This window comes from Rhinoraja longicauda, chromosome 5, assembly GCF_053455715.1.
Source record: "Rhinoraja longicauda isolate Sanriku21f chromosome 5, sRhiLon1.1, whole genome shotgun sequence".
Taxonomy (NCBI): domain Eukaryota; kingdom Metazoa; phylum Chordata; class Chondrichthyes; order Rajiformes; family Arhynchobatidae; genus Rhinoraja; species Rhinoraja longicauda.
In genome coordinates, this window is record NC_135957.1 from 56457411 (window position 1) to 56601589 (window position 144179).

Below are 144179 nucleotides of genomic sequence, written 5' to 3' on the forward strand. Positions count from 1 at the left end.
CTCTCTCTCTTTCTCCATGTGCACAGTCTCTCTCTCCCTGTGCACCATCTCTCTCTCTTTCTCCATGTGCAGTCTCTCTCTCCCTGTGCACCATCTCTCTCTCTCCATGTGCACCATCTCTCTCTTTCTCCATGTGCCCCATCTCTCTCTCTTTCTCCATGTGCACAATCTCTCTCTCCATGTGCACCATCCCTCTCTCTCCATGTGCACCATCTCTCTCCCCCTCTCCCTCTGTGTACATCATCTGTCAGGGGAGGCGCTGCGAGTGGACGTCGCGCGTCATGTCAACTGTCGGTGCGCTCCATGGTAACGGCGTGAGTGTGAGTGTGTGGGGGGGAGAGAGGGAGGAAAACAACAACGACGGCGGTCCTGCAGCGGGAGAGGCGCCTGAGCGGTCCGGCGGCGATGCTGAGCCTGAGCCTGAGCCTGAGCCACGGCCGCCGGTAACCATGGCGAGCCGCGAGCCGACGCGGTTGGTAGCAGCGCCGGCCCCCAGTCCCAGCGCCAGCCCGCGGCCCCACGGCTCGGCAGGCCTCTCGCCGCCCGGCTAGAGCGGTGCTTGCTGAGCTGAGGAGCCACTGCCCCGGGCCAGGCCCCTGCCGTTACACCCCGGCTCCAGCCGCGACCCCGGGCCGGGCCCCTGCCGCTACACCCCGGCTCCAGCCGCGACCCCGGGCCGGGCCGGGCCCCTACCACTACACCCCGGCTCCAGCCGCGACCCCGGGCCGGGCCCCTGCCGCTACACCCCGGCTCCAGCCGCGACCCCGGGCCGGAGCCTCAAGCGGCGGCGGCAGCAGCGCGCACCCATCACCCATCTCCCATCACCTCCTGCTGGTCGACTGTGGCTCCGGAAGATGGCGACCGGCGTGGGCTGGCAGCAGCAGCAGCACTACAGCGGTGGGCCGCCCGCCGGCAAGGTGGGCTCGGCCCCCGAGTACAACCAGGAGCTGCACATCAAGATGAGCAAGAAAATCGCCCAACTGACCAAGGTGACTGCCGGTGTTGAGGGGGGGAGACCTGACACTAGCCACTGGGTGGGGATCCACCCCCACCCCCTGCCTGGGGATCCAACCCCCACCCCCTGCCTGGGGATCCACCCCCACCCCCTGCCTGGGGATCCAACCCCCACCCCCTGCCTAGGGATCCACCCCCACCCCCACCCCCTGCCTGAGGATCCACCCCCACCCCCACCCCCTGCCTGAGGATCCACCCCCACCCCCTGCCTGGGCTGGGGGCAAACAGTGAATTGGGAAAGAGGGTGGAGCTGCCAAGAGAGAGGTGACGGTGTTGAGGGGGGGAGACCTGACACAAGCCACTGGGTGGGGAACCCCCTGCCTGGGCTGGGCTGGGCTGGGGGCAAACAGTGACCCTGGGGACATGGATAAACCAGGCTGGGAGAAACACAGTGGAGGCGACAGGAGGAGTAACTGAATGTTGGGGATGGTCACCCTGAGGGAGGAGTGAGAGAATGTTTTAATGATGTTGCAATGGGGTGGTGGACTCAGAGGAAAGGAAACCCTAGGGCGAAAGTTTAACTTGGGGCAAACAGTAGAGAGGACAGAGGGACATTTAAATGATGAGAGTGGGATCAGTGGGCTTGGAAGAAATTCGATCTTGCAGAGAGTTGTAGAACTCGAGGAAAATCTTTGGGTGGGGAGGGATTGGGGAGGTATGACGATGGAATATCCTGGGGAAGAGTGGGGGAAATTGGTTACAGAGGCCTGGCAAGTGATGAAGGAGAAAATCTGACTCTGGCGTCTGGTGGGAGATGGGGAGGGGAGGGGGGAGAAGAAGGGAGAGGAAGGGAGAGGGAGTGGGGGGGAAGAAGGAAGGGGGTGGAATCTCCGAGAGTGCATGGGATCGCCCTTATTCAACCACTCGTAAGTCATTAATTCACTTGCAAAGCAGCCGTGTACCATGTTGTTAAATAGCTTCACTGTGTAATGGGTAATTTGACTTTTAAATCTCAAGAAAGGACCTATTTTGAAATGTATTTTAATGATTATATTGTCATCGTTATACTGTATGAGGATTTACACGGGTAACATGACAAAAATATAGACTAAGTTACACGGCAATTTTCTGTAAAGCAGTTTGTGATACTTTTGATTTTCATAGTAATCTTAATAATAATAATAATCATAATTTATATTTAATAAAATATGCAAAATCACCTGTTGATGTAATTGGTGGTGAAGTCTTTGCTGAAACATTTTGTGAGTGACCATAGTAATTTCAAATAAATCGTAAATTGGTCAGCTACTATTTGCAGGGTTGGTTTTCATAGAATAACTGAAAAGTAATCATGTAGTGGGTCATCTGTGGCAGTCTTTGATTAGGTGAACTAAAAGATACCGCAAGCACAACTTTATTGAAAGAAAATATGAGTTCAGATTTTAATTTAGATTTGGAAAAATGACAATCAAATTTGGATTTGAGAGCATTTATCTTGCACTGCAGCTAATCTGTGCAATAAGTTGCTATAGGGTCAATTATCTATTTTACAACTGTAACAAAGTTAATGTACATATGTTATTCCTTTGGGTCACATGCATTTTTTGGGTACTCTTTCATCTCAGGAAGCCCTAGTCTCAACGATAGGTTATCTGGGAGCACCTTTCTTCAGAATGATAGCACTGCAACAAAATGGGAATGAAATCAAAGTCAATTATTTTCTTGTATAAATGTTGACAAGCTTAAGATGTTATTTTTAAATCATTACAATTGAAAGTACTTTATTGAATGGAAGTATCTGACATTTCTTAAAAGTGAGTTCTGGCCTAATTTAACAAGTTATTTAAAATTAGATTGCCACAATTGCTTTTATTTTGGCAGAGTTATCTGTGTAGTAAACTCATTGAGGAAACTGGAAATCACTGAAGTAGGATACATTTGATTTTAATAAAACTTCCAGACTGCCTTAAACTTTAGTTTTGTCAACTTCAAGTAATAGCAAGTTTCTTTTTTTCCAACCTAATTCTGGCCATCTCTGTTTTGTAGTCTCTAATGTGCCAACCCTCTACATGTACATTCTACCAGTGCACAGTAGCTACAGTATGTCATCAATAACATTTGCTGTAATTCCAAAGTCATCTCACAAACCTGTGAGCTCTACCACAAGGAATAATAAAATCTGTATGCATGTGATCACTGTGCAACTTGGAAGGGAACCTGCATGTGGCAGAATCCTGGTTTAGAAATGTATTTGTACTCTTATCAACAGGATAGCTGGAGTACCCTGAACAGAAGGACTGCACCATGTTTAGAAGGTAGTTCACCACCATCTTTTCAAGGGCATTTAAGGCAAACAATAATGCTGTCTTTGCAAAACAAAATGAAAAAACAAAATACCCATTTTGTGCATTAATACATAGTGGAATTATTTCCTATTCAGTGTTTCCAAATCTGATGTTGACAAGGCATTTATTGCTATTACAAAATGTGAATAGATGATAATTTGCATTTGTATCTTAGATATGAAAGATAATAAATAGGAATAGAATTAGACTCATGGCTCCTATACTGTCACTCAACAACATATACATAGATATGATATACATAGTCATGGAGTCATACACCATGGAACTAGCTTCTACGGCCCAACTAGTCCATGGTGACCAAGCTAATCCTATTTGCCCGTGTTAAAACTATATTCTTAGTTTTTCTTAGTGGATTCTTATAAGTACGTGGGTGTCTACCTCAATAATAAATTGGACTGGACCAAAAACACCGATGCGCTATACAGAAAGGGCCAGAGCAGACTCTATCTGCTAAGGAGACTCAGGTCCTTTGGAGTGCAGGGGGCACTCCTAAGGACCTTCTACAACACGGTGGTTGCATCAGCCATTTTCTATGGAGTGGTCTGCTGGAACAGCAGCATCTCACCAGCGGAAGGGAAGAGACTCGACAAGCTGGTCAGGAAGGCCAGCTCTGTCCTGGGTTGTCCCCTCGACTCAGTGCAGGTGGTGGGAGAGAGGAGGATGATGGCAAAGTTAACATCGCTGCTGGACAACGACTCCCACCCCATGCAGGACACTGTCACTGCACTGAGTAGCTCCTTCAGTGACAGACTCCTTCACCCCAAGTGCGTGAAGGAGAGATATAGGAGGTCCTTCCTTCCCGCTGCTGTGAGACTGCACAACCAGCACTGCTCCCAGCAGACGAGTCAACAATAACAGCTAAGAACATGGAAACTGATGACAATTTATGTATCTTTTATTTATAATGAATGATCTCTTGCTCTCTTGCTATCCACTTTGCTGCTGTAACACTGTAAATTTCCCCGGTGTGGGACGAATAAAGGAATATATTATTATATTCCCCAAACCTCTACTGTCCATTTACCTGTCCAAATAGCTTTTAAATTTTGTTATTCTATCTACCTTAACCATTTCCGCTGGCAGCTCGTTCCATGTACACACAACACCCTCTGAGTGAAAAATTGCTCTTCAGTATCCTATTCAATATTTCACCTTCAAACACTGTTCCAGGACTGGGGGTGGTTACTGATGGTTAGAACATGCTAGTCTATATTAGAATGACTGGTCTATGTTAGGGGGCCTTCTAAGTGAAACATTCACTTATCCCAAGGTGAGATTTGCTCCCCGTTTGTCCTTCTGGGCAAAGGTTCTTACAATACCGTGAGTTTTGAGCTGGCCACATCTCCTGTCGTTATTTCTCACTCCCACAGAGATGTCAGTGTGAACGTGTCAGTGTTCCTAAACCACAATAGCTAAGTGACATTCAGACTGTAGTTGTTAGGGTCCCAAATATAATGCTGTGAGTGGAAGTTGCTAATGCATCACTTTCACTGTTGGATAGCAATTGTTCATATTTATCACAAGGTCTTGATCTAGTGACAATGGGGGAAAAGATGGCTGGAGACCAGACTCTGCCACATGGACATGTGCACATAAATATATGTGCACGTTGTCACCTGTCAGTGCACACATACATACTAACTCTCTCCCATCCTCTCCTTATTCCCCCTCACCTGCAATCTTTACCATCTCTGAATCCCTTTTTCAGCAGCCCCTCTTTTGCTCTACCTTGCTCTTCACTCCTGAGAAATAGTTATCCAGACTCCCACCCAGAAAAATTGAATGTAGCTTCCCTGCAATTTATCTGGCCAACCTATAAGATTATTATTTTATAAACCTCAAACATAAACCTAACTTTTCTTTTTGTTCCTTATTCAAACTATATAGATAATTTAGCATCCTTTAGCAGTTAATGTATTTTATTTCTGGAATTTCCCAGATATACACTGAATAAATTGTGAAATATAGAAGAGACAGTAATGTTTTTATTGTGACCAGAGATGTGAAGTTTTCCTTCGGCCAATATGTCAGAAGTATTTGCGTTGCAAGTTATGATGATTTGTACTGAAAACTAATGTGGTTTGTCATTGTATCTAGAAGGAAATATTTGGGTGAAGTAAAGATTAACTCATTTTGTTAACGTTTCACTTTTAAACACGAAGCATTTTCTTCAGTTGAATGTGCATCAAATAGTTATTTTGTTGCTGGATAACGATCATTTACTCAACCATAAATACAAATCGAAGATTTTTTTTTAAATTGGTTCCTACAAATCCATAGGAAGAGGAAAGGATTACTCTGGATCATAACTTTAGATAGCTTTAACTTAATTGAATTTTACCTGAGAGTTGCTGTATATTTTATTCACATCCTTATGGTTTCCTTTGGGTTGCAGTTTTGTAATTCCTATAAATGAAACTATAATTGAATAAAACCTCCAAATTTAATAAATATTTTTATGTTATCCTAAACATTGATTATGATGTTTTTGAAAATTCAGATGAATTTTGAAAGTTGATTACTTTTCATTTGCACAGAAGACAGAGTTGTCAATGAATTGTTAGTCATTTGTTTGCATAGAGTGATGATAATTGAAAAATTAATTCAACATTTTGGCCACCTTCAATGTGAGCCCACCACCTCTCACCAGTCACATCTCCATCCTCATTGCTTCCGCAGAGACCACTCCCTCAGTAACTCCTTGGCTCACTCATCCCTTCTCCCCCTCCCCAGGTACTTTCATCATCAACCGCAGGAGAGTGATCACCTGTCCCCTATACCTTCTCCCTCCTGCCTATCCAGGGACCCAAGCAGTCCTTCCAGGTGAGACAGAGATTCGCGTGCACCTCTTCTAACCTCATCAACTGCATTTTGTGCTCCTGATGTGGCCTCCTTTACATCGGCGGGACCAAGCATAGATAGGTGACTGCTTTGCCAAACACTTGCATTTGGTCTCCTAAGGCCTGCAGGATCTTCTGGCTGCTAACCATCTTAACTCCACTTTCCATTCCCTTACTGACCTTTCAGTCCTGGGTCTCCTCTATTGCCAGAGAGAGGCCACATAAAAATTGGAGGAATTTTACCTCATATACACCATGGGTAGCTTACAACCGGACGCCTTCCGGAGGGCCTCTGCGGCAGATGCCTTCTGGAGGGCCTCTGCGGCTGATGCCTTCCGGAGGGCCTCTGTGGCAGATGCCTTCCGGAGGGCCGCAGAGAAGCCGAGGCCGGCACCTCGTGGGTCGGAGCCCCTCGGGTTGGAGGTGGAGCCTCGCAAGTCATCTAAGCCCGCAGCCAATTGCCCCAGGGTCTGCGGAGCCCACGGCTGGGGCCTGGGTCAGCGCCATGGAGGCATCCAGAGAGGACCCGGCGGCAATAGTGTTGCAGCGGTTGATGATGGCGCCGGACAAGGAAGGACATGTGGAAGTGAGAACGCCGCTGCCGGGGGAAGGAACAAAGGAGGACCTGGCATGGGGGGGACCATCATGAGGGAGGGGGAAGAACAATGGACAATGGGGGACCGCCGTGAGGTGGTGAGGGGGGTGAACAAAGGGGGACCTGGCTCCAGGGTACTTTGTAACTTTGTAAACGCACTTTATGGGTGACTATTTGCAGACCTTGGGTATGCAAGCAAAGAATTTCAATGTGACTTGTCACATGTGGCAATAAAGTATTCACTCATTCAACCGAACAGTATGAACATTGAATTCTCAATTTTTAAGTAATTAACATAAACTCCCCCCTCCCCCCCCTTCTCTTCCTTGTGCTCCACCTGGATTCAAACAAATTTCCCCCTTTCCCATTGCCCCTATCCCATTCTGCTCATATTCCTTCCTCTGGCATCAGATTTTGCTCCTCTTTTATCCTTGTCTCATCTCATGCTTTTTGTCCTTTCATCTCTGGCCTATAACCAACCATTTGCCAATCAAAAAAGCTCATTACCTGTATCTACCTATCATTGACCAGACTTTGACCTGCCCCCACCTCTCTTTCAGCTTTCCCTCCCCCATTGCAATCAGTCTGAAGAAGGTACCAACCCAAAATGATGCCTATCTAAGTTCACCAGAGATGCTGCCTGACCTGCTGAGTTACTCCAGCACTTTCTGTCTTTTTTTGAACACCAGCATCTGCAAATCTTTGTGTCTGAAAAATTCATTTGCCATTATTTCTGAAGGCTCATTTATATCAATCTTATGTTAACATAATTGTTTTCAATCTTATGTTGACATAATTGATTGTATGTGCTCTAAAATATCTTGTGATTTCAGTATTTAAATCAGATATTGTCTGGACTAATTAATTCATTTTCTGTTTGTATGTGAATTCAAATAAATTGATGTCAGTGGTTGGAGGTTTTGGTTTAAGTGTAGTGACAATCGATTCATTTGTAGTTTTAGATGTCAGTAAACAATGTGCTGCCAAAACCTTTTGAGCCAGGAAGGGTAGGTTTTGATTACAGAAAACAGTGCATGTAATACAATCACTTGAACACATAAATTGTTCTGAAGCGCAATGGATGGAAATTCATCTCCGGTTGCTTTCACGTGCAACTTTGCACACCCTCACTTCAAGAGACAATTTTTCTGAGAAACAGTTCAATAACCAGCAGAAATGATACTGCAACATTTTGCAAATGATTGAGGACCAATTTCAGCTCCAGTACCTTTTCAAGATACATCAACTGCTAAATTCAAAATCAAAATGAGTATCCAATTGATGGTGTACAATTTTTAAACAACTTCATTTACAAACATTAATAGAATGTTTTGAGATAAAACTGAATGGAAACTAGAGATGTTAAGGGCGGCACGGTAGCGCAGCGGTAGAGTTGCTGCTTTACAGCGAATGCAGCGCCGGAGACACAGGTTCGATCCTGACTACGGGTGCTGCACTGTAAGGAGTTTGTACGTTCTCCCCGTGACCTGCGTGGGTTTTCTCCGAGATCTTCGGTTTCCTCCCACACTCCAAAGACGTACAGGTATGTAGGTTAATTGGCTGGGTAAATGTAAAAATTGTCCCTAGTGGGTGTAAGATAGTGTTAATGTACGGGGATCACTGGGCGGCACGGACTTGGAGGGCCGAAAAGGCCTGTTTCCGGCTGTAGATATATGATATATGATATGATATGATAAGTAACTCTGAAGGTGGAACCTCCTTTAAACTAGTACATTGATTTGGAAAATACAGCTTATTGTCTCGACATTAGCTTGATTATTTCAAGATTATTTCATTAGCTTGATTATTTAATGTTCACTTTATGAAAAGTATCTTATGGAGTTGCAAATGAAAAATGTTCACAAAATTGGTATGCTCAAAAGACGCTTATCTGATGCTTATCTGATGTATGAAGGAAGAAGAATGCTTGCAAAGCAATATGTTTTTTAATATCAAAATGAAACTATTACTAAACTATTATTCAATTGCATTTGCCTTTTATTAAATACCAACACTCTATAAATAAGTAGCAGGAATTTGCTTAAATTTGAAACATAATGCAGATTTTGAAGGACATCAGCATAGAAAGAAAGCTCACCAACTCACCAAATTACTTCATCAGTAATTTGAGGCATTCAGCACGTTGCTGACTAATGAATCGAATCTCAGAGATCATGGAAGAAGGGTCTTGACTCAAAACATCACCTATTCATGTTCTCCAGAGATGCTGCCATACCTGCTGAGTTACTGAAGCACTTTGTGTCCTTTTGTGAATCAATCGTATGTCTACAGGTATATGACAGAGAGCATACTAACTGGTTGCCTCGTGACCTCATTTGGAAATTCGAACACTCAGGAACAAACGAATCCTGCGGAAAGTGGTCAACATTGTCCGGTCAATCGGGTATTGACTTCACCATCGAAGGGATCTACGGGAGGCGCTGCCTCAAGACGGCAGCTAATATCATCAAAGACACTAGCAATCCTGACCATGTTCTCATCTCACTGCTATCATTAGGCAGAAGGTACATCTTCCCATTAGATTTTTGAACCATCCTGCACAACAGTAACCACAACCATACATCAGTACCAAACTACTGTGGATATTGCAGATAAGAAGGGTAAGGATAGAAAGGTCAGTATGCAAATGGTAAGGAAAGTTAAAAGAGTTAGCAACAGGGAAATCCAATAGGCCTTGGCAGACAGAGTGCAAGTGTCAATGAAGCAGTCACCTTATTTACGCTTGGTCTCTGATGTAAAAGAGGCCACATCAGGCACGCCAAATGCAGGTGGGTTTGAAGAGGTGCGCCTAAATCTGTGCCTCACCTGGAAGCTGTTGGGGTTCCCTGGATTGAAGTGAGAGGGGAACTGTAGGGACAGGTTTTCAGTAGTTGCAGGGGAAAGTACCCAGGGAGGGGGCTGGTTTGGTGGGAAGGGATGAGTGAACCAAAGGAGGAGTCGTCTCTATGGAAAGCAAAATGTGGTGCAGATAGGAAGATGTGACTGATGTTCAGGTCACATTGAAGGTGGCAATATCGGTGAAAATGTTGAATGTGGAAACTGGTGGGGCGAAAGGTGAGGACTTTTCCTTGGTCCTTTGAGGGGAGGGGAAATTAGACCAGAAATGTGGAACAGAGGGAAAACATGGTTGAGGGCTCTATACACAACAGCAGGGGAAAACCACATTTATTGAAGGAAGATGCCTTCCCGCATGTCCTGCAGTGGAGAGCATTCGTTTTGGGAGCAGATGCAGAGGAGATGGAGAAATTGAGTGTAAGTGATGGCGTCCACGCAAGAGGCAGAGTGGGAGGAGGTGTAGTCAAAGTAGGTGGGAGCCTGAGTTTGTAGTTGACATCAGAACATAGTCTCTGTCCTGCGATGGAAGCTGAGATCGAGAAAGTGGAGAGAGGTGTTTGTGATAGTCCAAGTGTATTTGAAGTTAGTAGTAATGTTGATGAAATAAACGACTTTTAAAAAAAAAAAAAAATGTTTGAAAAGCATATGTACAAATAGAAATAAAAGACACATTTGTTACAGAGTTCTTACATAGCTTCAATTTAAAAAAATTTAAAGAGAGAAAATAAAAAAAATAAAGAAGAAAGGAAAAAACAACCAAAAAAAACTATAAACTATTGGGAAGAGAGAATAAGAGGATTAAAAAAAAAGATATAACTATAAAAATTAAAGGGAGTAGATCCGGGAGACAATAACCACAGTTGTACATCCAACCCCTAACTCAAGTTTCAACTTTTAATTTTAAATTTTTATTTTAGTCCTGTGCCAAACCTATTTACTTTTCTAAAAATTCAATAAATGGAGACCATATTTTAAAAAATAACTCAGATTTGTCAATTAAGGCAAATCTTATTTTTTCCAAATGCAGGGTCTCTGTCATTTCTGTAGTCCACATTTTGATTGTGGGGGTTATTGTTTTTTTCCAAAATTTAAGTATTAATTTTTTCGCAGTTATTAGACTGAGTTTGTAGTTGACATCAGAACATAGTCTCTGTCCTGCGATGGAAGCTGAGATCGAGAAAGTGGAGAGAGGTGTTTGTGATAGTCCAAGTGTATTTGAAGTTAGTAGTAATGTTGATGAAATAAACGACTTCTGCATGGGTGTGGGACGTATGCCCGATGCAGTCGTTGAGAAAGAGTTGGGAAATTGTGCCATGGTGTTTATAACCAGGAGTTGTTTAACGTACCCCAAACAAAGACAAGCATTGCTGGGGCCCATATGAGTGTCCATGGCTACATTTTTGACGAAGAAAGTGAAAGGAGTCAAAAGAGCAGTTATTGAGGGTGAAACTAAGCTCTGCCAGGTGGAGGAACAAACTGAAATCTCTGAGGCTTTCCTGGTAGGGAATGGTGGTATAAAAGGATTGGATGTCCATGGTAAAGATGAGGCGATGAGGGCCTTGGAATTGAAAGTTATTGAAGTGTTGGAAAGGATGTGAGGTGTCTCTGATATCGGTTGGAAGGGACAGGACAAGGAGGGGTGGACAAGAGGGAAATTAGCTATATGGAGTGTACAATGGGGCCAGAGCAGCAGAAACGATGGGTCTGCCAGGGAAATCATGCATGTTGATTTTGTGAAGGAGATAGAAACATACATTGTGGAGTTGGGGAACTATGAAGTTGGAGGGGAAATTGCCGAAGGCGATGAGATCGTTAACAGTCTGGGAGATAGTGTTTATCTGTGGAGTCATGGTCAAGAGTTGGGTATGATGAGGTGGCCGAGAGCTGTCCTGTGGCCTCAGCATGATAGAGATTTTTTTTAGAACACAATGTTTCTTTGGAACGCAGTGATTACATTGTAGGAGAACTACCTGCCAAAATATATAAAATTCTTTCAGATTTTTCAAGATATTTCTGTCTACTACTAAAGAAATGTTGAATATTACTATTACAATTGCAATGTTCCTTTGGCAAATTACTTTGAAACCTCTCGACACCAGGCTCTACCACTAAATTTAACATTGATAATATCTATTTCGGACAACAACCTCTCAGACAATAATTCCACAGTACCTCGCCCAAATCTCCCTGTACCCCTCTGCCCCCTTCTGACTCCAGCCCACACCCCTATTGTGCCTTCACCATTCCCCCCTCTTTCTGATACAGAACGGTCAGGCTCTCCCCTGCCCACAAGCAGGCCGGAGCCTTTGACTCATCTAAGTTCAAGGCTCAGCTCCAGGCCAAGATCCTCCATGTTGTCAACTTCAACACCTTGACATGTCCGGCAGGGATGGGCCCATTCCAGACTGCAGGAGTAGTTTCTGAGGGACTCGCTGAAGCTTGGTGCACCCAATGCCAAGACTCTGTGGTGGAGGACCACAGTCGAAGGTCCTTCTGCAGCAGGAAATTGGGAGGTGGGGCTTTATGGAGACGCCCCTCAAACAGGGGAAGGGATAAGAACCCAGGGGGTTACATGAGTGGCAAAGCCGATTGGAAGGAGCCCGAAGGGGAGGAATTTAAGGTGTGACAATTGTAAAGTGAAGTGAATAAAAAGAAGGGATTTTCCCGACCTCGGTGTGTCTTGACAGGGAAGGCACCCAACTCTGCAGACTTGCAAATAAAACACTTGTTTCTCTAGATTGTCTCGAGCATCGTGATTGTGAGCACTCACATTTGCATCTCACAGCTTGCCCTCTCTCCTAGTGCTCTGGTTATCTTGTGCTCTCTCTGCTAGTTCTTTGGATATCTTGCCCTTATCCTTGGAATGTCACCATTTGTTCTTGCGGTTCTTATCTAGCCGAGCACAGTCGGGTCAGCTATTTCTCATGGTCCTTAGTTTAAATCAATTATCCCTTTTTACCTCTCTCTCTCACAATTGGTATAAAGATAGTTTGTGAACACCACCAAATATAATACTGATTAATGTGTTCTGAGAGTGTTGGAAAAGTTTTTGCTGTATTTTGTTTTGTTCATATTTTTAATTATTTTGAATAAAGTTTACTTTTGGAAAGAAAATGTGGTCTGACTCTCCTGCTGACTCTCCTAGGACCTACTGCGCCCCCCCCCCCCCCCGCTCAACATAGAACATCTATGAAGTTACCTGCTGCCCTTCCTCCTTTGGAAAAGCACACTTCTCCCACTACGCTCCATCCATGCATCACTCCTCACATCCCCCTCCTCATTTAGCCTTCACCATTCCCCCACAGTCCCTCACCCAAGCCTCCTTCCACTTCTATGCTCTCACCCTAGCCCTCACTCCTGTTGCGTTTGCTCCCTGACCCCCCCCCCCCCCCCCCCTCTTTCCAAGACAGAACTGTCAGTTCCCAATAGAGGCCTTACATTTGTACCATTATGCCCCCTCCTCAGCAAGTTCCTGGCACGCCATGAGGTAGAGTTTGTTTTCTGTCGCCTCTGGGCCTTTTTCTATGAGAAGGAGTCCCCGCCGTCCAGTGATAACCCCTTCTCCTGCCTCCAACATTCCTCCTCCACCCCTTGGACTCCTCTTGCCGGCCTTCTACCCTCTCTGGACCTTTTTATTTTTCTAACTGCCGGCGAGACATCAACCGTCTTGACTTTTCTACTCGCTTTACCCACTACAATTCCACCACCTCTGAACGTACAGCCCTCTGCTCACTTTACAACAATCCTGACGTTATCATTAAACCCACCGACAAAGGAGGTGCTGTTGTCGTCTGGTGAGCCGACATCTGCCATGCTGAGGCCAAGTGCCAACTCTTGGACACCTCATACCTACCGTAGGTAGACACAAAATGCTGGAGTAACTCAGCGGGTCAGGCAGCATCTCAGGAGAGAAGGAATGGGTGACGTTTCGGGTCGAGACCCTTCTTCAGACTGATGTCAGGGGAGGAGGTGGGACAAAGATAGGATGTAGTCAGAGATAGCAAGACTAGTAGGAGAACTGGGAAGGGGGAGGGGACAGAGTGGCGAAGCAAGGACTACCTGAAGTGGGAGAAGTCAATGTTCAGACCGCTGGGGTGTAAACTGCCCAAGCGAAATATGAGGTGCTGTTCCTCCAATTTGCGCTGGGCCTCACTCTGACAATGGAGGAGGCCCAGGACAGGAAGGTGAGATTGGGAATGGGAGGGGGAGTTGAAGTGTTGAGCCACCGGGAGATCAGGTTGATTGAGACGGACTGAGCGGAGGTGTTCAGCGAAACGATCGCCGAACTTGCGCTTGGTCTCGCCGATGTAGAGAAGTTCACATCTGGAACAGCGAAAACAATAGATGAGGTTGGGGGACATGCAGGTGAACCTCTGCCTCACCTGGAAAGACTGGGTCCTTGGATGGAGTCGAGAGGGGAGGTAAAGGGACTGGTGTTGCATCTCCTGCGATTGCAGGGGAAAGTACCTGGGAAGGGGGCGTTTCATACCTACCCTTTGATAATGACCGCAGAGACGAACACCAGTCCATTAACTCACTGCCTGTCTCTGATTTCACCTCTGGCAACCTGCCCTCCACAGCCTCCAGCCCCAGCCCCTACAGCCTGCTTCTACCTCCTCCCCAAAATCTACAAACAGAACTGCCCTGGCAGACCCATTGTTTCTGCCTGATCCTGCCCCACTGAACTCATTCTCCACATACCTAGATGTCAACCTGTCCCCCTTTGTGCAATCCCTTCCCACCTACGTCTAAGAAACTCTTTAATAACCTTGTTTCCAGGCCCCCATTTACTGATCTTTACCATGGAAACCCAGTCCCTCTATACCTCCATCCCCATCGGGAAAGTCTCAATGCCCTCTGTTTCTTCGTTGAATAAAGACCCAACCAATTTCCCTCTACTAATACTCTCCTCAACCTAGTGGAACTTATCCCCACCCTCAACAACCTCCTTTTTGACCTCTCACTTTCTTCAAGTTAAAGGTGTAGCCATGGGCACTCACATGGGCCACAGCCTTCAACTCTTTCTTTGCTATATCGACGACTGCATCGGGGCTGCCACCTGCACCTGTGCAGAACTCATGAACTTTATTAACTTAATCACTAACATCCACCCTACCCTTAAATTCACCTGACTGACAAATCTCTCCCCTTGATCTCTGTCTCCATCACAGGAGACAGACTATCAACTTGCATCTACTACAAAGCTACCGACTCCCACAGTGCCTCATGCTATCCCCTACTCTCAGTTCCTCCGTGTTCACCGCATCTGCTTCCAAGATAAGGTTTTCCATATAAGGATATCCGAGATGTATTCGCTCTTTAGTGAATGTGGTTTCCCCCTTCTGTCATAGATGGGTCCCTCACACTCCCCCTACCCCCAGATGCAATGACAGAGCTCCACAGGTCCTCAACTTTCACCCCACCAGCTCCGCGTCCAACACATCATCCTCCAGCATTTCCTTCACCACATCTATAAATTTGATGATCCACAATGCTGAGAACTATATTCTGCACACTGTATCTTCCTCTTTGCTCTACCTATTGAATCTGAGTTTGACTTGATTGTATTTATGTACAGTAATCTGATCTGGTTGAATAGCATGCAAAACGGTTTTTCACTGTACCTCCACAATCATGAGCTGAAACCTAATCCTATCCATTCTTTGAATTTATATTGCTTGCAGATTGTGAAATTATGTAATTAAGAAGTTTGCTTTCGAATGAAGAGTATTCAGTCTAAATCTTCATACCAATCTGTTCAGTGATTTCAGTCTAACTGTACTTGCAGACTTCAACAATTGGGTGGCATTTTGCCAAACCTTTTGACATAGCCTATCGTTTATAGTTGAATGCCAGGTAAGAAATTCCCTGTAAATGCTGCAATACCCTGTCAGGCAAATGGCATTGTCATCTTTGAATGATTTCGGTCAACAGTATTCTCACTGCATTTTAACTCCCTGTATGTTGCCATCATCCATCCCAATGCATTTCCTTTTGGGTCTCCTAAATCAGTGCTCTTTATTTTCTCATGTTGTTTCTGGCCATATATCCAGTGCAGCCTTCTGTCCATGATGATTTTGGCCTGCTTCCATATATTTAATTGCTAATATGCCACTGCATATGGATGTTGCTCTGCACCTGGACTTTAGTTCACGCTGAATAATGAATAATAATTTATCCCTGCACTTTCCCAAAGGAATTTACTCACTCTCCAACAGAGATCCAACCCAACCTAGTCAGATCATTAATTGGCAACCCATAACAAAAGCAATATTTCTTTGTACCATTTCTATCTGTCTTTCATTTAATCACTCTCTTACTCATTTTCCCCTCTTTTGGGGTTTCTTTTTCCCTTTCCTTCTTGCATAAGCTATTTAATTCCATTGCTCTTTGTTGCCTCATCTTTTTTTCTTCTGTCCATTTATTTGTCCTGTCTTCTGACCTTGCTTGATAGGATTAATGCATTGAGCTTTCGCCGTGTGCATTGCTACAGGGGATTGAGCAGAGCTTAATTGTAATCTTGGAAAGTGACAATATAGATTTTAATTATTCTTTCTTAGTGCTTAAATTGGTATACAAAGGTCAGTTAAATTTGGTGAGAACTTATTTACAGGAACATTAAAGCTGATTAAAATGAAGAAATGGCACAAATTGAAACTGCCTGAGAAGATTATGAATCTGTCAGTTTTCATTAGACCAAACTGAACTTGTGTCATAGCTCACTCTTTCTATGTGCCGAGGAATTCAATTGAATCCTGCAGCTTTCTTTCAGCAGCATGTGATTGATTGCGAGTGTAAAATTGATCACAAAACTCGATCAAGACCTTATACTACTCTTAATGAATAACTCCATCTTCAATTAGCCACTTGCAAATGTGTTCAAAACCCAATTGGTGGATCCCCTGTGAAATTAACTTGAAGCTGTGTTAGTAATAGTTTGCGAGTTACGGAATAATCATTTAATTGCAAGCTTATTAGGAAGGCATTTGGAGCTGAGTTAATTTCATTCCACAGGGCAGAACGCTAAAATTAAAGGTTGTGGGGTTAAGTAATGAGCTTTTGGCACTTTTGTACTTTACAAGCAAAATAATATCCTTCACCCAAAAACAGTAAGCATAATGGATATTTATAGATAGACACAAAAGGCTGGAGTACCTCAGGTTACGACCCTTCTTCAGACCCGAAACGTCACCATTCCTTCTCTCCAGAGATGCTACCTGTCCTGCTTAGTTACTCCAGCTTTTTTGTGTCTATCTTCGGTTTAAACCAGCATTTGCACTTCCTTTCTACACATAATGGATATATGTACTTGACAGGATCCAAAATTCAAGGAGTGATGGATCATGACTATTATGCCTTGAGCTCTGTTTGGGAACCCAAATCTTTTGATGGACCAGAAAATCTCTCACTCTCCGAAAGTACAAATGCTATGTGATCATCAACAAAAGAATCAACATGGCTAGTGCCATGATGTTCATCCAGATAGTCTGGAGGGTTGCCATCTTGTCCTGGTGAAGAAGCTTGCTGACCAACACAATCAAAGAAGGACCTCAAAAGTGAAACAGACAGAGGATGGTGGCTGGCCAGCAGGTAATGCACTACAATAACTGAGAAGGTGGAGGGAGGCTGAAGCAGGAGAGATGCTTAATTGTCTTGGATCCATGCTGTTAGAACCAAGTCCGTCACAGTCAGGTGGATGGGTGTTTGTGCACCAGTCTCCCCACACGTTAAAAAATGTCACTCCCACGTATCCGTCTGAAGTTTGTAAGTTCTCCCTGTGACCATATGGGTTTTCTCCGGGTGCTCAGGTTTACGCCCGAATTCCAAAGACATGCAGGTTGCTAGATTAATTGACTTTTGTAAATTGTCCCTGGTGTGTAGGATAGAACTAGTGCAAGGGTGATTGCTGGTCAACATGGACTCGGCGGGCCTAAGAACCAGTTTCTCTAAACTAATCTAAACCTGTGGCGACCAGCAAAACTGACACAGACAGGATAGTTATCATCTGGCAGCTCCTGGTCATGATCTGGCACACAGGTGGTCGGTGTTAGATTCAGTCGCAGAGCTTTTGGAATGAAGCTGAAAGAGGCCTTCAGCAACTGCACCCATGACTGAGTAGCACTATTTAGAATCCATTTTACTCACCCCAGTAGGGGAGGAGGACTGGAAAACATGGGCTAAACATAGCCGGCCTCACAACACTCATGACTGGATTACAATGTCCAGTGGGATCTCCACAATGTGGTCAGAAAAAATGAAATATGACTTTTGGAGCCTGGAATGTAGGAACAGTTCTTGACATTGAAATCTGTTCTTGGCCTGAGAGAAAAGCAGCTATGGTTGTAGGGAAACTGCGAATATTTCCAATTGAATTGTAGAACTCTCTAAGATTAGACTGACAGAAGGACAGCTAAGGGAGGAAATGGAGGTTACATCCTCTTTTGGAAAGAAAAACCTACTGATGAGCCAAGAATGCGCGGTGTTGAGTTTGCCATGCGATTGTTTCATGACCATTTACCTGAGCTTTTAACAAACGGATGGCCACTGCAGCAAATGCCAATTTCCCCACACCAGGTTCACAGGAGGAAGTCGAGGAGGCCTTTGATGTTGGCCTGTACAAAGGTCTTGCAGATAACCTGAAGGAAAATAAGATCATTCTTCTTGGGGACGTCAATGCAGAATCGGTTATGATCACAAATCGTGGAACGGCATTATAATGAAGGAGAGCTAAGACGATATCACCTCTTCCTGACCAAGTGCGCAAGCTGCAACCATATCATCAACACCATTCCCTTCAAACTATAAATATGTTAAAAGCATCTTGATGCAACCCCCATTCAAAATGTTGGCATCTGATTCACTACATCTTAGTCTGAGCCAGGGATAGGCATGACATGAATCTCACTAGGGCAATAACCAGTGTGGACAGATGCTGGGCAGACCACTACTTCACCCGGTCCATCACGTCCATTAAGCTGATTCCAAAAGGGAGGTGGCAAAAGGAACTGAGCCGGCAAAACCCAGCAGCGAATGTGAAATGAAAGGTGATATTGCGTTGAGAAATTAAAGATTGATTTAGTAGTATACATCTGGTTTGACTGTTAACTTAAATTCTGTGCTTATTGGAAATCTGATTACAGTGTGACCAGCGGTGTAGGGGAACTATAGAAAAATTCTATTGTTGGGGAGGTTGACAGGATTTTCTATTTATTTTGAAACAGAATGTTGCAACTCGTCCATCAACTAGAATGTTGCAAAACATCCAGCAATTTAGCACATAATGGAACTAGCTGATAGTAAAATGGTAATGCTCTTTTTTTTAGTTTAATTTATTATTGCTACTTGTACGTCGGTACGTGAAAAGCATTTTTGTTGCATATTCTGGTTTTCTGCCATTCATAACCAAGACCAGGAGACTGTAGTGTGCAAACTGTATCAGTGGGATAATTGTAATTATTTTTACAACATAAATCATTGACTCTCAAGCAATCGTTCTAGTGCTAATTTCAACTGAATTTTTGTTTTGGACCATTGGGATCTCTTCTGGGCAGAGATGACCTGACCAGGAGAGACACGAATATCCTGGCTTCCAGTTTTCTACAACTACTTGGCAGGGTTTAAAGTGTATTGGCAGTGGGGTGGAATCCAATACGGTAGGAAGGGAAGTGGGAGGCTGGACGTTGGTACAGAAATCAAAGTCAGCACGTTCACTAGACAGGATAGGCAGGAGCATGGCAGGGAATAAGGAAGGACTATTGGATTCAAATACATCTTTAATAATGCGAGAGGCCTGACAGGAAAGCTGGCTGAACTCAGGGTGTGGATAGGTACATGCGACTGGGGCATTATAGCCACTATGGAAATCTGGCTAAGGGAGAGACAGGACTGGCATCCTGTCTCAGGGTATAGGTGTGATAGCCAAGATAAGTGGAGATGCTTTATTGATGAAGGAGAACATCATGGCAGTCGTCCAGGATGTCATTACTTAAGGATGATCCAGTGATGCTCTATGAGCTAAGATATAAAAAAGGGGATGATTACCTTGATGGAAATGTACTAGAAGCTCCCAAATAGTCAACAGGAATTAGATTAACAAATATGCTGGGTACTTTCAAACAACTGGAATACCAATGGGTCGTCATTGTAGAGGATCGTAATGTTCCCAATATAGAGGTGTCCTGGGAAACAAAGGTGGCTGGGTGAGGAGAGGAGAGGGATCAATTCAAGGGAACTGCTCCATTACCTCGAGCACGCAGGCTGGCCAGACTTTCAATCATGGCGGGAATAATGGCGGCGCCTGCATGTGTAATGTATGTAAAAAGAATTTCACTGTGCAGTTGCATATGTGACAAATAAAGCACTATTGGCACTAGAGTGGGACTGCCACTGTGCCAAGGACTTAGATGGAATAGAATTTGTCAAGTGTGTTCAGGAAAGTTTCCCCAGACAATATATAGAAGGCCCTCCAGCGGAGAGGCAAAAGCTTGACTTACTTTTAGGGATTGGGCAGGGAAAGTGACTAATGGGTCAGTGGGCAAGCCTGTTGGGACCATTGTCTAAGGTCCTATTAGGTTTAAAATGGTTAGGGGTAAGGTCAGGGCTGGTCCACAAGTAGGCAAGGCTAACTTTGAAGACATTATACAGGAGCCTGCAAAAGTTGATTGGAGTAGGTTGTTTGCAGGCAAAATGATGTCCCGAAAGAGGGGTGCTTTTAAGGGTGCAATAGTTACAGCTCAATTTATGCATGTTGCCATTAGAGTGAAGAGGAAGTCTTAAGGAGGAGCCCTATGTCAGGTTAAGGCAGCTGGAATTAAGTGTATTCCTGGAAGAGTACAGGGAATTGAGAAATATACTCAAGAAGGAAATCAATAAGTAAAAAGGGAGCATTTGATAGCTCTGGCAGATAAGATTAAGGAGAATACTTAGAGATTTTATAAGTGTATTTAAGGGAAAAGGGGTAGCTAGAGAGAGACTAGGGCACCATGATCAAACTTGAGAAAGTTAATGGAGATATCTTGATGACAGTCTGTATTACAGTAGAGGAGGTGTTGAATGTCCTAAGACATATAAAGGTAGTTAAATTTCCCGGGTCTGATCAATTATATCCAAGGACACTGGGAAGCTAGAGAAGAAAATGCAGGAGTCCTGTATGCGATATATGAATCATCATTAGACACAGGCGAGACATTGGTTGACTGGAGGCTGGCTAATGTGCCTCTATATAAGAATGGCAGTAAACAAAAAACTTGGGAACTTTAAGCCAATAACCCTAATATCTGTGGTAGGAAAGTTACTGAAGAGAATTCTAAGGGATAAGCTATTCATGCATTTGGAAAGACGGGGTTTAATTAGGGATAGTCAACATGGTTTTGTGTGTGGGAGATCATTTCTCACAAACTTGATTGTGTCTCATGCTTTTTTTAAAGAAATAGCCAAGAAGGTTGATGAGGGCAGGGCCATAGACATAGTCTAAATGGACTTCAACAAGGTCTTTGATAGGGTTCCGCACAGTAAGCTGCTCTGAATGGTTGGATTGCACGAGATCCAGGGAGAGCTAACTAACTGGATACATAATTAGCTTCGGAGAGTGGTGATGGAAGGTTGTTTTTCAGACTGGAGGCCTGTAACTTGTGTGGTGCCTCAGGGATCAGTGCTGGTCTTATAGCTGTCCGTCATCTATATCAACGATTCGGATGAGATTGTACAAAGCCTGATTAGTAAGTTTGTGGATAACACTAAAATAAATGTTTTCGTAGACAGTGAAGATGGTTATCAAGAATTACACCAGAATCTTGATCTGTTAGACAAGTGGGCAGAGGAATGGCAAATGGAGTTTATTATATATATGTGAGGTGTTGTATTTTGGGTAGTCTAATTAGGACAGGACCTTTGCATTGAAAGGTGGGAAAAGGGGGATTGTTATAGAGCAGGGTAGGTCAAAGAATAAAGCTACATGGTTCACTAAAAGTGGTTTTGTAGCTAGATAGGCTGAAGTAGAAGGCTTTTGGCATGTTGGCCATCAATCAGAGAAATAAATAGAGAAGGTGGGATAGACACAAAAAGCTGGAGCAACTCAACAGGACCAGCAGCTTGAGGAATGGGTGATGTTTCGGGTCGAGACCATTCTTCCCAAAGATGCTGCCTGTCCCGTTGAGTTACTCCAGCTTTTTGTGTCTATCTTCAGTTTAAACTAGCATCTGCAGTTCCTTCTTACACAGAGAAGGTGGGATGTTATGTTGCAGTTGTACATGATGGTAATAAGGCTGCACTTGGAGAATTGTGTTCAGTTATAGTCCCTCCACTATAGGAAACATGCCATTAACCTAGAAAGGGTGCAGAGATTTATGAGAATTTTGCAGGACTTGAGGGCCTGAGCTCTGGGAAGAGATTGGGTAGGCATTACTTGAATCCTTGGAGCGCAGGAGGCTGAGAGGTGATCTTATAGAGATGTATAAAATAATGAAGGAAATAGGGTGAATGTACAGAGTCTTTTTCCCAGAGTAGGGGAATCAAGAACTAGAGGACAAAGGTTAAAGGTGATAGGGGAATGATTTAAGGGGTAATAGAGTGGTGGGTATATGGAATGAGCTGCCAGAAGAAGTATTTGATGCAGTTACATTAACAACATTTAAGACATTTGGACAGGAACATAGATAGGAAAGGCTTAGATGGATGTGGACCAAACATAGGTAAATAGGATTTACTTAGATGGGTATCTTGGTCGGCACAGACAGGGTTGGGCTGAAGACCTATTTCCATGGTATAACTCTATGATGGGCAGTGAAGCTGACACAGCGGTTGATCAATTCTTGCCTTCCGAGTCTGAAACTTCGTGTAACTAAGATAAGGTGAAGCCTCTGATATAGGATTATGCAGATAAAATCTGTGGGGATTGGAGATTATAAAATTGAACAGGTAGATTGATTTTTTGTTTTTTGAATAGTGTTGTTTAGATTGATGGATTTGTAATAGAAGTTGCAATTGTATCTACTTCCATACCTTCCTCTAGGAATCTAATCAGATATAAACCAACCTCAGAGTGAAAAGGTTGGTCCTGTGGTCCCTCTTAAGTCTCTCCCCTCTCACCTTATTCCTGTGCCCTAGTTATTGAATCCTCCAACCTGGGGGAAAGACTGTGAACATTCACTTTATCCATACCGATCAAGATATTCTACACCTCAATAAGCCCCTCAGCTTCCTATGCTCCAAAGTCCCAACCTATATGTCACTGTTCCCTACAACTGAAGCCCGCAAACCCAGTGAACAGTGAATGTACACCAGTCCTGGTAAATCTCTGGATCTGTTCCAACTTAAAGACTTCCTTCCTATAACCGGGTAAACAGAATTGCACACAGTACTCCGTATGGTCCCACCAAGCTGTATCATGATGTTCCAAATTTTGTACTTAATACCTCTCAAATGAAATGTGTAAGGGTGCTGGTTATACCGAAGACAGACACAAAAAGCTGAAGTAACTCAGCAGCATCTTTGGAGAATAGGAAGAGGTGACGTTTCGGGTCGAGACTCTTCCTCAGCCATAGAGTCAGGGGAAAGGGGGACAAGAGATATAAACCAATGGAACATATGCAAAAAGCAACAATATTCAATGAAATGTGGAGCCCACAATGGCACATTTTTGACTGTGGAATAAGTGATAATGAGTTATGCCGACAGTCTGCTGTTTGGAAAAATTGGATCTTGATCTCATTCATGAGTGCATTAACTATTTACTCATTTTCTGAAAATGGGCCTTGGGGAAAGTGCTGGTGAGCTGGTGCCTTGACAGATATAAGTTAGCAGGAGTCATGGGAATGTCATTGATAGCAGTTGTGGATCTTAGAGATGCTGTTGGAAATAACTTTGCAAAGTAACTGCAATAATCTTTGCGGATAGACAGACCACATCATGGCTGCAGTATGTACTATTATTGATTGAGTTAATCTTTAGTATATTTTGATTGTGTGGCAAACAAGAAAGTTGCTTTGACCTGGATGGTATCAAGCTGCTCAAGTGCTGTTAGCGCTTAACTCAGCCAGGTAAGTGGAAAATATGCCATTAGATACCTGACTTCTGTTTCGCAGATGGTGGAAAGATATTGAGGAGTCGGCAAGTGAGTCAGTCACAGCATGATAGCCAGCTATCAGATCTCCTCCTTGCAACAGCAATATGTGTGTAGCTGGTCCATTGACATTTCCAATCGTGATACACCCCACCCCAAGGATATTGATGTGGGACGGCTCACGGATCATGTCATGTAAATATATTGATTGGATTATTTGGTATTGGAGATTGTTCTTGCCCGCCACAGTGTGTTGCAAATGTTAATTACCATTTATGAAAGATGTTTGTCTTTATATAGTGTATGTTTGTTTTGGATTCCTTATTACAGTAAAGTATCTATGATATCCAACATTTTGTTACTTTTAGAAATTCGGGCAGGTCATCCATGAGCATTCTGTAATTGACAGAATACAATTCGAGCTTCAAAAACCTGTCCTCATCACTTAATACGTTAAACCCTGATATCATTCTGATGAACCTACAGCATATCTCCTCCAATGCCACTAATCCGTTTTGAAGAGTAGTTATCCAGAGTCATATTCAGATTGACACCCAGCCCAGGCTTTTAATAGTTGAAGCACTATTTTGCTATGCAATCCAGCCCATAGGGGCAAATACTTTTTGGAGTTGGCTACCAGACATGGTGACCTTAATACAAACAGCCACACGTTACATGTTAGCAGGGCCGGGAGATTGCATTCCTAATAAATGATCTGTATCACAAGATTGTGTCATCTGCGCATGCAGCAAGAAACATGAGTGAAAATAAAAATTGTGTTCATTTACTTTCACATAATATCTGGAAGAGCATATTTTATTCTGTATCTCAAATTTTTGGGTAGCGATTTCTAAATTCTGTAAGGGTGAATTTCTGTAACCCAAACAGCCATAACGTGAAGTCACCTGTATATGGAAAAACAATGTCTGATCCATCCCTTTGCAGCCATTGTAGATCACTCTACTCCAGTTGAAATCGCAGCTACCAACCTGCGACCAGACCTTGTCCTCTGGTCCAACTCCTGTCGGCATGTTTTCATCCTTGAGCTGACGGTCCCCTGGGAGGAGGCTGTGGACGAGGCATATGAAAGGAAAAGGCTGAGATATTCCAACCTTGCAGTAGAGGCAGAGGAGCGAGGTTGGAGTGTAGGGGTGCGTCCAGTGGAGGTGGGGTGCAGTGGCTTTGTAGCCAGTTCCACCGCAAGGCTCCTGAGGGAAGTAGGAGTCGGAGGGCAGGCCCAAAGGAGGGCAATCAAAGAACTTGCCAATGCCGCCGAATGGAGCAGTCACTGGCTGTGGCTGAAAAGAAGAGATTCTGTCTGGGCTGCCATGTGACCATCTAGAGGCTCACCAATAGACACACACCCAAGTCTGACCACCCTGCGGTGGGCCTGCCTCGACTGAGGATGTCTTGTGATAAAAGGCCGAAACACCCAGTGACATTGAGGTACACAACTGAAGATGTGTCTGAATGGTCGCAACATGGTCACCCCCAAGAACAACACCAGTCAATTGTAGTGCAAACCTTAGGGTAACATCCAGTCCTACTAATCAATCTGCAACAAAATGTAGTCCGGACAATCCATGGTATTTTTTTGACAGGCAGATGCTACTCATTGTGTTTTAAGGTACAATTTTAATTTGACCTATTGTTATTTCAATTTCTAAATATTAACCTTTGCTAGTCTGTTAATATGCTACATTGCCGATCACATGTTTGCCTACATGTTGAGTTGAAAACGAGTAGCACAAAACATTCTTATTTTCCGTTTCATCAAACACAGTTGTCTGCTTGGATCTGAGGCTGAGATAGCAGTTCCTTGAGGCTGGATTGTAATGATAATCAAATTCTGAGGCTTCCACAGCATTTGCTTCGTTGAGTGGTTTAATGTCTTTGGCAGTAAACATGATTGGGTTTCACTTTATGGCACATACTGACTGGGTGTTGAAGATACCTGGTTTTCTTATGAATTTGATACTTTTCAAACAGATTTTAACTTCAGTGTTGAGATATTCTCTTCAAATGTTACGCACCCGTAGCAAATAGATTTGTCCCCAGCTTTTTGTATATGTCTCAAAATATTGTCACTTAGAAAAAGCTTGCATCACTAAAGCTTATCTATTTTGAAAGTTAATATTTATGAGGGAATGAAAATGCAAAGAAAAAAGCTTTTTAATTGGCATTATAATTAATTTTGGTTCCTTTTGAACATAACACATAAAACAGCATAGGAATAGGCCCTTAGACCCACAATTCTGTGCCAAACATGATGCCAAGATAAACTAACACCCTCCCAACCCTTCTGAATTTGGCGGATAGTTTCCGCTTTCTTATTTCATTTCCGCCATTCCGATTTTGCTTCACATTTTTCCGCAAAACAGTCGGTAATTGCAATTTGTCAATTTGGCCGCTCGAGGTTGCTAGGGGATCCGCAAGAAATCCCCCCGTGCCCTGGAAGTCTCCCCAAAAATGTGGCACCTAGGCTGGGCAAGGCAGCCAATCTCGACCTCATCGGGACTTCCATGGCCTTTCGGTGGGTTGAATTTGCAACCTGCGGCCGGGGCTTTGGAACTCCAGCCCAACCTGCAGCCAGCATATCTATCCCCATAGCCGTCTTCCTTGGCCAGCTGGATAAACCAGCAAAGCTCTGGAACCAAGAGTGCCAGAAAATCAGTGGTGGAACTGTAATGAGTAAATATTAAATTTAAGTGCAAGATTATATAACTATATTAATTAATTAAGACTGGGTTAAAATATAAAACACAGCAGAAAAGTTAATTACCACCTTTTTGGGCTGATTATCAATTAATGTACGAATTTACTTCAACAAGTACTTCCGTATGCTTAGTCGAGTCACATATATCAACTCTTTCTTCATAACTTAGTCATACATTTTATGACCATTGTTCTTTTAACCAATATTCAATTGGGATGTGTAAGGAAAAAGCAAAATAGAAAAAACAAAACAAAACAATTTTTTCTTTGTGTTGCAAAAAGTATCTCTGTTCAATAACCTTTCTATAAATAGCAAAATATACTCATGATAGGCCTGACATTGCACATGCAGTCCAAGAACTACAGACTGTTGGAAATAATAGTCGTTTTTCACACATGAACGCGTTTGTGCATTTGGCGTGCATACTTTTTTTTGCTGAAAAGTTGCATTACGCGCCATATTATAAATTTTGATGTAAAATTCTGAATTTTGGACATCAAAATTTTGAATTTGTAAACTCAAATGTTGGGCGGTCTGAGCTAATGTCTTCTCTTGCATATTATTCACATCTGTCCATTCCCTGCATATCCACATGCCTATCCACCCTCTGTGTAAAGAACTTGCCCCACCTATCTCCTTTAAATTTATCTCTTCATACTTTAAAGTTATGCCCTTATAGTCTTTGACATTTCCACCCTGGGAAATAGCCTCTGACTGTCAACCCTATCTGTGCCTCTCATAATTTTATATAGTTCTATCATGTCTCTGTAACTCCAACATTGCAGGAAAGACAAACCAAGTTTGTCCAACCTCTCCTAATACCCCCTAACCTAGGCAGCATTCTGGTAAACCTCTTCTGCACACTCTACAAAGTCTCCAGATCCTTCCTGTAAGGGGGTGACCAGAACTGCACGCAATACTTTCAATGCGGCCTAACCAAAGTCTTAAAGAACTGTGACTCCTGATTCTTATACTCAGTGCCCAAACCAATGAAGGCGAGCATACCAAACATCGACATTTTCAGGGAGCTATGGTCTTGAACTCAAGATCCCTCTGTACATCAGTGCTGTAAAAGGTCTAGTCATTAACCATTTACCTTCCCTTACATTTGACCTTCCAAAGTGCAACATCTCATATTTGCTCGTATTAAACACCATGTACCATTTCACGGCCCATTCTGTAGATAATCTGTATCCCGCTGTATCCTTTGACATCTTTCCTCACTGTCGCAACCACAACAATTTTGGTGGCGTCTGTAATGTTACTAACTAGCCCATCTACATTTATGTCCAACTCATTTATATAATCACAAACTGTCTTTTATGAGTAAGTCCGTTCTGAATTGATACGATCAAATCACCATGAATCCCATGCATCTTTAGAATCAAGAGTTCAATGGTAATGTACTGACAATGGAACTATGAAATTCTTATTTGAAACAGCATAACAGGCCTGTAAACACTGTACAGAGCAAACATCATTGAACTATGCACACTATACTTAATATGAGGTTATCACAAAATGCTGGAGTAACTCAGCGGGTCAGGCATCATCTCAGGAGAGAAGGAATGAGTGATGTTTCGGGTCGAGACCCTTCTTCAGACTGATGTCAGGGGAGGGGGCGGAACAAAGAAAGGATGTAGTTGGAGACAGGAAGACAGTAGGAGAACTGGGAAGGGGGAGGGAAAGAGAGGGACAGAGGAGCTATCTATAGTTAGAGAAATCAATGTTCATACCACTGGGGCGTAAGCTGCCCAAGCGAAATATGAGATGCTGTTCCTCCAATTAGCGGTGGGCCTCACTATGACAATGGAGAAGGCTCATGCCAGAAAGGTCAGACTGGGAGTGGGAGGGGGAGTTGAAGTGCTGAGCCACCGGGAGAACATGTTGGTTAAGGCGGACTGAGTGATGGTGTTGAGTGAAACAATCACCGAGCCTGCGTTTGGTTTCGCCGACGCAGAGAAGTTGACATCTGGAACAGGGTACAATAGATGAGGTTGGAAGAGGTGCAGGTGAACCTCTGCCTCACCTGGAAAGACTGTTTGGGTCCTTGGATGGAGTCGAGGGGGGAGGTAAAGGGACATGTATTGCATTTCCTGCGGTTGCAGGGGAAAGTACCTGAGGAGGGGGCAGTTTGGGTGGGAAGGGACAAGTGGACCAGAGAGTTACGGAGGGAACGGTCTCTGCGGAAAGCAGAAAGGGGAGGAGATGGGAAGATGTGGCCAGTAGTGGGATCCCGTTGGAGGTGATGGAAATGTTGGAGGATAATTTGTTGTATACGCTGGCTGATGGGGTTGAAGGTGAGGACAGGGGGGACTCTATCCTTGTTACGAATGGGGAGAGGGGGAGCACAGGCGGAGCTGCGGGATATGGAGGAGGCCCTAGTGAGAGCCTCATCTATAATGGAAGAGGGGAAGCCCCGTTTCCTAAAGAATGAGGACATCTCTGATGCCCTGGTGTGAAACATCTCATCCGGGGCGCAGATGCGGCGTAGACGGAGGAATTGAGAGTAGGGGATAGACTTTTTTAACAGGAGACAGGGTGGGAAGAAGTGTAGTCAAGGTAGCAACATACTTTATATGAGCCTCACTACTTTTCCCTCTTTCATCCTCTGGGGTTCTGGACTCCCCCAACATTGGGAACATTTTTCCTGCATCTAGCTTGTCCAGTCCTTTTATAATTTTATACATCTCTATAAGATCCCCTCTCATCCTTCTAAACTCCAGTAAATACAAGCCCAGTCTTTCCAATCTTTCCTCATATGTCAGTCCTGCCATCCGGGTGATTAACCTCATGAACCTATGATGCACTTCCTCAATAGCAAGGATGTCCTTCCACAAATTAGGAGACCAAAACTGCACACAATACTCAAGATGTGATCTCACCAGGGCCCTAAACAACTGCAGAAGGACCTCTTTACTCCTATACTCAAATCCTCTCATAATGAAGGCCAACATGCCATTAGCTTTCTTCACTGCCTGCTGTACCTGCACGCTTACTTTCAATGACTGGTGTACAAGGACACCCAGGTCTCGTTGCACTTCCCCTTTACCTAATCTGACAACAATTTCTTCTCACATCATCCAATAATTTAAAACTTGTTAACGTATAACCCGACCAACATTTTCACGTTTTCATCCATTCTTACTGTATTATGTTTCCCTTTGAAAGCTCCTTTAATGATGGTGGCTCATGACAATTCCGATAGCTTTGAAACAATCTTACCAAGTCCTCTGAAAATTATGAAGTTTGCTGCTGTTCTTTGACTAGCACCACTGGTAGTCTCATGATTTGTTCAAGATAAACTTTCTATATGAGTTTATTTATATCAGGAATAAGAAAAGATTTATAGATCCAAACCTGACTATTTTTATCCACTAATTTGCTTTTTACTTTCTGTCTTAATTAAGGCATTTTTTTATTGTGTAGCTTCATTTTAAATCTTTAAGAGCTGCATGGATAATCACACTTGATGTTACTTGATAATTACACAATCTTGATTAATATAAAAGCAAAGAAATAATAATACACTTCCTAGTTACATTTATAATGTACAAGATAGTCATTGCTAACTAAAATAATCCTAACTGTATTTAATATGTGAGAATATAATTGGCAGGCCTATGGGGAAAGAGGGAAATGGAACTGACAGAATTGCATGACAAAAAGCTGTCACAGATGAAGTTGGTTGATTAAGCTCCTTTTCAACCATGTAAAATTCTATGATATTAGGAGATCATGCAATTCATACCTGCAGTTCCCATCTTTTTTTTGCCGGTTTCTTCAGAGAATGACTATTTTGTCTGTGAACAGACTGTCCCTCTTGATATGCTAAGAATGATTGAGAAAAATTCTGAAAACATCACTAAAATGGAGGGTATCATAACTAAGTCCAATTTTAATCCCCCACCTACCAGAACCCATCAAACTCCTCAATCAAAAGTACAATGCTAGTATGCCAGTACTATGCAAGTAACTTAAAAATGGTCTATTTCTGTATTTTGCCCATGGGCATTTTCATGAAACGTGGGACACCGATGCCAAAATTTGAAATTGCCATTTGGGTCAAATGCCTCCTTTAGGTGAAAAGTACATAAGTTGAAGCTTTCAAAATCGAAATTCTTTTTGCCAATGGCGGCCGTTTGGATTTCCAAGATGCCTGCCAAATTATGCACATAATCTGATAGTATAAAACAATGCATTGACATACAATCTGCTTTTTGTATTGCTGTAAGCCCATTTATCTGATTAATTATCTTTCACATGGTTCAGTATATTTGATTAACACTTCATCAAATCAAAAAAGCAAAAATTTGCTGATTTCATTTATTGATCTAAACAAAACCTTGAATTGATTTACCCAGAATGATGCAACGTCAGTTACCAGAAACATATTTTTAATTCCTTTTTACAGTAATGTTGATATATTTAATGCTGCCTGGTACTCTTGCTCTGTGGCCAAAGCCCTTTCTTTCCAGCCTAAAATTATGTGTAATAAAGATACCCTTAAGTCTTGATGGACTCATTCAAATGTGTAACTTCAGTTACCGTAATGTCAATTACCACAGAGTAACGTCAGTTATTATACATAGCTTTTTATTAAAAGAATTGGCCTCATCCTTTCACTTCATCCTCTCACTGGAGGGCGGCAATTCTCTGTACCACTTTCAAGGGGTACAATTAGTGCCAGCCCTGAAGAAAGCATTGGCAAGAGCCCAAAGAGCTCTCCCAAGCACCACGTCGAAAGGAGGCAATAATACACACATTGTATGAATCTCATCTGACAAAAGATGATGAGTTACCAGTACAGTCCTCCATTGCCCTCCACAAGGTCTGCATTGTCTGACGACACGATCAAGCTCATTGAGAATTTTTATGAGCGATGATGTCAGCAGACAAGCTCGAGGAAGAAAAGATGTTATAACTGTGAGAAATGAAGATGTAACCAAAGAAAAGAAGCAGATCAGGCACCTGACATCATCAATCAGGGAGACCTATGGTCTGTTCAAAGAAGAATATCCTGATGCCAGAGTTGGAAAGACCAAGTTTACTCGGTTGTGCCCACAACATGTGTTGCTGAGCAAAAAGTTGCCGCATAACTTGTGCCTTTGTCTTTATCACGAAAATTTCTCAATGGCAATAAATGCCTTGAACAAAGTTGATGTTTCTGTTTCCATGTACAATCATCAGTTTGTAGACACCATATTCTGTACTGGATCCAAAACCTGTAAGCTCAATGAGTGTGAACAATGCAAAGATGGTAACGGATTCAAAACTTGGTACCCCATGAAGGATGCTGTCATGACACGTTGGTGTGTATGGAGAGCTGATGACCATGGTAGGCTCAACAAATGTAAAGAAGAAGGCACATCTCATGAACTACATCAGTACATCACTGATCTCGTTCCACGTTTCTTAGAGCATAGCTATGTTCAAAGATGCCAATCACAGGTCTGGAAAGAGATGAAAGACCTAACAACATCTCCAATGTATGATCCGCTGCATGTCCTCATTCAGGTAGATTTTGCAGAGAATTATACGTGCGTACAGCAAGATGAAATACAAAGCTTCCATTGGCGACAGACCCAGGTCAGCATATTTACGTTAGCAGCATGGCAGGTGCCATCATTTCTGACAACTTGGTACACACAAAGGAGACAATTGTACCTTACATTGATTGACAAGGCGCTTGAAGATCTTCCTGCTGAAGTGAGTCGAGTGTCTTTTTGGTCTGATGGTCCATCATCACAATTTAAAAACCGCTTCATCGCTGCAGCATTAGTAGCACTTGCAGTAAAGCATGGCAAGAAGCTTGACTGGCATTTCTTTGCTACAAGCCACGGATAGGGCTTGATTGATGGAATTGGTGGAAGTGTCAAGGGTCTTCACAAATGCACTGAAAATCACTGGTATGTCAACGGTCCACTACATTGCTGTGACTGATGAAAAGGCATCAGTCACTTCATCAGCCACTGTGGACAGGCAGCAGCCAGCTCCACTAGCCTAAGTGGACAGGCAGCAACCAACTCCACTGGTCAGGATAGACAGGTGGGAACCAGATCCACTAGCCAGGGTGGACAGGCAGCTACCAGTTGCACTAGCCGGGGTGGAAAAGCAGGAACCAGCTCCACTAGCTGGGGTGGAAAGGCAGCAACCAGCACCACTAGCCAGGGGGTGGACGGGAAGCAACCAGGTCTATCAGCATCGATGTGTATTCATCAACACGGGAATCAGATTTTAAAGATGGTGACTGGGTGGAGGTGGAGTATGATGGTATATTCTATCCTGGGGAAGTGAGAAAGGTTGTGGGATCAGAGTATCAAGTGTCTGTCATGGTACCAACTGGCAAGTTTTGGAAATGGCCCCAAAATGAAGATATTATCTTCTCCCACCGAGACAAAATCATGAGAAAACTTCCAGCACCAACAGTAGTCAACGCACGTGAAGACTTCTCTTTTAATAGCTCAACGTAAAACTATTACAGCTGGGCAAACATAACAAGAGATGTTCTTCATTTGAAAGGTGCATTAAGTATCCCTGGAGTACTTGTTAAGAATTCAAGACAGTAAATTCATGAATGTCAATCTGTAACAGACATTTTATGTTTTAACATTGTTAAATACTATGGTTGTTTTTGCATGTTTTTATCTTCTTACACACACAATTAAGTTCTAAGAAAACTGTATGGCAAAAGGCAATGTAGTGTCAGTTACATAATGTCCGTTAAAGACATGTTCACATTAAAGTGGTAAAAACTTAAAATTAAAGTGGCTAAATGTCTTCTTATCTTGCACACCCAATAATACTGCCACATAAAACTCATCATTCCAACATTTCAGGGACATGAGATATCAGAAAATGATTCTGCACTTAGTTTTTTTGTGTCCTTTCTGCGTAATGTCAGTCACCATTTGTCAGTCACCGTTTGTACTCACAGCTAGAGAAGAAATATGGTTATGGTGAAAAACCTACCAATGATTCCTTCAATATAAATAACTCTTATAACCATACTGAAGAGATACCCCAATCATTCTTAATTACTTAGCTACAATAGAATTAAGAAGGAAAAATGTGTGCATTTGTAACGTCAGTTACCGTGAAAATGCTCTCATGCATTGACATTATCAAATGTGTGGTGCTCTTTCTGACTGAGAAGATGTATCAAAAAATCATAATTGACAACCTTCACTTTTACGCTGAGTAAAACAAATACATCTTGAAATAAGGTAGGATAATTTGTGTGAAATTAAGGGTTCCCACAATGTATCTCTCATTTTCATTAATGCTCTAGCATTGATTTTAATAAAATGCTTTTTGCAGACAGGCAGCACTAACAAGTATTGCAAGTATACCCTGTATGCACTCAATGCAGGTTGTGGGTAGGCCCATTGAACTGTTTATTTAGAAATATATCTTTTAGAAATTCTTTTGACAAATATATAAAGGGATATCCTCTTTTCATCCTTCAAGGCTGAGGTTGAAAGGTGAATTTTAAATCTTTGTGAATTGTATTTTTTATTTAGATGTAAATAATCAACAGCTCAATGCCTTTAGGATGTTGCTGTAGGAGTTTCTCATGCATCATCTTTAGCGCAATTTATTTCAGCTGCTTCACTGAGTAGTCACACATTATGACATTCAATGGCAGCAGTATCATCACTGTCAGTGGCATTGATGTAAAATTAAAGTTCAGTTATATATATGTTACGGGTGCTCGACCATACCAGATTGAATACTCTGTTTAAAGCGATCTCCATGACTATATCTATTTATCATTTTACCATCCATTGCCTTCACCACATAGTTACGATGCCATGGCATATTTGACAGCATCTTGCAAATCAGCCTCCAGCATCTTCTGCTTTGAATGTATGCCAACGTCAATGGACCGCTAGGTCTTGCAAGTGCTGGTACTGGCAGTAGAAAAGAAATTGTCCCTGTGGAGACACAAGAGTTTGCAGATACTGGAATCTGAAGCTGTTTTTTTGCTTCAAATGGCTTCTCTGTGCTCAAATCCCCATACATTGTACTTTGCTCTCATGGCTTGGAAAAAAAATACTTGCCTGATACTCTGGCCTTCTCTTTGTATTTGGAACTTGCCTCATGATTGCTGACTGACTAAGAAGGACAGCACCCCAGGGCATGGAACTCTCTAAAACCTGTGAGCGCTGAGAGAATAATTGAGGGGGAAAAATCACGTAATGAAAGTGTGAGGGACATGGTTATAAGAAGTAGAAGAAAAAAAGCCAGAGTAGTACAGAGAGAACAATGTAAACTAAAGAGGGGAGTTCTTAATGAAGATAGACACAGAAAAGCTGGACTAACTCAGCGGGTCAGGCAGCATTTCTGGAGCAAAGGTATTGGTGATGTTTCGGGTCGAGACCCTTCTTTAGACTGAGAGCCTGGGGAAAGGGAAACGAGAAGTATAGATGACAATATAGAGGGATATGGAACAAATGAATGAAAGATATGCAAAAAGCAACGATGATCAAGGAAAAGTAGCGCCCACAAGAGTTCATTGTTGGCTATGGGGTAGGTGATGACGAGTTATACAGACAGTGAAACTCAACAGAATGACAGTGAAACTAGTTTGATTTCTAGGGTGGGGGAGGGACAGAGTGGGCCGGGAGGCAGGTTGCTACACAACCTCCGTTAGGCGGCGCCCGGGCCTCAAGGCCTACACTGTCCCGACATACACTGTCCGGAACAGGTAGGCACAGATTTTAACCAGCATCTGCAGTTTTCTTCCTACAGCATCCGGGCCTACAGCGCCCCCGGGCCTAATAAGGGACAAGGGCGGTCCCGTACAGGACAAGCCAATTTAGCCCAAAATGCGGGATGTCCCGGCTAATACGGGACAGTTGGCAACCCTATAGGTGACCCTTTTTTCCCCTTTTGAATTCAACCTGAATCAGGCCAACCTGGGTAAAGCTCAAAGTTCAGAAAGCAGTAAATTGATCTGGGCATTGATATTTCCAGAGATCATAACCATGTAATATATGACCTGAAGGTTGTGTCAAGCAGTGGTCTGACTGCATGATTTATTTTTTATTTTAGATTATTGTCAATTTAGCTGTGTAGCATTAAAGACTTGTTTTGTATCACTTCCATCTCAGTCTGTTTTTATATGTTCACGCAGAGTACTGCTAATTCTTCACAACATGCTATGACATAGACCTTGGTCAATTTTAATGTGAAAGTCACAAAAATAATTTACACAGCAGCTGGCTGACTTTGCAATAATTGTAATAACACTAATTGATAGGCCACACCAGAGACCACTTAAGAGATGCACCTTAAGTAGTCTAGCCAATGATTGCATATTTCTTTCATAATGAGATTAGAGAAGTCATGTTTAGATTTTATGGCAGTACTGTAGGTTCAGTCATTTTTATTGATAAGGCACTCACAATATAGATTGTTTATAATCATGAATGATATGAGTTTTGAGAGGGGAGGAGGTACGGGTGAGTCTAAATGAGGTTGCAAATTTACAGCTGAGGCAAGCTTCTTTAAGTTATTTATAAAGGGCAATCAAGAGCTGTAGTATTCTTATACAAAACATATTGCATTGAATAATATTCTGACGACTAAGACAACAAATCCTTTTTTCTCAAGAAATACTGTCTAAACCATGAACTTTATAAATGTATGTAATCATTTTTTTTGCAGGTGATTTATGCTTTAAACACTAAAAATGATGAACACGAGGCTGCTATCCAGGCACTCAAGGAGGCCCATGAGGAGGATATTCAACAAATCTTTGATGAAACAAAAGAGAAAATTCTTTACTATAAGGAGAAAATTAACGAGGAAGTAGAATTCCGAAAGAAAATTCAGTTGTTGGAAGAATCTCTGGAACAACATGAGCAGATGAAAAAACAAGCACTTGCAGCATTTGATGCCTATAAGCAGCAGGTTGAAGATACACATCTTGTTTTAGAGACTCAACAAATGCAAGGTGTTGTGATTATGTCCAGGAATATTCAAGAAATTAAGGATAGTTTTGAAGATAAACTACAAGAATTTATGCGGTTAGAGTCCCAATTTGATCTGGATAAACAAGAAACTCTGGAAGAATTGCGTGCAGCTCATAAGCTAGAACTTCAGAATCTCTTAAAGTCTTCTCAGAGTCAGAAGGAAACTTCAGATAAACAACAGGAGAAATTGCAGCAAATGCTTAGAACTGAACTGATATCTGTAAAGAACAAAACTGAAGCACTTGCACTTGAGAAACAAAAAATAGTGGATGAATTTGAAGTTAAATTGAGCAAAACCCGGGCCTTTTATGAACATGAAATTGAAGCTATTAAAAAATCTCAACAGGTTTCAGAAAGTGTGCAATGTAAGCAGAGGGAGTCTCAGTTAAAAATGGAGTTTCATGTCCAAGAGACTGCTTTGAGAACAGCACTTGAGAAGCTGCAGGCAGAATTGCAGATCTCTCAGGAGGATGGCAATCAGCTGAGGAATAAATATGAACAGCTTCATGAAGCATTAAACAAAGCAGAAAGTCATGTCCAGGTAAGAACTACAGATTTTTTTTAAATGACAACAAAGTTAATTATAACACGTTTTATCAGAAATATTTTTTTTATTGAAGATTAAGCTCATTCGTCTGATCAATGAAATATTTTCTGTGCTAAAACTAGTAGTTCTGTCATTACTGTTAATTCAGATTCAAGGCAGATTCTTGTCTTCTGTAAATATTGGGAGGTATTTTTAACAGGTTTTCAAATATATTAAAAAATGGTAAGATTTCTGCACTTAGAAATAACTAGCTGCTGAAGACCCATTGGGTCCAAACCTCTCCTGCATTGGCCTAGCAGCCTCCCCTTCCCCACTTCCCACTCTCCCCTTCCCCCCACTCACCCACTCCATCCCCCCTCAACCCCCCCTTATCCCCCTTCCTCCCCTCCCCCCCACCCTTCACCCACTCCCCCACTCCATCCCCCCTCAACACCCTTTGTCCCCCCTCCCCCCCTCACCTACCCACCCACTCCATCCCCCCTCAACCCCCCCTTATCCCCCGCGGTTCCTCTCTTCATTGGGGAACGGGAACCTCCCTCTCCGCCTCCTTCCGGTCCCACCTCTTCTGCTCCACTCCCCCACCACTCCTTAGCCGCTGCTCCCGTCATTCGTGCGGGTCCCGTCCCCTCCCCTCCTTCCGGTCCCGCCTCTTCTGCTCTCCTCACCTCCTCTCATTGACCGCCACTCCTGCTACTTGGGCGGGTCCCACCCCCCCTCCGAGCTCCCATTGGTCAGATCCCACCCCGCCCTCGACCCTCGACCCTCATTGGCCGGGCGGCTGTTGGGTTCCCATTGTGACGTCGAACATGGAGGTATTACAGCGCAGGCGCGGCTGACGGGCAGGGAAAGTGGAAAAGTGATTTATTTAATAAAAATGTCATGTTTTCTTTCAGATGCTTCAAGAACAGCTGAAAGAGGACCAACAGAAAGATAATGATACCCTTATAAATCAAAAACAGTTAGAAAATGAACTGGTTGTTTGTAAAGACCTTATTCAACAACAATCTACAGAATTGCAACTGAAATCAAGTAGGTTTATCTGATGACGTTGATACTTTATAATGATGATACTCTATTGTCACTTTTACTGGGGTCCCTAGGTACAGAGAAATTCCTTGCTTTTGCATACGAAGTTCACAAGTCACGATAAATATGCCAACAAAGGTACAAAAAGTACTCATCCTTCTTCGTTCCCCCCCCCAAACTAAGTCTCACTTAGTTCTCAGCGGTCTCCCGGTCCGGTCCGTCTATCTTTAGTTTCACCCCATTTGTTAAATGTTCACATAATCACTAATATGTATCACTGTTTGAGTGATACAATTTAAAATAGAAGCATTTTGATACTTAATTTAACATGAAGTCAAAATTAAGAATATTGAAATCAGCTCATAGTTTTACAAATGACAATCGACTTAACAGTTGCTTCACTTCTAACTTTATTGCCATTGACCTCTGTAAAATATTTACTGTCTCTGCTATTTGTCTACATATCTCCTGTTGACAGTAGGTCTGTAATGCACCCCCAGTAACGTAACAACACCCTTTTTGTTCATAATCTCTAAAAAGAAATGGCCTTATTTGAGAAGCTGTCTTGGATATGCACCCTCAATGCTGAAGTAATATTCCTTGACTAACATTACAATACCACCTCCACTTTTATATCCTCACTGTCTTGGCTGAAAATTCTGTATCCCAGTATATTGAGTTGCTAGTCTTGCCATGTGTAGGTGATGGTAACAATATTATAGTCCTATATATTAATTCAACCTTTCAGTTCTTCTACCTTACAAGGTAAACTCTTTGCATTAACATAGATGCAATTTGGATTTGAATTTCCTTTATGGGTATTTATCCTTCAAGTTTGCAAACTGTATTTACTAATTTGTTCTCCTCCAGGTAACTGCAGCTCTTCATGCGGATATCTAGTCTGATTTCCTTTCCCTTGCCAACTCAGTTTAAACTATCCTCAATAGCACCAGAAAATAGCACTCACTGAGATGTTGGCCCTCTTCTGATTTACGTTCATATGATCCTTCTACAGATTCCACCTTCCCCAGAAACCACCCCCATTGATTCAGGAAACTTAATCTCATCTATCATTTTTTCAGCCATGCATTCATCTAACCTACATCTCTTTTCCTATACCCACTAGCTCATTGCATTGGAAGCAATCTAGAGATTACAATCTTTGCTCTTTAAACATCTACCTACTCCCTAAACGTATTGTTGGATCTTATCCCTTCTTCCTATATAGATGGTACCAATATGTATTGACACCACTGGCTGTTCACCCTCCCCCTTCAAAATGTCCTGCATCCACTCCAAGCCACCCTTGACCCTAGCACCAGGGAAGCCTCAATCCTTCCTCCAGTCTCATTTGCGATCACAAGACATCTATCTGCCCCCCCCCCCCCCCGAACAATAGAGCTCCCTAATTGGGCTTCCAGTCTTATTTCTTCCCATGTGTGCAGCAAAGTGTTCTTTGGAGCCACCAACAACAGTGTTGCTGCTATTTTTCCCCGGGAAGCCATCCCCCATCACCGTACTTAATATGGTATGCCTGTTTGAGAGGGAAATGACTACAGGTGACTTCTGCTCCACCTGCTTGCCATTACTGCCCTTCCTGGTGGTCGCACATTTCCTCACTTTCTGTGCCTGAGGCATGACCAACTCACTAAATGGCAAATGGTTTGCATTGCGAGCAATTTATTTAGTAACAGAGTTTCAAACTACATAAACCATCTATTTCCATGCATGATTATTGCTGATGAATGCAACGGCAGAAAAGAGGGCACGCAGTAAGGAGCGCAGCAACTTCAACAAACCAGAGACCACACACAAATGTGACCTTTGCGACAGAGACTGTCACTCCCGCATTGGTCTCTTCAGCCACAAGTGACGCTGCTCTAGCCGAGGTGTGGAGCAAGCAGCCAACTAGGATGCATCACCCATGGTCAACCATGACCGAGGGGGCCTAAGAAGTATTGCTGATCCCTTCTCTTCTTCAGCTGATTTGCAGCAAAAACACAAAAAATGTGGACCTTCACTGTCCTTCAATTTGTGAAAACTATTAGTATGTATATAATTAGTCCATCGCCAGTACGCATATTAATTTTATTTTCCTCCTCTTTCACTTTTACTTCAGCTTTATAATTATAGAGCAGTACAGCATACAAAAATGGCTATTTAGGCCACTGCTTCTTTGCTAACAATCAAGCCTATTAATCCCACTTACCTGCACTAATGTCATATCCCTCTATGCCCTACATATTCAAGTACTTGGCAAGACGCTTCTTCAAAGTTGTAAATCTGAATCTTGCGATTTCTGACATCATCACCAACTCATTCCAGGTAACAGCTACTCTTTGTATTTAAAAAAATTGTCCTCACATCTTTAAAAATTCTTCCTGTCACTTTAAACCCATGCCCTAGAATTTTAGATACCTTTACACTAAGAAATAGATTATTGGCTATTATCCTATCTTTGCATCTCATAATTTTATATACCTTTATCATGCCACTTCTCTGCTGCCTATGCTCCAGGGAATATAGACCCAGGCTATCCAATCTCTCTGTATAACTCAACCCTTCCAATCGAGGGTAACCTTCTCGTTAATCTTTTCTGCACCTCTGACGTTCAATTGTGTCTCTTCTGTAGCTTGGTGATCAGAACTGCCACCATACTATACTCCACATGATACTCCAAATGTGGCCCAACTGACGTGTGTATACAACAGTAAAACAGTAAAAAATGATAAATGAGATTAAGTTTCCTGAATCATTGGGGTGGTTTCTGGGGAAGGTGGAATCTGTAGAAGGATCATATGTCCCATACTCAAAGTCTCAGCTGATTGTGTATAAGAACTCATATGCTTTCCTCACCACCCTATCTACCTTTGTTTCAGGAAATTATGTGCTTTACCCCAAGGTTTCACTGTTCAACAACACTTAGAGTCATACAGGGTGGAAGCAGGTCCTTTGGCCCAACTTGCCCACACCAACCAACATGTTCCATCTACACTAGTCCCAACGGCCTGCGTTGGCCTATATCCCTCCAAACCTGTTATCCAATCTATGTACTTGCCTAATTGTTTCTTAAATGTTGCAATAGTCCCTGCCTCAACTACCTCCTCTGGTACAAAAAGCTGGAGTAACTCTGCAGGACAGGAAGCATCTGGAGAGAAGGAATGGGTGTCATATCATATATATACAGCCGGAAACAGGCCTTTTCGGCCCTCCAAGTCCGTGCCGCCCAGCTATCCCCATACATTAACACTATCCTACACCCACTAGGGACAATTTTTTTAATTTTTTTTATTTTTACATTTACCCAGCCAATTAACCTACATACCTGTACGTCTTTGGAGTGTGGGAGGAAACCGAAGATCTCGGAGAAAACCCACGCAGGTCACGGGGAGAACGTACAAACTCCTTACAGTGCAGCACCCGTAGTCAGGATCGAACCTGAGTCTCCGGCGCTGCATTCGCTGTAAAGCAGCAACTCTACCGCTGCGCTATCGTGCCACTATCGTGTCGTTTTGGTTCGGGACCCTTCTTCAGACTGGTTCAAGGGAAACAGAAGATATAAACTATGATGGGGAGAGATAAGGAACAATGAATGAAAGATATGCATAAAAGTAACAATGATAAAGGAAACAGGCTGTTTGTAGGGTGAAAATGAGAAGCTACTGCGAATTGGGTGGGGGAGGGATAGAGAGAGAGGGAATGCCGGGGCTACCTGAAGTGAGAGAAATCAATATTCATACCACTGAGCTGAAAACTGCGGGAAGAAGTGTAGTCGAGAATGTTGTGGGACTTGTGATAGATGACTCCGGCAACTATCTCGACTACACTTCTTCCCACTTCTTCTTGCAGCTCTGAAGACTCTATTCCCTACTCCCAATTCCTCCTCCGACGCCGCATCTGCACCCAAGATGAGGTTTCCATACTAGAACATCGGAGATGTCCTCATTCTTTAGGGAACTGGGGTTCCCCTCTCCCATCATAGATGAGGCCCTCACTCATGTCTCCTCAATAACCTGCAGTTCCGCCCTTGCTCCCCCTCCCCCTAGACACAACTGAGATAGAGTCCCCCTAGTCCTTACCTTCCACCCCATCAGCCGTCGCATGCAACACATAATCCTACAAAATTTCCACCACCTACAACGGGATCCCACCACTAGCCTCATTTTCCCATCTCTTTTCCGCCTTCCGCAGAGACTGTTCCCTCCGCAACTCCCTGGTTAACTCAGCCCTTCCCACCCAAACCACCCCCTCCATGGGTACCTTCTTCTGCAACCACAGAAGATGCAACACCTGTCGCTATACCTCCTCCCTCGACTCTGTCCAGGGACCCCGACAATCCTTTCAGGTTAGGCAGAGGTTCAGTTGCACCTCCTCCAACCTCATCTACTGTATCCGTTGTTCAAGATGTGGACTCTTATACATTGGCGGGACCAAACGCAGACTGCAGACGCATACCTAACCAGTCTGAATGAGGGTCTTGACCCGAAATGTCACCCATTCCTTCTCTCCAGAAATGCTGCCTGTCCCGCAGAGTTACTCCAGGTTTTTGTGTCTATCTTCGATTTAAACCAGCATCTGCAGTTCCTTCTTACACATACCTCATCTGGCAGCTCGTTCCATGCACCCACCACCCTTAAAAGTTACCCTTCAGATTCCTATTAAATCTTTCCCCCTTCACCATAAACCTGTGTCCTCTGGTTTTCGATTCCTCGACTCTGGGCAAGAGACTCTGTGCATCTGCCCAATCTATTCCTCATGATTTTATACACTTCTATAAGATCACCCCTCATCCTCCTGCACTCCAAGGAATAGAGTCCCAACCTGCTCAGACCCTCCAGTCCTGGCAACATGCTCATAAATCCTCTCTGTATCATTTCCAACATCTTTCCTGTAACATGGTGCCCAGAACTGAACACAATACTCTAAATATGACCTCATCAATGTCTTATGTAACTACAACATATGCCTCCTAAATATGTCACCCTCCCCTCATCTGTCCTCTTGGTCACTTATAGAGTCATAGATTCATACTGCGTGAAATACAGGCTCTTTGGCCTAACTTGCCCACATGTCCCACCTATAGAAGTCCCAACTGCACGGCCCACCAGATCCGCGCTGACCAGCGATCCCCGCACATTAACACAATCCTATACCCTCTAGGGACAATTTTTACATTTAACAAGCCAATACCTGTACGTCTTTGAAGTGTGGGAGGAAACCGAAGATCCCGGCGAAAACCCACGCAGGTCACGGGGAGAACGTACAAACTCCATACAGACAGCACCCGTAGTCGGGATCGAACCCGGGTCTCCGGCGTTGCATTCGCTGTAAGGCAGCAACTCTACCGCTGCACCAATATATCTAATTATACCTCGGGACTTTTTCCTACATTAATGTTGCCAATATGTATTGCAGTGGTTTTGGCACGGAGGCCATTTTTTTGTTCTACGTTTTTTTGTTGAGACTGTACATTTAATTTAAGGGACAAGTAGTAGAAACAAAGAACTGCGAGTTAATGCACAAAAGGACACAATGTACTCAAGTAACTCAGCAAGTCAGGCAGCATCTCTGGAGTGAGGGAGGAGGAGAACTTCTTCAAAGTGGGCATACCTTGAGGGGATTTTTGCAGTGGAACATTCAAAATTTAGAAAAAAAACTGCAGATGCTGGTTACTACACAAAGGACACAAAGTGCCGGAGTAAGAGAAGAGGAGAACTTCTTCAAAGTAGGCATGAAGTCTGAAGAAAAGTCTTGACCCGAAACGTCAACTATCCATGTTCTCCAGAGATGCTGCTCAGTAACTCTTGCACTTTGTGTCCTTCTGTGTAATTAAGAAATATATTTGTACAGCATTATTTTGACCTCTTGTTGTCTCAAATTACTTTACAAGCACTTTGTATTCATAATAAAATATAGCAATCAATTTGCCACACATAGAAAGATAATAGTAAAAATTAAACCGTGTTCATCTTATTAGTTGAGAAACAGCTACTGGTCAAAACTACTGAAAAATCGTTCTTGTATCATAGAATTGATAGCTTGCAGCTCTGAAGGTTGGTGATGCTTTGATTTAACGATTTGTTCACAACTACAGCATGTTTTGAAACAAGTCTTCAATCAGTCAAAATCTTTTAACTCAGATGGCAGTGCGACCACTAGTCCAAGGACAGAATTGTATGATAATAGTTATGATATTGGAGAGATTATAAATACTCAAGGAGCAATTATAAAAATGCATTGTGCTGTATGTAGGTCATATTGGAACACTTCAAGCCACTCAAATGACCCAAGAAGCTACAATCCAAGAACTGGAGTCGCAGCACTGCAGATTAAAGGAGAAATTATCCCACCTTGAAGAGGAAAGGAATATCTTGCAAAATGGCAAGCAGACCTTGGATGAACAACAGAGACAACAAGTAATGGCCATTGAAAAGGTTGTATTTTATTTTATTTTTTGAGATGTTTAATTCTAACATGAAAGAAATGTTGCTAGTTTGGAAATAAATGGAAGCAGTGCAAAACACAAAGCTTAAATTGATTGATACTGCTGCTTAATACTTGGAAAGTTGAATTTCTATTCCTAAGAAAATAGTTTCCCTTTGTCATTTTGCATTGCTAACAAAGCAAAATGTATTTCATATTAATCATAAGAAGACTGTTGAGCCATTATAATCTATATTTTCCAATATCATTTAAAATAAATCTTCACTTCCTGCCCCAAAATGGTGAGTTTGATATGTATCCATGGACATTCTATAGATATCTCTTAAATGAAATTATTGACAATTTGACAAATCCTCTCCCTTGTAAACCAAAGACTATGTCACTAAATTGATCTATGACCTTGGGTGCAAATTATATTCTTCTTGCTGCTATGTGCAGCTAGCACATGGTGAAATCCCAATGATACAGTTAAATTTTTTAATGAAGTTATAAATGTCAAGCTGATTCTGTGAAAAGAAAAGGAAATCCAAAGGGAAAATTCCACATGAAATGCAAAAGAAAGGTCTTCAACACTATACAAATTTAGAATAGTAACGTTCGATAATAGCTGGTTACTCCAGGATTTTGTATCTATTTTCAGTGTAAACCAGCATCTGCAGTTCCTTCCTATACAGTATTTGCATCTGTTGGAATGTTGTCTCAAGCTTTTCAATTAGTAACAATGTGGGAAATGTGTCACAGATCAGTTATTAAGATGTTGAGGCAAATGTTCAATTTGGAAATACTTTGAGCAGTTTGAAACTCAAAAGATATCCAATTATTATGCTGCTTGCAAAATCTTCCCAATTACCTGGCAGGATTGGCTCACCTTTACCAGTATCCTCTCCGTGGCCAATATTCCCTGCCTTAAGACTTTGAATTAGTCCTGTCCAGTGGATGGGCCATATCATCTGCATGTCAGTTAGAGACCAGAAACTTTGAACAAACAGTGTATTCCAAGACCTGTTCCAGTAAGAGATTTCCAGGAGGACAAAGAAAATGATTCAGTATATGTTTAAGGTCATCTTGAAAAATTGTAACATTCTCAGTGACTTATATGAATCATGACCCATGTCACTCAAAATGGAGAAGGAACATCTAGTATCCGAGTACCTTCATGATGGGATAAAATGATAATATACACAAACATCTGAAAGAATGGGCAACTTTCCACCCACCTGCTCCTCCAGGCAATGCAGTCTGCAGATCCTGCATAGCCACATTACCCTAACAGTAGAATGGAAGCAATCACCCTCAAGCTTCAGAGACTGCCTAAGAAGAGAATACACTTCCAGTTTTTGTTCTGAATATCCAAGCAGATGAAGCAAGCAATCTGAGTTAAAGATTTTTTGGGGGCAAATATAAAAAATGGGAAAAATACATGTTAGAGCTGTTGGATTGACAGTAAATAACTTGGTTGGATGAGAAGAGCTTGATTGTTAAGAAAAAATAATAAGGAAAATAGTAGTTAACTGAAAAATGTATAAACACAAAATTAATGCAAACTTGCTTTATACAATCTAATCAGAAATAAAGTGAAGATGTCAAAGATTGGAATTCTATGAATAACTTCAGAGGTTAGACCAAAAGCAACATTTAAGAAAAGGAGGTAATGAAGACATGGGAAATGTCCATTGTTGTCCTTCAGCTCGTCCCAGAGTGGCAACCATAATCTTGCTTCAAATAATACTACTGACAATTAGTCCATTCCAAATTGCAACCGCCAATTCATAATATAATTAAATCTGAATATTTTTTTGATCCTTGTATGCTTGAGGCCATAAGAGAATATTACAAAAGGTGACTTCCTTAAAGTATGAATGAATCCATTTGCGTCCTTGTAATGTCCAATGAAAATCTAACTGATATAAAAATTGTATTCCATTGCTAACTTCTTAAACCCTGCAAGATTTAATGCTTGCTATTAAATTTGTCATTAAATATTTTAATTGCAGTCCTTAAATGAAGAAAAAGAAATGCAAATGCAATATTATGAAGAGGAGATAACAAACCTGCACCACAAGCATGAAGGGGAAACCAAATATCTAAAGGAGACCTTCAAGAAGAATATGGAGGAATCATCTGAAAAACATGAAGCTGCATTAGAATCTGTTCAAGTAACAAGTGAAAGAGAAAAGCAAAAATTGCAAATGGTAGGTGGAAATTATTGTCCCAGAATTTTGAATCAGTGGCATGTAGCACTGACATCCGTGACAAGTATGAATTAAAAAAAATTCTAAGCTGCCATCATCAGCATATGCTCCCGAGCTATCTCAACCCTCAGTCGTATTGCACACGTAAATGTTGTAATGTAGCAAATAAGGATAGGGAAGGAAGGGGATGTGAGGTGGGGATGGTTGCCGAAATGATCAATATTCATGAAATAGCTGGGGAAAAAAACAAAAAGCAAGCTAATCTACAGTCCTTCCTTAGAAAGATGACAAGCATGGCAACATTTTAGGAATCTGTATACTAAAACTCTCGTTTGTTTGTTTGTTTGTTCTTGAACTACAGCCAAAACGGTTAACGATGGCGTTGTAGTGGCCTGGCGGAGGCCAGAGAAAAGGCAAGACGCCAGGCAAGGTTTAGTTATATTCTTTATTAGGCTGTGAGCTGGTGCCCACAGCGAAGTTCTCCAAGGGATGATCCACGCCTCCCCTTGGTCTCGCTTTTAACCCCTTTCACCTGTCCGTCACGTAACAAGGGGGCTGACCCGAGGAGTGGCCTGATCCGCCACAGGACCCCCCCCAAGAACCGGAGGTACAAAACGGACAGGAGGGCGCACGAGGCGACCAGCCCGGGTGCGCACCATGACCGGCGCAGGGACCGGCGACTGACCGACAGGTGGAGGGGTCGTAGCAGACACTGGAGGGGGTAGCTTGGACGGGGGGCGACCGCGCGGGCGGGGCTGTGCAACCGGCACCGGCCGATCAATGTCCACGTGTGCCGGCTTCAGCCGTGCGATCGAAACAGTCTCTCTGCGACCCCCCATGTCCAGAACGAATGTGGCCGAGCCGTGTTGTAGGACCCGGAAGGGGCCCTCGTACGGCCGCTGGAGAAGTGATCGGTGTGCGTCCCTGCGCAGGAACACAAACTGGCAGTCCTCCAGAGCGGCAGGGACGTGTGGCTGGAATGTCCCATGACGTGATGTGGGCACAGGTGCCAGCCTGCCCACCGTCTGCCGAAGACGTTGCAGGGCGTCAGAAGGCTGCTCCACTCGACCGTGCACTGGTGGGATGAACTCCCCGGGGACCGTCAAGGGGGCCCCGTACACCAACTCGGCGGAGGAGGAGGCCAAGTCCTCCTTGGGTGCGGTGCGGATCCCCAGCAAAACCCACGGCAGGGCGTCCACCCAGTCTGGGCCCGTGAGCCGAGCCTTCAGGGCAGCTTTCAGCTGGCGGTGAAAGCGTTCCACCAACCCGTTCGACTGTGGATGGTACGCCGTAGTGTGGTGTAGGCTGACACCAAAGAGTCTTGCCATGGCCGACCACAGTTCCGAAGTGAACTGTGGCCCCCGGTCGGATGTAATGTCCAGTGGCACCCCGAACCGGGCGATCCAGTGCGCCGCCAAGGCCCGCGCGCAGGTGGCCGTCGAGGTGTCTGCCAGCGGAATGGCCTCCGGCCACCGCGTGAAGCGATCTACCACAGTGAAGAGGTGGGTCATGCCCCGGGACGGCGGCAGCGGCCCCACGATGTCTACATGAATGTGGTCGAAGCGCTGCCGAGGGACACGAAACTCTTGCAGAGGCGGACGCACGTGTCGCTGGATTTTTGAAGTTTGGCACGGGATGCAGGTACGTGCCCAGTGTGCGACCTGCTTACGCAGCCCGTGCCACATGAAACGGGAGGATACAAGGGCCACCGTCGCCCGAATGGAGGGGTGAGACAGCTCGTGGAGCACCTCGAATACCCTGCGACGCCAGACGACAGGAACGATGGGCCGCGGCAGGCCAGTGGAGGTGTCGCACAACAGTGTTGTATCCCCGGGGCCACAGACAATGTCCTCCAGCTGCAGGCCGGACACGGCTGTACGATAGGCGGCCATCTCCTCGTCCCCCAGCTGTGCGGCTGCTAGGGCGGAATAGTCGATCCCCCCGGCCATTTGTAGGACGGCGTGGATCGCGGGTCTAGACAGGGCGTCGGCCACCCTGTTGTTTTTTCCCTCCACGAATCGAATTGAGGTGGTATATTCCGACACATAAGCCAATTGTCTCTGTTGCCGCGCAGACCACGGATCCGAAACCTTGGCGAACGCAAATGTGAGTGGCTTGTGGTCTGTGAACGCGGTAAAGGGTCTCCCTTCTAGGAAGTACCGAAAGTGGCGTACCGCGAGGTAGAGGGCGAGGAGCTCCCGGTCGAACGCGCTGTAATGCCGTTGGGCCCCGCTGAGGTGCCTGCTAAAGAAGGCGAGTGGCCGCCAACACCCGTCGATGTGCTGCTCTAGCACCGCGCCGACCGCCACCTCCGAAGCGTCCACGGTCAGGGCGGTTGGGGCATCCTCCTTAGGATGGACGAGCATCGTGGCCCTGGCCAGGGCCTCCTTAGCCTGCTCAAAGGCCGCTCCTGCTTCGTCGTCCCACTCGACCTCCTTGCGGCGACCAGCCATGAGGTGGAAGAGTGGGCGCATAGTTCGGGCTACCGACGGCAGGAAGCGGTGATAGAACGAGACCATCCCAGCGAATTCCTGCAGGCCCTTGACAGTGGTCGGTCGGGGGAAACGGCGGACAGCTTCGACCCTGTCCGGAAGAGGTACCACCCCTTGTGGAGTCACCCGATGGCCGAGGAAATCGATGGCCGTCACCCCAAAACGGCACTTGGAAGTGTTGATGGACAAACCGTACTCGCTGAGGCGTTTACACAGCTGGCGGAGGTGGGTGCAGTGCTCCTGCTTCGAGCGGCTGGCCACGAGTACGTCGTCCAAGTAGACAAAGACGAATTCTAGGCCACGGCACACACAGTCCATAAGCCGTTGGAAGGCCTGTGCGGCGTTCTTCAACCCGAACGGCATCCGTAGGAACTCGAATAGGCCGAACGGGGTGATGATGGCAGTCTTGGGGATGTCATCGGGGTGGACCGGGATTTGATTATATCCGCGCACAAGGTCCACCTTGGAGAACACGGATGCTCCGGCCAGGTGGGCATTAAAATCCTGGCCTGCGGAACCGGGTACCTGTCGGGAACGGTCGCGTCATTTAAGCGCCGATAGTCCCCGCACGGTCGCCAACCCCCGTCCGCCTTGGGGACCAAGTGGAGTGGTGACGCCCACGGGCTATCGGAAGGGCGCACGATGCCCATTGACTCCATCTGATGAAACTCCTCTCGAGCTAGACGGAGCTTGTCTGGAGCGAGACGCCGCGCTCGGGCGTGCACGGGTGGCCCGGTGGTGGGGATGTGATGTTGCACCCCGTGCTTGGGAGTGGAGGATGAGAAGTGGGTTTCCACAATGTCCGGGAAGTCCGCCAGGATGCGCGCGTACGTCGCATCCACGGACGACAGGTGTCCGACGTTGGGGGAGACCGGCCTCAGCGTGCTGGAGTGCACCAGGCGCTGCCGCCCGACATCCACGAGCATGGAATGCGCCCGCAGGAAGTCGGCGCCCAGCAGCGGCTGGGAAACATCGGCAATGATGAACTGCCACGTGAACCAGCTGTCGCCGAAGTTAAGGGCGAGCTGGCAGACCCCGTAAGTGTTGATGGGGCTACCGTTCGCCGCAGTGAGGAGGGGGCCGTGTTTGCCCGTATGGATATCGGCGGTGGAAGGAGGTAGGACGCTCACCTCTGCTCCAGTGTCGACGAGGAACCGACCCCCGGTGCGGCGATCCCGAGCGAACACGGGATGGATCTGGTCGGCCGCCGAAGGGATCACTGACGGCCGGCCCTCGCGTTTCCCGGAAAGGCACAGGGTAGGCGACATTGCTTGGCGTTGGGTCCCCAACGACGGTGATAATAGCACCAGCTTTTGCTGGTGTCCGGTGGTGGTGCAGACTGGGATGCCCACCAGCGACCTCCGGTGGTCTCCAGCGGTATTGGAGGTGGTGCTGCTTGGGCCGACCACCAGCGACCTCTGGTGGCGTCTGGCTGAATTGTCAGCGGGCCGTGCGAGAAGGACGTGCCGGCACCGGGGTTCCCGATGGCGGCCGGATTTCGCCGCGGGGGTCGTCCTGAAACGGGGTCGACGGCGGCCCCAGCTTGCTGTTGGCCTTCCGACGCCGCGGAAAAGACGGCTAGGGCTGCCAGGTCCTCCCGACGGGACATCCAAATTTGGTCAGCGCGCTCGCCCAGCCGCTGCGTGTCGGTGAAGGGGTCCTCTGCGAGCTGAGAACGGAGGTCGACGGGGTGCTGCCGCAGGTAGGCCTGCTTGAATAAAAAACAGGGCGGGTGGTTGCCCATAAGGGCGAGCATGTCCTCCAGAAGGGCCGACGGCCGTCGGTCCCCGAGCCCCCCCTGGCTCATAACGCGAGTTGCCCTCTCGGCGTCGCTGAGGCCGAACCTCCTGATAAGGAGTTCTTTCAGGCCTTTATATTTGTCATCCGCGGGGGGGTCATTAAGGTAGGGCTTTACTCGCCTTGCTGTCGCCTGGTCCAGGGCGCCGACGACGTAAAAGTACTTCGTCAAGTCGACGGTTACCCCTCGCACAGCAAACTGTGCCTCTGCCTGCTGAAACCAGACCTCAGGCTCTTCGGTCCACAGGGTCGGGAGTTTGAGGGAGACGGCCTCGAGGTCGGCAGGGCCGAGGGCGGCAGGAACGGGTTGCGCGAGGGCGGCAGGACCGGGTTGCCCATTGTTCGACATCACTACTTGTGATGTCCGTCGAGGTCACCAATGTAGTGGCCTGGCGGAGGCCAGAGAAAAGGCAAGACGCCAGGCAAGGTTTAGTTATATTCTTTATTAGGCTGTGAGCTGGTGCCCACAGCGAAGTTCTCCAAGGGATGATCCACGCCTCCCCTTGGTCTCGCTTTTAACCCCTTTCACCTGTCCGTCACGTAACGAGGGGGCTGACCCGAGGAGTGGCCTGATCCGCCACAGGGTGACAATTTTAGGCCCACCTTACTCACCGTCGTCCCTTTGGTGCTAATGGGAGAAGTTTCATTGAAATCGGTGTTATATTTTTAAAATTATTCACATTTTAAAGTTTAAATCTATCTCCTGGGAAGGGAGGGAGGGGGAAGGAGGCGGGATAAGAGGAATTGAGGGGAATGGAGTGGGGGGGAGGGGTGGGGATGGGGTAAGGGAGGGAGGGGAGGAGGGGGGATAAGGGGGGTTGAGAGGGATGGAGTGGGGGGAGGGGAGTGGAAGGAGAAGGGGGAGGGGGATGGAGGAGGATGGGGAGGGGGGAAGAGGGGGGCAGAGGGGGCGGGGGGAGAGGGGAGTGGTGGAAGAGAGGGTGCTGCACCAATGCAGGAGTGGTTTGGGCCCAATGGGTCCACTTGGTCTAGTCTTCCATAAACCTGGTTATGCAGCACTTCAGCTCCTTGGATTTACATATGGCAAATATGTGCATTGCAATGCAGATCACAAATCTTGATTAGAATCATTGAAAATAGGGCCATTTGGCCCTTTGAGCCAGCACTGCCATTCATTGTGATCATGGCTGATCATCCATAATCAGTAACCTGTGCCTGCCACTAGCCCCTAGAGCTCTATTTAACTCTCTTTTAAATTCATCCAGTGAATTGGCCTCCACTGCCTTTTGTTACAGAGAATTCCACAAATTCACAACTCTCTGGGTGAAAAGGTTTCTTCTCACCTCAGTTTTAAATGGCCTCCCCTTTATTCTCAGACTGGGGCCCCTGGTTCTGGACTCCCCCAACAATGGGAAAAAATTTCCTGCATCTAGCTTGTCCAGTCCTTTTATAATTGTATATGTTATTTGTTAACCAAATTCAGGACTTGTGCATTCTCTGAAATGTTTTGTCTTTTTATCAGCAGATAACACCATTAGTTTTGTTTGCTTTTTGGCAGTGGCTCAAATGCAGATGGCATCATGCAGTTGTTCGAAAATGTTGTGGCAGCTGCCAAATTATCAGGCTTTATACTACATGATATGCGTTGTATGATTGCATATCTCCAATCGACGTTCCAAAGCAGCATGTGTCAGTTAGTGGCACAACGCACTCTGGGGAAGCTTGTGGTTCTGATGAAGCCATGTATTTTTACTACTTGTGACTTTCTGCCAAAAGAAAATTAAACATACTCAGTTGCTTGGAATGGTGTTTCATGTAAAAAATGACGACAGAACTGCGAGATTTGCAAATATTGCCGGCCGCAGTGATCTTGATAGGCGTTGTTGAACTACTCCTCAACCTGCAGTAAGGTTGCAAATGGCGCCAAACCACGTATCGTATTTTACTGCAGCTATCTTTATTGAAATGCAGATGCTTGGTATACAGTTTTACACTGAGATTTAACTAGGAGAGTTGCTCTCTAAAGATCCTAAGTTTGCTATGATTCCCTGTTGTTCCCTTTATTCCTTCCTTCCAAGTTATAATTTACAGTGTTCCATCTGTTCATTCTTCCTGTCATGGTGCATTTCAAGTTACTAAAATATTTGTAAGTAGTTTGGAAGGACGTTGGAGTAGATTAAAGATAATTGATGCAATAGTCCCAAGCTTAAGCATTTGAGATAAATGCTATATTGATATTTAACATAGAAACTATAATTGTCCTCTAAAATATCAAACCAAACGCAGACTGGGCTATCATTTCGTGGAATACCTGCGCTCAGCCTGCGTGAACCAACCTGATCTCCCGGTTGCTGGACACTTTAATTCTCCTTCCCATTCCTACACAGACCATTCTGTGCCATATCTCCTCCATTGTCAGAGTGAGGCGACACGCAAATTGGAGGAACAGCATCTCATATGTCGCTTGGGCAGCTTACAGCCCAGTGGTATGAATATTGATTTCTCTCACTTCAAGTAGCCCCGGCATTCCCTCTCTCTCTATCCCTCCCCCACCCAAGTCGCACTAACTTCTCATTTTCACCACACAAACAGCTTGTCCTTCATCATCATTACTTTTTTGCATATTTTTCATTCATTGCTCTTTATCTCTCCACATCACTGTCTATATCTCTCGTTTCCCTTATAGCTAACCAGTCTAAACAAGGGTCTCAACCTGAAACATCACCCATTCCTCTCCAGAGATGCCTCGTGTCCTGCTGAGTTACTCCAGCTTTTTGTGTCTAACTCTAAAATATTAATATTAGTTTCACCTATTTGTTCTTAAGTTCACACACCCCCTACACTCACACCCACACCCCTCTAGACCCCATTACCACGATCAACAATGCAGAGATAGCAGTAGAAGATCTCGGCATTTCTCTAAACAAATTTCAGCATTAATATAAGATCATAAGTGATTGGAACAGAATTAGGCCATTCAGCCATCAAGTATGTTCTGCCATTCAATCATGGCTGATCTATCTCTCCCTCCTAAGCCCATTCTAAGCCAATTTTACATTCCTATGTTTCTTGTCACTTTAGACCAAATAAAAGCTTGAGAATGTCAAAATTTGCTACCCTGGTGTACCCTGAAAGTTAATTTTTTTGAAATTTCATGACTAGAAGGACATTTTGTGCACAAAATAATGGGTTCATTTGTTTGTCTTAATTCATTTAAGAGTCTTATTCTCTGTACCTAACTTTCTATTTTAAGGAAATAGATCAAAGTCTTGAGAAAGATCGGATGCGAATGGAAGAGGAGAAAAGTCAGTACCAACGACAAATAGAAAACGTACAGGAAGAGTTGACTGCTAAGCTAAACACAGCGAATCAAGAGGCAAGAGAAATTGCTAATCTTAGATTTGATCTTTTTTTGGAAATTCTTCTCTCAAAGTGTACTAAGCATCCTGAAAATACAGTTTCCAAAAGGTAGACATCCTGATGGTTTGGCATCCACCTCGCAAGTTAGATCATGACCGGCCATCTTAAATGAAGGAACTACATTAATTACTCTCTAGTTCTCCAGGACCTTGCCTGAGGCTGGAGAGGATGCAAAGATCATCAACAATGTTCACACAGTCTCCTCTTTTGCTCTCTCACTAACCTGGGATAGATCCCATCAGATCCTGGAAATTTATCCACATTATGGTCTTCAAGAGTTCCAATACCTCTTCCTCAATCTTAAACCGCCCGTGCTTCTCCACACTGATCTCACTGTCCTTCATGTTTTTATTAGTGAAAATAAATTCGAAGGGCCGAATGGCCTACTCCTGCACCTATTGTGTATTGTCTATTGTCTAAATGCAAAGTACTCATTTAATACCTCACCTACATCTGCAGACTCCAACCACAAATTCCTTCCTTTTGCCTTAAGTACTTACCTTTTCCCTAGTTACGCTCGTATTTTTAATATAAGCATAAAAAGCTTTGAGATTTTCTTTAATCGGACTCAAAAAGACATTTTGTGGCCCCCTTTGGCCCATCTAATTGACCACATGAGTTATTTCCGGCGTTCTTTTTTTTCTCAAACGCTTTGTCTGATCACATCATCTTAAACCTTACTTGCGTTTCCTTTTTCTTTCTGACCAAATCTACAACCTTTTTGCACATCCAAAACTCCCTAATTTTGCCATCCTAATCCGTCCCCCTTCCTGAAACATGCTGCTCTTGAACTTCGATCATCCGGTCTTTAAATGTCTCCCACATGTCAGATGTGGACTTACCAAATAACAACTGCTCCCTGTGTACCCTCCCAAGGTCCTGCATAATAACGTTGTAATTGTCTTACTCCAATTTAGTACCTAAATTGGGAGAAGGTCCAGTCTTCTCCCTATTCAAACCAATCTTAAAACTTATGAAGTTGTGCTCACTATCTGTAAAATGCTCTTCCAATGAAACTTCAGTCACCTGGCCAGGCTCATTTCCCAACACAAGATCTAGTACGTCCCCTTCTCAGATTGGATTATTCACATACTATTTCAAGAAACAGTACAGGTGGCACAGTGGCACAGCGGTAGAGTTCCTGCCTTACAGCGCTTACAGCGCCAGAGACCCGGGTTCGATCCTGACTATGGGTGCTGTCTGTATGGAGTTTGTATTTTCTCCCCGTGACAGCGTGGGTTTTCTCCAAGATCTTCGGTTTCCTCCCACACTCCAATGACATACAGGTTTGTAGGGTAATTGGCTTGGTATAAATGTAAAATTGTCCCTAGTGTGTGTAGGATTATGTTAATTTGCGGGGATCACTGGTCGATAGGCCGAAGGGCCTATTTCCGTGCTGTCTCTAATAAAAAAGAAACCCTTTTGGATACACCTGACAAATCTGCCCTGTCAACAGCTTTGGCACTGAGCAAGTCTAGTCAATAGTGGGGAAGTTAATGTCGCTCACTAAGGACAGCCCTGTTGCTTTGGCATCTTTCAGTAATCTGTCTACACATCTGTTGCTCTATCTAATGCCTGCCATTGGGGGACCATAGTACAATCTCATTAGAGTGCTTGTTATCTGGGGATGGCAAAAACTAAGAGTAGCACAGTGCTGCAGCTGACAGAGCCACTGCCTTGAACAAATAACTTGGGTTTGATCCTGACCCTATGGAGTTTGTTCATTCTCCCTGTGCCCACGTGGGTTTCCTCCAGGTGCTCCAGTTTCCTCCCACATCCCAATGACATGCCAGTTAATAGGTTAATTGGCCTCTAAAATTGCCCGTATTATGTTGGAAGTGGATGAGAAAGTGGGATACCATAAAACTGGTGTGAACTGGTGATCATTAGACATGATGGGCTGAAGGGCCTATTTCCATGCTGTAACTAAACTCTTTAAAACTAAGCTAAAACAGTATAGCACAGCAACTAAAACTGTAAATCGCAGAAACAGATCTTTCAGCCTACAATGACATTTGCCCAAAGAGGTAGTGAGCCTTCATTGTCTTTACCCATACAGAAATTAACCCTCTATGTTGTAGATACTTATTCACATAAAAAAATACCTGATAATAGTTACTGCTGAAGCTGCTTTCTTTGTCTTTAGATTATTCCAGTGCACTCCGACTGGCCATTATTTGCTCTATGCTTCATAAATGAGGCCTATCATAAGTCCTATTCATCATCTCTACTTACTAACTTATAATGTTGCCCCCAATAAGTAAGCATTGCTCACCCCACTATAAACGACTTCAGCCCAATAATAATTTACCTTCCTTCAGTTCTCAATAAAGATTGACTGTTATAACATTAAAGCCTGACTATGGCCAACCTGAGCACAAGGACCAGAATCAATTTTGATCTATGTAAACTAGATGCTTATAGTTATGCTCGAACTAAGGTTTATTGCATTTGTAAATAGAAAGCTGGCTTGATGTGATAGTCCCATTCTGAATCTGACATATTTAATTTGGGCTAGGAAGACAACCTCTACACTTCTAATTCTGTTGTCTCAGCATCCCTGAATTTAATTGCTTCAATAATTGATTGCCATGTTTTTAATTACCAAGATCTTAATTTCTGAACTTTTCCATTACCCCTTCCTCTTAATCTGTTAAAATCTACCTTCTTAACCACATTTTTATGTCTGCCGCATGTGAATCACTGTCAGCTTTTTTTAATTTGATAATACACCTTAAGAATTTTTTCTCATGATATAGATGCTGTGTAAATGGAAGAAACAAATATAAAAAGCGCTAATACTCTTGACATTAATGAAAAATGAACCTCTTTCACCAGGTGTGCCGTTTACAAGAGCTTGTGAAAAAAAATGAACATGGATTAGGATCAGCAGAAGGGAATATTTCCAGCCTGAAGGATGCTCAAAAAAACCTGAAAGAAGAATTGGATTATACCAGGGTCAAACTGAGGGAGACAAGTGATTCATTTTCTTCTTTGCGGGTATTAATGCCTTATCTATATGTTTAATATAGCTTTATTCAATGTTCCAAATGCCGCCTGACCTCTGCCACATTCTTATGCACACTTTGTTCAAAGGTCCAAGGTGAGAGATTTGCCATTGATAGTTCCACGAAAGAAGATATTCATCATTTTTACATATGTTAGGGATGAATTTCCTGATATTCCAATCTACCTTGTTGCGGCCCATGACTTTTCTCTACGGTTTCTATGCAGCTGTAACGCTATATTCTGCCCTCTGTTTTCTCCATCGCACTACGATTTGCCTAGATAACATGCAAAACAAATTTATGCACTGTAGCTTGATACATATGAGAATAATAATCCATAATCAATATTGATATGGCTTTCTGCTTCTTTCGCACCTTGTTCCTTCAGTGCATCTAAGGTTATTTTTTTGACAGGATAGGATAGGATATAACTAGAACATAAAATCATTACAGCCTGATTTTGGCCCCTGATTTGTAGAGCAATCCAAACTTTTCTTTCAGCCTACTCATCTTGCAACCCAGCCAATTATTTCCCCATGTTTCCCCGTATTTCCACCGATTCCTTTTTGAAAATTGCTTAACTGTGTTACAAGACTAATTTGTCAGACTTTGTAAGTGTTAGCTCAAAAGCTATAGTGATGTGATCTGGGCATGGTAAACAGGTCAATTATGGCATATTTGTTTAACATTGTCATAAACTGGGAGGTCCAAAATGGTCAGATTTTGCCAAATGTAGCCTCTTGATTACGTTTGCTAATGTCTCAACTTTCCAGGCTTGGATCTGCTTGTTAATCTTGCTGGTTAAATCCATTCTGGAGAGAGTATGGAACCCCCAGAGGCAACAATGCACTTAAGTGGCATTATCAGCTGATGGGGAGGAATAAGACCTGTCCAAAAAACCATTTTGAAACTCTAATAGATGTCAACCCAACATTATGGATTGCCATCTCTTTAACCAATTAACATTTTTCAATGTCAGTCAACAATGTCAACATTCAGAAATATCTGGTTATCTAAATGAAATACATTATTAAGAATGTTAAATTTGAGAGTTTTTAGCCGTAGAAATAATTTTCACTAATTAAAGACTGAGCATAAGAGAAGATGCACAGAGTCCCTTGCCCAGAGTAGGTGAATCGAGAACCAAAGGACATAGGTTTAAGGTGTACGGGAAAAGATTTAATAGGAATCTGGGGGGTAACTTTTTCACACAAAGGGTGGTGGATGTATGGAACAAGCTGCCATAGGAGGTAGTTTAGGCAGGGAATATCCCAACATTTAAGAAACAGTTGGACAGATACCTGGATTGGACAGGTTTGGAGGGATACACACCAAAAGCGGACAGTTGGGACTAATGTAGCTGGGACATGTTGGCCGTTGTGGGCAAGTTGGGACGAAGGGTCTGTTTCCACACTGTATCACTCTGATTCTACGACCTTGATATTTATTAAAGTACTTTATTTACATCTTCCACACAGTGCAGTTGTCATTTTTATAATCTATCGTACTGCAGGGTCATGAGTAGATTTTCTAGTTTAATGGAGAAATTAATCAATGGGCTTAATTTGAAATCCAACAGTGAGGTACAACCAGAATAGTGACATCACATCTCAGTCAGCAAGATAGGGATTTGCATATCAGTCCAAAACTTAAAAACATTCAAAGGTTTTAAAAATTCCTATAAAATATGATTTCAGTTGTTGGGGGCCAAGAGAAATCGATCATTAACAGGAAAGAATAATGTAACATCCTGGACAATGGTTGTGCTTGATCTCTAAGAAATATTATTTAAATTAAAATCAATTTTCTTTAATGGATAAGTAAAGACAATATTTATAATTTAAAGAAACTGGAAGGAATGTGAACACTAGGTTGCCATTTTTTTATGTGGAGCATTTTTTATTTTATGTGAATGACATTATTAATCATGATGTTCTGACATCACAATGATCTCTCTTTCACTATTCACTTAAATATGATGCTCAGACGGTATGGTGTTTGTCAGCTTTCAAAGAACATGGAAGAATGTGAAAGGGTATCTGATAACAGGTATTTTATACTGTATAGAGATTAATTGGTGGTGTTAAACATGATATCTACTTATCAAATAACTGAAGATTTTAGTTTACAGAAGATATGATCTCTCCCATTGGTGAGGTAAAAATGTTGTACTAAATTCATATAATAACAATTCTATTTTCTCACTGCTTCAAATAAATAATTACATTAGAATATATGTATTTGAGCTCTTGTTTATTGCAACAGTAAGAGTCATTTATTTGCATATGATAGGGAGAAATGGAACAACAAAAGCAGAACTATGAGACCCAACTAACTCTGGCTAAAGAAGATGAGAGCTTCAAATTGGAAAAATTGGAGGAGGATCTGGAACAAAAATGGAAAATAGTTGTGAGGTAGGAAAACCATAAGCACTTGGAACAATTGCCAAATCAGAATCAGAATAACCTTTATTGTCATCCAAAAAAACAAGTCTTTTGGACGAGATTTCATCACCCACAGTCCAACAATGAGCAATAAAAATAAGCAATTACACACAATCACAAACCAACACAAAACAAAATAAAGAAACATCCATCACAGTGAGTCTCCTCCAGTCACCTTCTCACTGTGATGGAAGGCCAGAATGTCTTTTCTCTTCCCCTGCCCTCTTCTCCCGCGGTCAGGCTGTTGAAGTTGCCACGTTCCAGGCCGTGCCTGACGGTGAAAGGTCCGCAGCGGGCCGACCCAAGTGAAGACGCTGCCGCTACACGTCGGGGAGGTCGGGGCTCCTGACATTGAAGCCCCTGCCAGGCAGAGAAAAATCTTGCGGCCTATTCCAGGCCGTGCCGGATGATGAAAGGTCCGCGGCGGGCCGACCCGTCCCGCGATTCGGGGCGGGCGAAGACGCTGCCGCTGCTGGAGCTCCCGATGTCGGCCCCCACCCAGGGGCCTGCGAGCTTCCGACATCCACGCGGCCCACGGCCCGCGGCCGAAGAAGCCTTCGGAGCCTCCGAAGGCGAATCGCAGCCGCTCTCGCAGCGCCACCACAGCCTCCGAAGGCAGCCAGCTCCGCAGATGGTAAGTCCGGTCCGCGGGCTCTGCGAACCAGAGCCCAGGTGTTTGGCCGATGGTAGGCCGCAGCGGGAACGGAGACACGACCCAGAAAACAAAGGTCGCGTCTCCGTTCGGAAGAGACAATTTTTACAGTCCCCCCCCCACATAGTACGACCACACGCCTGCATTAACAATAATTCTGAACTCTTTTTCAGAGCTTGTGTAGGTGCTATGATATGTTAAACACTGAATTATCATTGTAGGAGCCATTTGTGTTTGTACTAGCTGTTTTAGCATATTATATTATTTTGTAACTTGCAGTGTTATTATTGGACACTTGGGGGTTGTTGTGAGATAAATACATATATGGGCAGAATGGACTGGGAGGAGCCAGAATTAGGCAGAGACGGGAAGGGTCAGATATGGAGGAGCTTGGTGAGATATTGTTTTTACCAGACCTGCCATGAGAAAAAAGTTTGGATAAATACAGATCTGTTTGTGTTACTGCTTCAATAAACGACTAATTAAACTGAAACGTCTTTACAATCTCTCTGTTGGGGCTCTGCGTGAAGATCGTTCACTCCTACCCTCTGCAATCGGAAAGGACTTTATTGGAAAAGGACTGAAGTTGCCATTACAATCATCATTGCCCCAAAGATAGATATGTAGGACTTGCAGGTAATGATATTAAGGGTAGTCAGGAGTAAATGTGTTTAGCTTCGTGATTTATCGGAGTACGGAATGTTGGCCTATATGGTATTTCCTTTTCCATTTGTCATGTCATTAAAATAATTTCATACAACATCCAGTTACAAGTGATAGTTAGCCCATTGAGAATTCCACTCACAATATTTTCTGTTGGATATTGGAGCTTGTTGTGAGTCCAGAACAAGTCTCATCCATTGATCCCCATCTACAAGAAGCACTATTCAAAATTTCTATAATTGAAATACAATTTGGTAAGTCTAGTGATATTATGCTGTAATATTAACATTACATTTGTTAAGAGAAATTGAAAGGTAGGTAAGTAAATGTTCCATACACATGGTCCGTACATCTTAAAGTGAATAAGTTTAAACATTAAAGGAAGCGAGAAACGGTAAAAGTACTCAAAGGTCGGGTGGAATATGTAAAGAGAAATAGAGATAATGTTTTGGGTTAGACAAAATGCTTGAGTAACGTAGCAGGACAGGCAGCATGTCTGGAGAGAAGGAATGGGAGACGTTTCGGGTCGAGACCCTTTTTCAGACTGATGGTTTGGGTTGTTAATTTTTCATCATAAGAAAAGTTAGATATCAAGCATTTTTAAGTTGCAGACAATGGAATAGGGTGAAAAGTACAGTATGAAGTGAATCTCTGCGATAGAGTGGAGATCAAGAGAGACTGAATGACAGTTTTAGTGGTGTAGGTTGGGAGAAGGCTTGTACATCACAGATGACCTATGTGGAGGAATGAGATGAATAAAACGGTGGAGAGAAAACAGAACAAATCCTGGCTACCACTTCCATTAGAAATAAACATAATTCCGTTGATAGTGATGCTAGGTCAGCAACAAGGCAAAGCATCCTTTCTTCTAATTATCTTGCTTAATAAATCTTCTCTTCTAACTTGTGACTCACAATGTATTGTAAAGATGGATTTTAGCAAAGTCATGGAGGAATTGAAGGCAAGGATATTAAGGTGGTACATGTAAAATATATAATGTTGGTGGTGGACTGGAGCATTTTAGTTTGCAGAAATTGTATGCTGGCTGGGCAATGAAGCATAGAGTTGTTTACTCTATTACTCATTTGCAAAGACTTTGTAATTAGTAAATGACTTTTCACAAGTTTTAACAAACTGCTAGGTTTAGATTTATTGTAATTAGTATACTGAAGTAGTATAAGTGATATAAGTATTTAGAAGGATGAGAGGGGATCTTATCGAAACATATAAAATTATTAAGGGGTTGGACACGTTAGAGGCAGGAAACGTGTTCCCAATGTTGGGGCAGTCCAGAGCCTGGAGCCACAGTTTAAGAATAAGGGGTAGGCCATTTAGAACGAAGATGAGGAAAAACTTTTTCAGTCAGAGAGTTGTAAATCTGTGGAATTCTCTGCCTCAGAAGGCAGTGGAGGCCAATTCTCTGAATGCATTCAAGAGATAGCTAGATAGCGCTCTTAAGGATAGCGGAATCAGGGGGGTATGGGGAGAAGGCGGGAACGGGGTACTGATTGAGAATGATCAGCCATGATCACATTGAATGGTGGTGCTGGCTCGAAGGGCCGAATGGCCTACTCCTGCACCTATTGTCTATTGCCTAAAACAAAGTTTTTCAGCAAAAGTTATTTAGGTTGTGGGGGGGTGGGGATGGGGGGGGAGGGTAAAACCAGAGACTTTTTGTTACTACCACTTATTTTAATGAATGGCCACGTTTTATGGATTATAAATATCTTATTTTTTTTCTACTCTTAAATGCTTATTTTTCTATATCCAAAACTTTCCAGTCCTTTTGTGTTTTATATTGCTGAAGTTATATATTTATCTTAGGGAGCAATATGAAAACTTATGCACAAAGTTAGAAAGGCAGCATGCTGATGAGAAACGGTCTGCACTGGTTCATCTCTCGCATCAAAAGGACCAGGAAATGAATGTAGAGAAGGAAGACTTTCAGAAAAAGGTAGAAGATCTATTGAATCAGGTATGTGATGATGCTAATGATATGGTTGAGAATGTACAAGGCATGATTAGTAAGTTTGCAGATGACATTAAAATCGGTGGTATCGTAGACAATGAAGATGGTTATCAAGTGTGTTGAGCAGGTGAGCCAATGAAGTTTAATTCGGGGATTTTTTTTAAAACAGTGTCAAAACCAGCACAATGTTCTTAATAAACATTTGACATTCTTTCATATTTGCTCCAAATTATTTCTTCTATTTACAATTAAATTCTGATTTATTTATTCCTGTGATCTTTTTTCATAGCGGCACTTTCTAGGTGAAGCTTTACAAAAATCTATCAGTAATGTAAGTGAGATGCAATTTTCATCCTGCCTGATACCTGATGTGTAGGTGTGGCATGCTTGCATTACTTGATTTACTCATAGTAAATTCCTCCACATGTAAAAGATTTTACTTTAAAATATATTTTATATTTGGAAGAAAAGTTAAAACACATGCAATATTCATCTCACTTGAATATATACATTTATGTATATATGTGTGTCTGTGTGTGTGATTTTTGCATGTTTATTTCAATATTTCTCATTTCCCATAATAGGAACCAACACCCAGTAATATACAAAGCGATTCATAGTTATCAAGCTTAAAGACAATGGCCAGTAAATAAAGATTCAACATCCTGTGAAGGTTTATAAATTTCAATTCTATTGTCACAAATTACTTATGATTTAGAACCAGAACCAGCAAACTAAAGACTGCTTGGAAGCAGATGGTTTGAATTAGATTTTTTCTGCCTTTAGCTCTATATCGAAGCATTACAGGTTGAACATTTGTCTTTGGTCAAGTTATCAGAACTAAATTTTGGAAATGGAGTCCAATTAGCAGCCACCATTATGTGTAAGCGATTGCGAAAGTGGTAGCGGATGAATAATTTATCGCAGTGATATAAATGGAGAGTCCCGTGCACAGTTCAGCATTCTTGATTGTTTTGTGGCTTGATGATCCTGTAATTGTTCATTCAACATGCCTTGAGCTGGCTTTCCCAATTTTAACCAAGTAATAATTGTCTATAAATGTTTAATAAAGTTGGTATTTGTGTATTTTCATTTGAACTTCTGATTGCAAAGAAAAATAGCTTAAATAAATCCTCTGCAATGGGAAGAAGTGAGTCCAAATTGGAGATGTTATTTAGAGTCTGGATCGAACAATATCTAACTTATTAGCCTGCTAAGGCTCAAAATGTATCAATTTAATTGATCATCAATCTGATCAAATACCTTTTACATAGATAGATACATAGACAATAGGTGCAGGAGCAGGCCATTCGAGCCAGCTTCAATTCTCTTGAATGCATCCAGTGAATCGACCTCCACTGCCTTCTGAGGCAGAGAATTTCACAAATTCACAACTCTCTTTGTGAAAAAGTTTTTCCTCATCTCAGTTCTAAATGGCCTACCCCTTATTCTTAAACTATGGCCCCTGGTTCTGGACTCCCCGGACATCAGGAATGTGTTTTCTTTATCTAGCGTGTCCATTCCTTTAATCATTTTATATGTTTCTATAAGATCCCCTCTCATCCTTCTAAATTCCAGTCACTCCATTCTTTCATCATATGACAGTCCCGCCATCCTGGGAATTAACCTCGTGAACTTATGCTGCACTCCCTCAAGAGCAAGAATATCCTTTACAGTGATTTTGTGCAAAAATATACAAAGTTGAATGTGATGGTCAAAAATAGAGAATGATATAGAATAATGGACGTTTGCTATCCTAATTAATGCATCAAGCAATGCAACTTTTCAGCTTTACTCCATATTGAGCTTCTTTAAAAATAAATTTGATATTTTAACATGCTCACAAACTACCCTTGCATGATCAATTATGCTAGTAGATTTTGGATGTATGCATGAGAAGAAAGCCATTTGATGGAAAGCAGGCTATCATTTGCACCTGCTGTGACTTGAATAATTTCATTTATATAGTTTGGTTATAACAACAAAATGCATGTTAGTTTTGTATGACTGAACTACATCACACACGTTATTCAGTACAATATAGTTTTAGTAACTGAATAATATAGCAAGTAGTGCACTTTATTTATTTCCTATTTGTAATTGTTATGTTGTTGGCTGATTTTTAAATACATCAGTTCTTAGATTTGCAGTATCATCTTGAAGTGGTACAAGGCATTAACATGCCTGTTGGAGAAGCTTGCTCAGCAAGAGCAAGAAATGTTAATGAATAAGCAATATTATATGTCACATGAATTGACCTTTTCATCATCATTTTGTGTGAACAGCAAAAATGAAAATATAGTCCATGTATATTCAAGTGTGCACCGTGTAGTTGATATACAATTATATAGTTGATGAACTGAAATTGAAATATGTAAACAATCTGGCCAAGAATTTCTTTGCTTGAATGTGCTTTGACTGCTCAGAGGCATCCTTGATCCTCTGTGCCAGGATCAAGGATGTCTCAAGCAGTTTCAGAATGTTCTCAAGAGGGAGGGTGAGCAGCCAGATGTTGTTGTACACGTTAATAGCAATGACTATATAGAAAAGGGGTTGAGGACCTGTAGAATGTAAATTGTAAAAATTGTAAAAAACCTTTATTGTCACTACACAAAGTACAGCGAAATTAAAGCAGTCCAGATGATGCAATCACACACAGCAGACAGTACAAAGGATAAACCTTTATCCATAACAAGCTAAACCTAATCTACTGAATTAAACAAACTGACCTCTAATACAATATAGACAAAACAATTACAATACGGTCGAGGCAGTGTACAGTGCAATCAAGACAGCAAGTTATTGCACAGCAATGAGAGCTAACATATTGCAAGTGCCGTTTAAAAAAAAATAATAATAAAAGAAATAATGTAATTAAATATAAGGTGCGGTAGGTTGTAACATGTAATAAGTTTAGCAAATGTTAACAATATAAGTGCAGTAGAATGTAAACTTGTATTAAATTGAGGCTTATGTTTTCTGACAAGTAACTGACAGTGTTCCGATCAGTTCCGTTCCTTCCCTTCAGTTTTATGTGAGTGTCTGGCAGTGTTCAGCTCACGTATGACACTGGGGTAGAAACTGTTCTTGAGTCTATTAGTCCGTGATGTAATGGACCTGAACCGTCTACCAGAGGGCAGCAGTTGGAGCAGCTGATGACCAGGGTGGGAAGGATCCCTCAGGATGTTGGCTGCTCTGCTGAGGCAGCGGAGGGAGTAAAGTTCCTCTAGAGAGGGCAGTGGGCAACCAATGATTTTCTTTGCAGAGTTGATGACCCTCTGAAGGGCTTTCTTGTTTGCCTCTGAGCTGCTGGTGTACCACATAGAAATACAGTACGTCAGCACACTCTCGATGGTGCAACGGTAGAAAGTCACTAGCAGCTGCTCTTGCAGGTTGTTCTTCCTGAGGATCCTCAGAAAGTAGAGCCGCTGCTGTGCCTTTTTGACTGCCGCTATGGTGATTGTGGTCCAGGAGAGATCCTCAGCAATATGCGTGCCCAGGAACTTGAAGGCAGAGACCCTTTCCACACAAACCCCGCTGATATGCAGTGGTGTGTAGCCCATATTGTGTCTTCGGAAGTCTATTATGAGTTCTTTTGTCTTGGAAGGATTCAGAGCCAGATTGTTTTCCGCACACCATCCTATCAGTTTTTGGACTTCATCTCTGTAGGCTGTCTCGTCATCTCCTGAGACGAGTCCAACCACAGACGTGTCATCCGCAAACTTGATGATGGCGTTGGTAGGATGAGTGGGGGTGCAGTCATGGGTGTAAAGGGCGTAGAGAAGAGGGCTCAACACACATCCTTGTGGGCAGCCGGTGCTGATTGTGAGAGTGGAGGATGTGTGAGGGCCTAATCTGACCATCTGGGGCCGATTGGTCAGGAAGTCCTTAATCCAGTTACAGATAGATTGGGAGAGTCCTAAATCAGTTAGTTTAGAAACCAGTCTGTCCGTGATGACCGTGTTAAATGCTGAACTATAATCTATGAAGAGCATCCTCACGTAACTGCCCTGCCGCTCAAGATGGGTCAGTGCGGTGCGTAGGGCAGTAGTAATGGCGTCCTCTGTAGACCTGTTTGATCTGTAAGCGAATTGGTGTGGGTCGATAGTGGCTGAGAGGCTGGCTTTGATGTGCTGCTGGACCAGCTTCTCAAAGCACTTCATAATGACTGGGGTTAGTGCAACAGGACGGTAGTCGTTGAGATCACGGATGACTGGTTTCTTTGGCAGTGGGATTATTGTTGCGGATTTCAGGCAGGATGGGATGATGGCTTTGGACAGGGACAGGTTGAAGATCTTCGTGAAGACCACTGAGAGCTGGTCTGCACATTCTTTCAACACCCTTCCCGTCACTCCATCCGGAGTGAATATAGAGAATAAAGTAGAAGTTTAAAATGCAGGACCTCAAGGGTTGCAATCTTTGGATTACTCAATGCCAGATACTAGTGAAGGTTGGAATAGGAGGATAAGGTGGATGAATGTATGACTGTGTGACTAGTTCAGGAGGAGGAGATTTGGGTTCTTGGACCACTGGAATCTCTTCTGAGGCAAAGATGACCTATACAAGAAGGACAGCTTGTATTGTATTGGGAGGGAACCCAAAATCCTGGTGGGGTGATTTTCTGGTGTTATTCAGCAAGACTTAAATTAGTCTGGCAGAGGGATGGAACCCAAAGCCTAGTGTCGGTGATACAAAGGTTGATATAGAAGTTCAGTGGGCAGGGGCAGGACAGGGAGCCAGGTTGGTCTGATATGCTAAGCTACACTGTTTTAATACAAGAAGCTTAGCCGATGAGGCTGATGACTCAGAGCATGCACAAGTACATGGGATTGGGATATCAAAGCCATAATAGAAACATGGTTGAGGGAGGAGTAGGACTGGTGATGTCTCAATGTTCTAGAGGTGATTGACATGATAGAGGTGGAGGTGAGAGAGGATGGGTAGTTTGCCTTTTTGACTAGAGAGAACATCGGGGCAATAATTAGAATGTCCAGTGAGGCTGCATGGGTGAAATTCGTAAATAAAGTCATTACTTTGAAGGGATTATACAATAGTTCCTCCTCCCATCTCCCACTGCCCAAATAGTCAGTTGGAATAAAGGAGCAAATATGTAGGGCAATCACAAATAGAATTATAGGGTTGTAACAATAGGTGATTTTAACTTCCCTAAAATTGACTAGGACTGTCATAGTGCTAAGGCATGTATGGGGGGGGGGGGGGGGGGGGGGGGAGAGAGAGAGAGAGCTTTTGAGTATGTCCAGGAAACACTTGGCCTTCTATTTGAGGCAAATAGAGTTCAATATGGGGAGGTTTGCGGTTGTGCACTTCGGTAAGAGGAATCAAAAGAAGATTATTAATGAAATGGAGAGAAACTGCTAATGAGAGAAGTTTAGAGAGACCGAGATGTTCTTGAGTATGAATCGTAAATCAGTTGGCAAGCAGGTCCAACAAGATGTTAAGAAAACAAATGGCATGTTGGCCTTTATTGCAATGTGTGGCGCGTCGGTAGAGGCCCGAAGAATCAAAATGTTTAGTTACAGTTGTGTAGGATGTTGGTGAGGCCACACCTGGAACACTATACATAGTTTGATCCCCTTACCTAAAAAAATATCGCAGCAGTGGAAGTTGATTTACCAGGATAATTCTGGAATGAGAAGGTTGTCCAATCAAGAAAGAATGGACAGTTTGAGTCTATATTCCTTGGTGCTGAGAAGAATGAGAGGTGAGCCTTATTCAAACATATAGGATCCTAAGAGGGCTTGACTGGGCAGATTTTGAAACGTTTTCCCTCGTAGGAGAGTCACAAACCAGGAGATATAATTACAAAACAAGGGACTGATAATTTCTCTCTCATAGTAGTGAATTCTTTACACCCAAGGTTGGTGGAGACCAGATCATTATATGTATTTAAGGTGGAGATTGATAAATATTTGAAAGATTGAGATTTGAGCATGGTGGGGTACTTGTGACCAGGACTGGTTTGGGGGGGTTGCCGACTTCTGATTCTATTTTCTTGTGTTCCCATGGTTGTATATATGATCACCTGTGTAAAATAATTAAGTCCATTGTTCTCACACCTATAAATTATCTTTCATTGTTTTTAATCAACGAAAAGAAATCTACAATATACAGGTAATACTGTTGCATGAGATTATATGAAATTATATAGTGAAATTTTTACGTTAACACATGAAACTTCATAATTTGGTTCGTTTTTTTGTAATGTACATTGCTGTCTTTAATTTCTATTTGACTATTAAATCCTTTCTGCTATAGATCTCCTTACTGAAGCAAAGTCTGGAAATGCAGCTATCCCAGTCACAGGATTCCTTGCAGAAACTTCAGTGCCAATGCAACCATGAGAGACAACGGCTCATGAAACAAATGCAAGAAATGGAAGAAGAACACAAACGTCAACAGGCATCTTTGGAGAATGCTCACCAGAATGCTTTGAGAAATATGATGGAGTCTAAAAACCAAGAGTACAAGGCACGTTATAGTACAGTTCGACCTGATGGCTCTTAAACTAAATTATCCACTTGGTCTCAGAACAATGGGAAGAGATTTCAAAGATGTCAGCAAACTGCAGAGTAGCAAATGTGACATATTTCAAAAAGGGCAACTAAGGCCCACCCCCACCCCACTCACCCACCCCATCCCGTTCAGACCCGTTGGGTTCTGCGCACGCGCAGATCCGGCGGCCATCTTACATAGGTTTCAGATCAAGGGTCACAACCAAGCAGGTGCGTACCCGTTCTGTGCATGCACAGATCCGGCGGCCATCTTACGTTATTAGCACAACGGGCCCCAACTACGCAGGCGCGGACCCGTTTGTTCTGCGCAAGTAATTACTTTAAATTGAGCTCTCCCCACTCGGGTGACACGTAAGTATTAGATGAATGGGACCCAATTGCGCATGCGCGTAGCCGTTGGTGACACGTAAGTATTAGATGAACAGGACCCAACTGCGCATCTCTCATTGGCCGTCACTCGGGCGGGTCCCATAGTGACATCATACGCTGAACATGCAAATAATCGGTTTAATAAGGTAATTTTTAAACTTTAAAATCTCTCTAACTTTAAAAATATAAGACCAATTTGATGGATACTAAGTGTCCTCTGGACAATGGTGAGTAAGGTGCACTATTGTGTGTGGGTGAAAGCCACACACACAAACGGAAGAAAAACGCACAAGAAACGCCCGCACAACGGGACAAACAAACACAACGGGACAAACAAGATGAGAGTTTTAGTAATATACTGGACCAAGTGGACCCGTTGGGGCCAAATCTCTCCTGCAATGGTGCAGCACCCTCTTCCCCTCCCCCCTCCCCTGCTCCCTCCCTTTCCCCCCTCCCACATAAAAGGCTGGCTAGCAAAACTAAAAACAGATGGAATGATACTGATCATGGATTTTTTTTAAAAACTATTCAAGTATGGAAAGCAGAGAGTTATGGGAACCAGTTGCTTTTCATACTGAAAAATGATAGATAATAATGCTCCCATGAGAAGAATCCCACAACCACAGCTTTTCTTTATGTATAACTGTGGATATATGGATTTTGTTTGCAGTGATTTTTTTTTAAATTTGCAGGCAGCACCAAATTTTGAGAGAACAGTTGGTAAAGAATATGAGTTCCTGAGCTTTGTTAAATAGTGGCATACATTACAGGGTGTTACTTTCCACCGTCGTTTTTTTAAACACTTGTGGGGCTATGGTGCAGGAAAGTGGCACTGAGCTCAACATTCTTTGTGAGCTTATTGAATTATGGAGCAGACATGAATTATGGAGCAGGCAAGTGGCCAACTCCTGCTTCTATAACTTATGTTAGGTCATAAAGTCAAAGTAATAGGAGCAGAATTAGGTCATTCGGCCCATCAAGCCTTCTCCGTCATTCAATCATGGCTGATCCATCCCTCCTAACCCCATTCTCCTGCTTTCTCCCCATAACCCCTGACACCCGTACTAATCAAGAATCTATAAATATCTGCCTTAAAAATATCCATTGACGGCCTCCACAGCCTTCTGTGGCAAAGAATTCCACAGATTCACCTCCCTCTGACTAAAGAAATTCCTTCTTATCTCCTTCCTAAAGGAATGTCCTTTAAATCTGAGGCTATGACCTCTAGTCCTAGACTCTCCCAACAGTGGAAACATCCTCTCCACATCCACTCTATCCAAACCTTTCACTATTTGGTATGTTTCAATGAGATCCTCCTTCATTCTTCTAAACTCCAGCGAGTACAGGCCCAGTGCTGTCAAACGCTCATTATAAGTTAACCCATTCTTCCTGGGATACTTCTTGTAAACCTCTTCTGGACCTTCTCCAGGGCCAGCGCAGCCTTGCTCTGATATGCCCAAAATTGCTCACAGTACTCCAAATGCGGTCTGACCAGTGCCTTATGGAGCCTCAGCATTACATCCCATGTAGTTATTTTACTGTAATTCTGTTGTATATGTTTTGCAGAAATTGGAAGACTCTTTAATCAGACAGCACAAGGAAAAATTGGAGGCTCAGAAGGATGGTCAGAGAATACATTTGGAGGCTTTGCAAAAGGAAGCAGAAGAACAGATGCAAGATTTGAGGACAGAGTTAGAGGATGAAAGAAAAGTACTACTTGGTATACATTCTTATATAGTTCTACGGATTCACTGCTGCATTGCTCACTTAAAAACAAGTCATAATTTCTCTGATTTTACATCACTTGAATTTTAGTCTTGTTCTCAGTCTCACTCTCATGTTTATCTTTCACCTACTCCCACTTAACTCATGTACCAATGTCTTCAGTCATTATCTAAAATTTATTAATCTTGTTATCTACCCACCTATTATATTTCCCTAAACTTACCAAAGTCAGTATATTTGAATATGTATTTTATTTCTTAATACTGTTTTCATGTACTGATAAAGAAGTAGTTTGTTAGCACACAGTACATTTTTTAATTAAAGTTATAATGCCACAGATATTGTTGTAAATAAAAGCATAGGACAAATCTTGCAGTGCTAGTTTGTCAGGTGACTATCAATGTGCTTCTTGTTAAAAGAATGCCAGCTGTATTGTGTCCCACAGCAAAGTAATCCAACATTGTTCAAGAAAATAGCAGGCATAAGCCTGGTAATTACAGGCCATTTGGTCTAATGGGAAAGAAGCTGAGGGACAAGATAAATCTGCACTTGGAAAGGCGGAGATTGATCAGTGATAGTCATCACGGGTTCGTTAGTGGGAGGTCTTGGCGGAAATAACATATCTGAACACGGAGGCTGTGACCCCTAATTCTGGATTCCAAAACCAACAGGAACATCCTTGATGCATTAAGTCTGTCAACCGTTCTTCAATCATTCAATGTTCTGCTCTTTATCCTGTATCTGTACACTGGACAACTTGATTGTAATCATGTTTAGTCGTTTTGCTGACTGGATAGTATGCAACAAAAAGCTTTTCACTTTACCTCGGAATACGTGTCATTAATAAGCAAAACTAAATTAGTATACAGAAATTCATTGTGTTGGAAAAGTTAGCCCAAATACTGTAACCACTTTCGCTATGAGGAGTCATATGTCTTTGTCGGTTCCTGTAAGCAGTCTCAATAATTCCTTGGGTGGTAGCATTTTCTCGATTAGGACAACAGCAAAGGTACTCTACACAATTCCCTCAAAAAGCAAATAAGAGAGTGGAATTTAAGGTTGCCATGATTTATCCTCTATAATTCTGATATACCAAAAAAATTCCATATCTAAAAACGTTCTATGAAAAGTCAACATTGAAAGCATTTATTTCCATAAAATTGTTGAATCCACCAGGGGTCTTTAAATTTGTTTTTTGGGAGAAATAAATGTCAGGGGCTCATTACATAAAAATAAAATATTAACCATATCATTATAACTAATAACTAAATATTTGTACTATTTTTAAACAAGATCAATTGTTACTAGCAATTTTTAAAACATCTAAGATACCAACAATACATTCGGTCTTGTTTACTGTTTACTTTCTGGAATATCTATTATCTCTACAGTTATTATTTTTGATTAACAAGCAAATAATATGTCAAGGACTGTTTGCATTTATTAAAGCCATGTTGTATTGTCTTACTAGCGGCGTCTTGTTCAGATCTCAACTATAAACATTCTGTAGCTATGGACCAGCTGAATCAAAATCACCAACTAGAAATAGAGGCTGCAAGAATGGAATTAGATCGGGCTATCGACCTGCGTAGACAAGAGGTCAGTTAGTTTAATGTTCTATTCCCTGTTGTACAAAAAAATGAGAATACATATTGTATACCTTTACTCAGCAACTCATCTAGTTGTTCCAGGTGCTCAGCAATGCATTTCTCAAATGAATTTATTTAAGTAACATTCCCTAACATTCCCTTAATATGGAATGAGACATAATTTTCTGTGACCATAGTTTTATCAGCAGTGCCGAAGTGATCAATTATATAGGGTCAAACAGCACAGAAACAGGCTCTTTAGCCCAACTCGTACATACTGACCAATATGCCCCATTTAAGGTAGTCCCATTTTCCACATATCCTGTATTTCCAATCCATGTATCTATACAAGTGCCTTTTAAATGTTGTGATAGTACCTACCTCAACGACTGATGTCGGGGGTGGGACAAAGACGTTTCTCCCGAGATGCTGCCTGACCTGCTGAGTTACTCCAGCATTTTGTGAATACCTCCTCTGGCAGTTCATTCCATATAACCTGGGTGAAAAAAGTTTCCCCTCAGGTTCCTATTAAATCTTTCCCATCTCAGCTTATTCCTATATCCTTTGGTTGTTAATTCCTCCACCCTAGGTAAAAGTACATTCACCCTATCAATTCCAAGTTTAAGATTTTAATAACATTCAAATTAGCTTACATTTATTTTGGGCACGCACCATATCTGTTGCTATTCAGCAAAAGGTACCAAAATAATTCAGCAAAATTTGTTGGTTAAACATCATTCCCGGTTTAATACGATTACACATCATCTAGGGTCTTCCCTGCTGATAAAGTTAAGATTAAAAATTATTGTTGAATTTATGTTCAATAGCTCTTTTCTGCTGATCTAGTCTCTGCTTCATTTGACGAATGAAAAGTGTCTGCTGTTCACATCTTGCTGTATTTGTATCCTTGTTATAATATGAGTTGCACAACATTACAATTTTTTACAACTGTTGCAGGCTAATTGGAAACTCCCCACCTTGCAGTTAGCCTATAATTAATGAGCTCTGGCGGCACGGTAGCGCAGCGGTAGAGTTGCTGCTTTACAGCGAATGCAGCGCCGGAGACTCAGGTTCGATCCTGACTACGGGTGCTGCACTGTAAGGAGTTTGTACGTTCTCCCCGTGACCTGCGTGGGTTTACTCCGAGATCTTCGGTTTCCTCCCACACTCCAAAGACGTACAGGTATGTAGGTTAATTGGCTGGGTAAATGTAAAAATTGTCCCTAGTGGGTGTAGGATAGTGTTAATGTACGGAGATCACTGGGCGGCACGGACTTGGAGGGCCGAAAAGGCCTGTTTCCGGCTGTATATATATGATATGATATGATATGATTTGAACCCTCTTCTTAAGCGACTTTGTCTTATTAAGCTTTTGATTCCTTCAGAATTAAAGATATTGAACACTCATTAGTATGTTCAAAAACATCTGAATGTTTTAAATAAATATGATTAACCATTGTGCAAATGAATTATTTAAATTGCATAATAAATGTACCTGTGTGATTTATGACCCTGTTAAAATATCTGATACTTAGGACAATTTTAATTAAATATTTTGAGATCATGAATAATTTCATATTATATATTGGGGATTTATTAACCTTTAAACAATTATATAATTATTGCATGAGAAATACATTTTAATGAAATATTTGTCACCTTGTAAGCTGCTTTTGCTGCACCCCATCACAGGTTAATCTGTCATAAACTCGTCCTTCTTCCAATGATACAAGCTTACAAATTTAAATTGTCAATGGTCGCAATTCTTAGACATAAAAGTAAATGACTTGTGTTTCCATTCAAACGTAGACTAATGGTGACTTTGCATTATTAGGATCTCTCAAATTAATGTACAAGGCAAGCTGTATGGTTTCTATGGATGAGGCCTAAAGTGGGAGTACATTTCATTTAAGAGCATCTTTTACTGATACTTGTTTACCAATTTATGGTATTTTTGTAATAATCTAGAAGAAGGAGCTACTGAGCAGAATATCTGACTTGCAAGAAGAAGTACGACATCGTGAGCATCATATAAAGGAAATGGACGAGGAGAACCGATCTATGCATGAAAACCTAAGTACCTTGACCAAAGAGCTTGAGTATAAAGGGAATGAAGTTTTAAAAGTACGAAGTGATGTCAACCAGAAAATTAGGTAAATTGAATAATTTCCTTAAAGAAAATAGGATGCATATTTTAACCCTTTGTTTACAGATCAGCTCAATATCAGTTCACATTGGAATGTGCAAATTTTGCTTTTGCATGTTCTTCAGAATTTGACAATGTTGAACTCATGAAGGATATATCAATTTGACAAAATGAATTAAATTTGATCTATACTTGCTGAAGAAGTATATTGGAGTTGCATTTGGAAAAACTATTGATCATTGTGGGCTGTTCAGTTCTTGGTTCCTTCCTATTCTGTGTGCCTAGTTTATTTGCTGCCTAATAGGGCCAGCAACCAATATTTATGCATGTTTTGTGTTGCTGTCTATGTGGAGTGTACCAGTTCTCCGTGCAACCATGTAGTTTTCCCTGAAGTGCTCTGATTTCCTCCCCCAACTCACAAAGGCGAGAAATGGTAGGTTAACTGGCCACTGTAAATTGCTTCTAGTCTGCAGCAGAATCTGCTGAGAATTGATGAAAATGTGGAGAATAGGTTAAAGGGAAAATTAGTGGAGGAATGGAATTGCTCCATGAGCCGACATTCAGTCAAGGGACTGTAATGGTCTCCTTATATGTCAAAAGGAAACACGTGAGGACACGTATCTCAGAACAGTGACAATTTAAAGTTTAGGTAGACACAAAATGCTGGAGTAACAGCGGGTGGGCAACATCTCTCGGAGAGAAGGAATGGGTGACGTTTCGGGCCGAAACCCTTCTTCAGACAATTTAAAGATTGTTCCTTGTTGATTTTACGCAGTATTACCCATTTATTAATCAAAATTTTAAAAATAGATAAGTAGTGCATTTAAAAAAAAGTATATTTATCATGGCAAACTAGCAGAAAGAAAATAGGACTTATAATTGTGTATGTCTGAATTATTTTCACTCAAAGGTTTGAAACTAACTTACTAGATAAATTTCCATACATGATGCAGTCTTCAATGCATTTCTACCAATAGATTGTTTATGTGTGAGGTGTGAGCCTTGATAAATATTGGCAAGAGACATCACAGCAAATACAATCACATCCCATGACATAATAGAAAGCTTTGATGAAAGAAGTGCAGTTGGTGCAAAAATTGTTTGATAAAGTGATGTGCAACTTTGAAATTATACCAGAAGCTACAAACCACTGGAATGCAGTTTGGAGTGACAATGAAAACAGTTATAAAGAGAACATAAGCACAGTAATGAAATGGACAGATAGATAGATGAATGTTAATGAAGAGTAGAGTGAAATGGTATATTTTAGTAGAGAAAATGTATTTCCCCAACTGCTTTCAAAGGCAACCACTTCCAGCAAATGGTATCTTGAAGACAGACACACTGTGAGCAGGCATTCCTCAAAAACTCTTTTTTCCCTTCTTCACCTTATATTTCTGAGAATAATTCTATCACAGTATTAATGCTCTAGCTGAGATGAATTAAGTGAAGACAAATGGAGCATTAAAAATATGCTGTATTTGCCTGATTAAAATAATTGGTAATCGACAGAGAAAGCAAAAAAAATGGAACCAAAAATTAAATGAACACATGGCAAATTAAAAATGCATTGGGCGCTGAAGGCATCCAGTGAAGCATGGGAGAATTGCAAAAACAATCCTAAAATGAGCAGAGTTTGGGCACCTTTACACCCCGGATAGGTATCAATGGTCACTTGTTATTGTTCATTATTTCTTGTTACTTTTGCCTGTTTCCTGAGATGGGAAGTGGATGATGGATGTGGTAGTCATATGAAGGTTGGTTAAGCAGATTGCACTTGTACTCCCTTGAATTTAGAAGGGAAAATGATCTCATTCAAAAGTACAGATTTTGTATGGAGCTTGTGGGATAAATGATGGGATGTGTTACCCCTGGAGTGACTGGAACCAGTGCTCAAAAAATAAGGGGTTACATTTTCAGGACTGTGCTGTTGATCTGTTTGAATTTGCTACCTGCAAGGGCTGTCGGCTCAATCACTGGGTGTAGTCTAGGCTGAGCTGGATCCCAGGTGTTGGATGGTCAACTCCTGCTTCTATTTCTTGTGCATGTAGATTGCATGCAGGACCACAAACCGAATGTTTGAAGTTAGGTTTAGGCTGGAGAGCTCTCTTATGACCAAAGGGGGCTGAATGTTTTCTTTCTAAACATACATTTTCTCAGCTTGAGATGGGTTAAGGCAAATAGATTTAATATCTTATGATTTGGGGAAAGAGTGACAACTGAGGGCGGCACAGTGCACAGGGGAAGAGTTGCTGCCTTACAGTGTCAGAGACTTGGGTTCAATCTTGACTACAGGTGCTGTCTGTACAGAGTTTGTACGTTCTTCCTGTGACTGCAAGGGTGTTCTCCGGCTACTCTGGTTTCCTCCTACATTCCATAGACATACGGTTTGTAGGTTAATTGGCTTTGGTAAAATTGTCAAATTATCTTTAGTGTGTATGACAGTGCTTGGTGGGCCGTAGGGCCTGTTCCTGCACTGTATCTCTAAACTAAACTAAACTAAACTAAATCTAAATAAATGGATTTTGCTGTGTAAATTAGTAGCTGTTAAACTGGGATAGCTTTGCTTTGTCTTTTTTAAAACAGGGTTTATGAACAGGAGATGATAAAGAAACAGGAGAAGAAGATAAATGAAATGACTGCAGTCCATATCCGAGAAACACAGTGCATGCTATCAGACTTCAACAAGGCTCAGGAATTCCTGAAAGATAAAATTTCTTCTCTGGAAATCATGTACGTTGTTTAACACTTTAAAATAATGACTCTGCGAACTGAAGCTGTAATATCAGTAGCAGGATAAAATGGTGATTAATTTGTAATTCACTCCTTTGAAACTTAATTTGAAGATAGGAACAGAGGTAGATCTTTAAACCCTCAAACCTAGAGCATGTTTGATCTGCATCTTAACACTGCTACTGTAATTTTATGTACTGTAATGTAGTTCTGTAACTTTCAAATCGATGTCACGCCTTTGCGACATGTTTTTGAAATTATCAATTGGCTCATTCTTAGCGGGTTTCTGAAAGTCAGATTAACATCACCTCCTGTGTGATTAAGTTTTCTGACATCATTCTTGAACAAAGTGTTATAATTCTTAGAGTATACCACTTTATTTCGAATTCTGATCACTTTCCCGAAGAAATAATTTCTTTCTATCTACACTATAAAATCTTCTTAAATTATCTTAAACATCCAAATAATATCACCCTCTTTACCCCTTTCTTCAAAGGAATTAGCGTCTAATCTGTCAGTTTAACTCTTCCAGCCCAAGAACTAGAATGGCATCCTATTCAAGATCAGCATATCCTCTCTGAAGAACAGTACCAGAAGTGAATGACATTGTCAGTAATATATTTCTCCAAATATAATGAACACTTTATCAGAAATACACATCTCTCTCAATATAATGCTACACTGACCTGTTTTTATACTGATTCCATGTGTTTTTATTTCTGGGAACACGTATTGAGCGCTAATCAAGGTATCGGTTTAGATTGAAATGTTGTGGCTACAGTATAGATTCTGCATGATTCTGATGTATTTGTGGCCCTTGTGCTTCCTCGTTAGAGTCATGGAGAGATATAGAAATGAAACTGCCTCTTCAGCTCATTGAGTCTGTGCCAACCTTTAACTATCCATTTTTACACGAATCTTATCTTAATGCATCTACTTGCCCCAATATTGCCATCAACTTCAAGAACTGACTGTTCACTTGCTGCCTTATATATCCCACCCCTTGACAGGTGCCATTTTAACAAGATAATCAATGTTATTCACTTCACCTGTCAGTGGTCATAATGTTTTGGCTCGTTCGGTGTATATTGCCTCTCGGGTTTCTATTAAATCTTTCCCCTCCCTAAGACATAAGAACAGAATTAAATCGTTCAGTCCATCAAGACTGCCCGCCATTCAATCATGGCTGATCAGATTTTCCATCCCAACCCCATTATCCTGCTATCTCCATCTATATACTAAAACTAATTTGTTCGCTTGTTCCTGAACCACAGTCAAAGCGGTACACGATAGCGCAACAATTCTAGGGTCACCTTACTCACCGTCATCCCATAGTCCTATGGAAGAGGTTTCATTGAAATTGGTGTTATATTTTTATTCCCATTTTAAAGTTTAAAAAACCGCGCATGCGCAGTTGGGGTTCCATTGATCTGGTACTTACGTAAGATGGCCGCCACAACCGCACATGCACAGAACAAACACGTCCACGCCTGCGCAGTTGGGACCCGTTGAGCAGGGCTCAGCCGCCTGTCTCTTGGGGGCAGGAGAGCCAGATCTGGTGCCAGGGGAAGCAGCCGAAGCCTGGGCCTGGGCCTGGACGTTACCGGGTAACCGCGAGCCTGAAGTGGGCCAAGGAGAAAGACGGCAACAGCAGCAGCGGCGGTGAGGCCGAATGTTGGTTTAGGCCGAGGCCTGGGCCTGACGCTGGGCCTGCCCTCGGCTCCCCAGTCCCTCCTCCTCTCCCCGGCCGGCTCAGCGTCTTCCCCACGCTGCCCAGAGCGCTCAGCAACAGTGGGAGAGCCATCACCGTCTACCACTGAACATCCCCGCACTGGGACGGGACAGGACTCCCCCCACCCCCGTTTCGCCAATGGCGGCCACCTGGGCCGGGGGGGGGGGAGGGGTTGCTACGGCAACCACGGGGTCCTTTATACTTGAGTCCTGGACTTCCTTTGCTTGAGTCCTGGACTTCCTGGTGTTTCTGCAGATAAAATCAAAGCTAATATAATATTTACCCCATTCAGTACCATTCATTGATCTTACTAGATTCTTCTTTGTCTTATTCATATTTACTTATGTGCTCAATCATTCCTTCCTCACAAATGGCATTATACTATTTATTTAATTACCTATTATGTGATACTGACTCATTATGACCAGAATCATTCCATGTTTAGTATTTGCATCTGCACCAAGCTTTCTGTTCCAAATAGTAAGCATAAAAGAAATAGAAATAGTCAGCAGCAAAGGAATCAGTCTGGCACCAATTGCTAAATTGTGATCCCAACTGAAACAAAAAAATTGCTGTTAGGAGAACATTTGGTTTGGCTGCGAGCTTTCTTGTCTCCTTTTTCTTTTTCTTTTCCTCCCAGCTGCACCTCGCACATATTCAAAAAGGCTATCATATTTTGAGATGTGACCACTTGACATTGGTTCAAGATTTTCTGGACAAACTGGAATCATGCCCAGGCATGACTAACATCTGGAAAGACCTAGTTTGCAGAGAATTATTCTAATTCTGGTTTTATTCAGCAGCATAGTGCCATAGTGGCATTAGATTTGAATTTGGTTTCCTGCTGCCTCTCCATGTAAATTAACAATTTAATTTGTTGTCTTATTAAATGGGTGAACAAGGGAAAATCTTTACCTCAGAAAAAGACACAAAATGCTCAAGTGACTCAGCTGGTCAGGCAGCATCGGTGGAAAACATGGATAGGTGACATTTTGGACCGAGACCCCTCTTAGGACTGATGGTAGCAGGGGGCAGAAAGCGAGAAGAGAAATGGGGCAGGACAAAGCCTGGCAAGTGATACAAGTGGGGGTGGGGGTTTGATTGGCAGATGGGAAAGGCTGTGTAATATAAAAAGAAGAAATGCGAAATGAGAAGCCGCAAAAGTGATATAGGCCGAAGGGGACGGAGGAAGGAGAAAGGGTTAGTTACCTAAAATTGGCAAATTCAATGGATTGTAAGTTACCCAAGCAGAATATGAGATGCTGTTCCTCCAGTTCCCAAGTGGTCTCACTCAGGGAGTGCAAGAGCCCCAGGACAGAAAAGTCGGAATGGGAAGGGCAGTTAATGTTTATCAACTGGGATAGGCAGGCTTTGGCAGACTGAGCAGAAGTGTTCGGCCAGACGGTCGCCCAGATGACACTTGGTCTCGCAGGCGTAAAGGAGGCCACATTGAGAGCTTAATGCATCAGATGAGGTTAGAGTTAGATCCTCAGAGTATTGAATGAAGCTTGTTTAAACACTGGAATGGACTATCTTAATTGAAGTCCTCGACTGAAATTATTTGTAATCTGTCACAAAATGTCAGTTTATTAGATTTGGTAACTTCCATAAGATTAGAAAATACTTCACGTTTTATAGAACAGTACAGCATAGGAACAGGCTCTTCACCCCAGAATATCTGTGCCAAACTTGATCCCAAGTTAAACTGATCTCACCTGCCCGCACGTGAGCCATATCCCTCCATTGGTCTGCATCCCAGGGTACTTAAGGAAGTGGCTCTAGAAATCGTGGAAGCATTGGTGATCATTTTCCAATGTTCTATAGATTCAGGATCAGTTCCTGTGGATTGGAGGGTAGCTAATGTTATCCCACTTTTTAAGAAAGGAGGGAGAGAAAACAGGAAATTATAGACCAGTTAGCCTGACATCAGTGGTGGGGAAGATGCTGGAGTCAATTCTAAAAGAAGAAATTGAGGTTATCCAGTTTGGTGGTAAGAACAGGAAGGCAGATTATTATCTGAATGGTGTCAAGTTAGGAAAAGGGGAAGTACAACGATATCTGGGTGTCCTAGATTATCAGTCACTGAAAGTAAGCAAGCAGGTACAACAGGCAGTGAAGAAAGCTAATGGAATGTTGGCCTTCATAACAAGAGGAGTTGAATATAGGAGCAAAGCTTCTCTTTATGAAGGCCAACATGCCATTAGCTTTCTTCACTGCCTATTATACCTGTATGCTTACTTTCAGTGACTGATGTACTAGGACACCCAGGTGTCTCATTGTACTTCCCCTTTTCCTAACCTGACACCATTCACATGATATCTGCCTTCCAGTTCTTGCCTCCAAAGTGGATAACTTCACATTTATCCACATTATACTGCATCTGCCATGCATCTGCCCACTCGCCCAACCTGTCGAAGTCACTCTGCATCCTCATAGCATCCACTTCACAGTTCACACTGCCACCCAGCTTTGTGTCATATGCAAATCTGCTAATGTTACTTTTAATTCCTTCATCTAAATCATGAATGTATATTGTAAATAGCTGCCGTCCCAGCACCGAGCATTGCAGCACCCCACTAGTCACTGCCTGCCATTCTGAAAGGGACCCGTTAATCCCTACTCTTTGTTTCCTGTCTGCCAACCAATTTTCTATCCATGTCAATACCCTACCGACAATACCATGTGCTCTAATTTTGCCCACTAATCTCCTGTGTGGGACCTTATCAAAGGCTTTCTGAAAGTCCAGGTGCACTACATCCACTGGCTCTCCCTTGTCCATTGTATTTGTTACATCCTCAAATAATTCCTGAAGATTTGTCAAGCATGATTTCCCCTTCGGAAATCCATGCTGACTTGGACCGATCCTGTTACTGCTGTCCAAATGCGCCGCTATTACATCTTTGATAATCGACTCCAGCATCTTCTCCACCATCAATGTCAGGCTAACTGGTCTATAATTTCCTGCTTTCTCTCTCCCTCCGTTCTTGAAAAGTGGGATAACATTAGCTACCCTCCAATCCGCAGGAACTGATCCCGAATCTATAGAACATTGGAAAATGTTCACCAATGCGTCCACGATTTCTAGAGCCACCTCCTTGAGTACCCTGGGGTGCAGACCATGAGGCCCTGGGGATATATCAGCTTTCAGTCCCATCAGTCTACCCAACACCATTTCCTAACTAAGGTGAATTTCCTTCAGTTCCTCCGTCACCCTAGGCCCTCTGTCCCCTGGTACATCTGGGAGATTGCGCGTGTCTTCCTTAGTGAAGACAGAACCAACGTATCTGTTCAACTCGTCTGCCATTGCCTTGTTCCCTATAATAAATTCGCCTGTTTCTGTCTTCAAGGGACCCACATTTGTCTTAACTAATTTTTTCTCTTCACATACCTAAAGAAACTTTTACTATCCCCCTTTATATTCTTGGCTAGCTTACCTTCATCTTTTTTCCCCATATTGCCTTTTTAGTTACCTTCTTTTGATCTTTAAAAATTGCCCAATCCTATTGCTTCCTGCTCAGCTTTGCTATGTTATACGTCTTCTCTTTTATTTTTACACTGTCCTTGACTTTCCTTGTCAGCCACGGTCGCCTCTTACTACCCTTAGAAGGAGGAGGGAGGGGAGGAGGGAGCGGGGGAGGAGGGGGGAGGGGGAGGAGAGGGTACTGCACCAATGCTGGAGAGGTTTGGGCCCAACTGGTCCACTTGGTCTAGTTCACATTAAAAAATACATCTGAAAATGTCATATTACATCTGTATAGACAAGATACTCAAGTGTTTTTAGTGGAGGATAAAAGGGATACAGATACTGAAAAAAATAATCAAAAACACTTCAACATTTACTCCAAAACAATACCTTTTGAAAACAATCATGCCTTTGAATTTCAATGTTTTCTCCTCTTTGAACTGCCATGTGTCTTGAGACTCTTTCTGCTTTGGATGAAGATTTCAGTTACACAACATTTGCAAGAAGGTATTGTTAACATATGCTTGCAGTTTTTGTGATATTTCCCTTGAGCAATTCAGATTAATTTTATAAACATAAATCAGCAGTTAGGCAAAGAGAGAATTTCAATAAACTCATTGTTCCTTTTTTTGCAATTGTGAATTTTCATTGATAACATTTTTGGCTAGAATGAGCTAGGCAGTGGATCGCTCTACTTTAATGTTGTTCCATATTTGCAACCTACTAATTCAGTAATACTGAAGATAGACACAAAAAGCTGGAGTAACTCAGCAGTTCAGGCAGCATCTCTGGAGAGAAGGAATGGGTGACGTTTCGGGTCGAAACTATCTGCAGTTCCTTATACAATTCAGTAATACTCACTGATGTACATTTATACTTAAGTATTCTTCTCAGTGGTCATGATCATAAATTGTCAAGTTTCTACAAATCAGGATTATCAAAAGAAATTATAAAGATAAAACTAAATGTGGTTAGAAATGAGACAAAAGAATAAAGTGAAGAAATGTTTATTTTTGAAAACCCTACAAAATACAAGTGATGAGATGCTTTGTTGCTTTTCAAGATTTGTAATGAGCCTTACAACGATTGAAACTAATGCTTTTTTTAATCGAACTTTTTGTTGTTGTTTATTATGTTATCTATTGAGTACTGTGTTCACAGTCCTGTTTTGCTGCTGCAAGCAAGAATTTCATTGTTCCTGTACACGACAATTTAAACACTTCTTGACTCTGTTAAACTTTTCATATTGAATGGCGGTGCTGACTCGAAGGGCCGAATAGCCTACTCCTGCACCTTTTTTCTATGTTTCTATGGCCCCAGTGTCCCCTAGAGTCAAGTCAAGTCAAGTCAATTTTATTTGTATAGCACATTTAAAAACAACCCACGTTGACCAAAGCATCAGGCTCACTGGCTTGCAGTTGTCTGGCAGGTCGTTGCAGCCCTTTGTAAATAAAGGCACAGCATTAGTTATCCTCCAGTCTTCCAGTACCCAGACCATAGAACAGTGCAGCACAAGAACAGGCCCTTTGGCCGACAATGTCCATGCCAGACATGTTGCCAAGACCAACTTTTATCTGCATGCAAATAATCCATATTCCTCCATTCCCTGCTTATCCATAGGCCTATTCAAAAGTCTCTTAATTGAGACTATTGTATCTACCTCAACAACCAACCCTGGCAGCTCGTTCCAGGCACTCATCACTCACTGTATATTTTAAAAATATTTGCCCCACACATCTCCTCTGTAAAGGCCCCTCTCACCTTAAAGCTATGCCCTCTAGTATTTGATTTTTCCATCCTGGGAAAAAGATTCTAACTGTCTGTCCTATCTATTGCCTCTCAATTTTATATACTTCTAAGAAGATCTCCCAGCAATTTACAACTTTTCAGAGAAAATAATCCAAGTGTGTTCAACTCCTCCTTGTAGCTAATACCGTCTAATCCGGACATCACTCTGGTAAACCTCCTCTGCTCCCTTTCCGAAGCCTCCACCCCCTTCTTGTGATAGGGTGACCAGAACTGCTCGCAATACTCCAAATGTGGCCCAACCAAGGTCCTATAAAGATGCATCATGACTTCCTGACTTTTATACTCAAATGCCCCAACCTATGAAAGCAAGCAGACCATATGCCTTCTTTACCGCTCGATCTACTCGTGTTGCCACTTTTAGAGAGTTATGGACTTGGACCCCCTCACCTCACCTCTGTCGTTATGCATGTAAAGACTTTCTATCTTTTGATCCATAAGCCACCATAAAAAGGGGCAAAAGTTAGATGTAGCAGACTTCTGGCTATCTGAATGCTTATTCTTGATTCATAATATCTTATTAATCCAGATTGGAAGAGGCTGAGGAAAAATACAACAGCAGAGAATCAAGAGCAGAAGATCTACAGTTGATCAATGAATTAAAGGAAATGATTACAGAACGGGATCAGCTCATGAAAAAACTAATGGTATGTATTCACGACCTTTAAATAGAAGATATCTCCGATCAAAAGATGACAAGTGACTATAAAGCTGATCAATACGCTTTATGGATTGTAGACATGCTCATTTTAGAAAAGAATTATGACTGCAATTACTGGATTTGCTGAAAGAATTGTGCCAACTTCTTTACTTCTAATATCGCTTTGACAGTATAAGTTGAACTTTCAGAGCTTAAATTACTATTAGCCAGTTGATTCCTTTAAAATAAATATCATCAACAAAATATAAGGAAGATTAAAACAATTTTTATTGTCTTTTGCCACAAACTCTGATCGTGAGCTAGTGATTCTATGCAATTCTTTTACTACTATTACAGGTGTAGTCCAATTGCCCTCAAGATATATCATGTCACCAGAATCTGCTTATTTCAGCTTAAGTTATGTTCTACCATGTGCACTTGTTCCCATACAGTATAGCATTTATCAAGGTGTGGGTACACGATGAATACACCTTTACTCAGGGGACTGTGGTAAGAATTAGGCATTAACAAAAGGGCAGCTTTCAACAACACTGCCACTTACCGTAGGAGTCCTGGGGATACCGTTGGGGTAAATAGTATCATGGTTATAATTGTTGAAGGTCAATCATCTCATGTCAAACGTGTGGGCCTTTCTTCAGCTGCTTTTTCATGAAAGGAAGGAAGGGCATTTTATTTGGCTGCAGGTGTGATGTTAGAGGACAGCTCATGTGGAATTCCCTGTTTAAAAAGGGAGAAGGGAATAGTCTGGCCAATCATTCTTAACATCAGTGATGGGCAAATTATTGGAAAATTATCTGTGTGACCATGTACATCATCAGTCATCATTCTCAACACTATTCTTTATTTGACCTTGGTTAATCAAGGACAGAAACCATGGGATTTGATAAGAGATGGTAATGTCTGATTAAGAATAAATTTTACCTTATTACATACTGAAAAAAATCAATGAAAGGAACATATTTAATGCCCTCTCTTGGAATTATAGCAAGTCATTTGACAAGTACCAGAAAAAAATAATTACCAGGAGAATTATAGAATGGTTACAATGCAAAATGAGGACAATCATCCTGTCTAGTTCATACTTCCTCGGTTAGAACAAAGCAAGTAGTCTAAAGCGATTTTTTGGGGCGACTACAGGCGACTAGGCTGCCGCCACACAGTCGCTGGGGTGTCGCGTGCATGGTCATGAGTAGTCTCCAAAGAGTCATATCATATCATATCATATACATACAGCCGGAAACAGGCCTTTTCGGCCCTCCAAGTCCGTGCCGCCCAGTGATCCCCGTACATTAACACTATCCTACACCCACGAGGGACAATTTTTTACATTTACCCAGCCAATTAACCTACATACCTGTACGTCTTTGGAGTGTGGGAGGAAACCGAAGATCTCAGAGAAAACCCACGCAGGTCACAGGGAGAACGTACAAACTCCTTACAGTGCAGCACCCGTAGTCAGGATCGAACCTGAGTCTCCGGCGCTGCATTCGCTGTAAAGCAGCAACTCTACCGCTGCGCTACCGGCGACTGTTAGCTTGATGTCTCATAGAAACATAGAAAATAGGTGCAGGAGTAGGTCATTCGGCCCTTCGAGCCTGCACCGCCATTCAATATGATCATGGCTGATCATCCAGCTCAGTAACCTGTACCTGCCTTCTCTCCATACCCCCTTTAGCCACAAGGGCCACATCTAACTCCCTCTTAAATATAGCCAATGAACTGGCCTCAACTACCTTCCGTGGCAGAGAATTCCACAGACTCACCACTCTTTGTGTGAAGAAATGTTTTCTCATCTCGGTCCTAAAAGACTTCCCCCTTATCCTTAAGCTGTGACCCCTGGTTCTGGACTTCCCCAACATCGGGAACAATCTTTCCGCATCTAGCCTCTCCAACCCCTGACGTGGGCGCTGTCGTAGGTTGTCGCGCCAGGTGACGTAGGTTGTCGCCGGTGCTGACTTCGGCGAATTCCAAGTGTGGACTTGATCTGATCATCCATCAGTGTAATGTGTCCATAAATGATGTTAGGTTTTGTATGTTTTTGCACTTGTATTCTGTTTAAAGTTTGAATTTTAAAGTTTGAAGTTTATTGAAATTTATTGAAGTTTATTACAATATTTTTGTGTGCACTTTTGTATGTTCTTATCAACCTTTAAAAAAAATTTGTTTGAATATCAATAAAGGAAATTCTTGACATTTTGACAGAAAATTGACGTATGAAGTTATTGTATTTCAGAGTAGTTTCTCATGGCATCACTTTCAAATAGTCATGGTGCAGAATGATTGGAAACCTTACCATACACCCCCTTTTATAGGGAAACTGGGTGAAACATGAATTGTCTTCAGTTGGCTTCAGTCTTCAGGGTCGTACCTTGTCGTAGCTTGTCTCGGGTGGACGTAGGTTGAATTCGGTTGTCGTAGGTTGTCGCCTCTGTGGTGGTAGGTTGTCATAGGTGTCATCTTAGGTGTCATCGTAGGTGCGGTCGTAGGTGGACGTTTTACTTGCGACGATTGGGTCACCGGTTGTCGGTAGCTTGCCGTAGCTTGACGTCGACTAGGTGGTAGGTTGTTGTAGCTTGTCGTAGGCATTGTCTATGGGGGGGAGATCCGGTCACCAGTTTTTCGACGACCTGCTACGACTTTGACAGTCGCCGGCAGTCGCCTTAAAAAACGCCTAACTGGGACAGGGCTTAACATCTCTGCCCTTATCCTGTAGCTCTGCAAATTCTTCCCTTTCAGTTATCTATATTCCCTTTGAATGGTGCAACTGAATTTCACAGTGTGTTATAGATTCCCTTCATTCACTGCATAAAAAAGATTTTCCTTATGCCAATTTTGGTACTTTTATCAATCACCTTAATTCAGTGTCCACTGATTCTAAAATACGCAATAAATAGTAATACACTGAACAATGTAATGGACAAAAGGACCTTTGATTGCATATTCACCAATCATGAAAGAAAGTAGTACCGATATAATGGGTGATTTGAATAAAAAGGTACACAGGATGCTTCCCTTGATTAGCCAAAGCATAGACCAAACAACAGGTATGTTGGAATACTCACCAGGCTAAAAGAACATGCAACACAGAAAGAGGAGTTTGTCATTCAGCACCATATGTGCCATATCAGTTCACTAAACTAAACTTAAACTAAACTATGTGGCTGCTCCTTCCCATTTAATAAGATCCTGCCTGATCTTTTACCTCAGCACTATATTCCTTTGTGAATGCCATATCAAAAATGTAAAATGCTAGAGAAATTAGACAGGTCAGGCAGCATCTGTGGAGAGAATGGACAAGCAATGTGTCGGGTCATGACCCATCTTCAGGGTCTTGAGTCCAACATCAGTGATAGGGAGGTTATTGGGAAAAAAATGTAGTCTAAATTTATACTTGGAAAAGCAGGAACTAATCAAAGATTGTTAGTGTGTCTTATTTGGGAGAAGTATCTGACTCATTTGATAGAATCAGAGATACCACAATGTATTGATGACATCAGCATGTTTGATGTAATTTACATGGATTTTAGTCTGCCCTTTGACATGGTCCCATGTGGGAGACTGGTCTAGAGCAAATCACTGAATTGCATCCAATATTGGCTTGGTAAAGCCGACAGAGAGTGATGAACATTTTAATTTATTTATTAAACGTTAATTTCTGTTTCATCACCTATATGGCTCAGCCCAATTATATTATTATTTTCTAAGGACCATTTTGTTGCTAATAAATTCCTGTACTTTTCTTATTGCCATCTCAGGTTATCTGATATGTTGTTCCCCATTTTTTTCCTTCTCTTTTTTTTAAATGGTGAAAGGACATTAGCAATGTACAATCTGTGGCAACCTTCCTAGATCCTTTGAATTTTGGAAAATTATAACCACAGAAACAGGTGATCAGATTCTGGGGATTTATTATCTTTCAGATTTATTTATTTCTCCAGCTTTATTTTTTTATTGCCATTGCCAATTTTTTGGGCTCCTCTAGAGCTATCATTCTCCACTTTGTTCACATGTATTTTATGCCATCTTCCATGAGGACAGGCACAAAATATTTCCTTATCCCCCCCCCAAATTCCTGTCCCAGTCTGTAGGGGACCCACATTATCTTTAGGTAACCTTTCCCTTTTTACATATCTTTTTGAGAATTCTGTTTACATAGTTTTTTCTAATCTTGCCTTCTCCTTCCTCACCAATGCCTTGGTCCTCAAAGGCTGAATTCTGAAAATTTCTGAATCCTGAGACTTTTGCTCTTTGTGGCAACATCCTGTGTCATTCCTTTTGATGCGATGCTATCACTGACTTATCTTGATCGGCATAACTGAACCATTTTTCCTGTTTTAATTTTCTGTTTTAAATTTTAGTTTAAATTTTTAATTGATTGTTTACAATTATGCAGTTTCCAATCTACCATCACCAATGTGCCTTCTGCCGAGTAGCTTGCTTTATTCAGAGTGAAGACTTTAGATTCAGATTAAACTGAAGAACATTCACTCTTTATACGTCCTTTAGTAATCACTCTTCCCTTAAGGCTCTTAAGCCCAGTAAAATAACATGCTCTGTCATGCTGAATCTAGAAAACCATCTCTCATATATTCATCCCCACAATATTACTGAACATTTGATTTCCCCATTTCATATTATCCTTGTTAGAATTGGAATAGGACAGTAGGACCTGCAATAAATATTTTCCGACTACCCAAAGTCATTGTACCACCTAGAAGACATAGTTAAGCTGAAGAATGAATATTTTTATTTGATTAGATACAGCCATTACGATCAGGATTATCCTCACCATCCGGTCCATCAGTCTGAAAAAGGCCACAATCCAAAATATCATCTATCCATGTTCTCCAGAGAGCCTGCCTGACCTGCTGAGTTAGTCCAGCACTTCATCTTTTTTTTTAAACCAGCATCTGCAGTTCTTTGTTTGTAGGACAATAAATTTATTTGATTAGCAACCCAACCACAACTTTAAGCACATAACCCCATCAATGGCAATTGAAAACTCTGGTACCCTTACCTGAACATCTTAATTTATTTATCTCTCAACAGTGAAAAGTTTTCAATTGAATGCAACGCCTTCTTTGCCTTTGAATCTATTTTTGTAAAAAAGTAGTTTTGGGAAACACCTTAGATGTTATATTCACTATAACAATGAAAGTTATTAAAATATAATCAAATCAAGCATTTTAATTTTTGATATTCAATTTAACAGGATGAAAAGAAGTATTATCAACTGGAACTGGTGAACAGAGAAACAAATTTCAACAAGGTTTTTAATGCCAGCCCTACGGTTGGCGTTATCAATCCCTTAGCCAAGGTCTGTACCCTCAAGTGTTCATAATCTTCCCCGTGATTTCATTTCTCAGTCTGGCTCTTTAAGATCACCTTTATCTATATAATATATATATATGTGTATATATATATTTCTATTTCTAAAACATTCATCTTGTTTGTTCCCCCGTATGTTTGTTTGTTCCCCGAATGTTTGTTTGTTCCCCGTATGTTCGTTTCCCCCATTTGTGCCGTTTGTTTGTGCCCTCGTTGATCCTACAGCCAAAACGATACACGATAGTGTGACAATTTTAGACCCACCTTACTCACCATTGTCCCGGGTTCTGTATTACCCTAGTTTCATTCAAATTGGTCTTATATTTTTTAAGTTATTGACATATTAAAATAAAAAAATTACCTTCTCCATTTCCCCCGCCCGTCGGCCGCGTTCGACGTCACAATGGGACCCGCCCGAGTGATGGGAATGGCTGCCAATGGGGGGAGGGGGGCCACGATGGTCACCGGAGGCGGGATCCACCAGAGTGACGAGAGTGGCTGCCAATGGGGGGGCGGGGGGCTGCTGAGCCGATGAGCTGCCGCTAACTTTAATAAATGCGCTCCCCCACCCCACCCCCACCTCCCGCCGGGAGGACCAGCGCCTGACCTTCCTCACGTGGTGCAGCGCAACACCAGAGGGTCAAACAAGATGGCCGTCGCCACCGAGCTGCATTTTCGACGTCACAAAGAGCGAAGGTCTGCGCGTGCGCAGTTGGGGCCCGTTGATCTAATACAGACGTTCCCCGACTTACCATGCTTCCACTTATGATATTTTTACTTTGCCGCGGTGCAAACGGTGGGGAGGGGGAGGAGGGGGGGATGGGGGGGTGAGGGGAGGAGGGGGGATAATGGGGGGTTGAGGGGGGATGTAGTGCGTGAGTGGGGGGGGGGTTTGCACGGAGGTTTGCCGGGCCCACAGGAGAGATTTCGACCCAACGGGTCCATGCCTGTCTAGTTTACACTAAAGATGCATAAGCTAATTAGCAAGGAACTTTCTTTGGAAGTAGCAATTTCTGACTCTATTTTTTTTGTTTTCATTACAGCAGAAAAAAAAGAATGATAAAATTGCCAGTCGCTTTGTTAGTGCCCCAAATCTAAGTGCTCTGGAATCTGCAGGAATGGGAAATGGGCAACAGCAGCACAATCGCTTGGAGCCAATTCCGAATTCTCCTGTTCATGATATTGGATTCAATAGCAACAAGCCTCTACCCCAGACAGTACCTCCAAAGGAGGTAAAAAGATTTCTGAGGTGAGCATCCACCTCAATACAACTGTTGATATGATGTTGCAAAAACTATCCATAAACAAAAACCATTATTTTGGTAATCAACATTCAATTGCATAAGCTGGGAAATACTTTTAGATTAATTAGTTATTTATTGCAAACTCACTTATTTTGCAATTAGGGCATCATTTTCTCTGATCTTGTAAACACTTCAATTAGAAAATAACTTAACGACTGCCTCCTACTTCATATACAAGCTTCACAAATATCATTACTTTGGTGGCCTAATGATTACTGCTTTTAATTTTTAATTAATTTGTAATGAGAAATAATTTTAACCGTTCTGATCAATATCAGTAAAACTGATTATGCTGGTATTTTTTACTTTATTGTTGGGCCTATGTTAATTATCTCCACTACATTAAAAACAAACTAGTTAGGATTTCATACTGAGGTTGAATTAGCATGAGATTTTTGATATGAATTTGAAATAAATTCTACATCTTTTAGGATCTTTTTACTTAAAATCTTTTGTTTATAAACAGAACTCAAATATTTAATGAAGGGAATGCTCGGCAATTATTAACCCCCACAGTTTGGTTACTTTATCATTGCCATTAACCTATGCAGCAATGAATAGATTGTTAATGAATAGACATAATTTGAATATGTCTTTTCATTACCAATGTACTTCATAGTGTGCAGGACCACAATAGTTTCCCAGCTGATTAAATTCCGTGTGGTGTTAAAATGCATTGGAAAGAGATTTGTTATGGTGAGATGGTGGCGTTGTGTTCTGTGCGAAACTTAGAAAACCATGTCACATTCAACCAGAAATGTTGCTGTGAAGACAAAAGAGACTTCAGATCTGGAATCTGGAATAAATAATAGAACACTGGAGGAACCTGACAGGTCAAGCAGCCTCTATGGAGGCAAAGTGCCATTTTGGTGACTGTTACACAACAGGAATGTCAAGAGGAAAATTATTCTTCCCTTATTATCATTGTGTCTCTGGACCCAACAATGATTGAAATTTTGATCTTCTGTTTACTTTCAACTCCCACACCCAATGCCAACAACTTTGATCACACACACTGAGTCCCAGACTTAGCCGTTGTGATTCCGAAAACTGTCCTCCTACCAAACCCCTCTCCTGTTGCTGCCTAAGCTGCAGAGCATTTCCATCATATCTTCATCGTTTCTGTTTTACTTCTTTGAGGAAACCAAGACACCGTTGTTTATTTCCAAATGATAAGGTGGCTACTAAGAATTTTTAATTAAGGATGTCATGTAAAAGATCTGTGTTAATAACTCTTTTCTGTCAGATAACAGTTGCTTCATGATGTCAAACGAAGGGAGAAAGTAGTACACGACTAGAAAACAAAAACTGTTATAAAGAGGTTCCCTGATAACCTTTTGAATATTCTGGCTGCACCATTTCTTAATAACTACCAAATCTATTCTTAAAGAGCTACTTTTTTATGTTCATTGCAATGTATGGTTATTCTACTTGGTGAGGTTAATTGTGGGAAAATGTTATGAGTGTAAAACATATTGTAAGAGATACACTGTTGAATATTTCATAATGAATATATTGCCTGTAAAATCTCCTGATCTATTAAAAGTGAATGATGTTTTACATTTTAAGTATGTTTAGCTCAAAAGCTTACATTTGTACTCTGTTACGAAACCCACAGTTTCCATAACTATATTTTTGTCATTTTCAGATTAATTTCAGAAATTTACAATCAATTGATTACTTTTTAACCAGGTTAAATTAAAATGGTACATCAGGAATTAGGTTGCTGCAATATATTGTAAATAATTTGTAAAAGCAAGCATAATCTGGATGAATTATTTATATTGTATAGAATCTACTTTACCAGTTTTATAAGGTTTGCATATATTACTATGTTTAAAAAGAAAAGTGCAGTTTGAAGTGTATGTTTAAGTGTTTATACAAATATATATGCAGTTATATAATTATTCTGTGTCATTCATTATGTCTGTGGCTTTATTCCACATTTAAGTTGTTATTTCTTATTGCCTTGGCCAAATCTGCAGTGGCTTTACTATATTTGTACCTTGGTTTGTAAGGTAAAGCATGCACTTTTAAAGTATACTTTTTTATTTTAATAAATTAATTTTTCAAATGAGCTGTTGTTTTATTTCCTCATATATGCCTGCAGCATGTTAACCAAAGCATTTTGGTGTCACAAATTAAATATTATTTATACTTTTTTATGTTATGAAACTGTTTTGAACAAATCTGCATTTTGCCTAATTACTTCAATTTTTTGTTTGAATGTTTTCGTTTCTGTGTCAAAAAAATATGTTTAGTTGAGTTGAACCATTTTGATTCTATATTTTACTGATTTGTCAAGGTTTTTCTATATTTTCATCCTGTACAAAGCTATGCTGTCCAGCAAATCTGTATTGACATTTTTCCAACATAATGACAACAAATATTCATCTCATAGTCCATTCCATTCATTTATTCATTTAATGCCTTTACTGTTTTTATTGGCATGAATCGCACCAGAAAAATACTGCAATGCATTCCATTATTAATGTATACATGGGATTAAAAGGTGCACCATGTTCCAAATTTCTAGAAGCTGCTGGCTGAATTACACTGCTCTGCTAATTTCTTAATTCAAAATGGCTTCTCACCCTTAACTTTTTTCTGTTATTTGCCCATTAATTGACTATTGGAGAGAGTTGGAGCAATTTAGAACTGAGCTATTAGGAAAAGTCTTTACTCGGATTATTGAATCATTACCCAAGAGAGTTGTGAAACCTGGATCACAGTATATACATTTTTGAATATTAAGATAATCAAGAGATATGGAATTGTTGCAGGAAAGTGGTGCTGAGATTTAAGAATATTGCATGGCAAAGAGGTCATAAGGGGGCCAATTGGGATTTTCCTGCATCAATTTATTTTTTTATTATTGAAAACCTTCTCTGCTACATTGCCTTTAAAGTCACTTTGATGATTTAAAACAGATGAACAGATCAATTATGTATCATTGTATTGTGTAATTTTCTGACAAGCTATTAATTCATGGTTGGATGTGTAGGAAAGAACTGCAGATGCTGGTATAAATCGAAGGTAGACAAAAAATGCTGGAGTAACTCTGCTGGTCAGGCAGTGTCTCTGGAGAGAAGGAATGGGTGACGTTTCGGGTCAGTCTGAAGAAGGGTTTCGACCCAAAACGTCACACATTCCTTCTCTGCAGAGATGCTGCCTGGCCTGCTGAGTTACTCCAGCATATTTTGTCCACCTTCAGTTCATGGTTGAACGTAATTAAGCATTCTTGCAGCTAAAATAGAGATCACTAATATATCTCTGCGGATTGGATTCAAACATTGATCCTGCAAGTGAAATATCCAAAGTGTCCGTTCAAGGCCAATATATTTGTTTTGAAAGACGCTAACAATAATATGAATTGTTTATCAGCAGTACTTCTTTCATCTTCAACCATATTTGAAGCATATTTATACCATATTGTCATCCACTGCGTTCTTTCTTTTGATGGTTTCACACATCTTCTCAAGAAGATAGGGCTTCAATTTGAGAGCCCTTCACAAATTCTTCTCTGATCTTCCACAAGTAATTAAGCTGATCCTGAGTCTTATGCCAGAAGATGATGTGATGGTCAGTTTTTGCCTGACTTCTATCTACACCCTATTTGATAGTCTACATGGTAACATGTATGTTTAATAGGCTATGGGTATATTTAAGGCTAAATACTAATCCCATTTTCCCACATTAGGTCTGTATCCTTTCATGCCTCAGAACATAGAACATTACAACATGGGGCAGGACTTTCAGCTGCCAATGACTGTGCTAACCATGATGCTAATCTAAAATAATCACATCTGCCTGATCAATATCTCACCATCCCGTGACTATTAATGAGCCTATGTAAACGTTGCTTAAATGTGACTGTTGCAACTTCCCTGGCAGTGCATACCAGCACCTAGCATTCTCTATGTAAGAATACTTGCCTAACACATCTCCTTTCAACTTTCCCCCCCAGCATCTTAAATCTATGCCCTCTGGTATTTGACATCTTCACCCTGAAAATAAGACTGACTAGCTACCCTTATGTTTGCATCTCATAATTTTATACACTCTTTGTCCCTCAGCCTCCAACACCGTAGAGAAACATTCCAAGTTTGTCCAACTTCTTCATACAGCCTCTAACTCAGGCAACATCTTGGTGATCCTCTTCTGCATGCTCTTCAAAGTCTCCATATCCTTCCTGTAATGCAGAGACTAGAGCTACACACTCAAGTGGTTAACTAAAGTTTTGTACTGCAACAATATGATTTACCAACTTCCTGATTGACAAATGCATCTTAAATGTAGTGGCATCATAGGTAAATAGAGTGGTCACAAAGGCTTTTGGCCTTTATGAGGATGCTGCCAGAGGTTGAACAGGCTAGGACTTTATTTCTTGGAGCGCAGGAGGATAGAGGGGATCTTATAGAGGTGTATAAAATCATGAGAGGAATAGATTGGGTAAATGCACAGAATTTTGTGTCCAGAGGAAGGAAATCAAGAACCAGAAGACATGTTTAAGGCAAGGGGGGGGAAAGATTTAATAGGAACCTGAAGGGGTAACCTTTTTACACAAAGGGTGGAGGGTATATGGAACGAGCTTCTGGCGGAGGTCGTTGACCAGGTACTATCATAACAGAGATATTTGGGCAGGTACATGTATAAGATAGGTTTACAGGATTATGGGCCAAGTGCAGACAGATGGAACTAGTATAGATGGGCTATGTTGGTTGACGTAAGAAAGTTGGGCCGAAGGGCCTGCTTACACATTGTATGACTCTATGTAGTGATTGCAACTGATTCCACCACCGCCTCTGCCAGTGAATCGCAACCACTCTGTAATACAAAAAAAAGCTCAAATATATCAAACCTTACCTAACTTAAGCTTATGCCATTTTGTTTTTGATACCACTACCTTGGGATAAAAGATTCTGATTATCCTACCCATGGGTGTTTTATTTTAATACACCTCTTGTAATGTTATATACCTCCATGAGGTGACTTTGCAGCTTCCGATCAGAAAAACATGCCCAACTTGTCCAATCTCTCCCCTTAACTAAAGTCCTTTAGATCTGGCAACTTTTTCGTGAATTTCCTCAGCACTCCCCAGCATAACCACACCCTTCTCATTGTGTCATGACCAGAACTGCACACGACACTCTGAAGTGAGGTCTAACCAGTATTTTGTAAAGTTGAAGGGAAGCATGGTATACACTTTCTGCACCATCCTCTCTACCTCTGCTGCCACTTTCATGGTGCAATGGACTTGAGCCCCAAGATCCCACAGTCCATCAATATACCTTAGCATCCTGCTATTTATTATATATGCCCTACTCCTATTTAAATTGCACTTATAATTTAATTCTAATTTCCTAATAAGTTTCTTACATTACTTAGTTTCTGGTAGGGGGGACGAATTGTAGACTTTCGAAGAGATCCCCCTCCCCCCACTCACCATTAACAACACCATAGTCACATCTGTGGAGTCATTTAAGTTCCTTGGAACCATCATCTCCAGGGACCTTAAATCGGGGGGCCACCATCGACTCCACAGTCAAAAAGGCCCAACAGAGGATATACTTCCTGCGGCAACTGAAGAAACACAATCTGCCACAGGTAATGATGGTCCGATTCTATACTGCTATCATTGAGTCTGTCCTCACCTTCTCCATGATGGTCTGGTTTGGCTCAGCCACCAAGCACGACATCCAGAGGCTGCAACGGATCGTTCGCACAGCTGAGAAGGTTGTTGGCTGCAACCTTCCCCCCCACTGACGAACTGTACACTCAAGGGCCAGGAAGCGGGCGGGCAAGATCATCTCTGACCCCTCTCACCCTGGCCACAAACTCTTCGAAGCACTTCCCTCTGGAAGGCGACTCCGGACTGTCAAAGCAGCCACAGCCAGACATAAAAACAGCTTTTTTTCCCACGAGTGATAGTTCTACTCAATAACCAAAGTCTGTAGTCTCTTTTTTGCTCTGGTTTATTTTCACCCACATGTTTAGACCGTAATGGTGTATCCTTATTGTTTTGATGTGGTTATGCTTTATTCTTAATTGTTAACTGTATGTTTGTGTTGTCATTTGTGAGTGGAGCACCAAGGTACATTCCTTGTATATGCACTTGGCCAATAAACCATTCATTCATTCAGCACCATACTTAGGAGTTTTTGTTTTTCTCACCGGGCCTGCTTTTGTCTTGCATATTTCTCATGATTCAGCATTTGTATAATTGATCTCAATGTTGCTTTGTTCAGTCATAGAAACCCGATTCAGAATCTTGCTTACAAAACTTTTATTTCAGAATCTATGAGGATCATCTCATCAAAGAACCAACATAATAATATAACATTTTTGAAAGCATATTGTTTCTTTGTGAAGTATTTTCAGGCACGATTTATTTGTTGGAACTGAACGACTTTTGAAACACTGCACCAATCGAGGTGATTAATGTGATCATTCATATGTCTTTGGAACTTCTATCATTGCCCGTGCTTATATAAAAAATGCATTTCTCTATCTCTCACTGTAGCCCTTCACACACGGAAACCACACCAGTCACAGAGTCCTCGTCAAGTCCGCAGCATGAAGAATGGTTTGCAAGATATTTTACTTTCTAAAAGTAGCCTAACTCCTATGGATCTTAAACACATTATTCTGCAGTAGGAGCATGATGCTACAAAACTCCATTTACAACATTTGAGTATAGTTATTGTCATAAAGTATTTTGAAAAAATAAAGCATTTTAAGGAGTAAGGAGTTTAGTTTGTTTGGCTGGGCCTGTTTGAGTTGTCATCCAGGACTTCTAAAATGTGTAATGTTGCCAACCACACAAAACATTTTATTTTACCAATTTTAAATAATGTTTTGAAACTTTGCTTCTTGCAATGCTCCAAGGTTGTGGAGCAGAACACATGACGTTTTTCCATGTCTACCAAAAGACTGGTTGATCGATTGCCTCGTGTGGCTTTCCCTATGATTATCCTTTGCCAAATATTGGAGATAAAAGCCTAGGTTCTCCTTGATATTTCGTGAAGTTACCTATATAATTTTATGTACAAAATATGCAATATATTGGAATATAATATAGATGTGAAATATGATTCATATTTACCTCGGGACGTCTCACTGTTTGGAAGTTTATATTTATTGCTAAATAAAATGTTGTTCCTGTAACATAAGCTTTTTTTGTTTTGTTCAGGAGAATGTTAAATCACAGGATCGGTTCATGAATTAGCCAATAGCACTGCTTGACATTAAGACTTTATGCGCTGTTTGTTTATTCCATTTCTCCTGAGCAAATATGGTATTGCACTATTTAGTTTCACAAACAAATATGTAAATATAGAATGAAAGAAAAGTAAATGCAATATTGTCAGAAGTGGGTAAGTGATCAATTGGCATCCTTACAGGCTGAATAAAGAACATAAAATTATATGCACGTTGTTTCCTTTTCATCTGTTTTATAATACAGCATACAACTTTACATTGTGTTAGATCCTGGAAGAAATACTGTACAAGCCATGTTTAAAAACACCATTATCTAGTCATCATTTTGATAAAAATTCTTCAAATCTGTTGGAAATCCTCATAATAATGTGGATAAATGTGAGGTTATCCATTTTGGTGGTAAGAACAGGAAGGCAGATTATTATCTGAATGGTGTCAAGTTAGGAAATGGGGAAGTACAAAGAGATCTGGGTGTCCTTGTTCATCAGTCACTTAAAGTTAGCATGCAGGTACAGCAGGCAGTGAAGAAAGTTAATGGCATGTTGGCCTTTATGACAAGAGGAGTTGAGTGTAGGAGCAAAGAGGTCCTTCTGCAGTTGTACAGGGCCCTAGTGAGACCGCACCTGGAGTACTGTGTGCAGTTTTGGTCTCCAAATTTGAGGAAGGACATTTTTGCTATTGAGGGAGTGCAGCGTAGGTTCACCAGGTTAATTCCCGGAATGGCGGGACTGTCATATGTTGAAAGACTGGAGCGACTAGGCTTGTATACACTGGAATTTAGAAGGACGAGAGGGGATCTTATTGAAACATATAAGATTATTAAGGGATTGGACACGCTAGAGGCAGGAAACATGTTCCCAATGTTGGGGGAGTCCAGAACCAGGGGCCACAGTTTAAGAATAAGGGGTAGGCCATTTAGAACGGAGAAGAGGAAAAACTTTTTCACTCAGAGAGTTGTAAATCTGTGGAATTCTCTGCCTCAGAAGGCAGTGGCGGCCAATTCTCCGGGTGCTTTCAAGAGAGAGCTAGATAGAGCTATTAATGATAGCGGAGTCAGGGGGTATCGGGAGAAGGCAGGAACGGGGTACTGATTGTGAATGATCAGCCATGATCACATTGAATGCTGTGCTGGCTCGAATGTGCTGACTCCTGCACCTATTGTCTATTGTCTATAATACACTGAAAGGATATTAAAAATATGTACAATTGCTGTAGTCCAAGTACAATTTTAAAATCCATTGAGGAAATAATGCAGATGAGCAGAGTATTGATAAATTCACAAATATAACAATATAACCCTGATTGGTAGGTTTTGGGAAATTATATACAGAATATACACACAACAATGCCACATAAATTTTACGACCAAGTGCTCTGCATTAAAAAAAGTATGACATCCTGCCAGTTTATTACGATACGATACGACAGAACTTTATTTATCCCAGGAGGAAAATTGGTCCGCCAACAGCCACAAAACAAAACAAGACACATGAAATTAAAGTGATGAGTGGAAAGCTCAGGATTGGGGATGTGCAAAGATTGGGGAAGGGGGGGGGGGGGGGGGTGGCGTGGGGGGGGGGGGAGAAGGGGGAGGAGTTGTACAGTTTGATAGCCACAGAGAAGAAGGATCTCCTGTGGCATTGTGCTACATCTTGGTGGAACCAGTACATTGCTGAAGGTGCCTCGCAGGTTGACCAGTGTGTCATAGAGTGGGTGAGCTGTATTGTTGAGGATGTTCCGCAGTTTGAGGACCATCCACCCCCCCCCAAGACAATTATTCCTGATAATTGAAGATACTCTATGTCTGTTGTTTGGGAGGCAGGTTGATAATCCTTCATTTGCAGTAGCTTAAACTACTCGGACATTAATGCCTCTATCAGTTAATTTATTTGGCATCCTGAATTTTCTTTTCAGGTTTCCCAAAAGTGACATTTTGGCACTGACAATGTATCATCAGTAACTTGTATGAGGTTGTCTTTTTCCAGAAAAAAAAACATAACTGGAAAACTATACCATTTAAGTTTTAGTAATGCGTATGTGTCAAGAATATCTGGGGAGGCTATTATTTAATTTGTATATTAACAACAGGAAGATAGCAAAATTGAGTTTAGACAGGAAAAGCTATAAAGAGATTTAAATGACAATTATAATTAAAGAGGACAGATGATGGTGCATTTATTTCAAATTAATTTCCAGATGTTGGTAACTGCTAAACTTAATATTTTTTTAAATGTTGAATCAGTGTCCAGCAGTACTTTGAGAATCTCTTTGATTCTGTTCATTATTATGTATATTTTTAATGCGATGTAAATAATTTGGAACACCAATGAACAAAATTCCCTAAGTTTCTGGTTTGTTGTTGGATTATTGCATGCACCATTAACTTTGTTTATTCATAGAACATAGAACATAAAATGGTACAGCACAGGAGCAGTCCCTTTGGCTCACAATGTATGTGCCAAACATGATGCCAAAATAAATGATCCCATCTGCCTGCATATGATCCTTCGATTCCCTGCATACCTATTGTGTGCTTGTCTAAAACCTCTTAAAATGTATTACTGTATCTGCATGCATCACCATCCCTGGTAGCCCATTCCAGCCATCCGCCACCATTTGTGTAAAAATAACTTACCCTCCACAGCTCCATTACACTTTGCCACTTTCATCTTACAGCTATTCCCCCTTTGCCTTTTTTACCCTATGCCTTCTTTACCACTCTATGTACTTGGGTTGCCATTTTCAGGGTGCTATGTACAGACTTAAACTCTAAGAACCTGCTGTACAATAATGCTGTTTTGCTATTAACTGTAGTCTGCCCGCTTGTATTCAACCTCCCAAAGTGGAACACTTCACATTAACTTGGATTTATCTCCATTTGTCATTTTTCCACTAATTTCTGCAGCTGAGTTATATCCCACTGTATTCTTTGACAACCTTCCTTACAGTCCGCAACTCTAGCAATTTTGGAGTTGTCTGCAAACTTACTAACCCATCTATTTTTATGTCCAAGTCATTTATATATATATATATATCCATAAAGAACAGAGGTACCAGCACCGATCCCTGTGGAACTCCACTGGTCACAGGCATCTAACCAGAATAACACTATTCCACCACAACTCTCTTTTGTTGGTCAAAAAGCTAAATGTCTTTCCTGCCCACAAAATAAATCAATCGGGTTCCCGTAGTCATGTATAGTCTTTCCACTGACTGGGTAGCACGCAACATTAAAAAAAAGGCTTTTCACTATACCTCGGTGCATGTGACAATAAACAAAATTTAGGCAAATAAACATGCTGAATAAGGTCATTTGTTTCTCGTTGCATCAACTTGCCAATTTTCCTCCCTTGAAACTAACATTCTGAACAATAAAAAGGGGTTTCATATAGCACTAGACCAAGTGGACCGTTGGGCCAAAACCTCTCCTGCATTGGTGCAGCACCCTTTCCTCCCCACTCCCCACTCTCTCTCCTCCCGTTCCCCTCCCCCCACTCCATCCCCCTCAAACCCCCTTATCCTCCCTCCTCCCCCCCCCCCTCCCACTCTCCACCCCTCTCCCTCCCTCCCCCCACCCCCCCTAGGAGATAGATTTAAACTTTAAAATGTGAATAACTTTAAAAATATAACACCAATTTCAATGAAACTTCTTCCATTAGCACCAAAGGGACGACGGTGAGTAAGGGGGGGCCCTAAAATTGTTGCGCTATCATGTACCGTTTTGGCTGTAGTTCAGGAACAAACAAACGAGAGTTTTAGTATATAGATAACATTAAATCCAATGTAGGATATTTTATTACATCTTCAGACTATCTTCTTAACAACATAGGCTTGTGTCATTGAAAAGCTGTCCAAATTACTACATGGATTTATGTTCTAATTAACATAACTGCATTAGTTTACCGAGGTTGCTAGCTTTAAATTAAAAAGACAAAGTGACGCTAAGTGTTGTTAAAATTGCATGACAAAGTGTACTAGAGACCAACTGTCTGATATTATAGATGTGATCTGCTAGTACTCAATGGAAATCCTTACTGCTCAAGCTAACTAATTAGATTAGCATTACTGTAGGTGTTGGGTTCCACTTATGACTTTAACAGTAGTCATTGCAAACATTATTTAATGACCGACTAGCTATTTGTCTAATAACAACTTATTAGACAATGGGTCTGCCGGGACAGTTGTGTTTGTGGATTTTGGGTAGGAGGTAGAATCGGGCCGTGCGGGGCTGGGGAACTATGAGATTGGAGGCACTGAGGGGTAGATCGCCGGAGGTGATGAGGTCGGTGATGGTGCTGCTGATAAAGGTCTGGTGTTTATCGGTGGGGTCATGGTCCAGGGATAGGTAGGAAGAGGTGTCTGATAGTTGTCGTCTGGCCTCGGTGCGGTAGAGGTCAGCACGCCAGACTACCACAGCCCCTCCCTTGTCAGCGGGTTTAATTATTAAGTCAGGGTTGTTGCGGAGTGAGTGGAGGGCTGCACGTTCAGGAGGGGAGAGGTTGGAGTTGGTCAGGGGAGTGGAAAATTTGAGGCGGCTGATGTCACGCCGGCAGTTTGAAATAAAAAGTTCTAGTGAGGGTAGTAGGCTGCACTGGGGGGTAAAAGTGGAGGGGGTCCATTGGAGACGGGAGAAGGGGTCATCAGTGGGGGGTCGGGACTCCTTACCATGGAAAAAGGCTCGGAGGCGGAAGAAGAGCTCCACGTCATGGCGGACCCCGCGGAACTCGTTGATGTGGGGGCGGAGGGGAACAAAGGTAAGGCCTCTGCTGAGGACCGACCGTTCAGTGTCTGAAAGGGGGAGGTCAGGGGGGATGGTGAACACCCGGCAATGGTGGGGGTTGGGGTCGGATGGAGGCGGGGGGCAGGTGGAGGGGATGTATGGTGGGGGGGGGGGGGGCAGGTGGAGGGGATGTATGGTGGGGGGGGGGGGCAGGTGGAGGGGATGTATGGTGGGGGGGGGCAGGTGGAGGGGATGTATGGTGGGGGGGTGGTGGGTTAGCTGGGCAGAGGGGGGCATGAGGACCGATGTGGGGAGTACTGGGGGTCACCTGGCTGGAGGGGGAAGGGGGAGACCCAGTGGAACCCCTGCTGTAGTTACCTGTAGTAGAGGGTGGGCAGTAGGACCCATCAGTGCTGAGGGGCTCTGCCTGGTGGGGGCGGTGGGCCCAGCGCGGTGTGTGGGCCAGGTGGAGCTGCAGCCTGTTGTTGGTCCCGGGGGCCGGGTACAGCGACGGTTGCGACCTGTTGCTGGGCGGTGGAGCGGCGCGGGTCAGCACGGTCGCTGGGGGAGGCCCGCGGGGACCTGGAGTCCGGGTAAGTGACGGTCGGCTCGGTCAGCGGATGGCCGGGGAGGGCGTGGGCGGCGGTCAAGGGGTCGGGAAGGTCGGCGGCAGCGGTGAAGGGGTCGGGAAGGACGTGGGCGGCAGCGGCGGTGCAGAGGCCTCGCTCGTCGGCGGCAGCGGCCCTGGGGAGGCGGTGGAGGTCGGCGGCAATGGCCCCGGGGAGGCGGTGGAGGCAGCGGCCCCGGGGAGGCGGTGGAGGTCGTCGGCGGCGGCAGCGGCCCCAGGGAGGCGGTGGAGGTCGGCGGCAACGGCCCCGGGGAGGCGGTGGAGGTCGACGGCAGCGGCCCCGGGGAGGCGGTGGAGGTCGACGGCAGCGGCGGTGGAGGCTTCAGGGGGTCTCGGACATCGGCGGCAACGACCCCGCGGAGGCGGTGGAGGTCGGCGGTGGTCGCAGCGGACCCAGGAAGGCGGCGGAGGTCGGTGGTGACGGCCTCAGGTAGGCCTCGGCAGTCAGCGGCCCTGGGGACGTGGTGGAGGTCGGCGGCGGCGGCCCCGGGGAGGCGGTGGGTGGTGACGGCCTCTGGTAGGCCTCGGCAGTCGGCGGCACCGGGGAGGCGGTGAGGAGCGGTACTGCACCTGGTGGCAGTAATGGCGTCGCGGGCCTCTGCCTCGTGGTGTGCCGGCCGGCGGTGCGAAGTAGCGGTGGAGTTGCGGGCCTGCGGGCGGTCGAGTCGCTGCCGAGGAGTGTCGGTGGAGGCATCCGTCTGGAGGCGGGTGAGTTTGCGAGCCTTCGTGGAGTCCAGGTAGGTGAAGAATCGAGTGTTGAGGGCGTGGATCCGGCGTAGGATGAAGTATAGTTGGGGCCCGTTGCAGGTGTGGGTTAGTGAGGCCCGGAGCTGTGGGGGAGTCAGAGAGAGGGCCTGCTGGTGCCTGCGCATCCCGGCCAGTGTACAACGCAGGGCACGGAAAGAAAACTTCAGAGAAGTGGCAGATGGTCTGTTGGAGACGGTAGTCCGGGTTGGGTCCGAATTGGGAGGTCTGGAAACGGAGCTGGAAACCACGAGGCAGAAGATGGAGGTGCAGGCAAGTCCCAAGGAAGCAGATGTGGCTGAGGTAGCGAGTCTGGGTCAAGATGTGGTCGTAGAGTAGGAGGGCAGGAGAAATCACAGAGGGGGAGCAGCGAGAGAGCATGGTGCTAAACTCTCGTCGAAGAGAGGAGGAGAACTTCTTCAAAGTGGACATACCTCGAAGAGAAATCGCAGTGGAGCAACCAGTAGTATAAGAAAATAACTGCAGATGCTGGTACAAATCGATTTATTCACAAAATACTGGAGTAACTCAGCAGGTCAGGCAGCATCTCGGGAGAGAAGGAATGGGTGACGTTTCGGGTCGAGACCCTTCTTCAGACTGATGTCGGGGGTGGGACAAAGGAAGGATATAGGTGGAGACAGGAAGATAGAGGGAGATCTGGGAAGGAGGAGGGGAAGGGAGGGACAGAGGAGCTAAACACCTGCGCTCGGTCCGCATTAACGCAACTGATCTCCCGGTGGCCCAGCACTTTAACTCCCCCTCCCATTCCCAGTCTGACCTCTCTGTCATGGGCCTCCTCCAGTGCCATAGTGAGGCCCGCCGGAAATTGGAGGAGCAGCACCTCATATTTCGCCTGGGCAGTTTGCAGCCCGGTGGTATGAACGTCGACTTCTCCAACTTCAGATAGCTCCTCTGTCCCTCCCTTCCCAGATCTCCCTCTATCTTCCTGTCTCCACCTATATCCTTCCTTTGTCCCACCCCCGACATCAGTCTGAAGAAGGGTCTCGACCCGAAACGTCACCCATTCCTTCTCTCCCGAGATGCTGCCTGACCTGCTGAGTTACTCCAGCATTTTGTGAATAAAATAATCTTAATAATATTGTTTATGAATTTTGTACTATTCTTAAGTAAATTGATATTTTAATTTGTTTTGGATAATTTATACCATGATTTATTCCATAATATTCAAGGGAGGTTTTATTTTATATCGTTGATGTTAGAATCTCTAACTCTACTACAGATAAACTAGTACAAACATCGAGAAAGCATACATGGTTCCTTGGACATGAGCGACCTTGCCTAACATACACACATCAGTCTTCCCTCGTCCACATAATTCCCTGGCCAATCAAAAAATAAAAAATACTTTGAGTCAATTTTGTTTTTAAAATGTCAGAAAATGTCTTCCTGCCTGTAAAACAGATCAATCAAGTTCCAGTAGTTTAAAATCCCCACACGATCATTCGCTTCCCAAATTCAATCAAACTGGCCACCGCCAAGAACTCAAATAATTCCCTTCTGACCATTTACAGTAAATGTGAACTGTGCCAATGCTGAGAACATGTTCCATTGGTCAACGACTCTGCAGTAAATCCAGCATAAATTCTTAACAACTATTTTTGCAATATGAAATGTCGCCCTTCACAGAATAGTTTGTGAACAAAACTTGATGCCAAGTCACACAAGGAGATATTAACGCAGGTGAACAGCAGCTTGGCAAAGGAGGTAGGTTTTATGGAGGTCTTTAAAGACAGAGGGAGGAAAGGATTAGGAAGTGGTGGCAGTGATGTAATTCTCCAAAACAAATCAATTGGAGTCGAGAATTGATGGAGTACAGAGAAATGGGAGGAATGAGATTATAGACATGGGTTTTGAAGGTCATGGATGGATTGAAATATTAAGTTGACACTCTGGTGTCGGGACAATAGCCTCCTCTTGAATGTTAAAAAAAATGAAGGAGCTGATTGTGGACTTTAGAATAAGAAAATAACTGCAGATGCTGGTACAAATCGAAGGTATTTATTCACAAAATGCTGGAGTAACTCAGCAGGTCAGGCAGCATCTCGGGAGAGAAGCAATGGGTGACGTTTTGGGTCGAGACCCTTCTTCAGACCTTTAGAAGGGCTCAACATCCAAGGACGTACACGTCACTGGAAATAAATGGCTCTATGGTGGATTGGGTGAGCAGCTTTAAATACCTGGGAGTCCACATCAAAGAGGATCTGACATGGACAACACACATTGCCGCACTGGTGGGTAAGGCAAGGCAGCGCCTTTATCACCTCAGACAGCTGAGGAAATTCAGAGTGTCTCTGAGGATCCTTCAATGCTTCTACTCTGGGGCTGTAGAAAACATCCTGTCCGGCAACATCACAGTCTGGTTTGGGAACAGCTCTGCCCAGGACAGGAAGGCCATGCAGAGAGTAGTGCGTTCGGCAGAACGCACCATGGGAACTACACTCGCCCCCCTGCAGGACTTATACATCAGGAGGTGCAGATCAAGAGCAAGCAAGATTATGAGGGACCCCTGCCACCCCAGCAACGGACTGTTCCAGCTGCTACGGTCAGGCAAACGCCTCCGCTGTCATGCTGTGAAAACGGAGAGGATGAGAGAGAGTTTCTTCCCACAGGCGATCAGGACTGTTAACTATTATAACTCCAGGGACTAAATTTTCTTTTCTGTATTAATTTTAATTTATATGCTGTAATTATAATTTTTTTTTTTTGCACAATCCGCAGGCATTGCCATTTTCATTTCACTGCACATCGTGTATGTGTGTGTGACAAATAAACTTGACTTGACTTGGTCAGGCCTGAAGATGGTGTAAAACAATATCTCGGGCTTGTGTTGGTATTAATTTATTATTGCAACCATACCAAAGTACAGTGAAAAACTTTATTTCCCAGCTATCCTGTCAAGCATACTATTTATTAGTACAAGCAAGCCACACACTAGTGCAACAGGTAATGCATAGAGAAAAAAAAACCAAAGTAAAATATAGTGTTACAGTGTTGTAGCACAACAGAGAAAGGGCAGGTGAAATACAGTGCAAGGGTCGGGACTTCACCCTGACATAGAGGATGGAAAACCACAGCATGGACCACTATCTGTTCCTGAATCTGGCGGGACATGCTTTCAAACTTCTGTATCGTCTGCCTGATGGGAGAAGGGAGAAGGGGGAATGACCAAGGTGAAAGTGGTCCTTGATTATGTTGGCCATTGCCATACTAGGTTGTGATCCATCCTAATAGAATGCTTTCTACGATGCATCTGTAGAATTTGGTAAGAGTTGTTGGAGACAAGCTGAAGAAGGGTCTCGACCCGAAATATCACCCATTCATTCTCTCCTGAGATGCTGCCTGACCTGCTGAGTTACTCCAGCATTTTGTGAATAAATACCGAGCTGAATTTCCTTAGTCGTCTGAGGAAGTATAGACTTTGAAGTGCTTTCTTGGCCATGGCTTTAATCTGGTTGGTCCAGGCCAAATTGTTGGTGATATTTATCCCTAGCTCTCAACCATTTCCACTTCATCATCATTGGTACTGACTGGGGTCTGGACACCACCTCATTTCCTGAAGTCAATAACTAGCTCCTTTGCCTTGTTGACATTGAGGGAGAGGTTCTTGCCTGGACACCATGTTATTAATCTCTGTCTCCTTCCTATATTCTATCTTGTTATTGTAACATAATATAAGCCATTATGGTGGTGTCACCCACATACTTGTAAATGGAGTTAGAGCACAATCTGGCCGCACATTTGTGAATGTATAGGGAATATTGTAAGGGGCTGAGAAACACATCCTCGCTGGGAAGCAGTATCGTGAATTATCATGGAGGATGTTTCTTGCTTATCCTGACGGTTTGTGGTCAGGAAGTCAAGGATCCAATGGCAGAGGGGTTGCCTTCTCCTAGGTCCAGGCTTTTGGAGATGAGTTTGGTTCAGATTATAGTGTTAAAGACACAGTCAATAAACTGGGGTCTCCATAGATGTCCTTGTTATCTGTTCAAACAAAAAGTGAAAAGTCTTGATAATAATATCTGCCATGAACCTATTATGATGGTAGGTGAGCTGTGGTAGAGCTAGTGTGTGAGGGACTGGAGTTAATCTGTGCCATGACCAATCTCTCAAAACACCATGATGGTGGATGTCAGAACCACTGATAGTAGTCATTAATGCTGGCCATGAGACAAGGGAGCAAGTACTTTGAAGTCTCGTATATTGTTGAAACATTCATTTTTCTTACTGATTTATGTTATCAAGGATTACAACAGAAACCTGCTTGAGCATTACATTTATTTATTGCATCGTTTGTGCTAATTAGATTCCCATTTAATTCATCAATAACACTATCAATGTACGAAAGAATATATACAAAGCCATTCCCTTTGACTTCTTTTTAATGCTGGCTATCTCACTTTTCTTTGGCACCAGGACGATTGTGGCCTTAAAATAGGAGGGAACATCAGAATGGTGTAGGGTTAAAGGTAACTGAATATTCCTGTCACCTGGTCCACTGAGACTCTGAGGACGTGACTGGGAACACCACCCATGCCAGTTGCTTTCCATGGGTTCACTCTCAGGAAGACCTATCTAACATCTGCAGCAGTGACCGTGGGTACAGGTGTACCCAAGACTCGGGGAGAGTGATATCATTCCACTGGCCTTCTTTATTTTTAGTTTTTTTAATTTTAGAGATACAGCGTGGAAACAGGCCCTTTGGCCCACTGAGTCAGTGCTGACCAGCAATCCCCGCACATTAACACTATCCTACACATACAGGGGACAATTTACACTTATTACAAGCCAACTAACTTACATACCTGTACGTCCTTGGAGTGTGGGAGGAAACCGAAGATCTCGGAGAAAACCCACACGGTCACGGTGAGAACGTACAAACTCCGTACAGACAGCACCGCTCATCAACTGGCCAATACCATGCCTACAGTGAAGCATGGTGGTGGCAGCATCATGCTGAGGGGATGTTTTTCAGTGGCAGGAACTGGGAGACTACTCATGATCGACAGAAAGATGAACAGAGTAAAGTACAGAGAGATCCTTGATGAAATCCTGCTCGAGAGCGTTCTGGACCTCAGACTGGGCCGGAGGTTCACCTTCCAACAGGACAACGACCCAAAGCACACAGCCAAGACAATGCAGGAGAAGCTTCATGACTAGTCTGTGAGTGGCCCAGCCAGAGCCCGGACTTGAACATCTCTGGAGGAACCTGAAAATAGCTGCGCATCGATGCTCTCCATCCAACCTGACAGAGCTTAAAAGGATCTGCAGAGAAGAATGGGAGAAATTACCCAAATACGGATGTGCCAAGCTTGTAGCGTCATACCCAAGAAGACTTGAGGCTGTAATCGCTGCCAAAGGTGCCTCAACAAAGTACTGAGTAAGGTTTTGCAGGGCAATCGCTGTAGCGCTGTAACCCTTGAGTGCGCTGGTCATCACAGGAATGGAGAGGAGAAGAGCCATCAAGAATACCACAGAGGCAGCGGAGAAAGCCTCGAGATCAGGAGAGGATCTGGATCAGGAGAGGAGGTTCATGGGGTGGAGCGAATGCCACCTGATCACAAGTTGTGGTCTGATCAACCACGGCTGGGTCGCCCTGGCGAGGGTGTCTGATGTTGAAAGACCTGAAACACCCAAGGATCCCAAGTTACATCATGTTCAAGAGCATCAAGAGATGTATTTTTCAATCAGTAAAGGGTCTGAGTGAGTACTTATGTAAATGTGATATTTCAGTTATTTCTTTTTAATTACTTTGCAAACATTTCCAAACACCTGTTTTGCCTTTTTATTATGGGGTATTGTGTGTAGATTGATGATTAAAAAAAAAGAATTTAATTCATTTTAAAATAAGACTGTAACGTAGCAAAATGTGGAAAAAGTGAAAGGGCCTGAATACTTTCTGAATGCACTGTATGATGAGCGTTTGTTGGCACTGGGCCTGTACTCGCTGGAGTTTAGAAGAATGAAGGGGGACCTAATTGAAGCATACTGAATAGTGAAAGGCTTGGATAGACTGGATGTGGAGAGGATATTTCCACTAGTGGGAGAGTCTAGGACTAGGCATAGCCTCAGAATTAAAGTACATTCTTTTAGGAAGGAATTGAGGGGAAATTTCTTTAGCCAGAGGGTGGTGAATCTGTGGATTTCTTTGCCACAGAAGGGTGTGGAGGTCAAGTCAATGGATATTTTTAAGGCAGAGATACTGTATATTCTTAATTAGTACAGGTGTCAGAGGTTATGGGGAGAAGGCAGGAGAATGGGGTTAGGAGGGAGAGATAGATCAGCCATGACTAAACGGCGGAGTAGACTTGTTGGGCCGAATGGCCTAATTTTACTCCTATTCCTTATGACCTTATGACAGAGGAACGAGGTGTATCAATATTATACTTTGAAATTTGGTATATCTTTGAATCATTCCTTTTTTCTTATGGATTTGCTGTATATAGTCCAATTGTTAAGGATTAAGACAGAGATTTGCTTGAATTATATTTACTTATATAATTTATGCTAATTAAATTCTCAATTAATTAATTAATAACATTGCTAATGTATCAAATAATATATTCAAAGCCTCCCTTTGACTTTTTTTTGTTCTTACTGCATATTTCCAGATAGTTAAATAAAAAAGAAAATGGGAAAGAGAACTGGGTCATATCAGAGTAATACTGTAAAAACTAAAGATCTTGTATTTTTAAATTCTACACCTAATTATTTTAAGTGCCCCCTTTAGTTATATGTTGATATTACAACAGTACAATCATGACTGGTAAATATTGATGAAATATGAATATTTAATTCAATGTCACGGTTTGTGAATTGAATTGATCCATGAATGCCCAGGAGTTATAGCAGACTAAAAGTTAAAACTGATGATGTGCCTAATTATTATAGATGGGAGAAAGTTACTGAACTTAGATAACAATCACAGTACTAGGAAATACACAAAATTAATAAGCCTGAAGACTTTCAATTACATGTTCTTTTTCTCTCTTTTTGCACTGACTAACAAAATCAATTCTCAGAAAATGCAATTAATGCCTTCATTGTTCACTCCTTACAATGGATCTGGGTACACAGAATCAGTACTTTATGAAACATGATGTTTTCTGGATACTGTTACAAAAGAGCAATTTGTAAAGGCAATGGTCCTAGGTGCCCATTCTGCTTCAGTTATTGTGAACAGGAGAAGTTTGGGATATAGTCTCAAGGAGCTGATCTGGTCTGTGGACTGAGGGCATCAACAGGGAGGAGTGAGAGTGGGAGCCTTTACTGCTCATGATGAGATAAAGAAAGAATCCATCTGAAGGAAGATCCAAATTTAGGACCCTTTAAAAACGTGTAAAGCCTACATTATTTACAAATCTTTTGCACTGTTATCTTCTAATGCTCTTACCGAGCAGCTTCTGTGAGCATGTACAGTACATCATTAGAATCATGAGAGTTCCAGCTCAAATAATTCAACGATTCTTTATTATCACACTACATACGTACAGTCTTGTGTTTGCATACAGTTCACTCAAGTATTGCTATACCTGGACACAATTGTTAGTTCATACAAAATGCATAGAAATCGTCCAGCTGAGACCGCATGCAAGAGTTGCCAGGTTGGGCGCCAGGCCAGTCTACACGCTCAATCTTCCGAAACTGTGCCCAATCCAGGCAAGGTCCAAGCTGCTGCAGGACGTCCAGCCGTCGCCTCCATCTGGATCATCCAGCGAGCTGTCATCCCTCTCCTTGTCCAGCCACCTTCAGCTTTTGTGTCCTGGGGGCGCTTCCTGCAGCCAACCTTAAGGGTGCGTAAGGTAAGACCCTGGTTCACTCTCTGACTGGCCCTCATTTTTACGACTGCCATCGCAAACTCCCGCAAATCCCCCTTTCCGGTTCTCGGGGAATGAGCCAGGGCCGGGTCGACGGTTTTCCGCTGCAGGCCGCGGTCCACCGATCCTTCTCCTGGCCGCGCGGCCCACCGTTCTTTCAAAGAGCACCAAGTACCTCATCGTAACATTGAGCCAAATCTTTTTTGTCTGTTATTCCCTCAACATCCGCCTGCCGTCTCAGATCAAGGTGAAGAGTGCTGGGGATGGTCTGTGCTCTTCAGTTACAGCAAGACAACCAGTAAGATCCAAGCCCCCAACATCAATTGTTATCATAGTGATCTGCATTGGTATTTAACCAACCTGATCTCCCGGTGGCTGAGCACTTCAACCCCTCCCATTCCCAGTCTGACCTTTCTGTCATGGGCCTCCTCCAGTGCCATAGTGAGGCCCACCGGAAATTGGAGGAACAGCACCTCATATTTCACCTGGGCAGCTTGCAGCCCAGTGGTATGAACATTGACTTCTCCAACTTTAGATAGTTCACTCTGTCCCTCTCTTCCCCTCCCCCTTCCCAGATCTCCTACTGTCTTCCTGTCTCCAACTACATCCTTTCTTTGTTCCGCCCCCCTGACATCAGTCTGAAGAAGGGTCTCGACCCGAAACATCACCCATTCCTTCTCTCCTGAGATGCTGCCTGACCTGCCGAGTTACTCCAGCATTTTGTGAATAAATACCTTGCATTGGTATTACAATAATTATCCCTATGCAAAACCTCTGAAGGTGAATATTTTTAAGTTCCACATTGATTATTATTCTAATTGTTGAGATATTTTGCTTACCATCAACAGTGTTTATATCCCCACAATCATCTGGATTGGAACCTAAGAATAATACTTACTGCACTCCATCTTCAAAGTCAGACAAATATCAGCCATATTTCTAGCGCAGTGTTTTTGTTTGTTGACAGAGACTGCAATCAGAAGTTTACTATAATTATGGAACTAAAGGCAAGCTGGTCTCCCCACCTGCCAGCAGCAACCCATCTTGTAAAAATTAAATTTTAATATATCCATCTTGGGGATTGTTTCAGAATGTCACTAGTGTGGATGAATTATGGACTATCAGCGCCCTCTTCTGGTTTATATATATTCTTAAGCTGAGCACAAACAATGTATTAGTAACTCAGCGGGACAAGCAGCATCTCTGAAGAGAAAGGATGGGTGACCTTTTCGGGTCAAGACCCTTCTCAGACTGGTTCAGTCAACCCAAAATGTCACCCATTCCTTCTCTCCAGAAATGCTGCCTGCCCCGCTGAGTTACTCCAGCATTTTGTGTCTCTCTTCGGTTTAAACCATCATCTGCAGTTCCTTTCTACACAACCGACGTATTATTCAGGATTCCGGATAGTTCAGCTCACTGGCTCACTCTAACACTATAGCTATAAGATGAGAGGGGCAAAATGTAATGAAGATATGAAAGTCATATTGTTTTACACAGAGAGTAATGGGGGCCTGGAACACAATGCCAGTGGTTGAGGCAAATATAATGGTGGTGTTTGATAGGCTTTTGGATAGGCACATGGAGGTGCAAGGAATATAAGGGGATATGGATCATGTTCAGGCAGATGAGATCAGTTTAACTTTGCATCATGTTTCGCACAAACATTGTGGGCCAAAAGGGCTCATTCCTGTACTGTACTGTTCTTATACATAAGAATCTGTTAGAGAAAAAACATCAGCAATTACAATGTTTTGCACTGATATGGCATCTTTATAATGGGGAAACAGCCTTGTTACTACTGGCAAAAGCTATCAAACAAGAATTGATACCAAACCATTTAGAGTACTGACCAAGAGATTGGCAACGAGGTGGGTTTGAAGACAAAGTGGGCCAAGAACAATATAAGGATTCAGGAGAGCATTTCATATTGTGGGACTGGGTGTCAAAAAGCAAATAAAAAGGTATTGGGGGGGGGGACAGAGTTAGAAGAAGTAGTGCATTGGGATGTGGACTGTTTGATTATGAGGTTCCACTTTTAGAAAAGTGATCTGAATATAATCTTTATGAGCCAATGATAACTGGGCAACAAATTGGTCAGGATTGACAATGTAAAGGCTCTGACTTTTAGACTTTAGACTTTAGAGATACAGTGCAGAAACATGCCCTTTGGCCCACCGAGTCAGCGCTGACCTGCAATTACGCTGACACTAGATCTGTCCTACTCACAAGGGACAATTTTGCAATTTTACCAAAGCTAATTAACCAACAAGCCTGTACGTCTTTGGCGTGTGAGAGGAAAATGGAGCACCCGGAGAAAACTCATGTGATCACAGGGAGAATGTACAAACTCCGTACAGACAACAGCCGAAGTGAGGATCAGACTCAGGTCTCTTGCGCGATAAGACAGCAACTCTCCCACTGCACAATTGTGCCACCCTGACTGCGGAGCTTTAGATATGATTAAATTACAGGAGGATGCAATATACTCAGGAGAGCATTGAATAAATTGAGCCTGAAGATATTAATAGCATAAATGAACTATTTCAATGACAGTGAACTGGAAACATGGCTGGAGATTGGTGATATCTGTGATAGGAATGGGGTCATCTTAGTACAGTACAGCATATAATGGCCATGAACTTCTTCCATTCAGGACTGAGATAATGATCAGTAAGGGGGCAGAATTCATAACATCGAAATTGCAGCTCATTTAAGATCCAATATAAGAGGAACAATTGGAGGGATCCAATATAGGAGGAACAATTGGAGGTAATGAAGAGATTGAAAGAGTCAGTGGAGAGTTAGACCTGGGTGCCAAAGATGTATATTGTCTCTGAATAATAACATCAAAGTGAGCAGGTTGACGAGGAAGCAATGGAAGTCACAGTTGGGAAGTACAGGTGCAGATCGTAGAGCTGCTATCTCATTGCTTCAAGAGATGAAATCAGTCCGGACTGCTGTTGCTTCCTGTGTGGTGTTTGCATGCTCCCCATGTGAATGTGTAGGGGTTTTTTCCAGATTGGCTACTTTCCTCCCAAATGTCAAAAATACACAGGTTGGTAGGTTAATTGGCCACTGTAAATTGGACTCTGGAGATGATGGGGAAATTAGCAACATTAAATAACGGCATGCATGTAAATGGGTTGTGATGATTGGTGCAGACTCAGTGGGCCACTGGGTTTGTTTCAATACTACATGGCTGTATGCCTCAGATATTGCATCTTGTGGGATCCCCAGAAGCAATATTGTGGAGCCAGGAACAGAAACAAAATCCTCAAGGGTAGAGAGCATGCTCAAACTTGAGCATAGGGCCAGATCTGAGGAGAAGAAGCACTCTTCCAATGGCATGGGACCAGGGAAAGCAGAGTAATATGCAGATAATTGAGAATGGAATCCATTTGGAGGTGCGATCTTGCTCCAAGGGGGAATTATAATGTCATAGTCACGGAGATGGGAAACAGGCCCTCAGGCCCAATTTGTCCTTGCCAACCAAGATGCCCCATCTACACTCGTCCCACCTGTCCTCATTTGGCCCATATCTCTCTAAACCTTTCCTATCCATATAACTGTCTAATTGGTTAAACAAAGTGTTATATCACACAAGAATAATATCACAATCACAATCACAATAATACTTTATTAGCCAAGTATGTTTTGCAAAATATGAGGAACTTCATTTGCCATGCAGTCATAACAATAAAAAGCAACAGGACACACAAAATACATTTTAACATGAACATCCACCACAGTGACCCCTCCACATTCCTCACTGTGATGGAAGGCAAAAAAAAGTTCAATATCTCCCTTCTTTGTCCTCCAGTGGTCGGCGGCCTCTAACCTTCGATTAACGGGACGATCTTGACTCCCGTAGCCGGTGGAGGGCCTTCCTCGTCGGGGCGATCCAGCTCCTGCATCATTGGGGGGGGGGGGATTTCAGCTCCCCCGTGCCAGGCGATCGGACCCCGGGTCGGGGCTATCGAATGTCGTGTAGCTTGGAGCTCCCGACCACTCTCAACCCGAGACTGCGAGCTCCTTGATGTTAAGTCCGCAGGCCACGTTGGAGCGTCGATCCCAGGCAAGGGATCGCCTGCTCAGATGTTAAGTCCACACTCCGCAGAGGCTCAAAGTCAGTCCAAGGCAAGACCTCCAGCTCCGTGTTGTTAGGCCACAGATACGATCCGGAAAGCAATCGCATCTCCGGCAAGGTATGAGATTCAAAAAAGGTTTCCCCCGACCCCCTCCCCCACCCCCCACATAAAACAAACCAGAGAACATTACACAAACTTTTAAAACTTACCAAAAATAACAAAAAGAATTCTAAATTCTAAATTCTAAAAAGGTTACTAAATTATGAAAGAATAAATGAATACTTTGGTTAATTAGAATTTAACATTCAAATAAGCAAAATTTAAGAGTTTAGTAAGTCAAGAGCATAATGCCAACAAAGGCACTGATTTAAATAGACTCAATAATGCAGTTAATGTTCTGCCTGAATTTAACAGTAAGGGAGTTGTGCAGGATAGAAGATTTATGAAGTCATTAGTGTGCAACTTGAGCTTTTAATACCTAGCTTTCATTGATATTTGGAGGGATGTCTGCACACCCAAGCAGCTTTAGTTCACACAACACAGAACACAAAGCAGTACAGCACAGGAACAGGTCCTTCAGCCCACAATATCCATGCTGAACATAATGCTAAGAAATCTAACCTCCACTTTATTAAGGAAACAAATATCCAGCATAAACAAATTATGCCAGCAACACAGTTCAACCTCTGGTTAGTCACAAGGATAATTTCCTGCTGCAGGCTACCACCCCAATGAAAGTAAATAGACAATAGACAATAGACAATAGGTGCAGGAGTAGGCCATTCAGCCCTTCGAGCCAGCACCGCCATTCAATGCGATCATGGCTGATCACTCTCAATCAGTACCCCGTTCCTGCCTTCTCCCCATACCCCCTCACTCCGCTATCCTTAAGAGCTCTATCCAGCTCTCTCTTGAAAGCATCCAACGAACTGGCCTCCACTGCCTTCTGAGGCAGAGAATTCCACACCTTCACCACTCTCTGACTGAAAAAGTTCTTCCTCATCTCCGTTCTAAATGGCCTACCCCTTATTCTTAAACTGTGGCCCCTTGTTCTGGACTCCCCCAACATTGGGAACATGTTTCCTGCCTCTAATGTGTCCAATCCCCTAATTATCTTATATGTTTCAATAAGATCCCCCCTCATCCTTCTAAATTCCAGTGTAAAGGTGCAAGCTCTGCTGAATTATGCAGTTCGCTTTCTCCTTCATCTCAAACCTGCCTTTTTTACACGTGCTTTCTGATGCTTTCTTCCTGGTGTTTCATTCTCCCGAGGGATCTGGTCCTTTAGTTGCTTCTGTTCCTGGTCTGACCTCAGATCTACTTCAATATCACAGGAGATGTATTGTTTTTCAATGGAGCTTCAAGACAAATAATAGCTAAAACACCAGCATGTGACAAAAAACATGAAAGATTTCAATATAGTAATTTTGTTATCTACTCATCAATATCATGCAGTGAAAATATTGATTTCATGAAATATCAATATGTTATAACTCAGTGTGCTGCTAAACCTTTTCATCTTCCTTTACTTGAACATGTGATTAGGTACAATGGTAGAAACTAAGTCACACATTAGAAATACTTCTATTCAGTAAATATTTCAGCTAGAGGAATTTTATTTTATTTGTTGGTTAAGGATTACGAGATTTTTTTAAAAACACGTGGGATGTAAAAGACCCGGAAAGTGATTAAGTTAGACTAATCAACTAATCTTAATAAATTATTAATTAAAATTAATTTATTAACGCTGACACTGTGGTTCAGCCCTAGTAACCCATGTTCAATCCTGACTTCTGGTGTCATACATGTGTGTTTTTCATGTTTTTCCTGTGAATATGTCGGTTTCTTCAGGGTTTCTCCGGTCTTCTGTCACATCCCAGGGATATATGGATTGGAAGGTGAATTGGCTGCTCTAAATTGTTCCCAGTGTGTTATCATATTCATATCATATATATACAGCGCGGAATCAGGCCTTTTCGGCCCACCAAGTCCGCGCCGCCCAGCGATCCCCGCACATTAACACTATCCTACACACACTAGGGACAATTTTTTTTAACATTTACCCAGTCAAATTAACCTACATACCCGTACGTCTTTGGAGTGTGGGAGGAAACCGAAGATCTCGGAGAAAACTCACGCAGGTCACGGGGAGAACGTACAAACTCCTTACAGTACAGCACCCGTAGTCAGGATCGAACCTGAGTCTCCGGCGCTGCATTCGCTGTAAAGCAGCAACTCTACCGCTGCGCTACCGTGCCGCAATCAAAGATCAGTGGAATTTCATAGGATTAGTGTAGGGTTGATGTAAATGATTACCAAATGGTTGGTGTAAATGATTATCAAATGGGCTGAAACATACTACTATTTGATTAGCAGGCAAATAACCTGTTGCTGGCGTTACTTGTCGTTTAATTTTTTTCTCAAGGTTTTTTTTAACTTCATCTATAAAGTTTTATTGCCTATTACAGCTGTATAAAACTTAGGTTAGGCCACTTTTGGGATATTGTGTGGAGTACTGAGTACCGATAACTGAGAAGATATGGAGGCGTTGGAGAATAAATGGAACAGGTTCACTAGGATGGTGTCTGGATGAGAGAACATTAGCTATAAGAAGAGGTGCAATAGATCTCGGTTGTTTTCTCTGGGGCACTGGAGGCTGAGGCGCGACTTTAGAGAAGTATATAAAATGATGGGAGGCATAGATAGGGTAGATTATCAAAATCTTTTTCCCCAGAATGGAAATCTCAATTAAAATGGGCACATTTTAAGGGCAAGACAAATTAAGTTTAAAGGAGATTGACAAGGCAAGTTTTTTACAGAGGATAATATGTTTCCTGAATCCACTACCAGTGGTGGTGGGAATAACAATGTTTAAGAAACATTTAGAAAGGTTCATGTATAGGCAGGGAATAGAGGGATATGGACCATGAGCTGGAAGATGTGCAATTTAAAATGACATCAAGGCACAGAAACCATGGGTTGAAGGACCTCTTCCTGTTCCAACTAATGTGAGAATAACACATCGCTTTCCATAAAAGGGAATCAAATGTATTGTGGTATGTTCCTCTTTGATTGTTCTGAGTAGTGGCTATGGTAGATATGTTCTGTAAGCTTCACCATGCTCTGTTTTTATTAACAAAGCAGTCATGCTTGTTAGGTTCAAGCAGGGCATAACTCTGCTTTTAGAGAATCAGTAAGTCTAGAATTCTTAAATGTGGTTTATATGTCTTAGTACCATTGATAAACACATGTTTTTGTTGTACTCCTCAATGAATTTATTTGTGTACTCAGGACCATGGTATGATTTTAAAACAATCATTGAAATCTTCCATTTTTGAGGAAGAGATCAAACATGTTTCCTCCTTTCCCTATTTGAATCATAGCTGCAACGTATTCTGAGCGTGACTGAACATCAGAGCAGCCACAGGCTTAAACTCTGCTTAATTAATGTGGCAAACAACTTGATAACCTTGCATCAAATTTTTTTGTTAATTCTGTGGATGAATTTTAACAGTTTCAGCTACTTGGCTTCTTATTTTGTTGGTGATTGACATAGCTTGGAATAAATCCATAGGAATTAGGATGCATTTTGTACTTCCCTGCATTTGAGATGACACCATATATTGCAGTCAGCCCACAGTCATCTTTAATGGCAATTGTTCCAAGATAGTTCCAATTAAAGTGACTGACAAGCTTGGCAGATGCTGGAGTTTGATATATGTCACTTGGAATAATTTGAAAAAGATAATGCGAATCTCCCCTGTCACCGAAAATTCAGCAGATGATGCATGACGGATATCTCAGAGCATGAAGATAATGCAATCATTTAAAATAATCAGGAGACGATATATACATTTAATTTAATTGATGTGATAGTAAAAGACAAGGAAGCAGCTAAAATATGAAAAACTAATTGTTACTAATATTGGAAATAAATTATCAAACTAAACATACTGTGTTTAATCTACTGTGATGGAACATATTGCAGTTCTTAGAACATATTGCAGTTTAACATGAAAGTGTTAGAACCTTATTTCATTATATTGAAATATAATAAAATCTCCAGCATAAACCAGAGAACATTCTAAATAATCATAGCTACACCTTTAGTATTGAATTATGAGTTTGTTTGAACTCTTGGGATAATGGATGAGTTTGCTTATTGGCCATTTCTCCTTGTTTAATGCCTGTATGTGTTTGTAAATGAAGTTGACCATTTTGTAATGGCCCCAATCATCCTTAAATCTTAGAAACTCAGCAGGTCAGGCAGCATCTCTGGATAATACTTTGTGTCATTTCACTGAGTTATTCCAACACTCTGTGTCTTGTTCTCCCACTGAATTACATCAGCACTTTGTGTCTTTTTTTTGTAAACCAGCATCTGCAGTTCCTGCATCTACGTCTTAAATCTTAGGACCAGAATTGCTGAAAAACATTGCTTTGAACTGTTTTTTTAACCAATCGAATTCCAGCTTCAGTAACATAAATGCTGCAGGAAAGGGAAGTAAAAGGACAGTAAAGTTTGAGATTATCATATCATATCATATCATATATATACAGCCGGAAACAGGCCTTTTCGGCCCACCAAGTCCGTGCCGCCCAGCGATCCCCGTACATTAACACTATCCTACACCCACTAGGGACAATTTTTACATTTACCCAGCCAATTAACCTGCATACCTGTACGTCTTTGGAGTGTGGGAGGAAACCGAAGATCTCGGAGAAAACCCACGCAGGTCACGGGGAGAACGTACAAACTCCTTACAGTGCAGCACCCGTAGTCAGGATCGAACCTGAGTCTCCGGCGCTGCATTCTGCATGCAACTCTACCGCTGCGCTACCGTGCCGATTAGATAATTAGTATAACGGGAAACCTACTAAAAACAAACAAAAAAAAGTAAATGAGTAAGAATTAAAATGAGAGGATATTTGAAAAATGTTGGTTAGAAATAATTTTTTAATTGTGCCAGTTTAATATTGTTGCAGTAAATGTCTTTAACATTTGATTTTTATTATTTTAATATTTATATATATTTCAGTGTGACAGTGCTTGTTGAAAGTATGTAAAACTGTCTCATTGCCTTGAGTTCCCAGTAGTCCAAGGCTCATACCATCTCGCAGAGTTTTATTACTGCGTGTGGTAGTATGAATGTCTCTGCTATTTGAAGTTGTTTAATGAGCCGGAATTATTATTCATGTTGCGTAGTCTAGTTACATGTGATAGATTAATTTACAGAAAGAGTCAGAAAAATAGGCATATATTGAAATCTGCAAAAACTGAACCGTGAGACAATTTCCACTTTGGGTGTGCTTATAAAAGAGTCCACAAACTGCATAAAGTCAGTGTTCAGTTTAGAGTTTAGAGATGCATAGGGTTGCCAACTGTCCCGTAATAGCTGGAACATCCCGTGTTTTGGGCTAAATTGGTTTGTCCCGTACGGGACCGCCCTTGCCCGTATTAGTAGGGTTGCCAACATCCTCACTCCCAAGTAAGGGACAAAGGGTGACGTCACCGCCCCGCACCCCACGTGACCTCACCCAGCCAGCCGCCACGTGCTCCCGCTCCACCAATGGCGGCCGCCCGGCCCTGGTGGCCGCCATTGGTGGAGTGGGAGCAAATGACCACTGGCTGGGTGAGGTCACATGGTGCGCGGGGCTGTGACGTCACTTTGTCTCATGTTTAGGAGTGATGAAGTTAGCAACCCTGGAGATACAGCATGGAAAAAGGCCCTTTGGCCTACCAAGTCCATACCAACCTTTCACACTAGTTCTATGTTATCCCACTCCCTAGACACTAGGGGCAATTTAGAGAGGCCAATTAAATTACAAACCCGTGAGTCATAGAGTCAAAGAGTGATACAGTGTGGAAACAGGCCCTTCGGCCCAACTTGCCCACAGCAGCCAACATGTCCCAGCTACACCAGTCCCACCTGCCCGCATTTGGTCCATTTCCCTCCAAACCTGTCATACCCATGTACATGTCAAACTGTTTCTTAAATGCTGGGATAGTCCCTGCCTCAACTACCTCCTCTGGCAGCTTGTTCCATACACCCACCACCCTTTGTGTGAAAAAGTTACTCCTCAGATTCCTATTAAATCTTTTCCACTTCACCTTAAACCTGTGTCCTCTGGTCCTAGATTCACCTACTCTGGGCAAGAGACCCTGTGCATCTACCCGATCTATTCCTCTCATGATTTTATATACCTCAATAGATCACCCCTCATCCTCCCGGGCTCCAAAGGATAGAGTCCCAGCCTACTCAACCTCTTCCTATAGCTCCAACCCTTTAGCCCTGACAACATCCTTGTAAATCTTCTCTGTACCCTTTCCAGCTTGACAACATCTTTCCTATGTGTCTTTGGAATGTGGGAAGATAACAGAGCACCCGAATGAAACACACACACCGAGAATGTGCAAACCCCACACAGACAGCAGTCAAGTTTTAGGATCGAAACTGGGTCTCTGGCCCTGTGCCACTGTGCCACCCTGTAAAGGCTTTTGAGGACCTAAGAAACAGAACCAGAAAAAGGCTAACTGGCCTTCATCCCTGCTTTGCAATTCAACAAAAGTATGTCTGAAATTGTAAGTCCTTAGCTCAGCAGCACTTCCCTGCACTCAACTCTCTTCCTTCCTAATTAAAAATATATCCACCTCTACCTTCAACGTATTGTGAGGCAGCCCATCCACAACTTTGGGCCATTTATAGGGTGAACGTACTGTCTTTTTCCCAGGTTAGGGGCATGGGTTTAAGGTGAAAGGGGAGAGAGATAATAGGATCCCAATGATCAACTTTTTCACTCAGAGGGTCGTATGATTATGAAACGAAATGCCTGAGGAAGTGGTTGAGGCATATACAATATCAACATTTAAAAAACATTTGGACAGCTACATGGACAGGAAAGGTTTAAAGGTATATGGGTCAAACTCAGACTAGTATAGATGGCGTATCTTGGTCACCTATCCCCACCGAAGCCTATTTTCTTTCTGAATACCAATGAAAAGTATTCACTTAGAACGTTGCCTATGCCTATTGCAGAAAGAGGTGAACACTGCCCAGTCCATCATGGGTACTGATCTCCCCACCATCAAAGGGATCTACAGAAGTTACTGGCTGAAAAAAGGAGCCAGCATTGTCAGAAACCCATACCATCCTGGCTACGCTTTCAGATTTAGATTTTAGATTTAGATTTAGAGATACAGCGCGGAAACAGGCCCTTCGGCCCACCGGGTCCGCGCCGCCCAGCGATCCCTGCACATTAACACTATCCTACACACACTAGGGACAATTTTTACATTTGCCCAGCCAATTAACCTACATACCTGTACGTCTTTGGAGTGTGGGAGGAAACCGAAGATCTCGGAGAAAACCCACGTAGGTCACGGGGAGAACGTACAAACTCCGTACAGACGGCGCCCGTAGCCAGGATCGAACCTGAGTCTCCGGCGCTGCATTTGCTGTAAGGCAGCAACTCTACCGCTGCGCTACCGTGCCGCCACTGTCATCAGGAAGAAGATATAGGAACCTGAAAACTGTATTGCCCAGGTACAGCAGCAGCTTCTTCCCTACAATTCCCTACATCAGGCTATTAAACACTACAGCCTCTAAATAAGCTTCCTTTTTCTCTTTTTCCAATCCTCAATGTCGCTTGACAGCCAGGGTTCCCTGCACTTTCACCCTTAAAGGACCAGGTTTGGCCTTGGATTTTTGCTATTTTTCAATTGAATGCTTCCCACCGTATCTCCCGGTTGCTCCCAGTGTATCTTTGCTGCTCCCAGGGCATTTTTGCCAGGTATTGTCTTATTTACTGAAGTTGGCATTCCTCCAACTTAAGGCCTTTATTCCCTGTCTTTTTCCATCACTACTTTGAAATATATATAGTTATGGTCGCTATCTCCAAAGTGCTCCCCATTGACACATTTGGAAATGATTTTTCATGAAGTCGATGCTGAGTTAAATTGCTTTATGTGTGCTTTTTAATAATGTGTCAAAATTGATCCAATTTCTCGACCTGTTTTCACACGCTTGCTGTTATTCCTTTCAAATCCCAGTAACACTACAAATGAAAAGTCATTGAAGAATCTTTCATTTCTAGTTGGTTAATTAAGTAACAGTTTGTGGAAGTACACCCGTCATTGAAATTTGACTGGCAGGGAAGGAAAATTAAAGGGCAAATAAAAGTGCCTGACAGTCAATGGATCCATTGGGAAACTTTGACTCTCAGGTATTCAGGACTCAATTTGTTTCGGGCTTTCACACATGCTCGGCCAAATGTGGAAGTCTGAAATGTCCCGCAGCTCAGGTGCCAACACGTCTCTCTCTTGTTCCACTGCTGGAGCTATCGATGAGTCTAGTGCAAAATACTGGACACGATGCAGAAAGGTGCATGCTGCACTTTTCATCTAGCACCCTGCTTTATGCCAGGGCTGTAAAATTCCCCATCTGCATGACGAGAACGCCAAATCTAAGAGGAAAAAATTGCAGGAAATACTTCACCTTATTTTACCTTATTTTACTTTTTCCAGTAAAATGCCAGTATTTTATGGTGTCATTCATTCAATTTATGGGTTATTTTATATTATAAATGTTATTAAATTAAATTATTTAAATATACCTCACCAGGGACATTTACACACAGATGTGAAAGCCTCTGATGATGAGGAGGCCTACCCCATAGCCGCAGCCCACCCCCACCCTGAACGTTGCCTCACATGTGTAGGAGAGGGGCAGAGGGAAGTATGAGAGGGCACAGCATTCAATTCTGAAAAGGCCAGCATTCTACATACATTCAAATTTTGTATATGCAAAACAGATTCCCGAGAAATATGCAAAACAGATTCCTATTGTCTATTGAAACATAATTTAAAACACCCCTCTTTCAAGAGCTGCACAATTGTATTTTATGTTCAAGCCAAACTTGGGTTTGGCCACATATTGTTAACACAGCATTAGTTTAGCAATGGTGCCAGGGTTGACATGTCAGTGATACTCTGGCTGGCTCTCACCCAGCCAATAACGGTATTACCTGGCCGGTTTTTATACACACAGCTTCCTTTCCATCATCTGGTGAATCACGTCAACAACAGCATTAACATTTACTCTTCAATCAATTATTGTCATTATTTTGATTTCCGTCAGACTTTTGCTCCACACATGCCTACAAGGGCACTGCAGGGTGTACAACGTGACTACTTGCAGCTCTCAAATAGCGGCAAATGCATTTGCAAGAACCAAAGTCTTCAGGTGATACTTTTATAGACGACGATATTTGGATTTTTTTTTTCTCTCATGGATGTCAGTGTTCTACAACAGGATGGCTGGGTTGGGTTCCAGAGAGGGGAAGCCTGCAAAGAATGGGGTTTTTTCAGATGAAAGAGTGCATGGAAAGGGATGGCCAGGCCACCTCCATTTACAATCAGATAGGCAACTCCCACTTGATTGTCTGGGGTTATGGGGAGAAGGCAGGAAGATGGGGTTAGGAGGAAGAGATAGTTCAGCCATGATTGAATGGCGGAGTAGACTTGATGGGCCAGATCACTTATGACCTTATGACCTTAATTCTGCTTGTTTAGAAGTCAGCCAAAACATCACTGAGATTAAAAGTGGGATTAACAAGGAAGCGCAAGAAGTGTTTATGTGCGTGGATCGCTGGTCGGTGTGGACTCGTTGGACTGAAGAGCCTGTTTCCGTGCTGTGACGTTAAACTAAATTAAACCAAACGAAATTTGTTTATACTGCTTTTTTTGTATGTTTTGCATGTTTCATGATGTAGTGAAATTTTCTCTTTTTTTTCCAACATGTGTTTTGTTTGTGGTTGTAAATTGAATGGAAATAATATGTAGAGGTGCGAGCCATTGTAAGTGACTGCAATATTTCATCTTTGGAGAGACACTATGAGAAGCAGTATAAACAAATTTAGTTTGGTTTAATTTAGTTTAAAGTCACAGCACGGAAACAGGCCCTTCAGTCCACCGAGTCCACACCGACCAGCGATCCACGCACATAAACACTTCTTGCGCTTCCTTGTTAATCCCACTTTTAATCTCAGTGATGTTTTGGCTGACTTCCAAACAAGCAGAATTGAAGTCGTAAGGTCATAAGTGATTTGGCCCATCAAGTCTACTCCGCCATTCAATCATGGCTGAACTATCTCTCCCTGCCTTCTCCCCATAACCCCAGACAATCAAGTGGGAGTTGCCTATCTGATTGTAAATGGAGGTGGCCTGGCCATCCCTTTCCATGCACTCTTTCATCTGAAAAACCCCATTCTTTGCAGGCTTCCCCTCTCTGGAACCCAACCCAGCCATCCTGTTGTAGAACACTGACATCCATGAGAGAAAAAAAAATCCAAATATCGTCGTCTATAAAAGTATCACCTGAAGACTTTGGTTCTTGCAAATGCATTTGCCGATATTTGAGAGCTGCAAGTAGTCACGTTGTACACACTGCAGTGCCCTTGTAGGCATGTGTGGAGCAAAAGTCTGACGGAAATCAAAATAATGACAATAATTGATTGAAGAGTAAATGTTAATGCTGTTGTTGACGTGATTCACCAGATGATGGAAAGGAGGCCAGGTAACACCGTTATTGGCTGGGTGAGAGCCAGCCAGAGTATCACTGACATGTCAACACTGGCACCATTGCTAAACTAATGCTGTGTTAACAATATGTGGCCAAACCCAAGTTTGGCTTGAACGTAAAATACAATTGTGCAGCTCATTAAAGAGGGATGTTTTGAATTGTGTTTCAATAGACAATAGTCAAGTCAAATTTATTTGTCACATACACATACACGATATGCAGTGAAATGAAAGTGGCAATGCCTGCGGGTTGTGCACATAAAAGAATTACAGTTACAGCATATAAATAAAGTTAATAAGTTACTATTAGTGTCGACAAAAATTTAGTCTCTGGGGTTATAAAAGTTGACAGTCCTGATGGCCTGTGGGAAGAAGCTCCGTCTCATCCTCTCCGTTTTCGCAGCGTGACAGCGGAGGCGTTTGCCTGATCGTAGCATCTGGAACAGTCCGTTACTGGGGTGGCAGGGGTCCCTCATGATCTTGCTTGCTCTGGATCTGCACCTCCTGATGTATAGGTCCTGCAGGGGGATGAGTGTAGTTCCCATGGTGCGTTCTGCCGAACGCACTACTCTCTGCAGGGTCATCCTGTCCTGGGCAGAGCTGTTCCCAAACCAGACTGTAATGTTGCCGGACAGGATGCTCTCTACAGCCCCAGAGTAGAAGCAATGAAGGATCCTCAGAGACACTCTTAATTTCCTCAATTGTCTAAGGTGGTAAAGGCGCTGCTTAACCTTACCCACCAGTGCGGCAATGTATAACAGGTATAACAGGTATAACAGAGCTTTATTTGTCATTCGGTACTGAAGTACCGAACGAAACTACGTCAGATCTTCTGTGATGCAGACTCCCAAGTATTTAAAACTGCTCACCCTATCCACAGTATACCCATCTATCTCCAGTGGCGTGTACGTCCCTGGATGTTTAGCCCTTCTGAAGTCCACAATCAGCTCCTTTGTTTTAGTGACATTCAAGAGGAGGCTATTGTCCTGACACCAGAGTGCCAGATCAGCCACCTCCTCCCGGTAGGCCTTCTCATCGTTGTTGGAGATCCGGCCCACCACCACAGTGTCATCAGCAAACTTGATGATGGAGTTTGAGCTGAACCTGGCCCCACAGTCATGTGTGTACAGGGAGTACAGTAGGGGGCTAAGGACGCAGCCCTGGGGGGATCCTATGTTCAGGGTGAGGGAGCTAGATGTGTGTTCCCCCATCCTGACCACTTGGGGCCTGGCAGTGAGAAAGTCCAGGACCCAGGCACACAGAGGGGTGCTAAGCCCCAGTTCCAGCAGCTTCTCAACCAGTCTGCTGGGGACTATTGTGTTGAATGCTGAACTAAAGTCAATGAACAGCATCCTCACATAGCCCCCCTGGCTGTCCAGATGAGAGAGAGCGGTGTGTAGAACCTGGGAGACCGCATCATCCGTGGACCTGTTCGGACGGTATGCGAACTGTAGTGGGTCCATGTTGCGAGGAAGGAGGGCGCAGATGTGCTTCTTGACTAGCCTCTCAAAGCATTTCATGACAACCGAGGTGAGGGCCACCGGTCGGTAGTCATTTAAACACGCTGGAGAGGCATTCTTTGACACCGTTACAATGATGGATCTTTTGAAGCATGCAGGGACCACGGACTTTGCCAAGGAGAGGTTGAATATTGTGGTGCAGGAGTAAGCCATTCAGCCCTTCGAGCCAGCACCACCATTCACTATGATCATGGCTGATCATCCACAATTAGTACTCCGTTCATGACTTCTCCCTATATCCTTTTGCTATCTTTAAGAGCTCTATCTAACTCTCTCTTGAAAGTATCTAGAGAATTGGCCCGCATTGCCTTCTGAGACAGAGAATTTCACAGATTCACAACTCTCTGGGTAAAAACGTTTTTTCTCATCTACGTTCTAAATGGCCTACCTCTTATCCTTAAAATGTGACCCCTGCTTCTGGACTCCCCCAACATCAGGAACCTTTTTTCTGCCTCCAACATGTCCAATCCCTTAATAATCTTATATGTTTCAATAAGTTCCCCTCTCATCCTTCTAAATACCAGAGTATACAAGCCCAGTCGCTCCATTCTTTCAACATATGACAGTTCCTCCAATCCGGGAATTAACCTTGTGGACCTATGCTTCACTCCCTCAATAGCAAGAATGTCCTTCCTCAAGTTTGGAGACCAAAACTGCACACAATACTCCAGGTGTGGTCTCACTAGAGCCCTGTACAACTGCAGAAGGACCTCTTTGCTCCTATACTCAACTCCTCTTGTTAGAAGGCCAACATGCCATTAGCTTTCTTCACTGCCTGCCGTAACTGCATGCTTCCTTTCAGTGTCTGGTGAACAAGGACATCCAGATCTCGTTGTACTTCCCCTTTTCCTAACTTGACACCGTTCAGATAATAATCTGCCTTCCTGTTCTTGCCACAAAAGTGGATAACCTCACATTTATCCACATTAAACTGCATCTGCCATGCATCTGCCCACTCACACAACCTGTCCAAGACACCCTGCATCCTCATAACATCCTGCTCACAGTTCACACTGCCACCCAGTTTTGTGTCATCTGCAAATTTGCTAATGTTACTTTTAAACCCTTCATCTAAGTCATTGTAAACAGCTGTGGTCCCAGCACCGAGCCTTGCGGTACCCCACTAGTCACTGCCTGCCATTCTGAAAGTGACCCGTTAATCCCTACTCTTTGTTTCCTGTCTGTCAACCAATTTTCTATCCATGTCAGTACCCAATCCCCAATACCATGTGCTCTAATTTTACCCACTAATCTCCTATGTGGGACCTTATCAAAGTTCCTTACAGAACTATAGAAAGCATTCTCCATGTCTGAATTCAAAAATGTGGACATAATCCTTTCACCCATACAAATTCTGTTACATTATTCTGTTTTTGACTAACCTCAGCAACATATGCATCACCTCTTGCACTACCATGAACCTATTTTCTAATTTTATATATTTTTGAACTGATGTCTTCATTTTTCCACCGTCTTCATCTCTATTTACTTTCTTCACTGCCCTGTAGAATGTATGTGTAATTTACGTGTAATTTATGTTTTTGTGTGCAGTCAGAGTCTATATGCCTGTGATGCTATTGCATGCAACATTTACATTGTTCCTGTACTTCACCGTCCTTGTGCATATGATACTACTTCATCTCCAGTATTCCAATCCTTCTAACAGGTGGACCAGACTTTGGACATTGGACAGTTTCCTTTTCTTTGTCAACGGCACTAAAATATGGCGACCGTGCATTTATGTGTTGTGCAAAAGAATTTCACTGTGCTGTGCATACGTGATATTAAAGAACCATTGAGTCAAACATTCAGTCTGAAGAAGGGTCTCAACCTGAAATGTCACCTATTCCTTCTCTCCCAAGATGCTGCCTGACCCGCTGACTTACTCCAGCATTTTGTGTCTACATTTGAAGAACCATTGAACCATAGACATGAAATTCAACATGACCTTTACTTCCAGTCGACGTGGCCCCAAAAATAATCCAATTTTTATTTGCCTAAAAAATCAAGGCAATTGGAAGAAAAGGTGATTTTTTTCATCACTATAACTAGGTAAACTAATGTCTCTTAGTGTCCTCATTTTCTCTTTCCACAGGTGCTTCCTGACCTCCTCAATGTTTCCAGTACTTTTTCTTTTTGTTTGAGGAAATCACGATTAGTTGCCTGAAATTGTTGAAAATAATATTAGTTTCCAGAGTTGGAAGATAATGTACTATTCCTCAAGCTTATGATGGAGTAGAGGTCAGAGTGAGAATGGGAAGGAAAATTTAAGAGACAGGTAACGAGAAGCTCCGGGTGACGCTTGTAGGGTGAACAGAAATGTATAGCATAGTATCAGCCAAGTGGAGTTTGGTGCCTCTGATGTAGAGGAGACTACATGAGAGAGAGAGAAAGTTAAATAAAGGAGAAAAGTCCCTGGCAAACTTTCTCCCTGGGAGGCAACAGGGAGAGCCCTCTGAGGTTAATTCAATTATACTTGTCTCCTTTCTTTAAGATGGTCACTCCATAGTGATGATCTCCCTACTGCAACAGTGAGAGCTACGGCAAAGATCAGTGGTGGCTCCCAAGGCCTGGAATGACCCTGCGGCCAGGAATCTGGGAGTGACTTTGATCTTGTCTTTGATTGTGGTGGAAATCCAGTCTCCTGTGTAGACCTGCGATTAAACCCACAGGAGGCCACAGATCTGAGCTAAGATTATTCTCTGTTTTCATTATAGGGAACAGACTATCATAGAAACATAGAAAATAGGTGCAGGAGTAGGCCATTTGGCCCTTCGAGCCAGCATCGCCATTCAATATGATCATGGCTGATCATCCAAAATCATTCCGGCTTTTTCCCCATATCCTTTGATTCCCTTAGCCCTAAGAGTTAAATCTAACCCTGCCTTGAAAACATCCAGTGAATTGGCCTCCACTGCCCTCACTGGCAGAGAATTCCACAGATTCACAACTCTCTGGGTGAAAAAGGTTTATCCTCATCTCAGTCCTAAATGGCCTACTCCTTATTCTTAAACTGTGACCCCTGGTTCTGGACTCCCCCAACATCGGGAACATTTTTCCTGCATCTAGCCTGTCCAATCCCTGAAGAATTTTATATGTTTCTATAAGATCCCCTCTCATCCTTCTAAATTCCAGTGAGTACAAGCCCTGTCAACCCATTCTTTCATCGTGCGTTAGTCCCACCATCCCGGAATTAACCTGGTATTACAATAGTTGTAATTTTGCCATATGACCATTGCTCCTGTTAAATTGTGGGCAGATAAAGTCTAAGTCAAGAAGCATTTCTATGTCTATATGATTGAAAAGAAGCCCGAGTTTTAAAGGGAAGAAGTGCCTGGGGCACAGGGTAAGTAGTGAAAGGACTGTGAGGCAACCTGACTGTGATTCGGCCTTTAAAGTGCATTGGTTCAAGGAAAGGAACATTGGTGGAAGCTACTTTTTCTGGAAGGAAACAGAAGTTGTTGTTTCTCACATCAGTCACGTTAAGAACCACACTATAGATGAATAATGGGCACTACCCCCTGCTGTTGAGCATGTGGGGTATTTTTGCACAGGTTTCTCATACTGACAAAAATCCATGCAGGCAGAATATTGAATTTCCAGAAGGCAGCTAGGAGGACTGAAAATAGTTGTAATTTTGCCATCAAAGTTCAATTTATTTTCTATTACACAGCTGTCTTTATCTGTATTGTGTGAATAAATACCTAAACTTGTGTATAGTTTCTTTCTCATTAAAATTGGCTGAGCTTTGGAGAGCGTCTCAGATGAATAATAGAAGTCAAATGTTCATGTTTTGAAGTAGGAGATATCAAAAGAACATAAGTATTAAATTTTTGCCACTTTCACTTCTGAAGTCCTTCTTCAGTATTTTTTCATTATCCTGTAAGGGGGAAATGTACAATTAATGGCATGGTCCTCAACAGTATTGATATACCGAGGGAATTTGTGGTCCAAGTCCATAACTCCCTGAAAGTGGCAATACCAGTAGATAGTACAGGTATGTAGGTTAATTGGCTGGGTAAATGTAAAAATTGTCCCTAGTGGGTGTAGGATAGTGTTAATGTATGGGGATAGCTGGGCGGCACGGACTTGGAGGGCCGAAAAGGCCTGTTTGCGGCTGTATATATATGATATGATATGATAGAGTGGTCAAGAAAGCATATGGTATGCTTGCCATAAAAAGTCGAGCAAATGAGTAGAAGAGTCAGTTTGTAATGATTCCACTTTATAGGACTTGATTAGGCTACATTTGGAATATTGTGTGCAGTTCTGGTCTTCCCATTACAAGAAGGATGTGGAGGCTTTGGAAAGGGTGCGGACGAGGTTTACCTGACTGTTGCCTGGATTAGAGGGCAATAGCTACAGGGAGAGGTTGGACAGACTTGAATTAGACAATAGACAATAAGTGTAGGAGTAGGCCATTCGGCCCTTCGAGCCAGCACCTCCATTCAATGTGATCATGGCTGATCATTCACAATCAATAGTCAATAGTCAAAAGTCAATTTATTTGTCACATACACATAAATGTGCAGTGAAATGAAAAATTACCCGCAGTTCAACAATAAGACCAATAAGAATAATCAATAAAAATGCAATAACACATACAATCATAAACCAACACCAAACAAAAGAAACATCCATCACAGTGAGTCTCCTCCAGTCCCTCCTCACTGTGATGGAAGCCAGAATGTATTTTTCTCTTCCCCTGCCATCTTCTCCCGCGGTCAGGCTGTTGGAGTTGCCACATCGGGGCAGTCGGGGCTCCTGACATTGAAGCCCCCGCCGGGTGGAGAAAATCCCACGGCCTATTTCAGGCCGCGCCGGACGGTGAAAGGTCCGCGGCGGGCTGACCCAAGCCCCGCGATTCGGGGCGGGCGAAAACGCTTCCGCTGCCAGAGCTCCCGATGTCGGCCCCCACCCAGGGGCCTGCGGGCAGTACCCCGTTCCTGCCTTCTCCCCATATCCCTATCTTTAAGAGCTCTATCTAGCTCTCTCTTGAAAGTATTGAATTGTTTTCTCTGGAATGCCAGAGGTTGTGGGGAGACCTTATAGAAGTTGATAAAATTATGAGAGGCATAGATAGGGTAGACAGTCAGAACCTTTTCCCCAGGATGGAAAAATCAAATACTAGAGGGCATTGCTTTAAGGTGAGAGGGGCAAAGTTTAAAGGATATCCTCAGGGCAACCTTTTTACACAGAGGGTGGTGAATGCCTTGAACGCCCAGCCACAATGGTGGTTGAAACAGGTACAATAGTGGTATTTTAAAGGGTTTTTGGTAGGCATATGCATATGCAGGGAATGGACATATAGATTGTTTGCAGACTTATAAATGTTGATCTTGGCACCATTTTCGGCTCAGATATTGTGGGCCAAAGGGGCCTGTTCCAGTGCTGTACTGTTCTGGCTTCTATGTTCTATCCTAAACATTCATTTAGAAGCGCTAAATTGTGACAATGACTTTATGCAATGCACAATCACATTTTGGATCAAAGTCTAGTGCTGTAGCAATCAGCATTTCTGTGCAAGTATAGGGTGCTACATAAAATCTTTAAAATACTCCACCGAGAGAGTAGCACTGGTGTTAATCATACCATGCACGCTGATTGACATCACTGCCACTCACTCCTTGAACTGTGGCAGTCAACACTGAATAAATGATTAACACCGATGCTCAATGACATGGACATGGACCAGGAGTCTTGGAGGTGACACGGGCAGTTATTATAACCTATTTACGTAGTTAATACATGAGAATGCTGGAGCAAGACCTCGCCAGAGATAAAGATCTGCTCCAGCACATGAAACATATCCATCCCTCCCTTAACCACTGTGATGAGTCATGTGAAATAATGCTGGGGATCATCTCCTTGATGTTGTAAGCAGGTTATTCTATCTGAAGGGAGGGAAGGGGAGAAGGTACAGGTGGATGATCAGACTATCTTTGATGGACTTTATCTTGCACTAGACAATATTCCCTTTATCATGTATCTATCTATACACTGTGGATGGCTCGATTGTAATCATGTATTGTCTTTCTGCTGACTGGTTAGCACGGAACAAAAGCTTTCCACTGTACCTGTACTAAACTAAACTAAGCCAAACCCTCTCCCCCACCATTCAAAGACACAGCTCCCCACTATGACCATAATATTGGAATCAGCACTTCCCACTCAGAACCATGAATTTAAGAGCTCCAGTCACAACAGGAGATGTCCTTGCACCACTTGTGAAGTAACTCCATGTAGTTATAGCCCACAGCTGGTCTTCATGCTTGCATGACTGGTTATGCATGTTAAAATATTTCTCTGAATAAAACAGGTGCAGATCCCCAGAAAATGTCATATTAGCACCTGGTTAAAGGCATGGATGAATATCACAGGCAGAATATTTATACGTAGCAAATCTTCCTAGGCTGAGTGCCCATTTCTGTCCTTTAACAAATTTCAGGTAGTAAAATACATCTGTTCAGCAATGTAAAATTAAGCTTTTTAATTCCAGTGATTACAACTGATATTTATGGCCAGTGGTTCAGCTAAATCCCTTGGACTATAAATCCACTTGTGCACCCATTAGAAAATTATGGTATTTACAACCAGCAGGAACAATTTTTATTGATCTGGAGGACCAATGAAAAATTAATGTTCAGGATTTAATCTGGAGGAGGTGGTCATTTCATTAACATAACAGAGTTGTCCTAGTCTGATGCAAATTTAATAAATTGTGATAAGGAGTTTATTGAACAGGCTTTCAATTAATGTGAGTTAAAGCAAGCTTCATTGAGATATATGGTTATTTGAATTGTGTAGAAATAACATGATTGACAAAAGCATTATTTTAAAATGCAGATCCCATTGCTGAAGTGGTCAATTTAGCAAAATACTAAGTTGTGTATAATGTAAATTAGCAGTAATTATTATAAAGATGCTCAAATTAGTATTTACATGATATTAAGAAAATATCTTCTAAAATGATTATGTATGTGTTTTCTAACATGATACAATTACATTTTAGTTTGGACAGACACATAGAAACATAGAAACATAGAAAATAGGTGCAGGAGTAGGCCATTCGGCCCTTCGAACCTGCACCGCCATTCAATATGATCATGGCTGATCATCCAACTCAGTATCCCGTACCTGCCTTCTCTCCATACCCCCTGATCCCTTTAGCCACAAGGGCCACATCTAACTCCCTCTTAAATATAGCCAATGAACTGGCCTCAACTACCTTCTGTGGCAGAGAATTCCACAGATTCACCACTCTCTGTGTGAAAAAAAACTTTCTCATCTCGGTCCTAAAAGACTTCCCCCTTATCCTTAAACAGTGACCCCTTGTTCTGGACTTCCCCAACATCGGGAACAATCTTCCTGCATCTAGCCTGTCCAACCCCTTAAGAATTTTGTACACAAAATGCTGGAGTAACTCAGCGGGATAGGAAGCCTCTCTGGATAGAAGGAATGAGTGACGTCTCGACCCGAAACGCCATCCATTCCTATTTTCCAGAGATGCTGCCTGTCCCGCTGTTACTCCATCATTTTGTGTCTATCTTTGATTTAAAGCAGCATCTGCAGTTCCTTCCTATACATTTTATTTTATTTTAATTTATTTTATTTTATTTTATTTTATTTTATTTTAGAGATACTACATGGAAATAGGCTCTTTGACCTACCTAGTCCTAGTTGACCACCTCTCAGGAGGTGTGTAGCCAAGGTAAATGTGGGAGTCAGTGGGTTGCTGGTAGACATCAATCGGTAGTATGTTCCCTGTGGTGAAGTCGGAGAGCTTATGAAAGGGGAGAGAGGTGTCAGAGATTGCTGTTGAAGTGAATTTGTGGGTAGGGTGGAAGTTAGTAGCATGGGTTTTGTATGGGTATAAACCTACTTACGTTAGTAAGACAGCACTAATTTACCCAGAAGATAGACACAAAATGGTGGAGTAACTCAGCGGGACAGGCAGCATCTCTGGATGGAAAGAATGGATGATGTTTCGGGTCGAGACCTGTATTCATTTACCAATGTTCAAAACAGAGTTAAATGGAGGTGATAGAAGAGTGTGTGATGCAGTCATAAATAAGAAATAAATAATAGTTTGAAGTTCTGCTGGTTCAGGTTCATGATAAATTTGTAAAAGCAGAACAATTGGAATGCAATTCAGCTCTGCTGAACTATCTTTGCTCTCCAGACACTCACCTTGCGTGCACTTTACTTAATTGAGTGAGAGTGGGCTTTGTGATCTTCTTTCTTTTTAAACGCTCTGAGAGAAGGAGTTCTGAACATTGAATACTTTACATTCCTACAGTCTAATTATTGCTGTTGAAAGGCAGCTGTATCTCATAATAACATGCTCTGGTGATCTGCGACCAATTCCAGATTAAACAACACACTTTACATTGGAAGAGAACGAGGAAATCTCTTCTGTTCCTGAAATACTGTTGCAACCACAGGGTGTCATGAGAAAAAAATGAATAAACCAAATAGATTTTGTAGGGCACCTCTTCAATTTGCACGGGTCAGTGTTTTACTGTGATTTTCTACATCTTTTCCTGTGCCAACGCTGACTGTAGCCTTTAACCCGCTGCTGCAGGTGACTGTTCAGTGCATTGTTTGAATTAGAGGAAAGTTATTTTTACTACCTCTGCAAACTAATTTCAGTTCTTCATGTCATTATATTCATGATCTAATCTTCCCATTACACTTGCTCTGTGGCGCTGACGATGGCTGCCTCGCTGTTTTGTATGTGTTTGTTTATGTTGTCTGCGGTAATCCCACAAAGATCACTTTCATGAGAGAGGTACTCCTTAACATCAGACATACGGTACCTTCAAACATCGTTCCAGATTTCTCTCACTCGCTGGATTATTTGGCCATACTTGTCGGCGGGGCTGTGGCTGCGTTCAAGGACTTGAAACGGAGGAGGACCCATGGGAAGCGCTCTGGAGCACTCACCCGACTCCGGCGACGAGGATTACGCACACCGCTCCCGAGTATATTCCTCGCAAAACTGCGTTCTCTCATCAACAAAGTGGACGAACTGCAACTCCTGTGCCACACTAACACGGACTTCTCTCGAGCCGCTGCCCTGCGCTTCACCGAGACATGGCTGTGTGAGTCGGCCTCGGACAACGCGCCGCAACTGGCTGGCTTTCAACTACACAGAGCGGACCGCGACACAGAGGCAACTGGGAAATCAAGAGGAGGTGGAATATGCTTCTACACTAACCAGGGCTGGTGCAGCAACATCACGGTACTATGTAACTTATGTTCCCCTAATCTAGAATCGTTCTCTATAAACTGCAAACCCTTTTACTCTCCAAGGGAATTTACCTCTTTTATTCTCGCTGGAGTTTACATCCCCCCCAAGCCTGCGTACGTAAGGTGCAAACGCAACTCGCTGACCAGGTATTGAGGGTAGAGAGTGACTTCCCGGACTCCATGGTCATTGTTTTGGGGGACTTTAACGAGGCCAATCTCAATCGTGAGCTCCCAAAGTACAGACTTCATGTTACCTGCCCCACCAGAGGGGAGAGGACACTTGATCACTGCTACTCTTCAAACAAGAACGCATATCGCTCTGTTCCTCGGGCAGCTCTGGGTCTCTCTGATCATTGTTTAGTTCACCTTATTCCAACCTACAGGCAGAAACTAAAGTCTGCTAAACCTGTGGTCAGAACAACGAAAGGTGGACAAGCGAGGGCATTGAAAAACTACAGTCCTGCTTTGACTGCACTGATTGGAATGTGTTCAGGGAAGCAATCACAAGCCTCGATAAGTACACAGTCACTGTGACATCCTATGCCAGCTTTTGCGAGGACAGTTGCATTCCCACTAAGACCCAGATCTGGTTCAACAACAACAAGCCCTGGTTCACAGCAGAACTCAGACAGCTCCGCCGGTCAAAAGATGAGGCCTACAGGAGTGGGGATACAGACCTCTACAGGCAGGCCAAGTACAAGCTGAGAAGAGGAATCAGAGCTGCCAAGGAAAGGTACTCTGAGAAGCTAAGGAGCAAGTTCTCAGCTAATGACTCTTCTTCAGTTTGGAAGGGCTTGCAAGAAATCACCGGGTACAAGAGGAAAACCCCACGCTCCTTGGACAATCGTCAGCTGACCAACGACCTGAACGAGTTCTATTGCAGGTTCGAGAAACAGAAACATAACCCTGGGACCCCCTCCCGCCACCTCCAATCACCACTTCACACGTCCCAGCTGAAAAACATCACAAACCCCCTGCTGGACCCCCTGCAGTTTGCATACTGGGCCAATAGATCGGTGGATGATGCAGTCAATCTAGACCTGCACTTCATCCTCCAGCACCTAGACCACAAGGAGACCTTTGCCAGGATTCTGTTTGTGGACTTTAGCTCTGCTTTTAACACCATTGTGCCAGAGCTACTACACTACAAACTCTCCCAGCTGACTGTGTCTGAACCCCTCTGTCAGTGGACCATCAACTTCGTGACGGACCGGAGGCAGCATGTGAGGCTGGGAAAGCACATCTCGGACCCACAGACCCTCAGCATAGGAACACCGCAAGTCTTCGTACTCTCCCCTCTCCTTTACTCTTTCTACACCAACGACTGTACCTCCACAGACTCCTCTGTCAAGCTCCTCAAGTTTGCAGATGACACTACCCTGACCACTATTTGTCTGAAGAAGGGTCTCGACCCGAAAAGTCGCCCATTCCTTCTCTCCTGAGATGCTGCCTGACCTGCTGAGTTACTCCAGCATTTTGTGAATAAATACCTTCGATTTGTACCAGCATCTGCAGTTATTTTCTTACACTACCCTGATTGGACTGATCCAGGATGGGGAGGAATCTGCCTACAGATGGGAAGTGACACAGCTGGTGTCCTAGTGCCATCGCAACAACCTGGAGCTCAATGCTCTCAAGACAGTGGAACTATTGTAGACTTTCGAAGAGATCCCCCTCCCCTCCCCCCACTCATCATCAACAACAACATAGTCACATCTGTGGAGTCCTTTAAGTTCCTTGGAACCATCATCTCCAGGGACCTTAAATGGGGGGCCACCATCGACTCCACATTCAAAAAGGCCCAACAGAGGATGTACTTCCTGCGGCAACTGAGGAAACACAATGTGCCACAGGCAATGATGGTCCAATTCTATACTGCTATCATTGAGTCCGTCCTCACCTTCTCCATCATGGTCTGGTTTGGCTCAGCCACCAAGCACGACATCTGGAGGTTGCAACGGATCGTTCACACAGCTGAGAAGGTTGTTGGCTGTAACCTTACCCCCATTGATGAACTGTACACTGCAAGGGCCAGAAAGCGAGTGGGCAAGATCATCTCTGACCCGTCACCCTGGCCACAAACTCTTCAAAGCACTTCCCTCTGGAAGGCGACTCCGGACTGTCAAAGCAGCCACAGCCAGACATGAAAACAGCTTTTTTCCCCATGAGTGATAGTTCCACTCAATAACCAAAGTCTGTAGTCTCTTTTCTGCTCTGGTTTATTTTCACCCACATGTTTAGACCGTAATGGTGTATCCTTCTTGTTTTGATGTGTTTGTGCTTTATTCTTAACTGTTAACTGTATGTTTGTGCTGTCATTTGTGAGCAGAGCATCAAGACACATTCCTTGTATCTGCATACTTGGCCAATAAACTTATTCATTCATTCATTCATGATGTCATTTAGTTTTGTTGTTTAATTTAGAGATACAGCACGGAAACAGGCCCTTCGGCCCACCGGGTCCCTGCTGGCCAGCGATCCCCACACATGAACACTATCCTACACACACAAGGGACAATTTTTACATTTACCAAGCCAATTAACCTACAAACCTGTACGTCTTTGGAGTGTGGGAGGAAACCAAAGATCTCGGAGAAAACCCACGCAGGTCACAGGGAGAACGTACAAACACCGTACAGACAGCACCCGTAGTCTGAATCGAACACGGATCTCCGCGCTGCAAGCGCTTTAAGACATCAATTCTACCACTGCGCCACCGTGCCGTCCTGATTTAACAGAGAACCAACAGTCCCCTCCTCCACCCACACCCCCCCCCCCCCCCATCACCAGGAATACCCTTCGTTCTCAGCATCCCCTGCCCCCGCAATTGGCTTCTATTAATTGTAATGTCCCTAGTGTGTAGGATAGCGCTAGTGTATGGTGTATCGCTGGTCGGCGCAGACTCGGTGGGCTGAAGGCCCTGTTTCTGCGCTGCGTCATCAAAGTGAGGTCTAAAGCCTATGTTCTGCAGCAATATCTTTCAGATGCACACACTTTTGTTTAGTGTCTGTATGAAGATAATCACATGAGATGTGAACTGTTATATCAGATTAAGTCAAATTAAGATGAGTTTATTGTCACATGCACATGTATGGTGAGGTACAGGTACCTCTTGGAATGTGAGAGGAAACCGGAGCACCCGGAGAAAGCCCAAGTGGCCACAGGGAGAACGTACAAACTCCATACAGACAGCACCCATACTCAGAATCAAACCCGGGTCTCTGGCGCTGTAAGGCAGCAACTCTACTGCTGCTCCACTGTGCCATTCATATGTTCATATGTGCATGTAACATGATCTTTAAAAAAACTTCACTCCTTATGGCAATGTCACAGTTTTTGGGAGGTAAGGGAAGTAAGTTAATAAACTGTTCCAGCTAGTTTCCGCAATTTGTATTGCTATCCAAACACTTCCTTTGTTCATAAAGCTTGTGATAGATTGCTAGTACTCATATTCTATATGCAAATGTATATTTAACGAAAGGACAATGTTGCTTGTTCCAAGAGGCAAATGAGGGGAACGCATGAATCGCTCTGCACCAGTTCCCTTGTTAATTATCTTGGTAATAGTGCAGGAGTCAATGTTGGAAGGTTATTGTATAACCAACAGCATTTAACTCTCCTGAAAGGTTGAGGGGGAGGGGAGAGCCGGGTGGGAATGCTGCAATTGCAGGATATATTTTGTTTTAAATCTGTTTACATTTATCAGGAATTGTTTATTGCTGGGGTGACCAGAAGTTATTGGCCATTCCCATTGGCCTTGAGAAGGTGGTAATTTGCCACCACTTTGAACCCTATAGCCATAGAGTCATTCAGCATGAAAACAGGCCCTTCGGCCCATCCTGCGTACACTGCCCAACATGTCCCAGCTAGGGTAGTCCCATGAGTAGCCAGTAAAGGTTGCTCCCGCAACTCTGTAGAGGGGAGAGTTTCAGTGATAATGAAGAGGAAATTAGTGGTATCACAAAATGCTGGAGTAACTCGGCAGGTCAGGCGGCATCTAGGAGAGAAGGAATGGGTGACTTTTCAGGTCGAGACCCTTCTTCAGACTGAAGATGGATCTCGACCCGAAACGTCACCCATTCCTTCTCTCCTAGATGCTACCTGATCTGCTGAGTTACTCCAGCATTTTGTGATACCTTCGATTTGTACCAGCACCTGCAGTTATTTTCCTACACAAGGGGAAATTAGTGATTTATTTCAGTGTGACTTTGAGTGGAATATGCACATGGGGATGTTCATGCACCTGCTGCCCTTCTAGGTGGTAGAAATCGTAGATTTGAGGAGTGTTGTTCGAGTTGTTTGTTTGGTTGCGCCCCTTTACAATGGCATAAAGCTGATTAAGGGACAAGTAAGAATACCAGCACGTTTGTGCCTTGATCTTCATTTTATTAGATCATGTGTGAGCTGAAATACAGGAGAGGAGCACAAGCAATTAAGCATTACCAGCATGGTCAGGAAGTGACACTGGATGTGGAATTACAGAAGGCAGAGGGAAAGAGATAGAAGGTGGAATGATGAGTGCCTCTTCTGATACATAATTTGATCTTAGCTGAGGCTGGCTGGTGTGCTGCTTTCAGCTCTCTTAAATGTCACGATTGAACAGGTGAGAATAATGTGTTTAGCTGGCTGAAAGTGCAGTGCTGAAAACCAATTCTTTCAACATCAGTCAAATGAATTTAATCAATCCACAGTCCCCTCATTCAATATACAGTCCCTGCAGTATAAGAGGACCTTCGCCATAGACTTCCTCCATCTCATTCTTGATCCAGCTCCCCAATCTACCTGAAAATTGCTGGGTGCACCCTTTAAATATCCACTGATCGCATGGGCGCAGTCTAACGCTCAATTTCATTTCCTGTTCCTGAAACCAGTTGCTTGGCCAGAATGTGGAAGAGGAGATGAGTGGCATGGTTAGTTGAGCTGCTGTCGCACAGCGTCAGGAGCTGAGTTTGAGCCTGACCTTGGGTGCTGTCTGTGTCAAGTTTGCACATTCTCTCTGTGACTGCATGGATTTCCCCCAGGGGGCTCTGCTTTCCTCCCACATCCCAATGACGTGCAGATTTGTAGATTAATTGGCCTCGGTGAAAATGCCCCAAATGTGTCGGGAGTGGAATAACATAGAACTGGTATGAATGAGTGAGCCTTGGACTCAGTGAGGTGAGAGCGACTGCCCTTGATACCAAGATGGTGTTAAACTGTGTGACATCAAGGAGCTTTGGTAA

At 42.8% G+C, this 144179-nt stretch overlaps 1 protein-coding gene across 7 annotated transcripts; it reads left to right on the forward strand.

Annotated features, from left to right (window-relative positions):
• The first annotated feature begins 319 nt into the window (after positions 1-319).
• On the forward strand, positions 320-99796 carry fam184ab (family with sequence similarity 184 member Ab). Of its 7 annotated transcripts, XM_078399599.1 has the most exons (20): positions 320-989; positions 36059-36907; positions 37807-37942; positions 44192-44373; positions 46378-46575; positions 54079-54201; positions 57084-57245; positions 59546-59667; positions 62837-62987; positions 63271-63312; positions 69258-69470; positions 71450-71603; positions 73080-73207; positions 75166-75350; positions 77930-78076; positions 85607-85724; positions 90951-91055; positions 92110-92315; positions 98743-98804; positions 98894-99796. In XM_078399599.1, exons 1-20 carry the CDS (start codon positions 855-857, stop codon positions 99025-99027), a joined length of 3552 nt encoding a protein of 1183 aa, XP_078255725.1. In that variant the 5' UTR covers positions 320-854; the 3' UTR covers positions 99028-99796. The 7 variants fall into 7 exon arrangements, with proteins under 7 accessions (XP_078255725.1, XP_078255727.1, XP_078255728.1 ...); XM_078399601.1 differs by lacking the exon at positions 98743-98804; XM_078399602.1 differs by lacking the exon at positions 77930-78076.
• Positions 99797-144179: the final 44383 nt, after the last annotated feature.

What these genes read in the sequence shown, in the direction of transcription:
- fam184ab (XM_078399599.1), top strand. Translation starts at nt 855, where the DNA reads ATGGCGACCGGCGTGGGCTGGCAGCAGCAGCAGCACTACAGCGGTGGG. An exon ending in TAAACACAGCGAATCAAGAG is followed by an intron (nt 54,202 to 57,083) that starts GCAAGAGAAATT and finishes CTCTTTCACCAG; the next exon opens with GTGTGCCGTTTACAAGAGCT. An exon ending in AAATGGAAAATAGTTGTGAG is followed by an intron (nt 59,668 to 62,836) that starts GTAGGAAAACCA and finishes TATTTATCTTAG; the next exon opens with GGAGCAATATGAAAACTTAT.